The 142,210-nt window shown below is 52.1% G+C and overlaps 1 protein-coding gene across 1 annotated transcript; it reads left to right on the plus strand.

Moving 5' to 3' along the window:
- Positions 1–5,014: 5,014 nt before the first annotated feature.
- AHDC1 (AT-hook DNA binding motif containing 1) lies at positions 5,015–95,325 on the plus strand. The gene is given in 7 exon segments (XM_043993357.1): positions 5,015–5,126; positions 62,182–62,362; positions 66,511–66,642; positions 66,784–66,818; positions 67,602–67,918; positions 67,920–72,387; positions 94,650–95,325. Coding segments are annotated over 2 exon segments (4,668 nt in total). The 5' UTR covers positions 5,015–5,126; positions 62,182–62,362; positions 66,511–66,642; positions 66,784–66,818; positions 67,602–67,675; the 3' UTR covers positions 72,345–72,387; positions 94,650–95,325.
- The last annotated feature ends 46,885 nt before the right edge of the window (positions 95,326–142,210 follow it).

The following is a 142,210-nucleotide window of genomic DNA, read 5'->3' on the forward strand; positions in this document are numbered from 1 at the left end:
GAGGAGCTGGGAAGGGGAATGGCTGGGCAGTGCTGGGCTATGGGGCATTTGGGGTCTCCCCCCATGTGGTGGCCCTCTGAACGGACTCCAAGTCAAAGAGCTAGAGCACCCTACCCCGCCAGAGGGCAGTTATCCCAGGACCCCAGGGAAGGTTAGCTCCTTGTGACTCTGCTCTTTCAGGTCTGAAACTTGAGTTCTTAGCTTAGGTGCTATGACTGAAACCATGGCTAAGATCTTCAGCTCTCTGGGCCTCAGTTTCCCCAAACTGAGCAGAACCTATTTTACCCTACCTAAGTTTCCAGAGAAAGAAGATTGGGTTATTAGCCTTCCAATAACTGTCTCTCAATTCTTTCTGTGAGATCACCCTGGTTTGAAAAGTGCTGGGGCTGGGGCTTGGCCCCTTCCCCTGGGCTAGAAAGGTCACCCAAACTCCTTTCCTCTGATCTTTGGTCTCTCTTCCCCAACCCCAGCCCAGCCCCAGAGCTCTACCCTTCAAGTACTCGATGCAGAGTCTGACTGATGTCCCCGACTGGTTTCTACCCAGACTCCTGTTCCTCAGTCTCTGGTCCTATAATTCCCCTTAACCCTAAAATCCAAGCCCATGACTCAGCTTTTTGCCCCCTTCAGCTTCCAAGACTAACTCCTAGCCCCAGTCCCCAGCTCCCTGCCCACAACTCTGGCCCCTGAGTTTCTGGCCCTCAGCTCTGCACCCCTACTAAAGGACCTGTGGCCGATTGGGGATCAATCCCATCTCTGCTGCCCACATCTAGTCATCCAGGCTGTCTATCCTTTGTCTTTAGACCAGACTGTGAACCCCATGACTTCCCCACTGTCTCCCAAGACCTCAGCCAAGTGTGGGTACGGAAAAAGAAGGGTCACCCTATGGGCCGAACTGACACCCAGTCTTTGAATTTACTCCTCAGCCTCCCACCCGGGCTCCCCAAGGGGTCCCCAGAAGGAAGTGGAGGGAGAGCAGTCCCAAGACCCAACTGGCCATATCCACCACAAGTGGCACTGATGGGCACATGAGGTCTGCCACCAGGTGGCGGCAGCAGCCCACGGGAAGGCCCAGAGATCCCACTTATCTAGGGAGACACCCCGCTCAGGGTTGGGGGGAGACAAGACCGAGGGCTGGGATCGTTAAGGGGGTCTGACAAGCCCATGAGAGGACACAGAGACCCTCTGTAGCTGAGGTCAGAGGCCAGAGGCAGCCATGTGGGATTTGGATCAGAATGACCTCTTTCCTTTCTTTCAACCTCCCCCTCCCATGCATGTCCCTCTGGAGCAGGAGCAGTCTGTACCCCCCCCCAGCCGTGCTCAGCTCCCTGGAATGCTGGAACTCAGACACTTGGGCACATTATTCCTCCTCCTGGAGCCTGTTTCCTCAACTTTCAAATTCTAGATTTGGTCTATATGGTTCCCTCCCAGCTTGGATGTTCTGTGCTCTCAGCTCTCTATGTTCTCCATGCTACAGGTACCGTTCCAAGCTCTGACATTCTATGAAATCACCTTGCCCTGGATTGAGTGTGACTACCCTGCCCTCTACCTCCCATTTGCTCTTAGCCTCTCCCCAGTATTCCCATCTGTTCTTACTGGGCTTTTCTCTAGGAAGGGTGAGAGTTCCTCCCTGCACTGCTTCTCCTCCAGCAGGAAACAAAAATGGAAATGGATAGTAGAAAAGATGGACATGGGTTCCCAATCCCTAGGGGATCCTGGGCCTCTGAGCTAGGTAAGGGTGGAGCTTCATTTGGGTACCATCATGAGGCCAAACCCTGGGCACTTACTTGTGAGTGAGAGTAACGTCCTTCCCTTCCTTTCCCAGACCTGTTTCTTACTCCCCTCTTACCAGGAATGGATTCTTGGAAGCTTTCCAACTCCTTCCTTTGCTTGTGATTCAGACTGGGTGGGGTCCTTGTGCCTAGGGGCAAGCCCTAATATGTGGGGGCAAGACCTAAGATGGGAACCCCTCCTAGCCTTGCAGCCAAATCACCAAGTTCCCCTTTGCTAGGGCTGAGTGCCAACATGATGTATATTTTATGATAACTGTGGAGCCTGGATCCAAACCTGAAGAAGGGCCTCTGACAGCCTTAAGCATCTCTTTGATTAATACCTGACCTTTTAATGCTTCCCATTCAATTAATAAATCTTTGAACCTGAAATGGATTCTACTTTCTAGGGGAAGCAGGCTTCTCTGGGCTGGGGTTCCAGGGGACTCTGGAGTCCCCAGAGCCAGGGTGGGAAAAGCCTCCCAGGATCCATCTGGATTCTAAGTCATGGGGCAGAAAAACTCTGATATTGCCCTTTGTTTTCATCCCTTCTCAGAGGAGAGGGCCCAAAAGGCAAGATTTCCAGTATATTCCTCCCAGCCTCATATCCCTCAGTCTGTTTCCTCATTTGTGAAATGAGAATAAGGGCCTCTGTCTTCATAGAATCATAAATCGAGAACTGGAAAGAAGCTCAAAGTCTGACCTCATTTTAGAGATAATGAAACTGAAGTCAAGGGAAAAGAACTGTGACTTGTCCAAGGTCACACAGGTAGTAAAACTATTAGAGGCAGTGGGGACTAGAACCCAGACCCTCCCACTGAAGAGTCAATGATTATTACTCACAGGGTGTGAGGCTCTAATATGAGTTATTTTCTCCCAGTCCTACCCCTACCCCCAACACATCTTATTGCCTACTAGGAGAGTCCCACACTGATTCTGAGGCTGGCACCAGGGGAAACGGCATTCTTTCCTGGTTTTTCCTGGCATCAGACTTTGGAGGGAAGTCAGTGACAAGGTAACTTCACAGAAAGTTAGATGTTCAAGTGTTACTCTCATTGCCCTCCAGTTCCACTGTCACATGAGGGTTATCGCAGGGTCCAAAAGGGAGCCAGAAATCAACCAAGCAATCAAGGCAGATGAGAAAAGGGCAGACACCCAGACACGATCAGACACCAGGATGTTGGGTGAGGTGAAAAGATGCACGATCAGACCCAAGCTCCAGGAGATGTGGGCAGATGCACAGGTATGGGGAGAAGTGATGGCTGAATATATGTCCCCTCCCGGAACTCAGCATTTGATCTCTGCTGCCAACTTCCTGCTCCCACCCTTACTCCAAACTGGACCCTCCTGGAAAAAGCCTCATTTCCTAGTCTACACAACCCTTTGGCTCTCTCCACCTGCAAATACCTGACTGGGATGAGGGCAATATATCACTATTCTCAGTTATCCAGGAGATTATCTGGAGATTATCTGGGTTTCCCCCTTCTCAGTGGCCCTGGCTGCTTTTCTTCCTGCAAGCCCCTCCCCAGGTCCAAGCGTGGTGGTGGCCAAAAATAGAGGTAGGAGGTTGTTGGAGTGGGGGTGGGGGGTGTTCTCCCTGCAAAGCTGGGGTCTTGGAGGGGGCTACAGGAAGACCTGCTGAAAAGGATGGGGCCCTGGAAGGGGGACAACATGCTCTACTGGGTCTTGCTGAGGAAGAAAAACATTTTCCAAACAGGAAAAACAACCTCAGGATTTCCAGAGACAGATTTTCTCTTCTCTGGGACCCCATGGCCATTCCCAGGGATTCCCCTTGGCAAGCCAGCACCCCTGCCTCACACACCCTCTCCACTAGCACCACCAACTAAGAGAGAGAAACTGACTCTCTTTGTATCACGGGCCCCTTTGTCAGTTTAGGGAACCCTATGGAGCGCGTCTCAGAATAATGTGTTTCAGTGCATAGAATAAAATCCATAGGATTATTAAGGAAACCAATTTTATTGGAATGCACTTCTCAAACTCTATTTTCAAACCAAGTTCATGGACTCCAAATTAAGAACCCCAGAACTAGAAGGTCAGGTACCCTTCCTCGCCCTCCACGAGCCGGGTCCGGGGCAACCGTGGCGGGGCAGAACAGGAGCCAGCCTCGTTCCTCCGTTCCTCTGCCCCAACCGCCCGCCCCCTCGGGCCGCACGCGGTGCTGCCAGCGGCCGGGCGGAAACTACAACTCCCGGCATGCTCCGGGCCGAGCTCTCCCTGGGGTTCCGGATGGTGAGCAGGGAAGGTAAGCCGAGCTCACAGTCGGCAGGGGCAGCAGCAGCAGCAGTAGCAGCAGCAGAGGCAGTGGTGGCGGTGGCGGCGGCGGCGGCGGAGGAGACTGAGAAAGCCAGGCAGGGAGAGGGAGAGGGAGAGGGAGGGAGAGAGCCAAAAAAGAGGAGAGCCAGGCGAGAGCCAGAGAGCCCAGCAGCCCGCACCTCCAGACACTGGGAGGGAGACAGACAGACGGCCAGGAGGGCAGACACAGACATGCTAGACACCCGCACAGCCCAGCGCTACAAAGCGGAGGCAACCAGAAGGCAGGAGGAGGGAGAGAGAGGGGAGGGGAGGGGGCCTGGTGGGAGGGGGAGGAGAGAAAGGGGAGAGAGGGGAAGAGAGAGGAGGAGAGGATAGATAGAGAGAGAGAGGGGAAGGAGGGAGGAGGGAAGGAAAGGAGGGAGGGAAGGAGGGGGGGAAATCCAGCTACCACCACCCAAAGCCAACCTCTGCTTTCTGTCCTCATTTCCTTTATCCACCCAGCCCCGCGCCCGGAGGGAGGCTCTAGTCTAGCTAGACAGACAGCCACAGGGACAGACAGACGGTCAGGGAGAGAGAGAGGGGTGCTCAGGGGAGGAGGATTTGGAAGAGGAGGAGGACTGCCTGCCGAGAGAAGATTTTTCTCCAGGTTTTGCAGTTGGGGAGGGGGGGGGGCGGGAGGGGTGGTCCAGCGCTGTGTGTGTGAGTGTGACTGTGGGTGAGTGTGTGTGTGTGCACGCGCGCGCGCGGCAGCTGGAAGGGGTTTTTTTTGGGGGGGGCGAGCCCCGGGCCCCCGGAGAGAAAGGGATAGAGAAAAGGAGAGCGAGAGAGCGGGCGAGGGGAGGGAGGAGGAGGAGGAGGAGGAGGGAGGAGGGGGACCACCATGTCCAGGGGAGTTAGCCGAGGAGAATGTGAGCCGAGGAGATAAAAATGCTGTCAGTGCTGGCGGCCAGGGGCGCTGAGGGCTCCGTGACTCTCCCCAGCAGCCGCCGAGAGCCCGCGTCGCCGGAAGAGAGCAGCCCCCCGGAGGCCCGGCCCGGCTCGGCTCGGCTTGGCAGGAGCGAGCCCCGGACGGAGCCCAGCAGTTCGGTGAGTCCTGCAGCCTCGATTCCCCCCCTTCCCTCCTCCCCATCCTCTACTCCTCCTCCTCCTCCCCCTCCCCCCCTCCTCCTCCTCTCCTCCCTCCCAGCCGCAGAACTGCCGGGGTCTTTTGTGTGGCCCCCCTCCCGGGGTGGCCCCGGCCCCCGCCCCCCGCGCCTCCCGCCGTCCGCTCCCCGGCCCCGCGGCTGCGGTGCCCGCGTGCCCGTCTGTCTTTGTTTGCGCGCGGGGCGGGCCGCTCAGCCTGGCTGGCAGAGCCGGGCAAGGGAGGGGAGGGGAGCGGAGCGGAGCCCAGGCGGCTGGGGAGGGGGGGGTGCCGGGGGGGGGGGGGGCGGTTCTCGGGTTTCCTGGCTGCCCCGCAGCTCTCACGGCTCTGGGGCGATGGGGCCCCCGGTGTTGCTTCTCGCCCCTTCCCTCTCCTCCCTGCCTGCCGCCCCCCCCCCCCACTTCCCACCTTCCCACTTCCCCACCTCTTCTCTGCCTTTGGATTTCGAACTGTAAATTGCTTCAGCGATTCGGGAATGTGACTGGGAGGGGGGAGAAGGGGGACGGCGACTGTGGGAGGGGTAAACGAGGCTGGATTTGAAGATCTGCAAGGGGGGCGGGGACTGCAGAGGGAGGGGGTTCCCTCCCTTCGCCCCCAAATCCCCAAGTTCCTCGGACTCCGGAGAGTTGAAGGATGGGGGCCAGTGATTGTCGAGGGAGACATTTGGGGGCCAGAAGGGGAGCCCAAATCTAGGTCGGGGAGCCCAGGAGGTGGGCCCAGCTACCTGTCTGTCTAACAAAGTCGGTTCACTTTTGCATAAATAAATAAATAATGGCTCTCCTGAATGCGTTTCCTTTTGGGCTCTGATTGAAGAGGCCCTTGCTGGGCTGGACCCCCTCCCTTCCCCCCCCCCCCAGGTCACTGAGTGACAGCTGTCAGCGGGGCAGGGGCCAGGGGAAGTTGGCAGATTCTGGATGAGAAAGCCTTTCCCCAGGGGCCAGTCTCCCACCTTCCCCCTGGCGAGGTGGAGAAGAGAGGCAGGGGGCAGGCGCTGGCTGACTGTAGGAAAGAGCCCTGTTTCCTGCACTACAGGAAAGGGCCGATATCCAGCAGGGGACTGGGGGAGGAGGAGGACTGGCTGGGGGGGGGGGGTCTCCTTCTTTGCCCCCCCCCCCCTGCCCTGACCCCAGGGCCCCTGCTGGGCTGGGCTGGTGGGATGAGCAAGCCAGGCCCCAGCCAGCTGGAGGGAAGGAAGGATGTGGGGATGGGCTTGGCTGGAATGGAGTGCAGGGGCAGTCCCCCTGGGGGCAAAGAGCGGGCACCAGAACTGGTGGGGGCAGGAATTCTCTACCACAGACCCCAGGGGGCTGGGGCTGGACCAGATGTTGAGAGGGGAGCCTGGCCAGAGTAGCTCTGTCCTTTCCCCTTCCCTGGGGAGGATGGTGAGAGGAGGAATAAGAAAAGGCAGCCAGCACCATGCCTGGGGCCCTCCACATTGAGCTGGTAGCCAATGCAGGGGTCTGGGTTGTGCTGGGAACAAAGCTCAGTGCCCAGGCTCCCCTTCTGCACCAGCGACTGCCTGGCAGTGCCAACCTTAGCTGGGCCCAGGCACCACAGTGGGAAGCACTGCCCAAGCAGCTTCTTGGGTCTCCTGTTGAGGAGGCAGGGTTCTTGCCTACCCACTCTCCACCTAGGCTGGGCCCCCTGCTGGGGGGAAAGACAGTGGCCACCCTCATGCCCCTGCTCCCTGAGGCATCTGGGTCTCAACACAAAGGAAGGGAACTTGGGGGATCCCTGCCAGGTGTTTCCATGGTGCCTGGCTGAGCTGGCCTGAGGGTCACAAGCACAGGCCTCACCCAGGGGTCACAGTTCCGTGTGGGTGGGATGGAGCAATGTGTCCTTCAAGGCTGGGTACTTTCTGTGACACTGTCTTATATGAGGAGTACTTGGGATGCCTTCATTATTGGGCTATAGCTGGGGTAGATGGATCCCGGGACCCTGTGTGTGTGTGTAGGTGTGTGGACAGGAACTTCTGGTGTGGAATGGTCATCTCTGTGAGCTCACCTGCCACCTCATGGTGTGGGGTGTGGGCATGGAGGGACAGAGCTGAGAAGTCTGTCTAGGCTCCACCAAGACCTACCTGCCCCCACCCCCCAGGAGCTGGTGTGTATTGACTCTCCAGTCTTTGAGCAGATACATATTTATTTTCATACTAATGGAAAATCAAACTCAATAGTCACTGGAATTCATATTTTTCCTTTGGGTCAATAACCTGAGTGACCCCTAGGGACAGGCGGGCAGCTTGCCCCAGAGCTCCTCCTCTCAGATGCCTGGGAGGGGAGGGCAATGAAGGAACGGGCTTTTGATAGGCAGCCAAGGCCAATGGGCACCAGTCCAGACCCGTGAAGGCTTTGACCAGACTGAGGGGGGGCAGTAGAGGTGATGGGGGTGGGAAATGGGGGAGGGGGGATGACTGCCAAGCAGGGGGAGACAGAACTGGGGTGTGGTCTAACCCCCCCCTTTGCCCTCTCTCTCTTGCTTCCCCCGTCCATGCCTGGGGTTCCCCCTGGTGGCCCCCTCCCTCCCAGCCGGCCTACTCGTCCACGTGCGGATATTTATTTTCCGTAGTAAAATCCATTTTTAATGCCGTTACTTTTGAAATAATATAGAGAGAAACAAATGCAATGTGTTTAAGCTGCCCTCTGTGAGTTTTTAATGTGATCTATGGTGGAGGCAATGATGGAAGGAGCTGCTGAGCTCTGGGGTAATTTGGTGTCGTAAAGAAAAACAGCCTGCCGTTTACCGAGTTCACTAGGGAGCTGGGGCAGCAGAGGGGCAGAGCTGGCCTGCCTTCCCATCCCCCCCCCAGGGAGAGTGGGGGCCAGGGGCACCCTCCTTGGGCTGGGAGCCTCAAGGGGTGGCCACTCAGCGTGATTCCCTCTTCCCTTGCTGATGCTGTGCTCTCCATCAAGCGGTTGTTCAAAGGGTCTTCGAGGGGGCACAGAGCCCCCTGGAGTTGCCCATTGCTGGGCAGGAAGATGCCAAGGGGGTTGGGTCATCATGGTTCTCCCCATTCCTATCTTGGCTTGAGGTGGGGATAGGGGGCTCAGTCGTAAAGACGACTCAAGGACAGGGCCTCTCCCAAGCGCCTGTCCCTGTGGGCACAGATCCCAGCTGTGCTGCCTAACCCTCAACATAGGGCATTTGGGGGGGCACGGGCCTGGGAAGGGGGAGGCTCCCCTGTGGAGGCTTCTCATAGGGAGAGGGAATGAGCTTGGAAAACAGGGGCTTTTTAGACTCGGTGCCTCCTTCCCAGCTTGGCCTGGGGCTCTGCCCCTCCCCAGGATTTACCCTCCTACCCCTTGCCAGTTGCTGTCCCTGTGGGCAGCAAATCACTGGTGCTAGAACTAGAAGGAGCCTTAGAACACAGAATGTGAGATCATTGAACAGAAAACGTTAGAGTTGGAAGGAACCTGGACCATAATAGAGAATGTTAGAATTAGAAATCACCTTCCATCAGGGCTCTCACCCTGGCATCTGCCAACTTGGTGCTGGCTTTAAAAACATTTTACTAACTGGATTTCCATAGACTGTGTCTCCTTTGTAGTCCAATGGATTTTATTTTATGCATTTAAAAAACTTGTTCTGAGAAGGGGTGTGGAAGCTTCCCCAGAGTGTCAGGAGATCATAACACAAAAACACTTAAGAGTCCTTGCTTAGAACCCAGAAAGGACCTTAGAATAGAGAATCAAGAGTCTGGAATTAGGGGCAGCTAGATGGCACAGTGGATAGAGCACCGGCCCTGGATTCAGGAGTACCTGAGTTCAAATCAGGCCTTAGACACTTAACACTTACTAGCTGTGTGACCCTGGGCAAGTCACTTAACCCCAATTGCCTTACTAAAAAAAAAAAAACAGGAGTCTGGAATTATCTAGTCCAATGACAGCCCTTTAATAACTCAGGTGCCCTGGGGACAACTTGAGTATTTTGGTAGGAGGGACCCAGTCAGTACCCCGTAGTGAATGTCATCTACCAGTCCCAGCCTCCCAAGGCCAAATGATAGGTTGCCAGGAGAGCCTGTGCCCTTGGCCTCCTCCAGCCCTCTGAAGTCTGTAGTAAGAGAGACTCTCACCCTTGACCTGGCTAGGATCTTGGGGGCATCAGGTCCCAAAGACCCCCTTAAAGTGTAGACCCAATCTGGCCCTATGTCCTGGTACTGAGAAAGCTGGGAAGCCAGGGTGGGGCAAGGTTGGGGAGGGCAGGAGGGAGCAAGCCAAGAGATGTTGCTAATGCTGCAGATGGACACCCCCCACACAGAGCAGAAGAAGGGGGGGGGTGGAGGGAGATGGGAGGAGAAGGAGGGAGGAGAGGGAGAAAGAGAGAGAGACTGAGGAGAGAGATTGAGAAAAGAGGGAGGGAGAAAGAGAGGAGAGGAGAGAGAGAAGAGAGGGAGAGACAGAAAGAAAGACACAGGCAGGCACAGTATAAGTGACTGAAGGGCAAGATACAGCTAGGGGCAGGTAGTAAGAGGGTACCACAGGCAGATGAGGGGAGAGTCACCAGCAGTGGGGGGGGGGGTGATGAGAAAAGCTATGTAGTATTGGAGGAGAGAACCCCCACACCCCCAACATACACCATCACCATTCTCCCTCCCCTCCCAATCCCCCACTGAGGAAGCCAACATAGGCAGAGATACTCTGGGCTCATTTCATTCAAAATGAATGGGCCAGTGTGGGGGAGGGGGGGTGCCAATGCCCCTATCAAAAAGATCAGACAGAGAATCTCTCAGTGGTTGATGGTGGGGGGTGTTTGAAGTGGGGTTGGGGAGGAGGAGTAGAACAAGCTAGCTCCAGGGGACATTTAATGTGTTCTCTGGCCCCAGAATGTGGAGAAAGCCCTAGCCTCGCCCCAGATGCAGACTGAAAAAAGAAAAACAAAGTTTGAGGGGATCTTTGGAGTCAAAGCCCCCTGAGGGCAGGGCCTGGCCAGGTGTTGGCAGCCCATCCATCCCTCCCTCCTCCATCTGTGTGAGTGTAAAAGGAGGAAAAGGGCAGCCTCTGGGAGTGTAGGGGGTGGGACAGGGCCTTGGGAGAGGAGAAAGGGAGGAGAGTGGGTGGCCTTGTGGCCAAGCCTAGGGAACTGGAGGTGGCCAGGGCCCCCCAGGGTGGGCGGGCTGGCAGGCTGGCAGGAGAGGGGAGGGGAATCAGTGAGTCAGCCTTCCAGGAGCGCAGGAGGGAGAAGCAGAGCCAGGCATGAGGCACCGTGCTGAGGAAACTGGCCTGGGGGTCAGGCAGTTGTTCTGCCAGGCACTTGCTAAGTGACCTTGGACAAATCCTTCCCCTCTTTGGGCCTCAATTTCCTCCTCAGTAAGATGAAGAGGTTGGATCAAATGAGTTCTTCAGGCCCTGCTAGTTGATCTTACATTAGTGCTGACCATTCTATGCCCATGAGGAAAGAAGGCAGGAGGGAAAATTAAGTGTGGAGGAGAGAGAAAGGCTGGGGGACACCATGGGACACAGCCTCCCCAGGCTCAGCCTGGCCTCTGACAGAAAGACCCCCACCCACCCTGCATCTCTACTCTACCCAGTCCCTTCTGTGCCAGGCTCCTGGGAGCCTTGGCTTTCCTCTTCTGTGGAGTGGATAGAGGGTAGGAACTTCCTACAGGTTGCCTACAGGTGGTTGGGAACTAGATCTCCAGCAGGTATGGGGCACAGGTGGGACCAAGTAGCTCCAAGCAGGAAAGAGTACTATAACAGTGGCAGGCATGGGATGCCAGGGGCAGTGAGGGTCACAAATTAGATCCCAAGCATCCCCTGGAATTCACTGGAAGGAAGGGGGCCCTGGGTGCCTACGTCCCTTAGACTTTGAAGGAAGAACTAGAAGGTCAGGTCTCCTGGGCAGCCCATCTTTAGGTACAGGTCAGGGCTCACCAACTGGGGTTGTGACCCTGGCTTCCAGGAAGCAGTGCTGGGTTTGGGGAGGATACCCGATACTGATAACCTTTAGTGGTGGTGGGAGTTAGGAGGAACGTAGTGACCGGGGTATTTAGAATTATGGAATGTCAGACTTGGAAGGCCACTTAAAATATGGAATGTCAGAGCCAGGAGGGAACCCAGAATGTCAGAGTTGGGAGGGCCTTAGAACATGGAATGTCAGAGCTGGGATGGACCTTAGAACCCAGTTAGAGACCATTCTAGTTGTCTACTTTTACTGGCCCCGGGGATTTTTCTGGGTTTATTGGGCATCTGGGAAGTAGAACTCTGAGTTTTGGTTTTCAGGTAGAAGGCCAGCTCCTTAGGAAGCCAGTTAGAGGTGTAAGGTCTCCCAGCACTCCCCTCTTCCATGTAACTGAAGGGGCCACTATGGCTAAGAGCTCAGAGCAGGGCCCAGGGGCTGGATGCAGGAGCCTCAGTGGCCTGTAGCCTGGCAAGTAGCTCCTCCTGAGGGAGTTGGGCAGGCATGGGTCCTGGCCAGGCTGGGAGCTCATCCAGGGCACTGGGAGAGGGGGCCCAGTAAATTGTGCCCTCAGGGACACAGCCTCAGGGGCCAAACTGGAGAGTACCTCAGGCCTTCCCCTTGCCCTTCAAGAGTGAGAGGGGTCCCCTGAGACCAGGGAAGGGAGGGGAATGCCCCCCCCCCAGTCCCCAGCTGACAGGAAGCACTTAGTCTCAGCCCCTCCCTCCCCTGAGGCCTGGGCTCCCCCGGTGCCCTCTCCTCCCAGGAGCCTCTGGGTCCTAATGCTGTCTCTCTCCATTCTGGCCACCAGCCCAGGGCTCACTGGTTCCTGCTGAACCCCTCCCCTATCAGTCATGGGGGCCTTTGAGAAGCGGAATTCCAGCTAGGGCCTCTTCTCTGGACCTCACCCCCGCTACTCCCCCCCCCCCCAGGGGCTGGAATCCTTCAGTTAGTCTTCTCTTCATCCCTCAGGCTCCCAGCCCTAATCTGTCCCCACCCCCCCACCCCCCACCCCTCCACACACATACAAACACACAGCCAACTCAGGGGTCCTTAGGGGGGAATCCTAGGGGGAGGGGCCTGCTCTGCAGCTGGCTTGGCCCCTCCATCCCCTCCCAGCCCAGCTGCCACTGAAGCTTCTAGAAGCTGCTACTCTGGCCCAGCTCTGGCCACCTCCCTCCAGCACCCCTCCCCCCCAAACCTGAGCAGGGCCTGGGCCAGGAAGGGGACTCACTGACCACAGGGGAGGTGGCTGTTGACATACATACATACACAGACTAACAGACAAGAGGTGGAAGCCTGCGCGTGGACAGATGGATGGCTGAACAGATGGACAGAGAGACGCACACAGATGGAGACAGATGGACATGGACAGAGAGAGACAGACAGAAATGGAGACTGACCAATAGATACATACACAGACAGAAGAAGCAGGCAGATGGACCAAGAGACAGACACACAGACACACAGAGACAAACACAGACAGGAACAGGCAGAGGCAGAGAGAGGCTCAGGGAACCAGAGTTGACGTGGTTTTAATGGAAGATCAAAGATGTTCTCTCTCCTTTGGCCTCTACCTCTCTGCTCCCTGACCCCTAGCCTCATCTGTCTGGGCCAGGGGCCTCCAAGTCCCTCCATCTCTAGTCCCAGGGCTTTTCTGATGTTCTCTTGAACTCTGAGTCCAGAGAAGGGACACCAGGTGAGCACTCCATAGTATGTACCCTCTCCCACCCCCCAAAACTGTCCCCAGTCAGGTTGTTATTGTTACGGGCATGGGGCAGAGCTAGTCCATACAGAGATAGGAAGAGAAAGACAGTGAGATAAACACATGGCCAGCTCCCTCCCACTAGGCACTCATGTTCTCATCCACATACTTGTCACACAAACCGTACAAATTCCCTCTCTCTCTCTCTCTCTTTCTCTCTCTCTCTCTCTCTCTCTCTCTCTCTCTCCCTCTCTCCCCCCCCTCCACTGTCTGTTTGTCTGACTAATACACACACGCACACACACACACATGCACATGCACACACAAAGTTATAAACACCTTTTTTTCTTCCATTTTGGCTTACCTTTTGGCCTAGCCACACAGAGCCTATTCCCACACAAACACTAAGCCCCCTGCATGCACATACAACCTTTGTGTTACACACACACTTTTGTCACACCCACAGAGTTTGTCTCTCACTTAAACATCGTCTCACACCTACACACGCACATATCGCCCCCCCCCACTCATGGATGTGCCTATATTCCTATGTCTCACACAGACTCCCCGTGACATAGATATAACATCTTATTGCCCGCACACATTATCTTATCATAGGGACACCTTGCTTTACCAACACACACACATATAGAGTTCTCAGGACTGAGGAACCACATGGTTAAGGGGCAGAGCCCTAGGGAAGAAGCAAAAGGATTTGGGTGGGAAGAAGGTCCTCCCCACAGGGCTGGACACCCAGCTAGGAGGGGAATTGTGGCCAAAGGGAAGACTCCCTCCACAGGTGGGGGCCCCCTCAGGGGAAGGGCAGAACCTAGCTAGGCCAGCTACACAGGAAGAGGCTGGCGGCCTGGGTAGAGCAAGAGAAAAAAATACTCACCCCATACCGCCCCCCTCCCATCTCTTCCCCTGAGGGGTCTGGGGGGTGGGGGAGCACAGTGGAGAGTGAGAGTGTGCACAGGTAGAAGAAGCCTGACATACACAGACATAGATGAAATGCTGCTTTCCTGGCCATCTTGGCTGCCACCCCCCACCCCAATCCTGGAGCTGGGGGCCCAGGAGCTGACCTGCAGACTCCCTCCTCCTACTGCCCCCCCTTCCCCAGCAGGCCTCTGACCCCAAAGCCCCAGAGAACTGGCTGCCTGGCTGGCTCCCCCACCCCCCATCCTTGTACTGCGTGTGCCCCCACTCCTCTCCTCTCTTCTGCCTGGCGTCAGTGGTTTCTGAGGAGCTGAGAACAATTCACAAGGCCTGTTTTCATGCCCCCCCCTCCCTCCTTGCCTGTGATGCTTCAAACAGCAATGCCCTAAAGGCAAGCAAGGACGTTGCTCTCTCCACCACTAAATATCTGAAGGCAGATGGGTGGGCTGGAATCTGCTCCCGCCCCCCCAGGGAGCCAGCAAGGAAGAGAGGAGGAGGGAGCTCTGCTCAGGCCCTGGGCACAGGCACAGACAGATGGACTTGGGGCCTCTTCTCTCTCCCTCCTCCCAAACTCTGGGCCAGGCTTGGGAGAGGCCTGTTCCTTGCAAGTGAAGCATCTCTGACACATCCTCCCCCCAACTCCTGTGGAGCGCCCCTGGAAACACACACACACCTGACAGCCCCGCCCCCAACAGGCCTCCTTTTCTGCAGCTTCAGCCCCCTCCCCCTCTGCTCCAAACCCTCATGTCTGCCCAACTCCCTCCAGCTATCTGGGTACCCCAAGCACCCCCTCTGCTCAGTTATTACTGCTCCTAACCCATCTCCTACCCCCACCACACACACACCCCTCAAAACATATACCAACACACACCTCTGTGTCCCCTATTCTTCTTGTCTTCCCTACAAACACCTACCGCCAAAATACACACCATCACTTAGAGAACCTTATCCCCTCCATAGCTCATAGCCCCTGGCAGCCACCTCCCTCAAACACAAAGCTTCCCCAAAGCCAATCCTCCACCCAGACCCTTCAGAAGCACACATTTGCACCTCCAGAAACACCCTTACCTTTCACACACAGATTTCGGGTCCCCCCCCCACACACACACACACACACTTGCAATACAGGTGCGAGGCTATCATGGTGGGAAGTTTCAGAGGCTGCCACAGTGGGCGGGGCCACGACTTTCCCCTACTGTCCCCCCCGCTCCATGAAACCCCTAAAACCTGCTGACCCTCGCATCTTTACACATAAATTGCCTAACTACCCAACAGTGCCTCCAAAATATGCAAACAGATTGTGTAGAGTCCCCTACTCAAAAACACTTCTCAAAAACACTCAGATTCCCTCCCCTCTCTCTCATTTCCCCCTCATCTTTCCCACACACTCTTTCTCTGGGACTTGCTATCCACACTAGCACAGACGGCTCCAGCCTCTCTGTCTCTGTCTCTCTGTCTCTCTGCCTCTCTGCCTCTCTTCTTTCTCTTTCTCTCTCTCTCTCTCTCTCTCTCTCTCTCCCTCCCTCCCTCCCCTTCTCTTTTCTCTGTCTCTGCCTCTCTTCTCTCTGTCTCTGTCTCTCTGTCTCTCTGCCTCTCTTCTCTCTCTCTCTCTCTCTCTCTCTCTCTCTCTCTCTCTCTCTCTCTCTCCCTCCCCTTCTCTTTTCTCTGTCTCTGCCTCTCTTCTCTCTGTCTCTGTCTCTCTGTCTCTCTGTCTCTCCCCTGCCCAATCCCCTTTCCCACTTCCCAGAGCCCCTCTCACCCAGAGCTCCTCCCTCCCACAGGCATTCCTTGACACCGAAACCGTACTCTGGGACAATGAAGACCAACTGTGTCTCGGTCTGTCCAGCCTCTGAACAAAGAACTTTGCCCCCTGTGGGACCAATCTCCCTCAACCTAGTCTGTTGGGGAGGATTCGGGAGGAAGACTAGGGGGCAGCCAGAGCTCCTCAAGGCAGCTTCCCTGAGCATGATCTCAAAGCACCTTATCTCAGCCTGTAACACTTGGACTCTAGCAACTTGGGGTAGGGAGCAGAGAAAGATTGTTACCTGAAGATCCAAAAGTTGACCCCAGGAGGCTCATCCGGGAAATTGATCTCCTTGGGGTGCTCACCTGGGGCATCCTCTATCTTTAGAGTAGTAGATGCCTGCTGACCTCTGGGGAGCCAGAAGGAGAGACCCCCGGCCCCCCAACCCAGAGCCGAGCAGGGAGGACTGTGGATCCTGGCCTCCATCCCTCCCCCCCCATAACAGGAGCGCATTCCCGACAGCGAAGGTTACTCTAATAGATGCATTATTTTAAACGGAATCTCCGCCATCTGTTCCACCCCCTAATTATGAATGCACAGAAACTACCTCAGCCCCGGCAAGGAGAGAAGAGTGATTTAAAGACCTGGGCAGGGGCTGCTGCTTCCTGCATCTGGGGCTGGTGCGCAGGAGCCTATGACTTGGCCTAGGACCCCCCCCCCCATTCTAATACATCCCTGGCCCAAATTTACCTCTTCAGTGCCCTGGGAGGAGTTGAGGGGGCCCTCAAACCCTATTCATCACTGCTGCCCCATGAGGAGGACAGGGGATTGGCTGGGGGGGGGCGGTAAGGTAGAGCAGGCAGCCAGGGACCCCAGCTGGGCCTGGGCCTGGGGGTGCTATAGGGAGCAAGGACACATGCTCTTTCCTCTGTCTGCCAAGGGCCCCCCCCCCGTCTCCTCCACCCCCCCCACCAAGCCCTGGGGAAACGAGGTTCCATTAGGGGCCTTGAAAAATTTAGTGACATTGATTCTCTCTCTGGCCAGCCTTCCAGGCCCCAGGGAGCAGTGGGCACAGCGCCTGGCCCCTCAACAGAGGATGGGAGAGCAAAGGGGAGCAGACAGGAGCCAGGCTTGGGGAAAAGGCCATAAACCGCAGGGCTCTCTTTGGTCAGTCTGGGCCCTGCCCCATCAGTGGGGTCTCCAGCCACCTCTCTGCAACAGGCTCACCTGGATGGCCGTTCGTGGGGTGATTTAATGTGAAGTCCAACACTCTGACGGACACACAAATGCCCCCTTTGGCCCATGTGTCTGGGATGGCTGGGGAGAGCTGCTGAGTGAGAGTGGATGGGAGGAGCGGAGAATGGGACCAGAGGAGGATGGGGTGGGGGGCTTTGGGGAGCTGGACAGGGTCAGGGCAGCCCTTGGAAGGTGCTGAGTTAAGGGGAGGGGGCTCACCAGGGCTAGGTGAATGAAGTCTGAAGGGGGCAGAGGCCATCTGCCCTACCTGAGGTGAAGGGAGAGGGATGGGGGCGGGCGTAGTGGTGGGGGAGAGCTATGCCCAAAGCCCGGCCTTGGCCATGCCCATCTGCCTGTGGGCGGCAGGCCCCAGCTCGGCGGGCAGACTGCAGCAGATGCATGAGCGCTGCAGGGAGAGGGAGCGAGGTTGGGTTGGAGGAATTTTAAAGATTGCTGTAGGCGGAGGGTCTCCGACCCCCCTGTGGAGATGGGCAGTCATGCAGAAGTAATCCTGTGGCTTGCTGCCTGCCTGGAGGAGAAGGGAGGAAAGCAGTAGAGGTGGGAGGGGAGATGCAGAAGGGGAGAGGGCCAGGTACCCCTTCCCCTGCCAGGCCCTGCTCAGGAGAAAAGTGAAGAAGGGGAGAGCCTGACCTTGCGTGAGCCAAGAGCCCCCTATAGTCACTGAACCATGGGCAAGAAGGGCTGGGGAGGTAGGAAGTGGGGTGGGGGCGGGCAGAGGCCTGCTTCCTGAGATCCTCCAGAGCCAACATGAATGGCTAGATGGGGACTGTGGGCTTACAGAGGAAAGCACAGGGTCCCAGTGAACTGGGCAGAAGAAGTGCTGACCTCTTCCTCTTCCTCTTCTCCCTTTCCCGTGTCCTTGACTGGCACACGCTCCCACCCAGCCCTTTGGCTCTGGAGGGGCAAAGTCTGCAGGACTGACCAGGGCAGGAATATGGCAGCTGTTGCTCATTCTCAGTTTTATAAATAATGCAACATGAAGATGCAGACCCTGGGGATCTGCTCACAGGAGCCTCGTGAAGGTTGGGGAGGGGGGGAACAGCCCAGGCCCAGTCACCTTGGGATGGGAGGGATTACAGCTTGTTACAGGGAGGCTCCCTCAACCCAGAGCCACTGGGATAGATTCCATAAGAGAACTCCCCCTGTCCCTGTTTCCCCAACCTACCTATTATCTTCTTCTGTGTGACCTTGGGCTAGTGGCACACCCTCTCTGGGCTAAGAGGAGAGGGAGAAAAGGGGAGAAATGAGGCAGGGGTGTGTGTGTGTGTGTGTGTGTGTGTGTGTGTGTGTGTGTGTGTGTAAAACCAAGATAACTGGCAGCTGGCTGAGCTAGTTCCAGGTCAGAGAGAGAGAGAGAGAGAGAGAAGATAGTGTACACCCCGACAGTACCATTGAAATGGATCTCCACCACCTTGTTTAGGCCCAAGGGGCAGGGCTGGGGAGGTGCTGGGGGAGATGGAGAGGGCACCTTCTACCTCTCACCCTCATTCCCACTTGGCTCCCCCTTGGCTCAACCCCCGACCCTCTGGTTCTGAATTCTGAAGGGGGGGTCGGGGAATGAAGGTTGCTATGGAGATGCTGCAGCTCCCTGGGGTGCTCCCCACTTCCCTCCTCCCCCCCTTGCCACTGTCTCCTTCCTCCCTCTGAACTTTCCCCAGTGCCAGTGGGGTTTGCCAGATGTCTCTGACATGGTGCTAGTGACGGGCGGTTGGGGTGAAATGCTGGTTGGGTGACAGGCGGTTCAGGTGACATGCTGGGCAGTTGACAGGTGGTGCAGGCAAAAGACACCCTGGGTGGGTGACAGCGTTTGATGCCTGTGTTGGTGTTGGTGGCGAGCGGCAATGGTGCCATCCAGCTGGTATGCCATCCCAGCACGCCCCACTCCTCCCTCCCTCCCTCTCTCTCTCCCTCCCTCCACCTGGCTGTCTGGGGGCTCCAGGCTCCAGGCTAAGATACTAATGAGGCTCATTAAAAGTAGAGGTGACAGTGTCGAGGGTCCAGGGGTGTCCCAGGGAACCTCTAACAGGAGGCTGATGAGGCAGGGAAGCATCCAGGGAGGAGAGGCCGCTTGCTTGGGAAGGGGTTGATGAGGCATCCCCCTGGGCCTCCCTACCCCTGCCCCTATGGTGCCCCCTCTGTGGTGCCCTGTGGCCTTCCTGGAGCCCTCCCACCCTTTTTTGTCCATCCACTGCTCCTTCCTGCTGCCAAGATTGCTACCTGCCCTGGGGTTTGCACACAGCTCTGGTTCAAAGTGGATTGTGTGTGCTCAGCCCTCATGGCCCACTTGTCTAATAACCTGAGACCTAGGAGAAGTGGGAGGGGGAGCTGGCAATTCCCCCTCCCTCCAGCTGCTCCCTTTGGGAGGGGCACCAGCTGACCTTCCCTCCTGGGGGGCCCTTCCCCACCCTCCTATGCCAGTCCTTGGCCTGGTCTTCAGGGAAAACTGCTAGCCACTGGTCAATGTCACTCCTTACCCCAATTCTGAGCTCTTTCTGGTTCTTTTAGGTGATCCAAATAGAGTTCTAGAGTATTCCAATGTAGGATGTCAGAGCTGGAAGGGACCTCAGAAATCATCCAGTCTGTAGCTCTCTTGTTTTATACAAAATGGGAGGGGGCAGTTAGGCGGTGCTACAGTGGATAAGCACCGGCCCTGGATTCAGGAAGACCTGAGTTCAAATCTGGCCTCAGACGCTTGACACTTACTACCTGTGTGACCCTGGGCAAGTCACTTAACCCTCATTGCCCTGCCCCCCCCAAAAAAAAAAACCAAACAAAAAACAATTTTTTTTAAATGGGAAGACTGAGTAACAGAAAGCCAACATTTATTAAGTGTTGACTGTATACAGAAACACTGTGCCCTTGGTTGGAAAGGGGGAAGGGAATATGTATTTCTCCAGGGCCTGCTATGGGCCAGCACTGTGTTAATAAGCACGTTACAATTATTATCTCATGTGATCCTTGGAGGGGATGTGCTGTTCTTATCCGCATTTTATAGTTAAGGAAACTGAGGCCAGTGGAGGTTAAGTGACTTCCCCAGGGTCACAGGAGTAATAAGTGAACACCATCTTCCTGACTCCAGCCCAGTGCTGTATCCACTTCAACACCTAGTTGCCTCTCTCTAAGCACAAGCCCCCTACCCCGGGGCTTGGCCAAGGTCATATCAGAGTCAAATGGAGAATTCAGGTGTCCTGACTCCTCCTGTAGCCCCTGAGCCAGTGTCCTCAGGGATCCAGGTCCACTCAGCCCCCTGGTCCAGAGCACAGGCAGAGCTGATGACTGGTGTCCGCCCCCTCCTGCCCTCACCTGGCCACCTCTGCCCTCTTCCAGTGAAAAGAATACTGGTTATGGAGGCAAGGGGCTCCAACTCCTCCACACACTGTTACCTGGGGCCTCAGTTTCCTCATCTGTAAAAGGAGAGGCTTGGACTAGATGTCCTCTGAGGTCCCTTCCCGCTTGAAATCTATTATCTTAAGCCATTGGTGCAGAAAGACCCTGTTCTCCCTGCCCCCAGTGAATAAATAAAGACAAGTCACTCCCTGCATCTGGTCTAACAGCACTAACAAATGAGGCCCCAGAGGCTCCTGTAGAACTTCCTCCTGACCCAAATCCCAGGAGCTGCCTCCTGGGGCCAAGCTGGAAAGAGGTGGGAGAAGGATCCCAGGTCCTAGTAATCCATTAATAGATGTTTGATTGATTGATCGATCGATAGTGGGGTGGGTGGGGCAGGGTAATGGGGGCATGCATGGTGGGGGTGGGGGGTGGGGAAGAGTTAGAAGCAGAATCATAGAATGTTAGAGCTGGACAGGATCTTAGTGTAAGATCTGGGAGGGCCCTTAAAACAAAGAATGTGAAAGCTGGGATGGTCCTTAGAACACAGACTGTCAGGGCTGGGAGGGCCATTAGAACAAAGGATGTCAGAGCTGGGAGGGACCAAGAACACAGACTGTCAGAGCTGGGAGGACTTTTAGAACCCAGAATGTCAGAGCTGAGAGGGCCCTTAGAATACAGAATGTCAGGGCTGGGAGAGCCCTTGGAACACAGAGTGTCAGGGCTGGGAAGAATCTTAGAACCTAGAATGTCAGAACCGAGAAGGATCTTAGAACACAGGATGTCAGAGGTGGGAGGGATCGTAGAACCTAGAATGGGAGAGCTGGGATGGCCCTTAGAACACAGAATGTCAGAACTGGGAGGTATCTTAGAACCCAGAATGTCAGAGCTGGGAGGGACCTTAGAACACAAAATATGAGAGCTAGGAGGGACCTTAGAAGGCAGGATGTCAGAGCTGGGAGGGTCCTTAGAACTTAGAATACAAGATCATTCTAACTGGAAATTGTCTAGACCAACCTCCTAATTTTACAAATGAGGAAAATGAGACTCAGAGAGGGACTTAACCAAAGTCACACAGAATTTGAGTAGAGGCGATGGTTGAAGGGCTGTGACATTAAGGGGAAGGGCTTGTCATCTTCTGTCCTGTCCCACTTGTTGATCCAGACATTCTTGGGGAGGCAAAGAAGGGGCAGCATGTATAAGTGGATGTTGAGGGGAGATCTCTGGCTGAGGCTGGGCAGAGCTTCTGACTGGGTTGGGGGGGGCGGGTCACAGAGGTCACTGTGCTTGGTGTCTAGCTCAGCATTCCTCCTCAATTCCCACAATGGTGGCTCTGGGCCCAGCCCCCTTGGTTCCATAGTAGTGGATATGGGAAGGGGACACAATACCATCGGGGTGGTCACTCCCGCCAATGTAGTCTGATGGGGTGGAAATTACCCCAGCAACAGCTGATGGATGGGAGAGGACCCTCCTCATTGGCTGCGAGCCATAGACACTCTGAATGGCCCTGGCAGAGTTGGAACAGCCAAGGCTGGGGTGCAGTAGGGTGGGGTGGGGGAGGCTCAGAGGGGAAATTTAAGGGCAAAGAAGCGGGCTCATAAATCTTGGAGCGTCTCTGCTTCCCTTCCCCCACATCGTCATCTCTCACCAAACCTGATCCCACAGTGCCCCTGGGCCACTGTGTTGGGCTGGTGCTAAGGGAGTGGGGGTGGTTGAGCTGGTGACACGGGGCCTGGGCCCTCCCAACTGGCTTAGGGTTGTTCCCAATTAGGACTGCCCCTCACGCTCTTCCTCTCCTCCATTGGAGGCAACTTTGCCAGTCTTCTTCTGGGTGTCTGTGTGTAAGCAGAGGGGGACGGGGGGGGGGGGAGGGGGGGGAGCTCAGGCCTGGAGTTCAGGGTGGGGACTCACTGGGAGCCCATATTCCTATAGTCTGTCTCTGCTACATTAGTGGAAGTGGGGGAGGGACAGCTGCCTCGGTTTCCCCAGCTTTGACGTGTGGTCAAAACAGCCCTTTATCCCCACGCCTGGCTCATCTTGTGACAGGATGGGTGCAGAAGGCCCTGGGTGGGGCAACCCACTGCCTGCCTTCAGGGAGCCCTGGTTGGAGAGAAAGAGCCGGAGTAGGACCCAAGACCTTGGTTTCCTTGCTGAGGTGGCAGTTAGGCATTTCTCAGTGTTGCCTGGGAGGTGATGGAGCCAGCTCACTAGAGGAGAGGGGCTGATCAGACTTCTTGGGGAGAAGGGGGAGGGACAAAGAATCGTCAGGTGGGGAATGGGGAGCTGTTGGCAGGAAGTTTCAGGTAAGAAAGTGGGGCGCTGAGAGGGGTGGGGAGGGAGGCCTTGGAAGGCTGCAGGGGGTGGGGTCCTGAAGCCTTCAAGGTTCCCACAAGAACAGACACTGATGTATTTCAGGACTAAGACAGGGCTCCCCTCTTTCCCTTTTGACATCCGCCTAGAGTCACCCCCCTTCTAATGGACAATGCAGAGCTGCCCAGCCCAGGGGACCCAAGAACCCAGGGCTGGGGGCGGGTCCCCAGTGGGCACCCTGCCAAAGCCCACAGACTGATCACTAGGAATTTTTGTTGCTGAGAGATGGAAAATCCCGTTGGCTTGGAACTCATCCCTTCCCTCTGGGAGAGGGGAGGGAACCTTAGGGAGAGATTCCTTCCTGCCCCCCCTTTCTCCCCACCCTTCCATGCCCCTACTCCATTGCACTTCTCTCCCCCCTCTCCCCCTGCCCTCCCAGCCACTGGGCAGTGCCTGCCCCAAGGGTGATTCTTGGGTGGGTGGATCTGCTCAGAGGTAGCTGGGAGTGGGCATTTTGCCCAGGGATATATATGCTCACCAGTGATGAGAGTGGGGGCACAGGCTGAGGGGCCACAGAATGGGGAAACACAGGCTAAGGTGGGGGAAGGGAACCTAGCTAGGAAAGGACACTGGACTCTCAAGGTCTCAATAGTCCTCAAAGCCTGTTTTCACATGCCCTGGGGCTGGAGCAGGGCCAGGGCTCTGGCAGGGCTGGGGATCAGCATTGGGGGATTGGTCTGGGTAGACAGCCGTTGGGCCCCTGGGAGTGAAGGGTGCCCGTGGGAGGGGCTTGTGGCCAGAGAGGGCGGAGCCTTAGCCATGTCTTCCTGGGCCCTGTTCCTGGCCGGAGGGCCTCCTCCCAGTGGCCCTGGCTCATGGCTAGGAGTTTGTTCTCTCTCCTTGGACAGGAAGACGAATGATTCCATTACGGGAGCGTGATTTTATTCCACGTGTCAGGGAGTCCGAGATTAACTTGCTCACCAGTCTGTGACAAAACCTCGCACACATACACACACTCACTCACTCACACACTCACACACTCAGACAAAGACACCCAGGCACAGGCCCACAAAGACACAGAGTCCCTCCCGTCCGGCATCTAGTGGGAGGCTCCTTTTGCCCCAGCCTCTAACCTGGAATCTGGTGCCAGGGAGGGCCAAGGGGGAAGAATCTTCACCTATGTCCTCAAAACCTTAGTCCAGGGTGAACTGCACCTGGCAGGCAGCCCCTTACTGAGAACTCGGCATGCCTTCAGCTTCGCCCTTTTCTCCCCAACTTCTTTAGCCACACACACCAACACCTGGATACCAAGGCCCTCTCCCCCTATGTATACATACTCCCCTCTCCTCTCTCTCTCTCTCCCTTCCTCTCTCCCTCCTTTCCCCCACCTCTCTCCCATCTCCTTTTCTCTTCTCCTCTCTCTCTCTCTCTCTCTCTCTCTCTCTCTCTCTCTCTCTCTCTCTCTCTCCCCACCTCTCCCCCATCTCCTTCTCTCTCTGTCTCTCTCTCCCCCTCTTTCTCTCCCTCTCTTCTCTTTTCCTCTATCTCTCCCATCTTCTCTCTCTTCCTTTCATTTCCTCTCCTTTCTCTCTCTTCCTCTACTCCTCTCCCCATCTCTTTTTCTCTCCTCCTTGCTTTCTCTCTCACCCCCTCTTTTTGTCTCCCTCTCTCTCTCCTGTCTCTCTCCCTCCCTTTCCCCAACTCTATCCCATTTCCTTCTTTCTCTTCCTTTCTCTCTCTCTCTCACTTTCCCTCTCTCCCCTTCCCTCTCTCCCCCCATTTTGGAGGTAGAAGGTGACTCACAGGCAGGTAACTGGTAACTCTCTCCCTCTCTCCTCTCTCTCTTCACCTCTCCCCCATCTCCTTCTCTCTTTCTCTCTCTCTCAACACACCCTATTTGAAAACACATCCTCTCTCATGCACACTCCCACTTGCTGATATATACATACATGGTTGAGCACACGCTCTAGCATGTAGGAGTCTGAAGTATCTCCCCATACTTCCCTTGGCCCTTTCCTGCTGAGCAGACCCCACTGGGACACCCTTCACCCAGCTACCCCTTTCAGGCTCCTCCCTTCCATCCTTACTAGGCCTCCCTTCTACAATGGAGGGGAAGGGATGGGAGGGGAAGGAGCTTCCTAATTGTCTGAGGAAGGACACACTTATAACTCAGAATCAAAGCTGAACCAGTTACCTGCCTGTGAGTCACCTTCTACCTCCAAGCTCTGTGCCTCCCCAAGGCTAGACCCTCAGTCACACCAGTTTGCCCATCGCTAGGGAAGTGGGCAGAGAGATGTACTCCAAGCCTAACCCTAGTGATGTTTCGCCAAGGTAGAGAACAGGACTTTAGATGCCTCATGTCCTAGTAAAAGAGATTATAGAGGGGAGGACAGCAAGGAATGCAGAGAGAATTGGGGGAATGTCTCTGAAGAATCTATACCTTTCCAGAAAGGACTGGGGTGGAAAGCAATTCCATGTCACCACAGGCCTGAGACACCGGAATGGCCTTCTGATAGGTCTCCCTGCCTCTAATCCCTCTGCCCCAGTTCATCCTCCCAAGACTGCCAACTTATTCTTCCTAAAGCACAATTCTGACCAGTCACTTCCTTTCTCAAATTTTCCATTGCCTACAGGAGAAATTCAATAGAGAGTCAATCAACAGATATTCATTAAGTTCCTACTGCGTGCTTTGCTGGAGTCTAGTATCCCTAACCCGGCATTCAAGGCTCACCATAGTCCGATTCCATCTAACCCATCCAGCCAAATTCCCCACTGCTCCCCTCCCCACCAGTCCCCTGCTCCAATCAGGATGATCTACAGGCACCCTTCACTTTCCACCTTTTATAGGACTGCTCTTTTCTCCTTTCTTCTTTCATCTACAAGTCCCATCTATCCTTTAAAACCCAAGTCAGGACTTTCCTCTTTTAGGAAGTCTTCCCTGACCCCCTTAACCCACAATTGAGGACTTAAAGACTCGCAAACCTGGAAGAAATGAACCTCAGAAATCATTTGGCCCAACCCCAACCTGAGCATCAATCTCCTTCATGACATCCTGGGCAGAAATAAGAGGGGATGGGGGCAGCTAGGTGGCGCAGTGGATAAAGCACCGACCCTAGATTCAGTAGGACCTGAGTTCAAATCTGACCTCAGACATTTGACATTTACTAGCTGTGTGACCCTGGGCAAGTCACTTAACCCTCATTGCCCCGCAAAAAAATAAATAAATAAGAGGGGACCTTTCCTTGCCACATCTAGGTTTTGGAAATGTTTTCCATTCATTATTTTGTTCAGTCCTGACAATAATTAGGTATCACAGCAATTGCTATCCTCACTTTGCAGATGGAGAAACAGTTGTGGTCGACAGCCAGTGTCAAGGGCAGGATTTGAACCCACCTCTCCTGACTTTCCATTCTCTTCCCAGAATACTGTACTGCCTCTCGAGAGTGCTTCCAGCCTCTGCATGAGGACCTCTAGCAATCGAGAAGTCATTCTCCATAGCAGCTCATTCCGCTTTGCAATGGCTCTAACCATTAGAAAGTTTCGTCCTCCTTTTACCCAATGCCCTCTACAACCTTCTTTCCTTCCCCTGATCTTCCCACCTGTTCTCTGTACTCCCTTGTGGACCCTGAGTATAGATAGCATTGTGTTGAGCTCTGGGAAGCCCTCTGCCATCCACACACTCAGTCTGACGCTTTTGATACCCTGTGTCCCAAATCAGACCGGGACCTCCTTAAAAGCAGGGACTGACCTGGCTTCACCTTCTCCCATAGGGTCCAGCACAGCGCTGGGCACAAACTAGATATTTGTACGGTGTACTGGAAAGCGCTTTGGAATGGGAATCAGGAGGCTTGAGTTCCAGACCTAAACCTGAGTGTAGGAGCTAGAATCAAGAAGACCTGAATTCAAATGCGGCCTCAGACACGGATAAGCTATGTACCTTTTCCTGCCTCAGTTTCCTCATCTGTAAAATGGGAACGATAATATCACCCACCTGCCAGGGTTGTTGTGAGCATTCAATGCCAGAATATTTGTAAAGCTCTTTAAGCCATATAAATGTTAGCTATTAGCTGATGTTTCTGGGTCTTGGTCTCCTCGTCTTTAAAGTGTTGGCGTTGGGGGCAGCTAGGTGGCGCAGCGGATAAAGCACCAGCCCTGGATTCACAAGAACCTGAGTTCAAATCCGACCTCAGACACTTGACACTTACTAGCTTAGCTATGTGACCCTGGGCAAGTCACTTAACCCTCATCGCCCTGCAAAAAACTAAAACAAACAAAATAAAGCGTTGGCGTTGGACTCACTGGTCGCTAACATCTCTTCCACTCTTGTTTTTATTTTTTATTATTTTTTATTTTATTTTATTTTTTTGTGAGGCAATTGGGGTTAAGTGACTTGCCCAGGGTCACACAGCTAGTAAGTGTTAAGTGTCTGAGGCCGGATTCGAACTCAGGTACTCCTGAATCCAGGGCCAGTGCTCTATCACTGCGCCACCTAGCTGCCCCTCTTCCACTCTTGTTATATGCCATTCTAGAAGAATGAAATCTCCTTGAAGGTCGGGACTGTTTCACATTTTGTCTTTTCCATTCCCAGCACAGTGCCTTGCACTTAGTAGGTGCTTAATAAATGCTTGGTGAATGTAACTGTTCCACTACAATCCCTTCCTGCTTTAGCATCATATTATCTCTGGGGACAAGGCACCCCTGAGATCTAGAAAATCTTCCTAAAATGTTTTGGCCCTCCCTTTGTATCAGAGAAGAAGTCAGAATTATTTTCTTTTCCTTTTATGGGATGTTTACAGTCCTTTATTGTGAAATTTGGGTTGATGTTATACAATACTATACTTAGATTCTATGCATTTCTGAGTTTCTAAACATTTTCTATGATTTGTTGGCCTTTGCATGTCATCCGTGCCTTCCGCAAAAAATTCCCATTTAATTTCTCATGCCGATCTGTGATTTATCAAAACCTGTGATGGGGAAAGTTGCAATGTAGAAGGGATAACTGGAATTCACACTTCTTTAGTTTTTTATGGTTTAGAAAACACTTTCCTCAATGCTACCTTAGATTTCCTTGAGTCCCTTCCCTCAAAGAACTGTTACTAGATACTTCTGTATCCTTTGGATGGATGGATAGATGGATGGATGGGCTGATAAATCTATTAGTCTAATATGCAAAGAGAGGAGGTTCTCTGGGAGCTTCCTGTAAAGTGTTGGGATAGGGGAAGTAGAGATCCCCACCCTCATTCCTAACCTTCCTTTTCATCCCTATTGTGCTGGATTGGGAGTGGAGGGGGGGGGGGAACAGCAAAGAGTTTTCTGGTCTTTGCCCCAGGTGCTGGACCAGAGCAAGCTAACAGGAGGTGGGCAGGCTTGGGTTACAGGTTTGACTAAGAAAGTGGCCAGAGAGAGGAGGTAATGAGGAGAGAATTTAGGCTGAGCCCTTGTGACTTCACCAATGCCATCCCTCTTGCCTCTATTCTTCACTCTCTCCCTCTCCTCTCATCCCCCTCCCTCCTCCCCTCCCACCTGGGAGCAAGGATTTGGGTCAAGCTGTTCTTTCGTAGGCAGAAGCCGCCATGATGGAGTCATTCACTTCTCTGGATGTTCTGGGTTTTATCATTTAACCAGCTGGGTGACCTTAGAAAAGTCACTGAACCTCTTCATTTCCTTCTCTGGAAACCGAGGGAGTTTACTGCTTGGGTCTCCCATCGTTCTTCCAGGCTCCACACTTTATATTCACAGACTCTCAGAAGAAAGATAGAAGACACTTCAAAAGTCATCCTGACCACACAATCCCCCTCCCTCCCTAATTTTCTAGCTTTCAGCATTTGAAGGGCCCTCCTAGCTCTGCCACTCTATGACATTCGTGTTTGTTTTGGGGTGTGGGGGTGTTGTGTGGAGACAGAAATGAGCCCCACCTTTGGAGCTGCCTTGGACTCTGAGGGCCTACCCCTGCCTCACCCTTCCCCAGTTAGGGAAGAGGATTGGTTGACAACAGCTTGATGGGGGTGGGGAACCCAGAGGCAGAAACCCAGAGTTTGCTGGAGGCCCATCTGCGGTGTATACATTCACTCCTGGTCCATTCCCTAAGGATTTCCCTGAAGTTGTTCAGATGTTCCTGAAGGAGAGGAGCCAAGTGTCTGCTGTAGGGGCTGGGTGGGGGTGGGGGACTGGGCCTAGGACACCAGCCAAGCATGGCTGACCTGTGTGGGCCTGGTTAGGGATTTGAGGTGAGGGCCGTTCTTCCCCAAAAAGACTATTAAGGAGTTGGAAGTTGAAGGTGGTCCAGGTTAGGATTGGAAGGTGGGCCATTTCCGGGGGCTGCCTCTGGGTCCTGTAGTTTCCAATTAGTCCTTGAAATAGCTCACCTGTGAGGTGGGGCTGGTTGGGAATTCATTTCCTGTGCTATTTTAATTTTGCTGTATTTAATTTGCTGTTTATTTTAATTAATTAATGGTGGGTAATCACCTTCTGAGCATCTTGCCGTTTCTCTTCTGTCTTCCTTTCTTAGGGGGGGATACTTGGGGGTGCTGACTGCTAGACTTGGGGGAGATGACCTTGGCCACCCTACTGGCTCCCACACTCTGCCCCTTCCCAGAGTTAGCCTGTCAGATCTTCAGTACTGTCCTCACTGGTGTCCCCTAGGTTCCTCATCCTCAGAATTAGGTTCAATGTACCAAGCACATCTTGAGTACCAGGTACCCTACAAGGTGTTGGAGATAAAACCCTAAGAATCCCTGTTCTCAAGGAGTTTATATTTTTTCTTGGGATGAACAACAGGTAAACAGACAAGTAAATATAAAATTAGTACAAAGGATCTTTTTTTTTGGTGGGAGGGGGAGTAGTAACAACTAAGAAAATCAGCAAAGGTCCCTTGTGGGAGGTGGTATGTAAGATGAGCCTTGACAGGAACTAGGTGTTCCAAGAGGTGGTACTGATAATGGGCATTCCAGGCAGGGGGCTCAGCCTATGCAAAAGCATGGAGACAGGAGATGGAAAGTTATATGTGTTTTGGGGAACAAGGAGATCAGTCTGACTAGAACATAGCATGGTAAGGAACGGTATCGTGTAATCAGCCTGGAAGGATAGATTAGAACCATATTGTAAATGGCTTTTGTCCAGTGCTCCACCCCCCCCCCTACCATGTACCTTGAACTTGGGTTTTCATCCCATCACTTTAATCTGCTTCCTGCTCTAGCACCATCCTGAAGAGTGCCTGTTACCATGGCAATGGGAAAAGGAGTATCCGGATCCTTCTGTATGAGGCAATGTGTCAAGGATACTGAACTGGAAATCAGAACACCTGGGTTCCATTTTTAGCTGTCACACTCACGGTTATGCCACCTCAGCCTCAGTTCCCACATCTATAAAATGGGGAAGAATCCTCACAATGCTTGTTAGGATCAAATAAAATAATGGATGTAAACAGCTTTGTAATTATCAACTGCTCTATAAATGGAAGCTCCTACTATTATTACTATGACGATCATGCCTAGGTCATACTTTGACCATTGGAGGGCAGAAATGGGAGCTTATGAATTGGGGAGGGGGGGATAAAGGGGGGATGTGTGCAAGCTTTAATCTCACATAATCTCCGAGGCCCCCCCCCCGTGATTTCAGGTCTCTCCCAGCTTTAAATCAGATGAATATGATCCAGAAAGGGTTAACAGTCTGGAAGGAACAGAGGGGAAGTGGCTTGGAGATGGGAGGAGAGGAAAAGGTCAGAGGACAGTGGGGGCCAGGAAGTAAGGGCCTCTGTTTCTGTGGGGAGGGGGGAAGAGGATGTGGGTTGAAGAGAAGGAGGAATGAGGGGAGAGAAGGGACTGGGAGAAGGCAGGACACATGGTGACCAACACGCCACCCTCCCCCTCCCATGTGTTAAAGCCTCTTCTCAGCCTGGTGCTCATGCCTGCATTTGCCCAGGCCACCGCCTATATTTGGCCATCTGGGCGTCCTTTGTCTCCGTCAGTGTGTCTGTCTGGGCCTGGGAGCTCACTGAGAACCAGACTGAGGCCTGTAAGGGGTCCAGAGGAGGCCTGACTCAGGGCTTGTGGGTAAGAAGAATCAGGCAGCGCCTCGGCAGGCAGGAGCCAGAGACAGGAGGAGACAGGGCTCCTGCCATCAGGGATCCCTGGTGTGGAGTGGGAGGCATGGCCCCTGCCCTTGGAGATGTTCCAGGCACAAGAGAGACAGGCCTTGTCCTCAGAGAATCGTTGCTCTGAGAAGGGAAACAGACCAGTGCCTGCCCTGAGAAGGACTGGGCTTGGGGTGCTGGACCAGACCTGGCCTTTGGGAGAGAGCTGGAGAATCAATCAGTTAACAAGCAAGTCTTTTGAGAGCCCTATTCTGCGTGTGGGCAGGCCCCATGCTGTGGGGAGGGGGGATATCGGGGATACAGAGGACATAGGAGATAGCAGCCCTGATCTAACTCCCCCAGTCCAGGTGGGGAGACCAGACCAAAACAAGTGAAAGAATGTGAGAGCCTGCATAGGCTATATGTACCTTCTTTGTCTGAGCGAAGGCTCGCTGTTCATTCAACAAGCATTTACCCCCCTCACCTCTCACCTGGGCCACAGCAATAGTCTCCTAATTGGTCTCCTGGCTTCAAGTCTCTCCCTCCCCCCATCCATCCTCCACTTGGTTGCCAAGGTGATTTTCCTAAAGGGCAGATGTGACCACGACACTATCCTCCTTAATAGATTCCAGTGGCTCCCTATTACTTCAAGGATCACGCCCAAGTTCTCCGATTAGCTTTTAAAGCCCTTCACCACCTGGCCCTAGCCTACTTTTCGAGCCCGATTTCGAGTTTACTCCCCATCACATGAATCATAGTTGGGCCCAACTGGCTTCCTTCCTGCTCCTCATGCATCTCCCATCTCTTTGATTTTGCACTCACTATCCCAAGCCTGGAATGCACTCCCTCATCACCTCCACCTCTTGGAATCTCTGACCTTCCTTCCATTGTAGCTATTTTGTATCTTTATATTCCTGTTATCTCCCCTGGCTACATTGTAGATGCCTTAAAAACAGGAGCAGTTTCATCTCTGTCTTGGTATTCCTAGGGCCTAGTACAGTAACTGGTGTGTAGTAGGCATTTCACAAATGCTTACTGATTGATCCATCAAGTGCTTGCTAAATGCCAGGAACTGGGCAGCTAGTGGACAGACCACTGGCCCTGAAGGACCTGAGTTCAGATACTAGCTGTGTGACCCTGGGCAAGTCACTTAACCCCAATTGCCTTAAGACATCCAGGGCCTTCTCTGATTGTCCTGGTGTATATCTTGCCACTGGACCCAGAGGGCTCTGGAAGAGAGAGTGAGCTTGGTGACCTTGCACAGCCCTCCTTCACTTAAATCCAATTAAGTGCAAGTCACGACATCACCTCCTGATGTCATGGTCCTCTTTGGGACAAACATGATGTTAGGAGCTAGAGATATAGACAAAAACAAAATAGTACCTGCCCTCTAGAAGCTAACATTTTACCAGAGGGGAAACAACAAGTATTCTGAAAAGCAAATAGAAAATATTTAGAAGGTAACTCTTCCCCAGATATGATTTGTATAAAATGATTATAAAATCCCATACCTGTCATTTTTCAGTGAATATCTACCACTTCTTTTTTCCTGCAAACTGATTAATCCTTTTGAAAGGTTATTACTTTAGTGTCCTGGGTCCAATTGGGTCAATATAGCCGGTACCAAATGATTGACTAAGACAGTATGCTAAGAGAGCTCATGATTTATTGAGCCAATTCTCCAAAATTACTTCAGAAACCCTAAAGTGCTCTCTCTACTTTCTAGTAAGAGGATGGGGAAGAGCCCTGACATTTCTGAGGATTTCAATGAAGGAAGGCTTCCTGGAGAAGGTGGTACTTGAGCAAGGTCTTGAAGGATGGGTAGGATCAATTTGGTTCTTTGGGATGGCATTCCAGAGAGGGTAACTGACCAATGGTAGAAAGGCATAAATGAGCCTGAAAATTTTAGGGCAGGACTTCTTAACTTGATAGGTTACAGGAAGTCTATGTACTTGGATGGGGAGGGGGGAATTATAACTTAATTTTCACTAACCTCTGAAATTTGGCATTTCCTTCAGCTATTTAAAAACATCATTCTGATGTGCCCATAGGCACCTTCCCACTGCCAAAGGGGCCCATGACACGAAGATGGCTAAAAAGACCTGGTTGAGGGAATGAGTGAGATTAGAAAGGCAATAAGTTTAGTGAAAAGAGTAGAGCAGAGCTGTATTCATAGGCTCCCTCCAACATTTACTAGCTGAGTGACCAAGGCAAAGTCACTTAACTTGTTTGAGCCTCAATTTCCTCATCTGTAAAATTGGAATAAAACAAATTTTGTAAACCTTCAAATGCTAGGAAAGTGTAAATTGTTATCATCAGCCTGCCTAGTATGTCACAGTGTGAAATGTCTGGAAAAGGTCAGTTTGGGGCCAGGTTGTAGAGAGGATCTTGACAGCCAAGGAAGAGATGGGAATAAGCATTTATGAAGTACCCACCGTGTGCCAGGCATTGTGTTGAGCACTTTTTACAAATAATAGCTCATTTTAGCTGTAGTTTGGACTTATCCTGTCAGTGTTGGGCATCTGTAGAAAGCTTTTGAGCAGAGGATCAATGTGACCAGACTTGGGATTTAGGAAAATTCTACGCACAATTGGTGGAGGTCAAATGAGAGGACGAGGAGAGACAGGAAAAAGGAAGACCAGTGAGCAGGCTGCACATCAAGTAAGAAGTGTGATAGTGAGGCACGGTTCTGGAGAGGAGGGGACAAATGTGAGATGTTGAATAAGGCTAGACACCCATATGAACACATACAGCCCTACTGGGGGAACTGCTAGATTATGTAGAAGGTCCAAAAAGGGCAGATAGCATTAAAGGGTCGGATGATCAGAGAAGGCTCGTTCTCTCTCTCTCTCTCTCTCTCTCTGACTTTTTATTACTTAGTTATTTCATTTTGGTTTTATGGCAAACTTATGATTTCATCAGTGCAAGAAACTTCCCCCAGGGAAACTCCCTCCACCAATGCAGGTTGAGAGCTCAATCAGCCAGCAAGCATTTATTGGGCACCTACTATGTTCCAGGCACTATGACCAATGCTGGGGGTACAAAGCCAAAAATGAAACCTCCTCTATAACCAGTAGCGTTGATTATCTGGGGCAGTGAGGGGTTAAGTGGCTTGCCCAAAGAGATGCTGTCGGAAGGGGCATTTGAACCCAGCTAGGTCCTAGCCAGTCACATGGCCACTCTCAGAGGCAACTGAAGCCAGGTCTGCCCTGACTTCAGCACTAGCCCTCTGTCTGTTTGACCACAGTGCCCCTCTCCCTGTGTATACCCTACATTTATCTGGACACACATCCTGTCACTTCTCCAGTAGATGGTAAACTCCTTGAGGACAGGAATTGTTCTTAATTTGGTATGCTTTGGTACCTTGCTCATATTAGGTGCTTAACTGTTTTTGGTTTTGGTTTTGGTTTTTTACTGAGACTTTAAAACTTGGGATAGGTGAAGTGGGGAGGGAGGAGGCCGGTGTGAGCCCTGTATGCTAACAGAATGGCTGCTGGGGCCTGAGCTAGCTAAGGAAGGGTGAGGGGCCAGGCCAGGCCGAATCAGGCCCTGGAGCCCCTACAACCCACTGGGGTTTGGCAGACATGGAGAGGCTGAGGAGGGGTTAGTGTCTCTAAAGATCAGGGAGGGGCAGAGGGCTGAGTGAAGGAAGCTTCGACATTCAATCAGGCAGCCTTGAAATCTGCCCCACTTGGGGCAGAGGATGGCAGTGTCCAGAGGCCTTGAGGCATGATGGTCTAATCGCAAGATCCCTAGATATTAAGTCATAACATTATTAAGATATTAAGTCATGGCAGAGATTTAGAGCAGTAGAGGCCCTTCGAGATTATGTAGTCCAACTCCCTTCCTTTACAGATGAGGCAAGTGAAGGGACCTGCCCAGAGTTATACAGGTGGTAGGTAAGTAGCAGATCTGGGATTCAAACCCAGATCCCTTGCCTCCAAGTTCTGCACTCTCACCATCATACAGGGCTGCTTCCCAGATCCCAGCAGCATTCTCTCCCTTTCTTCATCTGTAAAATGAAAGGGTTAGACTAGATAATCTCCAAGATCCCTTACGGCTCTCAATTTTTGGATTCTCTGAGAGCCCAGACAAAATCATGACTTGAGTACAAATTAGTTGAGGCAGGCTAGCCACCTAAGCAGGAGGCATTGTGGAAGTGGGCAGCAGAGGTCCACTGAAGGAACCAGGAGAGTAAAAAACCCCTGAGGACAGAAACTGGATTCATTTTGTGTTTGTATCGGGGTGGTACTGGGCATAGAGAAGGTGCTTGATAAATGGTTCTTATTAGATTGAGTGATTGATTGGCCATAAATCCAAGCAAAGAGCTGTGTCGAGAGAGACAGAGACAGAGACTGTGCACATGCTCACCAGACACAGAGGGTAAGGCTTTGTGAGACCAGGCCATGAGAGGGGCCGACCTTGATAATAGTCAATCTTTTCTATCATGTCATAGGTTTTAAAGTCCTCACAAGAGCCCCGTAAGGTGGTTTGTGAAAGGGTTGGTTTAATGAGATGAATTTGATTAAATTAGAATGAGATAAGATTTAGAAAGTGCTCAGCACATAGTAGGTGTTTAAGAAATGCTTATTTCCTTCCACCGTTTTACCGATGAAGAAACCGAGGCCTGGAGAAGGCAGTTGACCCGCATACAGAGTTAGGACCCATGTTCCATTATTTGGACTCCATCCAGGGCTCTATTTCCTACAGGGCACTGTTTGAGGTAGAGAGAGACTCTTTATTTGGGCACAATGATGGGGCCACCAGGTGATTAAGACAGAGATGGAAGGTAGTGGGAAATGGGCTCTAAGGAGTGAAGAAGTACATTCCTAATAATGGCATGTACTGGATGCCAGGAGGTTGGCCGTTAGCACTTGGCATGAGAGTAGTGGGTAAGAAGATTAGACAGGTAGGGTGGGACCAGTTGGAGAAACTTAGACATGATTCATTAGGCAATAGGGAACCATTGAAAGTGTGATATCCTAGAAGCAGGAGAAATGACTATTCAGGATGGTTCAGAGTAGGGCAAGAGTATTAGAACAGTCTAAGAGATCTGGACTAGGACAGGAGCTGTGGCAATTGAGAGAAGGGAGCAGAAGTCAAAGACAGAAGGAGTGAGGTGGAATGGATGGGCCCTGGACATTGAATGGATGTAACCTTTGAGTAAGAGAAGAGCAGTCAAACATGACTGAGGGTTAGAGCCTGCCTAGGTGACTGGGTGTTTAGGACACGGTGCTGGTACCATGGGGAGATAGAGAGATTGAGAAGGTGAGCTAAATTGAGTTTATCGGAAGATGATCTTTCTTGTTGGAGAGGATGCTGAATAATCCAAGTGGATATGGTAGGGGGAGGGAGTGGATAGAAACTTGGGATGAGAGCTTGGGAGAGAGGTCAGGGCTGTTGTCAGAGAAATAGCTCGCTCAGCACTTCCTGTCTTGGGGGTCTTGGCCCCCCAAAGGACTCTCTGTTCCATGTGATCTCTCTGGCTCCCCTTCCCTTCCACTGTCCTTGTTCCTGGAGGTCAGTGAGGGGGGAGGTGGTTGGTAGGGGGAGGGAGAGAGACGTTCCTTCTCTTAATCTTCTTGGCCTGAGTATGTTCAGCAGGGACACCCTGCCCCCCCAGCTTACCCTGACCCCTTGTCTGTCTCCAGTGATTCAGCTATTGTGTCCCTGTCTCTGGTATCTGCTCACCTTCCCTTGGGCTTTTGGGTGGGGGTGAGGGGGGTGGAACTTGCTCTTCCTAGGAGACTGAACTAGGCCTCAAGGCTTCTGGCTCAGGCTTCTGTTCTGGGACAGGAGCTGACAGGAAACTCCCACCCTGGCTTGTCCCTTTCATTTCTCTGGGGGATGGGGAAGGGGGGCATGGAATGAGGTTCCTCAGGAGTCCTGAAAACCTAGGTAGAAGAGGTTGGGGAGGGGTGGGATTTTTCAAGAACTCCCCTCACCTAAAGTGTCTTCTGAAAGCAGAGCAGGAGGTCATGTGATCTCAACCAGATTAGGCCACACTGTGGTGAGGGGCCTGAGCAATGATAGACAGTGGCCTGGACCTGGTTAGCTCCTTTGGTCTAGAATCATGCTGGAAGAGGATTTTGGAGGTTCTAGAGTGGGTACTCTGGATTTTACCTAGGAACAGTTGCCTACTTGCCCCAGGTGAATAGTAGGTACTTATGTCAGGAAGAGACAGGGGCCCCCACAACTCTTTTTGGTGTATCTTAGAGGGAGGTCACTTGGACTAGAGCAGCTGGATTTAGGGTTCTCTTTACCACCAGAGGAAGGGACCATTCAGGCTCCCTTAACCCTCTCCCCAGGCTCCCCAGGCTGCACTTCCTCCCTCCCCTTCCAATTGCTTCCTGACAACTTCTGGCTGTGCCACTACCAAGGCAGGCAGCAGCTGGACCCTCCAGGGAGGGGGGGGGAAGAGTCTCTACCCTCCCCCCCCCCAGCTGCTGCCAGTCTTCCTGGCCTGGTTTCTGTGGAAACAAGGGGCAGGGGAGACAGAAATAAAACACTGTGCTTGGGCAGGGGTGCGGTGGCCAAGCTGGGGGTTAGCCCTCCCCCTCCTCTCAAGGCCATGGGCAGACATGGGCCTGTTCCCAGCCTTCAGCCTTGGCTCCCAATCCTGATACCAAGACCCCTACTCTGACTCCAGTGGGGTCACTGCTTCCTCGCCTCCCTCTTTCTGAGATGGGGCACAAAGTTCTTGGGAAGTAAAATTTGAGCTCTGCTGTATTAGAGGAAGAGAACTATTTTGTGAGTGGGAAGAAGCGCCCAGTGTCCTTGAGAGCTTCCAAGGGGAGTGGGGGGGGGTAGCAGCTTGGGTGGGGGAAGGGAGGTTTAATCTTTTCTCCAGAAAAAGATTCCACCCTAAAGTTCTGTCCCTCGTGGTGTTGGGAGGGGGCCCTTGGGATGGGAGTGCCACCTGGAAGCCTAGCACTATTATTTACTCTTAAAGGTTTAGGTGGAAGGCTCCTCGTTTTTTTGTGAAGTATTTTGCCTTGTGGCCATAGAGAGTTGTTAAGTCCCCAACCCCCATTTGACAGAGGAGGAAACTGAGGTCTTGACAGGAGCGCCCAAACCACCCAGTGAAATTGCCAGCCGAGCTAGGACTGGAACCCAGCTCCCTGGCCTCCCATTGCGAAGCCTTTCCCCCCCACCAGCCCTCCCTCCCAGCAGTGCCGGAGGGTTGGACCCAGAGCCGAGCCGGAGCCAGGCCAGCCCCTCCCCTGTACCCCCACGTGACCACAACACAGCGGGCAGCCCCGGGTAGGGGATCTGAGTCCAAGCCAGGAAAAAGCCGAAAACCCCAAGTTTGCTCGGATCCTCGGCCTCCCCAATGAAGCCTCGGTCCCCCTGGCAGAGGCAAATAAAAATAAAAACGGGGGGATCTCAGGTTGTGGGGGAAGGAGGTGGAGGAGAGGAGAGGGCTTGGTGTCCGGAAACGGGGCTCCAAGCCCCCTCCCTCGCCAGCCAGTCCCTCAACACCCCCCCCACCCCAAGGCAGGGCTGCGCGTCCAGGGGCGGGGGCGGGGCGGGCCCGCAGCGCCCGGCATGTGGCTCTCCTTTAGGGGAGACTTGGCAGGGGCCGGCGCTGGGAGCAGCCTGGATGATGGAGAACATTAGGAATTTCCTGCAGCTGGATCGAGCGGCCCGGGGAGCAGGCGGCCGGGGCGGGGGGGGGGGGGGAGATTACTGCAGGAGGGGGCTACCAGAGGGGAGGGGCGTTGGGGCAGGAGGGGGACAGATGGGGTTAGGGGGCCGAGAAAAAGAGGAAGGACAAGAGGGGGCAGAACAGTGGCGGGGGAGGCACTGGGGCCAGAGAAAAGGGGGAGGGCAAGGAAGGGGCAGAAAAGAGTTGGGGGGGCAAAGGCAGGGAGGACAGGAGAGGGCAGAAGGGCAGGGAACCGGAGAGAGACAGGAACAGGAGGGCAGAAGATGGGCAGGAGCAAGGGGACGGAGGCCAGAACTAGGCAGACTGGATGAGGGGGTGCAGGGGAGGGGGGTAGACTGCTGGGATGGGCTATGGGAGGGCGGGGGCCCGGCCCGGGCCTGGGCTGCGGGCGCCACCACTGCTCTGTTCGGGCGGGGCCTCTCTCAGGATCCAATTTACTTTCCGCCTTCCCCCAGAAGTCCGGAGTAGGTTTGGGAGGGGGGCGGATCCCTGCCCTCCGGGTCACCGGAGCCTTCTCCTCCGCGGCCCCTCCCCAGGCGCGGCCTCGCCGCCCAGCCCAGAGGAGGCGTTCCCCTGGAGACGGGTGCGGGGTGGCGGGGGGTGAGATTCTGGGGGGACGGGGCGGTTCCCAAGGACTGAGCCGGCCCCAGCCCTCGTCTCGCCCCTCCCGCCGCGGGTTTTTTTGGGTTTGGCAGGTGTCCAGCCCTCCTCCATGCCCCCCCCCCCCAGCCCTGGGTTGAGCAGAGAGAAGAGAGGGGGCCAGGTGCAGGCGGCTCCCCTCCCCCCCACCCCAGTCAGATGCTCCGGAGCCCTCCCCGGGGAGCGGGGGGCGGGGAGGGGGGAGAGCAGGGATCAGGGGCAGCTTCAGGCTGCCAGGTAGCCAGAGAGCAGCGGCGAGAAAACCTGGAAGCAGATTCCTCCTCAGGCCCGGGACTGGGGCCTCTGTGAGGCCTGTTATGGGGATGGTTCTGGACCGATCCTGTAGGGCCCCCTAACCCCGAGACATCTGACACCATTATCCAGCATGGGAACCTGAAGCCCTCAGGTGTGTGTGTGGGGGGGGGCGAGGGATGGTAGAGGGGAAAGGGGCAGCCTAGCTCACAGTGTGTGCCAGGGGACCTAGGGTGGCATCCACAGCAACTGTGTCCTTTTTGGCTTGGGGAAGGGTGGGAGTTCCCCAGGGCCCTCATTCTTCCACCAGTGAGGCCATGGCTACTTTCACTGGTGGTAAGTTGGGGGCAAGAGAAGTTATGTTATGCCTAGGCCTTGTCCCTAAATTGAAAGAGGGTGAGACCGAGCCCCTTGGACCCAGAAGTAGAGGGTGAGCACATGATTATTATTAGCACTCATGAAGCAGCAGTGAGGTGGAGGGGCTTATAAAAGGTTGGGAGAAGTGGGGAACCAGAGAAAGGAAGGAAGAGTGAAGGGAAATGGAGGGAGTCGAGAACCAATCGTTTTCCCACTCCCCCTTAATTGAGGACTAAGGCACCCAGCAAATTGACTTGACAATTTGGCTAAGTGATAGCTAAGGGATCTGTCTGCTGCCCATGGCCCCCACTGAATCCTGTCAATCTTCTTTTTCTAAGCCCTTTTCCAATCATCCTCCCATCCTGGGAAGAAATAGGACTGGGGGTGGGGCAACTATTATGTGAACTTCTACTTACTCCCTTGGGGCCCCAAACCCCCATCAGGGCCTGGAGGGAATAGTTTCTAGGATACATTCCCCCATCCTAACCCCAGAAGACAGGCAGGCACCTCTTTCCCAGTTGGGGGTGGGGGGAATAGAGGGAAGAACCTGAAGGGGAGTGGGTCCCAGTCACCTGAGCCACGGAACAGAGATTAGAGTTGCTCCTCCTACCCTGACCCCCTATTCCCACTGTACCCTCAGAAATCTGCCCCCTCCTTCCAGGACCACGGGAGAAAAGGGTCCCTTTACACCAAGTCTTACAACTTCTCTGTGTTAAGTCTAGGATATTGGGTCCAGAGAACAAATTCTCTACAGATGGGCTAATTTCAGAGAAGGATTGGGATGGGGTGAGATTCAGCAATGGAAAAGAGGGAGGGGAGAGAACCACTGGGGATGTAACGGCAGCCGTTGGACAGCAAAATGCAGAACACTAGACCTCAGTAGGAAAGACCTTGGGAATAAAAAGCATGACAAGGTCGAAAGAGCCATGGATTTGAGCTGAAGGAAGAGCCTTGGACAAATCACTTACTCCTGGGTCTCAGTGTTCTTATCTGTAAAGTGGGAGAGTGATATTTGTGAGGGAAGTGCTTTGTAAGGCTAAAGCCCTGTAGAAATGTGAACTGTTTTTATAACGGAATATCAGAGCTGGGAGGGGCCTTCGAGGTGAAATAGGTTTCTCTGAGAGAGTTCACAAATGAGACCAAAAGTATTTATTGTTCCATGTTTTCTATGTGTAGATTAGCCCCTGTTCCCCTCACTAAAAGACTTAGAGCAGAGCCAGGGGCTGGTGTTGCCTGGGATGGTGGTGTTCATGTAGGGGTCAGACTAGGTGGCTGCTCAGGTCCGTTCTGAATTTCTCTGCTCATCTCTTTATTGACTGTTTAACCCTTTGTTCGTGACTGAGGAGGGTAAGACTTCTCTTCCTCCCTGGTTTCTTAGTGTTACCCTGCCCCTATTTGGGAGAGGGATTGAGGCACATCATGTGGTCCCAGGTCCCTGAGCTGAGGAAAGAGAGATGGAGGCTCCTGCCCCTCTCCCTGTAACCTTCACCTGGTTTACTGTTAGTTTTAGGTTGCTGGCTGTGCTGTGCATAGCTTTTTGCTCCCATAAACATACCTTTCCTCCCTTCATCTTTCACTCCCCTGATCAGTCCTAGAAGGCTCTTTGGAACTTTGACTAAACCTCAGGTAGATGGTTTAGGGCTAAGGATCCTAGTTAAAAGCTCTGTTCATGGGGATAGCTGGGTGGCACAGTGGATAGAGCACCGGCCCTGGATTCAGGAGGACCTGAGTTCAAATTCGGCTTCAGACACTTGACTAGCTGTGTGATCATGGGCCAGTCACTTAACCCTCATTGCCCTGCCCCCCCAAAAAAGTTCTGTTCATTTAGGTCACCTTCCCCAGAAGGTGTTAGGAATAATTGTTCTTGCTATGTGACTTACCTTTGCTGGTCCTCAATTTCCTCATCTGTAAAATAAGGGGGTTGAACTAGGTTATTTCTAAGGTTCCTTCCAGCTTTAAAGATAACAATAATAAAAGCCGCTGACATTTATATAGTCTTTTAGGGTTTACATTTAGGGTTCTTATTTGTTCTTTAAAATACCTCTATGGGAGTAGGCAGTACAAATATGATCAAAGTCAACTGGTGGCACAGTGGGGACCTGGAATTAGGAAGACCTGAGTTCAAATCCAGCTTGGCTCTTAGTAGCTGTATGACCCTAGAAATATAACTTCTGTTTGACTCAGTTTCCTCAACTCTAAAATGGGAATATTAATAATACCTTCAAGGTAGGTGAGGATGAGATATTTGCTAAAACACTTAGCACAATGTCCAGGTATATAGTAGGTGCTATATAAATGCTGCTTTGCTTCCTTTCCTTTTTTCTGGGAATGGAAATAGGAGAGGAAAGTGCCTCTTTCCCACTCTTCCCCATGTGACACTCAGATCAGGGGATCCCCAGGAATTAAGAGTCTGTCTTTGCTCTGGACTCTGAGGCTGGGTTCCCTACTCTTGCCTACAGGGGTGTTCCAAGGCAGTGCCTTCTGGAGCCTTGGGAGACCCTAACCCCACTAAAGACCAAGTCCTGGGATATTAGATACCAGAGGAACTAGGGTGCCCAGCCATGGAACACAGTCATTATTGTAGTAAAGTCACAGTCATTACTGTAGTATCCTTCCCCCTACCACCCCCCCCCTTTGAGTAACACACCCCTCTCATCCCCCTCAGGTACTTCCCTTCAGAGGCTCCGAGGTCTTTCTGAAGGTTGGGCTAAGGACAGTGAGGCTGGCTCAGGAATCATAGGATCCCTTGAAAATCACCTGGAGGCCACCCCCTCCTTTTTACAGATGAGTCAACTGAGGCTCAGCGAGATGAAGCCCAAGGTTAGGGAGGCATTACAATCACGAGCCAAGATTCGATTCCAGGTCCCCTGACTTGGAATTTAATGTTCTTTCCATGACACACCACTGTGGGAGACCGGGTGTGCGTGTGAGACTGTCAAGGCATGTGTATGTGAGGGAGAGGGGGAGAGAGGAGAGAAGGAGGGAGGGAGGGAGGGAGAGAGAGAGAGAGAGAGAGAGAGAGAGAGAGAGAGAGAGAGAGAGAGAGAGAGAGAGAGACCGTGTGACAGACTTTGTCAGAAGGAGACAGGCGCCTGTGAGACTGTAGCGGGTGTCTCTGGGAGGGTGTATCCGTGTGACAGACTGAGGGAGAGATTTGGGGGGGGGGGTAGCATTGAATTGTATGTCAGAAGAGTAGCAGATAGTGGTGGGGTTGTCTATGTGATAGAGGAAGCAATGGAAGGGGAGAGAGATGTTGGGGGGCAGGCGTGTGTAGAAAAACTGAAGAGAAGACTCTTGGAGGTATCAGGTTGTATTGGGAGGAGGGGAGAAGGCTTGGGAGGCTGTGTGTGGAAGGATGTCAGGTTGAGTGTGGAGGGGATCAGTCTGTAGAAAGGGGATCTGGCTTGGAGGGGGTAGGTAGTCTGAATGCTTGGGAGAGGGTCAGACTGTATTGTGACATCAGGCTGTGTTGGGAGGGCTGTCAGGCTGCATGGGAGGGGGTCAGGGGGTGGACTTAGTCTTGGGAGGGAGTCAGACTGTAGGGCTGGGCTGGGCTCAGTTTCTTCCCCATCTCCATCCCTGCCCCTTCCCTGGAGGGTCCTGCACTCCTCTTAGGTCAGCTCCTGCCCCCAGCCCAATGCTCCCCCCCCCCCCCCCCCCCCCCCCGCCAGGTACACTCTGAAAGAAAGAGCCAACCAGCCCAGTAATTTGTGACTGTCCTCCGGCCCTGCCACTGCCCCAGTAATTTCACCACGGTGCCTAAGGAACAGGAGTGAATTGACCTCTTAACCCTTTCCCCGCTGGGGGATTAGACTCAGTTTCCTGTTCCTTCTCTAGAAGCAGTTCCATCCTGCTTGGGGTGGGGGTGAGGGGCACCCTGAAGGAGGTAGCCAGAGCCCCCCTCTCCTGGGGGTGGGGGCGGCCTGGGGGAAGGGGCTTGGCAGGCAGGCGAGAACCAGGCAGGGAGTGATAAATATTGAAGAGGAGGGATTTTGTGGCAGGCTTGGAACAGCTGTGGATGTCACACTATCTCTCCACAGGTTTACTGACCCATTTCCATTCACGCGGCTGCCGGTCTCCTAGCAACGGCAACAGTCCCCCCAGAACAGGCGGAGAGTGAGTGTCTGCCATTAGCCACTGCCGCATCTGTGTCAAGGTTACCCCGCTCCCTGCAAACCCGGCTCGGCTTGTTTTCAGCTGGAGCCCAGCACACCCTGTTCCCCCTGCCCCCCTCCTGGCCCTGGCCAGGGAAACTGAGGGGGGGAAGGCTCTGAGGAGGGAAACAGCTGGAAGGTGGAGAGAATGACACCCCTCCTCCTCCCCCCACCCTAATTCAGTTCCTGAGCTGAGCTGGGGGTGGGGGGCTGGGGGGATGTCTCTCCTGTATGCTTGCCTAAATCCCAGAGTCCCAGGGCCCTGGGTCCTGGCCCCACCTCCTCCAGGAAGCTGGTCCTGACTAACCCCACCCAACTCCTGTCATTTGGTGACTTGGCATTGCTGGGCCCTCAGCCTTCTGGTCCTGCTAGCTCCGGGTTCTTGGGCCCTTGTATTTCTTGCAGGGCTTTTGGGTTTCTCCTTCCCCTCCCCTTCCCTGCCCCCCCCCCCACAGTCTCCCTGCACACACACACACACACACACACACACACACACACACACACACACACACACACACGCCGCCCCACTTCCAGGATTTAGGACTAGATGGCATCTAAAGAGATCGTTTAGTTGGGTCCCCTCATTTTATATATGAGAGGGTTCAGAGGAGTTAATTGACCTGCCCAAGGTCACACAGCTACTACAAGACAGCAGCAGAATTCGAACCTGGGTCTTCTGATTTCAAATGCAGTGCTCTCTTTCTTCCTTTACTCTCCAAGGCTCCCTGAGGGCAGGGGCTCCCTGAGGGCAGGAACTCTGGAAGGGCCTCTCTAAGTCCTTCTGGAAGCTGCCAGGCCAGGGCTAGGGTCTGGACCAGAGCTGGGGAAGCAGGGGAGCATGGCTCCCTGGTAGTCTTTTATTAGAACCTCTCGTTAAGGACTGAATCTCAATTCTAGTTTAGCAGCTGAGACCCTTCAGGCCAATCTGAAACTACATCCACGCACCCACCTTCCACAGCCCTCTTCCTTCCCTTCCTGGGCCTTGGAGCCCTAAAGGCTAGGCTGACAAGAGTTAAGGCAGCCCCCCCACTTGGCTCAGTCCCTTCTCCTCCTCCTCCTGCCCCTCCTCCCCCTGGTATGTAAGTCCCCCTAGGCTGGGGGGAGGGCTTCAATGGCCTGGTGGCCATCATGTGGTCAGCCTAGACCTGACCAGTCACATTCCTACCCAGGGGGCGGGCCCAGGACCAGAGGGGACTGGGACTTGGTGGGGGGCCAGGTTATGGAAGGAGTCAGGGGAGGAGAATCCTAGAGAAGGGGAAGGGGGATTGGGGAGGGGGAGGGAAGAAATGGGAGTCTTAAGTTGAAAAGCCACGTGGCTCTGCTCCCACTCTTGTCTGCCTCAGTTTCCTCCTTTTCTCTTTTTACTCCCTCTCCCTTATTACCCCTCAGTCTCAAAGAATACAAAGCAAAACAGAGAGGACCCCTTCTACCTGTACCCCCATGCCTCAGAGAACATAAGAGCCAGACTCAGATACAGAGTGAGAAGTGAGGCAGGAGTAACCGGTTTTGGGGGGAAGAGGGGGTAGAGGAGAGGTTTAGTCCCCACTCTGATTTTCATTAGCCCTGATGACAGATTGCTCTTTGGTGAGCAGGGTTCCTGTTCATGGCTACAGGCCTGGGGGGCTGGGGGAGGGCCTTGAATGCCTACATGAAGAACAACATGGTTCTTTGAAGAGGAAACAGCACAGGCCTCTAGGAGCTGGTGGGGTCTTATCCTGTTTCTGCTAACTTGCCACGTGGCCTTGGGATCTAGAACTGGAAGGCACCTTAGAGGTCATCTGGTCAGAGGACCTAGAGCCCAAGGGGCCCTCGGGCCCTTAGCTAGCCCTGACCTCCTATTTTACAGATAAGATAACCGAGGCCCAGAGATGTTAAGGGGTCCCCAAAAGTCATAAACAACAATTACGGGATTTGAACACAGGGCTCCAAGTGTCCAGAACCAGGGCTGTTTCCATTATACTTTAGGGCCAGCACCTTCATTTTCCAAATGAGGAAACTGAGGTTTGAGGTGAAATGGGTCACCAGAGGACTCCCTATTGCTGCTGGTGGCAGGATGGGGATTAGCTCTGTCTGCAAATTCAGGGCTCCAGAGCAGGCCGGCCTTAGGGCCTGGATGACCTGAGTTCTAGATCCCCTTCCTGGCGGCTTCACCCTGGGCAAATCACTCTTTAACCCCTCCGGGCTCTTGGCAACTCTCCCATAAGACTATAAATTGTAGGGAAGGTAATTTCTAAACTCTTCTGAGAGTGCCTCATGCTAATGAAATCACAAGTCTGGCCCTTGTCCCTTCTGCTCCACTCTGCTGCTTTTTAAATCATTCCCTTCTGTCTGGACCTCAGTTTCCCCGTTTGTACGGATAAGCGTCAAGGCATCTTCCAGCTCTAATATTCTATGGTTCCTTTGATTTTTTTTGAGTGTGTTTAGAGGGGGAAGAGAGTGAGAAGGGATGAAGGGTGACCCTGTCGAGGGTGGGGGGGTGGTAGGGTAGCTGCCAACCAGAGGGGGAGTTTGCAATGTGATCCCGAATCTAAAATAGCCTGGGTCATTTTCAGCTGCTCTGGCCGAGGCATCTGATCCTGGGGAGGGCAGTGGAGGTGGGAAGGGGGGGAGGCAGGGAAGGTTCTCCTGGGAAGCCTAGCCCCTGGGGCAGAGGGGAGGAGGGAAGGGGAGAGAACTGTATGCTCTCCGAATAAGGCAGGACACAGAATGGAAAGATGGGGAATGCCAGGGGTTAATGAGCCACAGGGCTCTGCCCTCCTTCCCAAAAGCACCCTTCAGCCAAGGTGAAAGGTTAGCTCTAAAGAGGCCAAGTCTGGTGGAGAGAATGCAAGGTCCTTGTTCCAGGCTGGAGAGCAGGCATGGACTCCCAGAAAGATCTTTGAGATCCTCTGGAGTAAGTTGAAATCTACTAACTGTCATCAAAGGTGTGAGGCCTTAGAGGACAGTGTGTCTAATTAAAATTGGGTTTGGGGCTTAAAATAAACAGCAGTCCCTTAGTCTTCCTTCTTTCATTTACTTTCACTCTGAATGGGTTTTCTGTGTGCTGTAGCCAAAAGGCAGACTCTATGACCTTGGGTAAATCACTTCCCCAGTTCCAGACCTCAGTTTCCTCCCCTGTAAAATAAGGCATTGGACCAAACCATCTTGCTCACAGACTCACAAAATGTCAGAGCTGGACTGGACCCTAGACATCATCAGGTTCAAGCCCCTTGTTTACAGATGACAAAACCTAGGCCTGGACAGAGAGGATACCTTTTGTCCCAATGGCCCGCTGATTCCAAGACCACTTTTAGAGCTCTGGCCAAGATTAACAATTGATGGGGCTGGGGCAGCTAGGTGGTGCAGTAGATAAAGCACCGGCCCTGGAGTCAGGAGGACCTGAGTTCAAATCCAGCATCAGACACTTGACACGCACTAGCTGTGTGACCCTGGGCAAGTCACTTAATCCCGCATTGCCCCACCCCCCAAAAAAAGTATATTAAAAAAACAAAAAAACAATTGATGGGGTTTGGGCTCCTGGGGAACCTTCAGTAGGGTCCAGAATTTCTGGGGCACCCAGAAGGGATCAGGGCTTGGAACAGATTCTGGATCAGGTAGGGATCTCAGCAGGAGGCACAACTAAAGGTGACTGGGTATCCCTTGTGGGGACATGTCTGAGGTCAGCTCCTCTCTGAGGGCTGATTTGGCATTACCCAGAGACATCATCTCAGTGACTTTGTGTCCTCACCCTTCCCAACCACTGGGAGCCACACATCAGGGGGCAAAGATCAGGATCAAAGAACCCCTTCCCCCAATATTTGATTGTGGATGGGGAGGGTACTTTGAGTGAGACTCAGAGTTTCACTGTCACTCTGTGTGTGCGTGTATGCATATGTATGTATGTATGTATGTTGGGGTAAAGGGTGGCAAGGACATAACAATGGGGACTGTGCCTGTAGAGTGGGTGATTGAGACACTGTCACTGTGGAAGGATGAGGGTAGAACTGTGAGATTAGATTGCTACAATCAATCAGAATGTACTTATTAAGCACCATGTGACAACTGCTGGGCTTAACTCTGGGAATTAAAGGGAAGGCAAAAGTAACCCCTGCCCTCAAGGGACTTACTGTGGACAGGGTTGGAGGGCTAGTGAAGGGGGAGCCAGATCAAGAATTAGCTTGTCCTCCTGACTGGGACCAAATTAGGGCCTGAGGGGAACTGTGCCCAGCCATACCTGTGGGCAGCGACAGTTGGAGGAGGCTTTGTCCGTGCCTCTGAGGCCCTGGGTGTAGCTGGCCCGTGAGTGTGGCTGTAGGTACTAGGTGTGTGAGAACAGCAGACATCCTGAGAGAGAACAAATCCCCATTTGTACTCTCCCAAGGCGTGGGGCTGGTCTGGACTGGGCTGGGCACACACCCTCCTGGGGACACCCACGTGCCCAAGGAGGCCTCCCTAGGCCCAGCAGGGAACAAGATCTGGGGCCATCATCAGTTTCTCTCCCTCAGCACCCTTTTCCCTTCAAGGAGCCAAGAGTCCTGACCACCACATGAGAATCCCACCTTCTCCCTTCAGTGGCCCCCTCCTGTGATGCCCCCCACAGTGTGCCAATCGACAGAAACCACGTCTGAGGATGCCCTGCCCACAGCCCCCATCTCTCTACCCCCCCATTCCCATCTCCTCCCCTACCAGTCCAGGATAGGGCTTGTGGTGTGGAGAACACGAAGTATCTAGTCTGAGAAAGGGTGTCCCCAGTCCAGTCCTGGAGAAGCAGGCTGCTCCCATCCAGAGACCACCAGAGAGGTGAAGGCGCGGGCTGGGAGGAGGAAGCATTTGGCAGAGCTCAGGAAGTCTCCCTGGAGGAGGAGGAGGGAGGGAGGGAGGTTTCCCAGCTGTCCCAGCTCCCTTCCCACCTCTGGTTCAACAGATGCAACTAATGGGTAGGAAGAGAGAATCCAAAGTTCCCACCAGCCCAGTCTGTGTGTGTGTGTGTGTGTGTGTGTGTGTGTATGAGAGAGAGAGAGAGAGAGATTTTCAAGCACTTAACTACCAGGAAGGCTAAAGAAAAACACCCCTGTCCACATCCAACAGACGGCCCTGAAAGTCTCTGGAGCATGTTCTGGGCCCGCCCTGACCACCAGGCTAGCTTCTCACCTTCCCTCCTTGGGAGGCATTCAGTTCTGGGGGCCTGGGAGTCAGGGAGGGGGCTGGGGGGGTAGTGCAAGGGCCAGGGAAGTTGGGGGGATGTAGACCCAGTGGCACCGAAGCAGTTAAGAGATCGCTTTGGTCCCTCCGTTCCATCAGACAATTAGTGAGGCCGCCTGACAACATCACACTGAGCCAGGCAAACCTCTCCCCCCTCCCACCCCCCCAGAGGCCCCCCCCCACCGGTTCAGCTGTTTATTCTGAGCCTTTAACAATTGGGATTCTGACTTAGAGGAACGGGCGCCCCGCTCTGCCCTCTGACCTGCCGTTGCTGTGGCAACCGGAGCCCGGGTAGGCCTTGGCGCTGTGTTAGGATTGCAGATCTGTGTTCACAATCTCCCAGCTCTCCTGCATCACATCGCCTTGGCCTCAGCACAGTGCTCTGGGTCCCCAGTTGGATTGGGGAGACTGGGGAGGGCACGCTGCATTGCTTTGGGGTGTCCGGGTGCTTGCTCTCCCCGGCTCATGAAGGCCTGAGTGGCCACTTCTGGATTGGAGCAGGAGTCCAACAGCAGAAGGGAGGAAGAGCGGCTCCTTCACACCCCCCCTCCAGGAAACCTTCCTCCCTTCCTCATGCGCCTGGCTCCTTGGCTCTGCAGGGTGTAGCCCAGGCTGAGGGCTCAGGGGTGGGGAGGGGTGGGGGGCAGTATCAGGGCTTGGCTCCCAACAACTCCCTCCGTTCTCTTTCGGTGATTTCTCCTCTCCCCCTCCAGTCTGGGTCCCCCACGCCCCAAGCTCCTGGTGCCAGGAGCCCATGCCCCCAAGGTGCCGGCCTCCATGGGAACGGGGGCGCCTGGCCCGGCCTGGCCCCTCCCGACAGCTCTGCAGCAACTGCCCTGTGAAACCTGAGCCAAACGCATCTGGGAGCCTCATGTGCAGACACACATTCCATTTGTGGCCGGTCCCCCCCCCCTCCCTGCTCCTGGCTCCCCCCTTGCTTGCTGTTCCTCCTCCTGCCTCCACCCTCTGCCTCAGCACTGCCTCCGCCCCCTCACACTCCCCCTTCTCTCCTCTGCCTCCCCCCCCCACTGTCACTTTTTGTCTCCCCCCTCGCCCCCCTCCTCTTCACACACTCTCTCTCTCAGTCTGTCTCCCTCTGTGTGTCTGAATGTGTCTTCTCTGACTGTCTCTGTCTCTCTCCAGCTCTTCCCTCCTTCAGGGCCTGCAGTATGTCTTTGTCTCTGTCTCTTAGCCCCACTGTTTCTGTTTTTGTCTCGCCTTGCCTCTGTATCTCTGATCGTCTCTGGGTATGTCTCTGTCTCTCCCTCTATTTCTGTTTGTGTGGGTGTCTCAGTGTAAATCTTTCTGTCTCTGTGTCCTTGTCACTAGGTCTGTCCCCTTCCCTACCTGCTCCCCATGGATCTCCTTCAGAGCCAGGAGCCTCACTTGGCTCTTGCCTCCATCACCACCTCTCCCCCTCCCCCAGCTCTGCCTGGCAGGGACTTGGCCGCCCTCCATTCTCAGGTCCCTGGTTTGGCCACTGCAGCCTCCGGGAGGGGGGGCGGGCTGAGATCAGCTGCCCTGGAGCCTGGAGAGGAGAGGCAGTGGGGAGGGGGAGGGAGTTGCTGAGGCAGAAATCAGGAGGTGGGGGTGGGAGTGGGAGGGCAGCCTTTCTGGAGCGGGCTTGTTGGCATCCCAGCCCATGAAGGAAGGGCATGCCAGGTTGGGGATGGGGGGAGGTAGGAGTTGTCAGCTGGTCACTGTTCCTCTCCCCAAATCCTACCAAGAAAGCAGTGGTTACATCAAATCAGATAATGTGTGTGAAGTACTCAGCATAGTGCCTGGCATATAGTAAGTGCTCAATAAATGCTTGTCCTCAATGTGGTCTCCTGGAAGGAGCACTGGGCTGGGATTCAGAAACCCAGGGTTCTAGTACTAGCTGTTTACTATATGACCTAAGTCAGTACTCCCTCTCTCTTTAAGTCTCATTTTTCTTCTATTAAATGAAAATGTTGAAATTAGATGGTCACTAAGGGCCTTCCCAGCTCTGACATTCCATGTTCTAAGGGCCCTCCCAGTTCTGACTGTGTTCTAAGGGTCCTCCCAAGCTCTAACATTCTGAGTTCTAAGGGCCCTCCCAACTCTGACTTTCTGTGTTATGAGAGCTCTTCCAGCTCTGACAACCCATGTTCTAAGGGCCCTCTCAGCTCTGGCAGTCTGTGTTCTCAGGGTTCTCCCAACTTTGACATTCTGTGTTTTAAGGGACCTCCCAGCTCTGACATTCTATGTTCCCAGGTCCTCTCCAGCTCTGACATCCTGTCTTCTCAGGACCCTCCCAGCTCTGACATTCTCAGTTCTAAGATCCCTCCCAGCTCTGCAAGTCTGAGATTCTGTGTATAGCTCCCACCTGTTGTGGGACCCCACCACCTCCCTCTCTTAAGGTGCCTCCAATTCCTTCTTTGTGGTACCTTGGGAGCAAAGCAGTCCTTGGGCTTTTGGAGGTCATGTAATCTTGATGTGTCCTTGGGATGTCAAGAGACTTGGTGCCTGGGGCCTCTGTTCCTCCCTCCCAGCTGCCAGGGAGGACCTTGAATGGGCTGCTTAGGCAGTGGCCTCCAGAGTGCATGGATCTAAAGCACTAAGCTGAAGGAGATTCTGTAAGGCTAGGAGGCTAGTTGGGTAGGGAGCCGAGTACCCAGAGAGTATTCAGAAACCTTGGATTTAGCTAAATTGGCCTTGCCCCATCCCTTGCAAGCTCAGAGACAAGGGAGGTTGGGACCAGCTCCTGCTGTTGGGAATTGTCCATTGCTGACACCCTCCCCGCCTGGGCTCAGCCTGAGCCTGCCTCCAGTTCATTTAGTACTGTGAGCTGTTTCCATCCTGTGGCGTCCCCCTCCCCCCAATATTAGATTGTAATCTTCTTCAGGGCAGGGATTATTTTTACCTTTCATCTTCCCAGCACTTAGCATGGTCTCTGGTACGCAGGAGGCCCTTTAAAAAAGCACATGTAGGGCAGCTAGATGGTGCAGTGGATAGAACACCAGCCCTGGAGTCAGGAGTACTTGAGTTCAAATTCGGCCTCAGACACTTAACACTTACTAGCTGTGTGACCCTGGGCAAGTCACTTAACCCCAATTGCCTCACTTAAAAAAAAAAAAAGCACATGTTGGGGGCAGCTAGGTGGCGCTGTAGTGGATAAAGCACCAACCCTGGATTCAGGAGGACCTGAGTTCAAATCCAGCCTCAGACACTTGACACTTACTAGCTGTGTGACCCTGGGCAAGTCACCTAACCCTCATTGCCCCGCAAAAGAAGAAGAAGAAAAAGAAGAAAAAGCACATGTTGACTTCACTTGACAGCAGAGACAAGGGTACCACCCCCAACTTCCTTCACCACCACCCTGGTCCTGGGCAAGCTCTGGAGAGCCTTGTTGTTCCCATCTGTACAATAGATCCACAGCTCTTTCCTCATTCCTGACTTCTGCCCAGTTCCAAGGTCCTTTGAGATCCCTGGCTAACAACAGGGCAAAGTGGAGGTTCAGTGAACAGGAGAGCTCCCTGGGAGTCAAAGATGAATACCTGTGCTATCCCGCCCCCCATCCCCCATAGACACCACAGACCCCAGCACTTACACTCCTTCCCCAATCTGACAAGGCTCTGGCTAAGACCAGAAAAGGATTTCTTTGAGTCTGGGGCTGAGGGAAAATGAGGGGAGAACCCTGAGTGAGGAGAATGGCTGGGATTCTGGAAAGTGACATGGGGAGGGGTTTGGGTCTTGGAGAGAAAGTACCACCACCAGGCCTACTCTCCTGCTGGGTAGGGTCCCCTTCTCCCTCCCAGTAGGCCTCTAGGCCTGGGGCTTCTGGGTTGGGAGCCAGGGCCTGGGCCCTCCCCCTTCCTTGAAAGGTGGGGGTAGGGTGGGAGTGGGAATCAATCTCCTTTTCTCATCAAACAGAGGAGCATCCTTGAAGTTTCCATGTCCCCGAGTCCCTTCTGCACCCATCTCTCCTGCTCTCCCCAGAAGAGAGGCAGGCTCATCTCCAGGCCTTCCCCAGCCCTTCAGAGGCAACAGTCTGTCTGGGCCCCCATAGCCAGGTTTGTGGCTCTGGACAGCTGGTCTCTCCCACAGGCCAAGGGAGGGCCTGGCCCGCCCCCGGAGATCCAGAGCTGGGGGGATGGGGAGAACTTGGCTGAACTGGACTCAGTGTCCTGGCCTGGAGGCCCCAGTTCCTCTTCTACACCCCATCTTGTCCCACTCGTGGGGTGGCCTGTCTTTGACTCACCCCACACACCTTCCCTTTTGACCAGTGTTCAGGCATAGTGCTCTGGGCAGCCAGGTTTGGGTAGGGGGAGTTGTCAGGAGATGGCTCGGTGACAGGAGCTGAGGGAGAGGGGGTGTCCTAAGCTACTCCCCAGGCAGGCTGCAGTGCATTCTGGGATGGGGAGCCTGGCGCCCCCCACACACACCCCCATTTCTCTGCGGGCGGGGGAACAAAGCTGGCACTGAGGCCGCAGCTAAAATTAGCCCGTTTCCCTGTGCGGGAACGAGTGCTGAGCATGCCAGCCGGCCGGAGCGCTGCTGCCTCAGCAGGCCATCTGTCACTGGATTTTGTAAGCCCCCCAAAACCCCCCAGCCCCTCCAAATGAGGCATCTCTATGGGGAGTCAGGGCCAGTGGAACCCTAGGAGCAGAGATTGGGAGGCCAACCTCCCCCGCCCCCTCCGTCTCAGAAGGCTCTACCCTGGTCAGAGCTCACTCTATCAGCTTTCCTGGAATTGCCCTGTCTGGCAGCTGCTTCTTATCCTAGCTCTGCCACGTTATAGCTGTGTGGCCTTGGACAAGTCATTTCCCTCCTTTGGACCTCAGTTTCCTTCTCTGTAAAATTCAGGGGTGGGGTGTGTAAAGTCCCTTAGGAGAGGTACCTTGGTACACTGGAAAGAGCGCTCACTGACTTTGCCACTTGCTACCGATGTGACCTTGGGTAAGTCACATAACAATAATAGCTGTCATATATATAATGCTTTATGGGTTGGAAAAAACGCTTTGAACACTATGAAGTAGACACTATTATTATCCCTATTTTACAGATGAGGAGACTGAGGCACAGAGCAGGGACACACAGTTAGCAAGGGTCTGAGGTAGTATTTGATGATACTCTTTTTTTTTTTTGGGGGGCGGGGCAATGAGGATTAAGTGACTTGCCCAGGGTCACACAGCTAGCCAAGTGTCTGAGGCTGAATTTGAACTCAGGTCCTCCTGAATCCAGGGCTGGTGCTGTATCCACTGCACCACCTAGCTGCCTCTGAGATAGTATGTGAACTAAGGTCTTCCTGACTAAGCCTTGAGCTCTGTCCATCCTCTAAACCCCAGCAGCTCCAAGATCAGATACAAATTGTGCTGACGTTCAAAGCCCTTCACAATCCAGCCCCCTTCTACTTTTGTGGTCTTCTTACACCTTGCTCCTTGCTAGGTATTTCTTTGTTCCAGTGTCCTTGGCCTCCTGGACAAGACCCTACATCTCTGGGCTGGCTCTGGGCCTTCTCTCTGGCTGTGACTGGAGCTCCCTTCTTCCTCTGCTCTGATTCCTGACCTCCCTGGCTTCCTTTAAGCCCCCCTAAAATCCCACCTTCTACAGGAAGCCTGCCCCAACCCCTCTTAATTCCAGTGCCTTCCTCCTGTTAATTATTTCCTGTTTGTCCTGTATATAGTTTGCTTTGTATGTAATTGTTTGCATGTTGTCCCTCCCATTAGACAGTAAGCCCCTTGAGGGCAAGGTCTGTTTTGCCTCTTTTTGTCAGTGCCTGACATACAGTAATCACTTAATAACTGTTGATCGATTGACTATCCAGTGTACCTCTCCGTAGCCCTGGGCCTTACCTTCCCTGGACATCAGTTTCCTCCTGTGAGAAAGGAGAGGGGGTGGACAAGATCAAAGGTTCTTGACTTTTTTTGTGTGTCATGGAACCTTTTGACCATCTGGTAAAGCACCTAGCCCTCTTTAAAATAAAAGAAATAAAACCCATAAGATTACAAAGGAAACTAACTCTATGGAAATAGATATTCAAAAAAGTTTGTTTTAAGTTCCTGGATCCCAGGTTAAGAAGCCCTGCCTAGTCACTAAGACCCCTTCCACCTCTAGATTCTGACCCTCCCAGCTCTGACATCCTGTGTTCTAGGTCTCTCCCCCTACCCCCACCCCCCAGCTCTGGCATTCTGTGTGCTAAGAGCCCTCCTAGCTCTGACATTCTTTGTTCTAAGGGCCCTCCCCACTCTGACATCCTTTGTTCTAAGGACCCTCCTAGCTCTGACATCCTGTGTTCTAAGGGCCTTCCCAGCTCTGACATCCTGTGTTCTAGATCTCTCCCCCTACCCCCACCCCCCCAGCTCTGGCATTCTGTGTGCTAAGAGCCCTCCTAGCTCTGACATCCTGTGTTCTAAGGGCCCTCCCAGCTCTGACATCCTGTGTTCTAAGGGTCCTCTCAACTCTGTGTTCTCTGTTCTAAGACCCTTCCAACTCAAGTAGCTTACTCTTGTGTTCTCAGCAGCCTGAGTGCCATTTTCTTACATGAGGAGAGAAGTGGTGTGAACTCCCCCAAAGCACTAATCCTGCTGTGCTTTCTCTACTTCCTGCCCCTCCAAAGGGAAGAGGCAGCCCTTTCTCCCCACCCCTTCTCCTTGCCCTCCAATACCAGGTGAAGAGCATCTCTAGTCACCCCTGCTCTCTTCCCCATGGTGATTTGGGGCTTGTGCCCATGAGTGTCCAGAGCCCTGGGCCTCTTGGCCCACAAAACCAAGGGATATCCCACAGGATCATGGGAGGAGTCTTAGACTGGGACTCTGAGACAGGGTCTCCATTCTCCTTACTCGTTGTCTGACCTGGGGGCCCCATTTTCCCCCTCTATCAAATGACCAGATGGGTCTGTAGCATCAGTTCTGATGAAGCAGAGGGAATTTTGCTAACTTGGGCCTAGAGCCTCTGCCGTCTACCAGTTTTATCATCAGACAGGTCTGGTTGAATTTGGCTTTTATCAGGACAACAGGGATTGTCATGAAGCTTGTACACTGAAGGCATACAGTACAGTCTGGAAACAGAGCTCCAGAATGGTCATGTGTTCTCCAGGGTAATACAGCAAGGCACAGTATAGGCTGGGCCTAGAACCCATTGACTCTTGGCTCCCTGCCTTTCACACCAACCTCTGACCACTGTAGACTCAGCCTTTTCCCCTAAATGACTCATCTGGCTTCCCCCCCCACCCCCGTCCCCGCCTCTCCCTACTTTGGCCTAGCTCTGGGAGTTGAAATTGGGGAGCTGGGGGAGTCTCCTTGGCCCTCCACTTCCTGCCACACAGGCCTGTCCTCAAACTGTGGCCTAGAGCTGTGTGTGTTTGTGTGTTGGTGGGGTGGGGGTGGGGGGTGGGGAAGGGTTGGGCACTGGCTCTAGGGTGCTCGATTGTATCCCATCTGACTCCTCCCCATCCCTACCTCCACCCCCAGGACAGGGACAGACAGACCCAGACCTCCCCCAGGTCCTGTTTATTCTTGCCCCACTGCCAGAATCCTTCCCAACCCTTTCTCCTTTCCTACCACCAGGTCCCCCAGACTCTCCAACTGAATTAAATAATAAATAACAGGACAGAAGAGGAAGGGTAAAAATTACTGCAAGAGAAAGAAGGAGAGGGGGAGAGAGAGAGAGTGTGTGTGTTTGTTTCCAGAGGAAGGTTGCAGCTAGCTAGGTTAGGGGACTGGCTGCCCTGGAGAAATGCAGGGTAGGGAGTGGAAGGGCAAGCACATTATCTACACCAGAGTGGTGTAGATAATGTGGGACCAAAAGAAGAAGGTGGAGAAGCATGTATGGAAGGGAAACTAGGTCTGGGTCTGGCTTTGGCTTTGAAAGGAGAAGGGTGGAGGCTAGATGCCTGCTTCCTAGCCCCAGAAAGCCTGGTTTTCCCAAGATAGAATGATGTAAGCTCTGGCCAGGACACTAATCAACTCCATGGGTAGGAAAAGGCCAAGTTCATCTGCCCTCAGCATCCACGGCTTCTTGCTAGGCCTTTGCCCCTTGGGTGGCCACAGAAGGCTGGCCCTTCTACCTGTCACTGGTGATGTCTGACCACAGACAGATGGACTGGGCCTGGGGTACTGTGCTTGTGTTCTTCCAGGGTCATACTGCTAGGGTTTATGCAACAGGTTGTCTAGGTGCGGTCTATACATTCATGTACCTGGCCTGTGGTGGTGGTGTAAAGGGAGAAGGGGTGTCATTGCCTGTTTTCATAGGCTTGGTGGGGATAAGGGTGTGCTTGTTTGGGTCTGGTATGCCTTGTCTGAGGGAGAAGAAGGTAGTAAGTCCATTTGACTGTTGGAATGAGGGACCTGTCACCTTGTTTCTAAATTTTTTTAAAAAGTATTGATGTGGGGCAGCTAGGTGGCATAGTAGATAAAGCACCGGCCCTGGATTCAGGAGTACCTGAGTTCAAATCCAGCCTCAGACACTTGACACTTACTAGCTGTGTGACCCTGGGCAAGTCACTTAACCCCCATTGCCCCGCAAAAAAAAAAAAATTAAAAAAAAAAAGTATTGATGCTGTCTGTCTTTACATTAGTCATTATTAAAAACAACTTAGTCCCAGGGGCAGCTAGGTGGTGCAGTGGATAAAGTACTGGCCTTGGATTCAGAAGTACCTGAGTTCAAATCCAGCCTCAGACACTTGACACTAGCTGTGTGACCCTGGGCAAGTCACTTAACCCTCATTGCCCTGTTAAAAAAACAAACAACAACAACAACAAAAAACCTTAGTCCCTTCCTCCAGATTAAAACCTCTCTTTGATCAAAGGGACAGTGACTGCACAGAACAATGTATGCAACATTCTGCCTCACTAGCCCCCCACTTCTTTGCCTCAAGGAAGGGTGTTTCCTGATTTGTGCCTGAGAACCTCTCGCCTAGTTCTTAGTGGGGGGAGGGGGGGCTGGTGATGCAACCAATAATCTCCTTGGCTTTATTGTGATGAACTATATGACAGGTTGTATTCATATTCTTGCCTCATGCTTTGGGGATGGGGACAGGAAAAGGCGGGAGAGAGGGCAGTTGTGTACCTTTTCCTGCTTTTTGTGGGGAGCAGGGAGAGGCGGGCTTGTGTCATTGTTATATTTTTGGGTGAGGGGATTGAGTCTCTGCCTTGCTATAGACTTAAGACTCCCAAGTGTATGTGGTGTGTGTGTGTGTGTGTGTGTGTGTGTGTGTGTGTGTGTGTGTGTGTCTGTGCCTGCACACACCTGTCCAGCACTTTTGCTGGTGATGGATGGAGTATGACTGGGGATTTTGTGTGATTCTCAGGTGTCATCCTGACAGGTCCTTGGCCTGGAGGGAGCACACCATGCCCTACACCATAAGCTGGGTGCCCCTCTTTCTCTGAAATACTGGGTGAGAGGAAGCTAATGTAGGAGGACCAGTGTGTGTGTGTGTGTGAATGGGTAGGATCTCCCTGCCCCTTCCCCTCTCTGGACCACAGAGCCCCAAAGGGCAAAGCTTTGGAAAGAGTGGCCAAGACTCGAGCCACAGAGAGGGAAGTTGGGGAGAAGGAATGGGGGTGTAAGAAGGAGAAGGGAAGGACAGGGAAGGGAAGGAAAGGGATTCCCAGCTGGGGGGGGGTAAGGGTAGTGGACACCCACGACAGGTTAGTATGGGTTGGTAGCTATGGTGTGGGTAGGGTGCTCAAGCAGGAGGAGGGGGTGGGCATTGGGCAGAGAGATCCCTGTAGGATGTGGGGGTGGGGGGCCCTATAGAACCTAAAGGGACTCAGGATTTAGGGGTCTCAGGATAGGGACTCTGCAGGGCTGGTGATTCATAATGGGGGAGGGGTCACTCCAGGGTGTTGGCAGCCCCGGATGGGGGGAAGAGGACTGAATGCTCAGGATGGGGGTGGGGGGGCTCTCTGCCAGGCCCTGAGAGGAGACATTGTCCTTGCAGGGCAGGGAAGGGAAGCCTATGTTCTCTGCTTCTTTGCCCCCGAAACTGTTAAACTAATTAAGCCGGTAAAGCAGCAGGATTAATCGGGGCGAGCAGGCCAGGGGCTCAGGTAGTCGATTAGTTCACCGTTGAGGATATTGGATTTCTGAACCGCAAGTCAGCAGTATTCGGGCCTGTTATCTTTCCAAGGCTTGAGGGGTCAGGAGGTGGGAGGCACTAGGGCTGAGATGTCCCCCCTCCACTCCTCAGGATTGTGCTTCTCATCCCCCCCACCCCACCCTCTTGCTCCCTTGGCCGCTACCCACAGCCTGACTCCGACTCCATGGCTGTCTCAGCTCAGCACATCTCCCTCCTCTCTCCCCCTCCCTGTTTTTCTCCTTCACTCAGTATCACTCTCTCCGCCCCCCCATCTTTCATCCTTCCCTCTCCCCTGCTCTCCTCCTGGTCTCTTCCAGTCTTTCATCTGTCCCTGTCTCTCTTTCTGTGAGTCTGTCTTTCCAACTCTCTCTTTTTTTCTGCCTTTGTCCTTTTCTGTATCCAGCTATCTCTCTGGGTCTCTGGGTCTCTGCTTGTTTCTCAGTGTATTTTTTGTGCGCCCTCTCTCTCTCTCTGTCTGTCTTTGTCTCTTTCATCTGTCTCTCTCCATGTTTCTGCTTCTGAGTTTGTCTCTGCCTCTGTGTGTGTGTGTGTGTGTGTGTGTGTGTGTGTGTGTGTGTGTGTGTGCTCGCGCGCGTGTGTGCACCTCCTGGTCTGTCTCTGAGAAGTCCCCACTCTCTCGTGACTCTGCATTCATGTCTCTATGTCTATACCTTTGTGTGTCTCCCTAACCCTGTGTGTCTCTGTTTCTGTCTGATGTGTCTCTGTCTCTGTCTTTCTCTTGTGTGGTCTGGGCTGATGTCTGTAAGCAGAAAAAAATCTCTGGACCAACACCCCCCGAGCAAGGAGGCCAGAGCCCTGGCTAATGGAAAACATGTGATGAAGCCTCAGGCTGAGCATGCTGGGGAAAGTGAACCACGGCTCCCCCCCTCCAACAGTAACCCCCTGGCCCCCACCGCCTCACTACCCCCCTCTGCAGTCCCTGAGGTTGGACTTATCTTCCTCTCAAAGAAATCCCACCCCCGCCCCCAGCCCTCCTCTTTCACACAGTGGGGGAGATCCATTAGTAGGGGGGGGGCAGATTGGGCCATCCAGCAGGATGGTCTTGCCAGACTGCACAGATGAAAGTCCTTAGCGATCCTTGGGGGACAGGTGCTGAGTGGGAGGGAGAGGGAAGGAGGGGTCAGGAACAGGCTGAGGGGACTGAGAACAGTAAGGAAGGAGTGGGGGGGACCTCCCCCCACCCCAGCACCCAGCCCTGTTTGCTGCCCAGCCTTGGGTCAGCAGGTGGAGGGATGATGGGGAGCATCTTCTGCCCCCCCCATTTCTAGGCCTGTTTCTTGGTCCTCCCTTGGAGTCTGGGGAGGGAGAGGGAGCAAGGAGTGCAGAAGCAGAGCTGCAGGGGTGGGGGGAGCCTAGAGGGACCTGAAGTCTGGGCGCCTCCTCTTCCAGACCTCAGGCCCACCCAGGCTTTCCACAGCCCTGCTTCTGCCCCCACAGCCCTTTGGGGGGAATGAGCAGTGGTGGTGGGAGGGGGGAGGCAGCAGGCACGGGAGGGGGTCCCTCATTCTCCAGCAGCGCCAGGGGCCAGAGGATGCAGGGCTGCATTTCTGTGCTGGAGACCAAAGTGGGGGAGGGGAGGGAGGGAGGGAGGGGGAGGGAGGAAGTGGCAGGTTGGAATTCTCCTTCTCTGCCTGGTGGATAAATTGTCACTAATCCAGGCTTGGGAAGTCGCTAGATCCTACAGAGCACAGAGAGCTAGAGAGGGAGGGACACACAGCCACTCTCCCACAGACACACCAACACAAAGACCCGCAACACACACAGTGACAAGCGCAGAACACACAACACAACACAACACACACACACACACACACACACACACACACACACCAGTGATAGGCAGGCTGTCTGACACACAAAGGCAGGCACAATGATAGACCCACAATGACACACCCTGACACGAAGATACTAACTTGGGGACACGTGATAACACACACAAGGGTCGTAGCTGCCCAGCATGAAGCAACACATGGATGGATGCTGACACCAGGGTGCACATGCTCTCACACTTCACTCCACACACAACATGGCCCTGGAGATAACAGCAGGGGAGAGAGAGCCCAGGGTAGGAAGAGATCAGGGCTGCTGCCCACGGGCACCCATACCCACAGGAGATAGAGCCGGGCCTGGTCGGCCTAGCTCAGAAAGAACAACGGAGCAACAAATTATCCCCCCCTACCTCCTCCCCCCCATACCCCACTCAGCCAAACACAAGCAGGCACGCACACACACTCATATCCAGAGAGACAGGGATGAGCAAGAGAACAGACATGGGGACGAGGCGCCAGGCTCCCACAGAGTGAGACACGAAGAGACAGATAAGAGAGTGGGAGTGCAACCCGTCCGTGCTCGCGCACACTTGCCCAGCCCCTCTCCTCTGCATCCACATGCAGACCCACACAGACATGCCGGTCTGGAGGAGCAGTGCCCAATTGGGGGGAGGGGACCCTCTCCCCAGCCCTGTTCTTCAGGGCCTAGATGACCCTGGGCAAGTCACCTTCTGCCTCTGGTGCTACATAAATGAAGGTGCTAGATTGCGTGTCATCCTCTCAATCCCATGATTCTGTGACATGGCAGATAGCCCTGCTAGGACAGGCCTCAGGGAGGGGACCAAGGGGTGTGGTCCAGGAAGAGACTCTGTCCCTGGGGAAGCAGGCAGCTGAGTGCCCCCTCCCAACCTGGCACAGTGGGCCGCAGGCCAGGTATACCATTGGAGCCCCCCACACAGGCAGATGCCCAGAGAGGACATGGGGCTGATCCCCTGCTTCCTCTGTACCCCTCCCCCCTTTCCTCTAACCAAGTTTATTAAAAACAAAACAAAAATCAAATAAACAAACAAAAAACCCAACAGTGAGACACTTAAGACTGTCACAGATGGGGAGGTGTGAATGCCTGTGCTGTTTTCTCTGTCCACTAAATGACATACACTCACACCTGCACATACCTAGATCCATGCTCGTGTACATGTGTGTACCGCACATGTGTTTACACACACGCAGTTGCTCACCCCAAGACAGACAGACATCTTCTGTCACCCTGTCAGAGCTCTCTCTGCCTGTGGTGTCCCAAGAGTGACTCCTTCCCAAATGTTTCTGCTTACCTCATCTCTCCTTCCCTCCCATTCCTTTACCCTGTTACTATCTCCTCCCTTTCTGCCATCCCTGCCTCCCGCCCCCAGCCCCTGGCCCCTGGGGAAGCAGGCAGCTGAGTTCCCCGGCCCAGCCTCACACAGCTCACACAGCGGGCCCCAGGCCAGGTATACCATTGGCATAAACAACCTTCCCCACCCCCCCTGCCCCCGCCCTATTCTCATCCCTCTCCTGTAGAGAATGACCTGCACCCCTTCCAATCCCCTGTATCTCAGTTTGCTCCTGTCCCTCTCCCACAGGCTGTTCCCTCTGTGTTCATGACTGGGGGGGAACCTGTGTTTGATTTTACAGATGGGAGTTTGCCTAACCACCAACCCAGTGGCCTGGAGACTAGCAACTGGAGTCCATTACAAGGCACCTAAGGGGCCCCGGGCCGGGGGCGACACACGGCCGGCGTTGGAGACCACCCCGGGGACAGTGTTGGTGACAGGGGCTTCCCGCTGAGCCAGGACTGCCCCAGCAGCCTGCTCAGGTAATGCCAAATAGAAAACTCGGTGCCAACCTTTTGTCTGACCTCCCAATCCTGTCTCCCTCCTACCTGGGCTCCTAACTGAATTCCATTCCTCTCCCTCCCTCCTCCCCGCCATCCTGCTTGGTTACCCCTGCCCAGTCTCTTCCTGCCTTTCCATCCTTTCTTCTCTGTGCCTCAATTGTTAGGTATTATCTCCTTCCTTCTTCTCCCAGTCTCAGAGGTTGTGGCCACAGGCTAAAGGGGAGCTGGGACTCAGACAAGCTTGTTTCCCAGTCCCAGACTGAAAACAGTGACTTCAAGTGGCTTTAACATTTCCTGGGGAGTCTTGGGGGTGGGGGGAAGTGATTGATATTTTGAGAGGTTTGGGGTTTTCTAGGTCAGCATAAGGGTACAGTTAAGACCCCTGTGGGGAGAGGGAGACAGAAGAGGGAAATATTTGGGGTTTAGTTGCAGCCAGAGGCATTAGCCCAGTTTTTGGTCTATGTGGAGAAATCTTTTTTCTAGCTCTATAAAGTAATTTTTAGGTGGTCTGATTGGTATGGCACTGAATAAGTAAATTGATTTAGGTAGAATTGTCATTTTTATTACATTAGCTCTATGTGGAAAAATCTTTCAAGATGTCTGTCTGTCCATCTGTCGGTCCAGCAAAACCTGCCACCTCCTGTCCCAGTGGAAGGTCAAGGGACAGAGCATCAGCAGGAAAGGGAAGTGGGAGACAAAGAGCATTGGCAGGTGGCTAGCATTGGGAAGCACTGATACTAAGGGGAAGCAGCCTCCCTGCCACACCTCTGACCTCTCAGTCTCAGAGGCCAGGCCTTGTAGCCTAGCTGTCCACCCACCCCAGCTCAGAAGCACCAGGGGACCCACTGTGCCTACACCTGAGGGCAGGGCTAGGATCTGGAGGGGGCATCAGGAGGTGAGCTTCTAATACTGGAAGTAGGTGCTAGCCCAGGGCTGTGGGGTCCTAGGCCTGGGAGTATCCCTGCAACCTTTGCCTTCATGTTAAGTGTTATTTGGAAGATGAAAGCGTTGCAGTTCCCCCAAAGCCACCCTTGAGGTCCTACTGTGCCTTGGCCAGAGTGTTCCTGGGAGCTGGAGGCTTAGGCCTCCTATTGTAGTAAGAAGGAAAGTATGTGTGTGTGTGTGTCTGTCTGTCTGTCTGTCTGTCTGTATGGTATATGATATGTCCATAGAGTTGTATGTGCAGGAACAAGTGGGCAAACACACATCTGCTAGTATGCCCACAGCTATGGGTATGAATGTATGGTGCAAAAAGAGTAACCTTGTACATAGAAGTCTATAGGGCTTTGGGGACAGGTATGTGAGTTGAGGAGTGTGTACAGGGGTTGTGTGTGCAGAGAGCTCTGTGTGTGTGTGTGTGCGTGCGCGCGCACGCGCTCACGCTAAGCTGGGGCGTCTGCACCAGCTCACAGCACAGCAGTGCCCAGCCTTGTGGCCAAATAGTTGAAGTCACTTCCTGATGCATGCAGCTTGCCATGTGAGCTGCCTGCCCGCCCTTTGAGCTGGGACTGAGGGGCTAGGGGCTGGGGAGGCCAGGGGCCAGGGGAGGGAGAACAGAGACAGGGATATGTGTGAGCAAGCCAGGTGGGGGGCTCCTGACCTACTCCACACTGTGAGGAAGAAGGCTGGCAAAAACGGGATGGGGGGGGTGGGCGGAGGGAAGAGCAAGAGAAGGGGCATAGGAAACCAGGATGAGGGCAGAACCGGTTATGGGGGCTGGGATCAGTCCCAGTTTTGTCCTAAGGAAGGTTATAGGGCAAAGGAGGAAAAGGGGAGTAAGGGGATGGATGAGAAGATGGGAGGGAGGGCCAAAAGCAGGAGGGACTGGGGGCGAGGAATGGGATACTGGGAAGTTTTTGGTCATTCCGAATCCTCTGGTGGAGGGGGAGGAGCCCAGACCAGGATGACCCCCGTGGAAAGCAGATGCCCGCCTCCAGGGAGACCTGGAGCCTGCCCAGTAGGCTGGGAGCACAGCACACCTGGCCCCTCCCGGCACCAGTGGGGCCCTTCTGTGGGACAGAGACTTGGCAGTGGGCCTGGGCCCCATCAGCAGGAGGAGGAAGGGAGGGAGGATTTGAGGGGGGGGCCCTTGGCTGGGAGCCTGAGAGGGTCCCTGTGCCCAGAATCACAGGAGGGGGCCACCCCTTCTCCCTGTTGTGTGAGAGGAGGGGAAGGGAGCCAGCCCTGAGAAAGTAAGACCCCCCTCCCCCAGGAGTGGATGGAAGGGGGCAGGGACAGGCATGGCCCAGCCTGCCAGGTGCCCCCCCCCCCAAACTCACACACACTGAGCAGGAAGGTGATGGAAGGGGGGGGCTGAGCCAAGAAAGGAAACACAAGAGGAGCTCTGTGTGGCTGGGGGTTTGGGGGCCACAAAGTGGGAGGGGGGTGGCCCTGGCGGCTCCCACTGGGTGACTGAGCCAAGCCCTCAGAGGGGCATCTGCAGCTCAGCGGGGACACCTAGTGGTGAGTGACAGATACACATCCGGATGGGTGGCCCCAGGGGGCTAGGGGCTAGAGGGACAGGGTGGGGGGAGTAGGTTGAGCAGGATTGAGGGGGGGATTGGGGAGAGCTGAGCCCAGGGGAGCTGGTGAGGCTCTGAAGGAAGATAGGGAACTAGGGAATCGGGTAGGAGGGGCTTGGACAGAGTCATGAGGCAGGAAGCCCATTAGACTGGGAAGGGTGAAGGGTGGGGCTGAGAGCCTGGTTTCAGGGGGATCTGGAGCCTGGGAGAGGAGGGTGGAGGCCATGAAGGAGGAGCCAGGGAGGCTGGTGTGGCCACAGCTGGCTTTAAGGATGTGGGTGAGGATTCCTCCGGGCACCTCAGAGAGCAGGTTGCAAATTATTAGAGCCAGAGGTAGATACAGCTCTGGACCTCACCTCGGGAAAGTCCTGAGTTCATATCTGGCTTCAGACACTCACTAGCTGGGTGAGCCCTGCAGGAATCATTTAGCCTCTGTTTGCCTCGGTTTCCACATCTGTAAAATGGGCCCCTCCCAGGTCATCTTTAGAAAGTGCTTAGCAAACCTTAAAATGCCTGGTAAATGTCAGCTGCCATCGTTCAGCCCCCTCGGGGAAAGGCAGAAGAAGAAACCTTAAGACAGACACACTGACCCAGACTGACATCACCGTTTGACCAGACACAATTAGCTGTTTTACATAGTTCAAGACCCAAGTGGGGAGAGAGGTTGAAAGTGGGCCCGCCCAGAGGAAGCCGGCAGCTCACCTCGGACAAACCTTGGCTTGACTTCCTGGAGGAGGAAGGTTTTCCGAAGCCACTCCAGTGAGGAGGAAGGGGCAGCTTGGAGTCCTTCTGGCCCATTTCCCTTCTCCAGGCCTCTGTTTTCTGGTCTGTAAATGGATCAGCAAAAGTCCTCCCTTACATGTTAGTGGGATGGGGGTGAGGGGGGGGGGAGGCTCCACTGTGAATTAGAGAGAAGAAACGGAGAGGTTTTCTTCTCTATCCCCCCCTTCCCTCCCCTCGGCTCATTGTTCCAAATGCACTAGGCTTGGGGGGGAAGGGATGGAGGACTGAGGGCCAGGAGCAGGGATTTGGGGTCTGTGTCAGGGCCAAGCACTGGGCTGGGAGCCGGGAGTGGGGCTGGGATAAGAGGCAGAGCAAGCAGGAGGCTCCTCTCCCCATGCTTGGAATTCCCTCCAACTGAGCACATCCAGAGCCTGAGCCAAGTGCCACCCTCCAACCCCCCCCCCCAGCCATTCTCCCACCGGCCAGTTCTCATCCTGGCCTCCTTCACCTCCTTCCTCTCCATTATCTAGGTCCGGGCCTTTTGTTAGCTAGAGATGGGGCTCGAGAGAGGGATGACATCTCTCTAAGTCAGGGCAGGAAAGCTCCTTGATTCTCGGCTTTGGCAGCAGGCTCCAGAGGAGTGGAGATTGTGGTGGGGAGGGCAAGGGAGGGAGGCCTGAGACCGAAACAAAGGGAAGTGTTTGTATTCTGGTGGGCTTTCATTATCCGTGTCCCCTGTCCCCCTCCGTCCCTCATTAGCCCCACTAGGTGAGTCTACTGCCTGTGATAAGTACCTGCTTCCCCTGGGGTGGGGTTGGGGGGGGTGGGATGAATGAAAGGTTCTTTGAGATCCCCGGATGCTGAGGGCTTCTGCTCTGCTAGGTGCTGTCCAACCCTTCTGGCCTGGGGCCCTTGCCGGGAGCTTCCCCTCTGAGGTGGTGAGACACACAGCTCACACACAGAGAAGCCATCCCTCTTCAGTCTCTTCACTCCAGGGCATAATTGCTCTTTCAGGTCAGTTGGATATCTGGGGGGAGGGGGAAGATGGAAAACACGTAGCATTAAGGGAGGTGGGGACTGGAGGAGCCTCAGCTTAGGTGGGGGTGGGGGCGTCACCGCTAACTCAGCCTGGCTTTCTTCCTTTCTCTCCAACAGAAAATTCCATTGTCAGAGCCCCAGCAGCACCGAGGGTGAGTCTTTTGGGGTTTTTTTCCCTCCAGGGACACAACCCAGACCTGGGCAAGGGGAGGGGGCAGGGAGTGGGTCCTAGGCCCAGGACGTCCTGGCCACACTTGGGAGCTCCTAAGCCCTGGGGTTGGGGGCTTTGGGACTCCAAGCATGTAGGATCTTCTTCGAGGCCCCTGTTCAGTTGAAGGCCCATCCAAGTTCTCCTGGCTCCTGGGGAGGTACCTGGGGGAAGGATTGGGGGGAAGGGGGGAGTGCTGTGAACTCCAACTTCTCTACTCTTCCTCCAGGGTCTTAGGGTGATCTGGAGGAGCCAGAGTCTGGGCTGGGGAGGATAAAATACCAGCTGCATAGGAGAAAGAGAGAGAGAGAGAGAGAGAGTAGTTACCTGACCTGGAGTCTGGAAAACCTGGGTTCGAATCCCACCTCAGACATTGACTAGCTCTGCCCCCCTGGCTGAGTCTCCAAACTTCTGAACTCAGTCTCCTCATCTTTTAAATGGGGGATTTGGGTCTGGTGACCTCTCAGGCTCCTTCCAGTTTTAAGCCTAGGATCTTAGGAGTGCCTGGGTTGGGTATATGAAGATGAGGGGGCGGAGGGGACACCTAGGTCTAGGGCCCTGAAGAAGGGGGCAAAGGCTCAGGGACTGGAGTTAAGGGCTAGGTGTATAGGGTGGGGTTAAGGTTGGCACTGTGGAAATGCCTAGGATGGCATGGGTCAAGGCTCTGAGGAGGCACGGGGCACCTCCTTTCCCCATCATTCCCTTTCCCTCATTGGGTCTCTCGCAGGTCTGTGTCCCGGCTTTCCTGACCCCCATGTCCGTCCCGGCCCCGCCCGGTGGCCCTCGGAGGACAAGTTCAGGATGCGTGTGAAGCCCCAGGGCCTGGTGGTGACCTCCAGTGCCGTGTGCAGCTCGCCCGACTACCTCCGGGAGCCCAAGTACTACCCCGGCGGCTCCCCCAGCCCCCGGCCCCTGCTCCCTGCTCGTTCCCCTACCTGCCCACCCACCAAGGCCTTCCCCCGAACCTTCCCCGAGGATCCCCGTCCACCACCCCGAGGGGACCCCAGCGCTCGGCACCCACCGCTCCTCTCCAAGGGGGACGACCTGCTGCCCCCCCCGCCCCCCGGTGCCCCCCCGGCCTTTCCCTCACGCCCGCTGCCCTGTGCCCGGCGGGGGGGGCTCCAAGCGCCGCTGGGGCAACGGGCGGGTGAATCTGCACCCAGTGGTGCAGCTGATCGACATCATGAAGGACCTGACACGGCTGTCCCAGGACCTGCAGCACAGTGGGGTCCACCTGGACTGTGGGGGCCTGCGGCTGAGCCGGCCCCCAGCCCCACCCCCTGGAGATCTCCAATATAGTTTCTTCTCCTCACCCAGCCTGGCCAACAGCATCCGAAGTCCCGAGGAGCGGAACACCACCCATGGCAAGGCTGAGAGACCTGGGCGAGCCCTCTATGAGGCAGAGCCTGAGCAGAGGGGCAGCCCTGAGCCAGGCCAGGGCACGAGCCCCGGAGCCGCCACTGGCCTCCCCCAAGAACCGGAGCCCGACGCTCCCGACTACTCTGAGCTGGCAGACGCAGACATCCTCAGCGAGCTGGCCTCCCTCGCCTGCCCTGAGGCTCAGCTGCTGGAAGCCCAGGCCCTGGAGCCCCCATCCCCTGAGCCTGAGCCTCAGCTCCTGGACCAGCAGCCCCGCTTCCTGGACCCCCAGGTGCTGGAGCCTCTCGGGGAAGCACTGGAGTTGCCACCACTCCAACCGCTGGCTGACCCGCTGGGGCTACCAGGCCTAGCCCTGCAGGCCCTGGAGACATTGCCGGACGCCCTCGAGTCCCAGCTGCTTGACCCTCAGAGCCTGGACCCTCTGCCTAAGCTGCTCGAGGCCCCAAGCCACCACCTAGAGTCACAGCCACCGATGGCCAGCTGTCCCCTGCCCGAGCCCCTGAGGCTGGACCTGTGCCCTCCCCGAGGGCCGCTGGGGACGGAGGCCCACCCCAAGTACGCCCTGCGGCGGACTGAGAAGCCAAAGATTTTGTGCCGCCGCCGCAAGGCGGGCCGGGGCAGGAAGGCAGATGCCTGTCCTGAAGGGCGCCTGCTGCCCTTGCCCATGCCCGTGGGCCTGGCGGCTGCCTTGGCAGAACCTGTGCCACCCCCACCAGCTGTTGTCCCAGTCCCTACCCCAGAGCCGGATACTGGGGCCCCGCGACCCCTTGTGCCCTCCCGGAAGGGCAAGTGCCGGGGAGTGCGGCGGATGGTGGTGAAGATGGCCAAAATCCCCGTGTCCCTCGGGCGGCGGAATAAGACCACATACAAAGTGTCCTCCCTGAGTAGCAGCCTGAACGTGGAGGGCAAGGAGCTGGGTGTTCGGGTATCGGCCGAGCCCACCCCACTCCTGAAGATGAAGAACAATGGACGCAATGTGGTCGTGGTGTTCCCACCCGGCGAGATGCCCATCATTTTGAAGCGCAAGAGGGGCCGTCCCCCCAAGAACCTCCTGCTGGGCCCAGGGAAGCCCAAGGAGCCCACCCCTGAGGTAAAGAAGCGGCGACGGCGGAAGCAGAAACTGGCCTCGCCCCAGCCTTCCTATGCGGCAGATGCCAATGACAGCAAGGCGGACTACTCAGACGTGCTGGCCAAGCTGGCCTTCCTGAACCGGCAGAGCCAGTGTGCGGGCCGCTGCTCCCCACCCCGCTGCTGGACCCCCAGCGAGCCCGAATCGGTGCACCAGGCTCCCGACACCCAGAGCATCTCCCACTTTTTACACCGGGTGCAGGGCTTCCGCAGGCGGGGTGGAAAGACAGGGGGCTTTGGCGGGCGGGGTGGCGGCCATGCCGCCAAAGCTGCCCGTTGCTCCTTCAGTGACTTCTTCGAGGGCATTGGGAAGAAAAAGAAGGTGGTGGCAGCCCCGGGGGTAGGGGGTATGGGCCATGCCGAGCTAGGCCACCCCCGCAAGAGGGGCCGGGTGGAAGTGGATGCGGGAGGGAAGCCCAAAAGGAAAAGGCGAGCACGCAAGAATGGGACACTGTTCCCAGAACAGACCCCTGGGGGCCAGAACTTTGGGGACGGGGGTGCTGAATGGACTGGGGAGAAGGGCAACACCTGGGCTCCCCACCATGGACACCCTGGGAGCCAGGCTGGGCGAAACTGTAGCTACCAGGGGGCTGAGGCCCGGGCTTTCGCCTCATCCGGCCTGGAGAGTGGGGCCTCTGGCCGGGGTGGGTACTACGGGACGGGGACTCCGTCGGCCCAGGCGGAGCTCAGCCAGGAACGCCACAGCCTCTTCACTGGCTATTTCCGTTCTCTGCTGGACTCTGATGACTCCTCAGATCTGCTGGACTTTGCCCTTTCGGCTTCTCGGCCTGAGTCCCGCAAGGCATCGGGCACCTATACGGGGCCCCCCGCCAGCGCCCTGCCTGCTCAGGGCAGAGGCCTGGCTGCCTTCCCTAGCCGGGGGGCCAAGGCCAACCCTGCAGTTGGTGGGGGTGGGACCGGGACAGAACCATCCTTCCAGCCTGTCCTGCCTGCCCGCCAGGCTTTCCCTCCAGGGAGGGCAACGGGCTACGGGGTGACCCCGGCTGCATCAGACTGTCGGGCCACAGAGGCCTTTCCAAAGTTGGCGCCGCCCTCGGCTGTGGCCCGCTCACCCACCACCCACCCACCAGCGGGTACCTACCCCCAGTATAGCGGTTATGGGGCGGGCCAGGGTGTGTTCCCACCAGGGAAGCCCTTTTCGGGGCAAGACTGCGCCAACAGCAAGGACTGCAGCTTTGCCTATGGCAGTGGCAGCAGCCTGCCAGCCTCACCCAGCAGCGCCCACAGCGCTGGCTATGCCCAGCCCACGGCAGGTCCCTGCCTGCCCTTGGGCAAAGCCTCCTTCTTTAACACCTCCGAGGCAGCTCCATTCTCTGGCTCGGCCCCCACGCCACTCCGCTGTGACAGCCGTGCCAGCACCGTCTCACCTGGGGGGTACATGGTGCCCAAGAGTACCACCACCCCTGCCGCCTCCTCCTTCCAGCCCTCACCCGAGAATTGTCGGCAGTTCGCGGGAGGGTCGCAGTGGCCTTTCCGGCAGGGCTATGGAGGCCTGGATTGGACCTCAGAGGCCTTCAGCCAGCTCTATAATCCCGGCTTCGACTGTCACATCAACGAACCCAATGTGATCCTGGACATCTCCAACTATACCCCCCAGAAGGCCAAGCAGCAGACCGCCGTATCCGAGACCTTCTCCGAGTCATCCTCCGACAGCACCCAGTTCAACCAGCCTACGGGGGGCTACCGCCGGGCCAACAGCGAGGCCTCCTCCAGCGAGGGCCAGTCCAGCCTGTCAAGCCTGGAGAAGCTGATGATGGACTGGAACGAGGCATCGTCCGCCCCTGGCTACAACTGGAACCAGACCGTCCTTTTCCAGAGTAGCTCCAAGCCCGGAAGGGGTCGGCGGAAGAAGGTGGACCTGTTTGAGGCCTCCCACTTGGGATTCTCCTCTTCATCCTCTTCGTCCCCGGCCACAGCCTCCTCGGCCTACCCTTCCAAGAGGAGCACAGGGCCCCGGCAGCCCCGGGGCGCCCGGGGGGGTGGGGCCTGCTCGGGGAAGAAGGAGCGGGGTGGTGGGGCAAAGGCCAAGTTCATCCCCAAGCCGCAGCCAGTCAACCCCCTGTTCCAGGACAGCCCAGACCTGGGCTTGGACTACTACAGCGGGGACAGCAGCATGTCCCCTTTGCCCTCACAGTCTCGAGCCTTTGGGGTGGGAGAGAGGGATCAGTGTGACTACATTGGGCCCTACTCTATGAACCCATCCACCCCGTCGGACGGCACCTTCGGGCAGGGGTTCCACTGCGACTCGCCCAGCCTGGGCCCTCCCCCGGACTTGGATAGCAAACATTTCCCCGGCCTCGCCCACCCCCTGGGGACGCCGGGCCCACAGACAGTGTTTGATTCGGGCCTCCAGAAAGCCTATTCCCCTAACTGTTCGCCGACACTGGCCTTCAAAGAGGACCTGCGGCCAGCCAAGCTGCCCTCCTGTGAGCCGCTTAAGCACGGCCTCCAAGGCTCGGGCCTCGGCCATGCTCCCCACCTGAGCTGCCGGGACCTGCCCCTGGGCCAGACCCACTACGACTCACCCAGCTGCAAAGGTGCCAGCTACTGGTACCCACCAGGCTCGGCTGCGCGCAGCCCACCCTATGAGGGCAAGGCTGGGTCAGGACTGCTGGCTGACTTCCTGGGCAGGACGGAGGCCTCGTGCCTCAATGCCCCACACCTCACCAGCCCCCCCGCCACTCCCAAGGGGGACAAGGAACCGCTGGAGATGGTGCGGCCCCCTGGGCCCCCTCGAGGTGGCTATGGCTGCCCGCTCCTAAGTGACTTGACCCTGTCACCTGTGCCGAGGGACTCCATGCTGCAGTTGCAGGACACATACAGGTACCCCGGCTTTGTGCCGCAGGGCCACCCTGGCCTGGGGGGCGGCCCGAAGAGCAGCTTCCTGGGGCCTATGGGGGAGCCCCACCCCGAGGACACTTTCACCGTCACCTCCCTGTAGTGCCAACTGAAGTGCCAACTGGACAATGAGGTTTTCTAACAGGGTGAGTTGGGGGTGGGGTGGGGCAAAGGGGAGGGGAGAGGGCGGAAACTGGAAGAAGGGAGGGCATTTAGAGGAGGGGGGTCCTCTGAAGGCCTTCACCCCCACCCCCCAGGAGGAGCCCAGGCTCAGTTCACCTCTCCTTGTTGGGAGTTAAACAGCAGTGCCTTGAGTCTCTGCACAATGGGATGGGGATGAGGAGGTGAGGGGGCCCAGGGCCTTGCTGGAGGACAGGAGTTAGGCGACATCATTATCCCACTAAGACTGGGAGCCAGGCTGCCAGGGCTTGGGGTCCAGTCTAGGATTGTCCCCCACAGGGAGCCCCAGCCCCTGAAGAGTACCTCAGGGTCTTCACTTAGGTGATAAGGCCCCATCTGAAGTAAAGGTCATTCTGAGTGTGAGGCTAAGATAGTGTGACAGGGAGCTAAATGGGAGGGGGTTGGGGTGTCCCAGGGTCTTTTCTGTGACAGGGAGTGTTTCCCCTCAGATCTTTGGGCTCCATGAGGAAGATGAGCTAAGTATTAGATTTCATGCTAAATGCTGTAGCTAAAATGTAAAGCTAAATGCTCTACCTGAGAGAGGAGAGACATAGGATAAGTACTAGTGGTCAGGACTTAGTGGTAGGGGGACATAGGGGAAGATCTAGGGATGAGGAGCCAGTGCTAAGGACCTAGGCTAAGTGCTATAGATGGGCCGGGAGGAGGACTACGTGCCTAAAGGACAAGAACCCCAAATGCAGTAATCTCCTAGGCCTGCCCTGGAGGTGGCTGTCACCTTCTTTGTGTCCCTCCCACCCTCCAGACAACTGTCCCAGGCTGATGACATCATGGGCAGAGGTGGCCCAGCTTTGGAAGGCCCAGGCTGAAGAGAGCTGGGTGAGGCAGGTTTTCAGGCCATGAGTAGCCAGACCCCTCAGCCCAAGGTCACACAGCAGAGGCTGAACAGTGAGAGCCACGGCCCAGTGTCTCTCAGTGTTCCTGAAGGCTTTGCAAGTCCTCTATTTAACTGATAGCATAATCTGAAGTTTGCCCGGGGTGGGGTGAGGGGGAGGGTATCATGGTCTCCCTGTCTTTCCCCTGCCTTTTATTCTGGGTTTGCGGTTGCTTGGAGGGTTTTGGGGGGTTTTTTTAAAAGTAAAATTAGCCCAAAAGGGAACAAAAACCATTTTATAAAATAAAACACAAAATCCAGCTTGGACATAATGATACCATCCTAGAACCCTCAGAATAAAGTGGCTGGACCCAAGGTACTCCACACCATGACAAAAGACAGCCATTGACGACAAGTATGTTCTGTGTGTGTGTGTGTGTGTGTGTGTGTGTGTGTGTGAGAGACAGAGAGGGGAGATAGACAGGGAAAGAGAAAAGTGACAGAGACAGAGAATGAGAGAGACAGAATGAGAGACTGAGAGACAGAAACAGTTGGACAGGTGGACTGTCTAGTTGTACAAGGCCAGACAACAGGCATATCCAGCTGTTAGAAAGTGGTGGTCTCTGGGTGGCCAGCAGGACACACAGTGGCCCTTCAAGTGTCTTCCCATTGGGGCTTACAAAATTCAAACAGATCCCTCTCTGTGGATTCAGAGCAAAGATGACCCAGGAAATGTCAACCTGACCGTGCCCCCAACCCCTGCTCTATCTTTTGCTTAGTCCTCCTACCTAAGTTTGCTTTCCTGTTGGTTGGGTTTTGGTTTTTCCTCTCCAGAAGATCAAAGACAAGCATGGGACCAGTCTTGAGCCATCTTGACCTACCCCTGCTCAGTGAATCTTACACAGACTCTGATTCAGAGCATGGGAAGAGGGGGCCTGAGTGATTTGCCCTGCTATGCCTCAGTTATGTCCTCCCAGACTCCCCTCCCAAGCTCTGACTGCCCCACCCATTCTTCCCAGATTCCCAAATGCCTGTGAGGTGAAAAAAAAAAAATACCCTACCATTCCACTCACAGTCAACTCATGACCCATACCGGTGGAGGAGGGACCAGAGAACCCAGAATGATCATGTGACTTCATTTGCGAAGGGGGGTAGATGGGGGTGAGAAGGAGGCGGAGGGTGGACAGTTGCAGATTTACTAAGCTTTAGTTCACTGAGCTCCAAGTGACTGGCAGTGGGCCCTTGGTACCAGAGGCCAGGAACAGGCTGGGGAGGTATTCCTTTAGGGTGAAAAAAAGAGCCAACTTTTCACCCTTCTTTTGAGAGGGAAAGGACTCCTAGGTAATACAAAGGCATCAGATTATCCAAAAGTCCCGTCTCTTCGGTCCTTGCCCTTCCAATGGAATATGGGGGTGTCTGACCTCACAGCGTGTCAAACCAAATAAGGAAGTTGCCCAGAGAAGAGCCTGGCTCAGGGGCACCTGGGAAAGCATCCAGCTTCCCCATCCTGCTCCGTGTTCATCCTCTCCCTGCTCCCCACCCCATACTGGAAATAGGCAGCACTTATTGCTCAGCAACCCGGCAGCCTCCCCATGTCTGTATGGGTCTGGGAAATGGGGATAATTTAGTGTCCCAGGAGCTGAGAGGGTGGGGAGAACTTCCAGATGCAAGAAGAGAGTGAGGATTAATTGAGGAAGTGAGAGTGCCAACAAAGGACTTGGGCACAGTGGGCGATGATGTCAGCAAAGAGCTCGGCTGCCGTGGACCGGCTGTCAGGAAGCTGGGGTCTCTTCTGGGCTCTGTCATCTGGTGACCTTTAGCGGGTCTCTGGGTCTCACTTTCCTTCCCTGTAAAGTGAAGCCATTAGGATTAGATGAGTCTGAGGTCCCTTCCAGTCCTAACGTTTTATGTTTAGAGCCTCCTTTCAGCTCTGACGTTCTATGTTCTAAGGTCCTTTCCAGTTCTAACATTCTCAGCGCTGACCTAGTTTTTAAGGTCCATGTCATTTGTAACATTCCACATTCAACAGTCTCTTCCAGCTCCAACATTCCATGCTCTGAGGTCCCTTCCAGACAGAGCATTCTGTCTTCTAAGAGATATTTATTTTTTGTTCTAAGGCCCCTCCCAGCTCTGACATTCTGGGTTCTAAAGTTCCTCCCAGCTCTGACATTCTGGGTTCTAAGGCCCTCCTAGCTCTGACCTTCTGAGTTCTAAGGTTCCTCCCAGCTCTAATATTGTATCTTCTAAGGTCTCTTCCAGCTTTGACCTATGTTCCCAGGGCCCTTTCAGTTTTACCATCTAATGGGTCTAAGTTGAAAGAGCTAGTTGCTTCAGAAAAAGAAAACTTGGGAATTTTGAGTTGGCTGTAATCTCTGAGAGCTCTGGCAGCTGGGCTGAGGGCCAGGGCTCAGTGAAAGGATGGAAAAGGGGCTTTCAGACCTTCCCTGGCCCCCTGCCTGAAAGCAGGGGCCAGAGACACCTTCTTTGCCTGAGATGGCTCCCGGGCTGAGGCCTTGAGATTGAGACAGGGTTTTAGAAGTGGAACAATGGGGAAGGGCCAGCACTGAAAGACATAGTCAAAGAGAAGGGAAAAAACCCTCCCTCCAGGTCACCCCCACCCCCAGCTCATCCCCAAAGGCAGCTCCTAAGCATTCTGGCCTTTAGGAGGGGGTCTCTCCCAGTGCTGTGCCTCTGATGCAGAGTATCCCATCCAGATGCTTCTGCCTCACTGACCTTGTCTGACCACCATCTCTACGGCTGGCAGTTTAAACCCAGCCCTCCTGATTCCTTCCTTGTGGACACTCGGGCACCTCCTTGTATGCTCCTGGCTCTCCCCTCCTCACCCCTCCCATTCACAGCCCCTCACTCATGATCTCCTGGCTTCTCATAGCCCCTGACATAGCTCGGTCCTTCTTACCTTTCAGCCTCTTACAGCCCTGCCTCATTGGGTGGGACACTGCATTCCAGGGTCACATTTGTGAAATGTGGCATCCCAATTTCACATGACATGGAACTGACCGTTTGTGCGACCAGAACCAAAGGGTGATCCAGTCACCGATGATCTGGGGTCATCTGAGAGGAACATCTCCAGTGAAAGCCTTTGGGATCTGTGCTGGGCTCTATGTGTGCTCCTTAACCCTTTAACCAATCGGGTGGGTTATAAAGGCACAGGAGACCCGTTTATTCAATTGGAAGGAGGCACTTAACTGGGCAGGATAGATAATGTACTGAATGAAAGAGTCAGAGCCCCAGAAGTCCTTGACCCTGGGCCAGTTTCATGAAATTAGATAGGAATAAATGTAAAGAATCACACCAGAATTTAAACTGTCAACTTCCTAAGGACAAGATGGGGAAGGTATATTTAGGTAGCAGTGTGTATGAAAAAGATCTGGGGGTTTCAGTGAACCACAGACCCCATATGAATCAACAGCAGTGGTATGGAAAGCAAAAAAAGTTCATGGGATCCTGGGCTTCATTACAAGAGCCATAATTTCCAGGAACAAATAAGCTGTCCTACTGTGTTCTGCCCTAGTCTGACCAAATCTAACAATGACAACAATAGTAATGGCTTGTGTTTAGATAGTACCTGCTATTTGCCAGGCATTGTGCTAAGCACTTTACAAATATCTCTGATCCTCACAACAACCTGATAGGTAGGAGCTATTGTTATCCCTTTTTTACAGTTGGTAGCAGTTAAAGTGACTTGCTCAGAGTCACACAGCTAGGTAGTGTCTCGGGCTGGATTTGAACCAAAGGCATTTCAACTGAAAAAGAGAAGACTCCCATTAATAGCAGTCTTTAAGTATTTGAAGAATGAAGTAGAGAGATTTTCCTGGCTTTGTTTGGACCCAAAGGGCAGATGTTGGAGAAATCAGTGGATTTGTGTATTTATTCAGTACATATTTTTACACATTTATGTTCTTTTTTTTTTTTTTTTGAGGCATTGAGAGTTAAGTGACTTGCCCAGGGTCACATAGTGAGTAAGTATCTGAGGCAAGATTTTAACTCAGGTCTTCCTGACTCCAGGGCCAGTGTTCTATCCACTGCACCACCTAGCTGCCCTCATACACACTTATATTCTTGAAGGCCTGGATTATTTCCCTCCCAGAAAATTGCTTAGCACATGTTGGGAGCTTCATAAATACCTGTCAATTGATATATTGATGTGTACATGCTGTCCCCTTCCCCCCCCCCACCAATAGAATATATACTTATAGGTAGGGATTCTTTCATCTGGAGCTTTGTACCCCCCACCTCCTGCCACCATGCCTGTCAAATTGTTGGTGCTTAATAATGGTCGACTGGTGTGAGTTGAAAAGGGTCAAGTTTGGGTCAAAGTAGGAGAAGCTTCCTGAGTGTCCTAGCTTTGCAGAAGTAGAGTAGGCTCCCTTAGGAAGGAGCGGGCTCCCTCTCCCTAGAGATCTTCCAGGGAAGACCTGTGTGATCATTAGTTGGCTGTGTTGTCCACAGAGTTCTTCTGCAGGTTGGTCTAGGGGGCCTCGGGAGGAGGTTCTTTCTAGTTCTGAAATTCTGCAATGCTGGGAGTCAGGGCAGAGACAGGAGACACAGCCCAGGCCTGTACTGTTCCGGGAAGATCCAGCCTCCCAGTGACCTAAATAGTCAGTCAACACTGGGAATACAAAGAAAGGCAGAAACCTGATGCCTGCCCTCAAGAAACTCCCAGTCTAATGGGGGAGGCAGTGTGCAGGATAAATGGGAGATAATGGGTGGGTGGGTGGGTAACAGGAAGGGTTTCTTAAAGAACATCGATGGGGCTTTAGTCAAAATTTAAAGGAATTCTGGGAAGCTTGGGAGGTGAAGATGAGGAGAGAGAATTCTAGAAGGGAGGGGCAGCTATCGCAAATGCCCAGTCATGAGATGGTTGGATAGAAACACGGCCTGGGGCTCTGGGTCACAGAGCATGTGGGGGACAATGTCAGTGCTGGGGTTTTTTGGTTTTTTTTTTAGTGAGGCAATTGGGGTTAAGTGACTTGCCCAGGGTCACATAGCTAGTAAGTGTTAAGTGTCTGAGGCTGGATTTGAATTCAGGTACTCCTGACTCCAGGGCCGGTGCTCTATCCACTGAGCCACCTAGCTGCCCATCAGTGCTGCTTCTACTAGAAGACTGGGAAGGCAGAAGGGGGTGAGGTTCTGGAGGACTGCATAAGCCAGAGTATTTTCTATGTGATTCTGGAACTGACAGGGAAGTCACTGGAGTTGATTGGAGAGTGGGGCAACGTGGTCAGAGCTGTCCTTTAGGAAGATCACTTTGATTGCTGAGAGCCTTGAGCCAGGGAGACCAACTTGCAGGCCATTACAGTGATTCAGGTGGGAGGTGAGGAGGGTCTGGATTGGGTGATGGCGGTGTCAAAAGACAGAAGGGGACCTATAGGAGAGATGCTACACTTCCTAGCTGTGTGACCCTGAGCAAGTCATTTTACTCTGCCTCAGTTTCCTCATCAGTAAAATGAGCTGGAGAGGGAACTGGCAAACCACTCCAGTATTTCTGCCAAGAAAACCCCAAATGGGGTCAGACACGACTGAACAACAGCAACAAAAACAAAGGTGGTAAATGCCAGGACTTAGTAGCTGATTGGATGGATGAGGGGGAGGTGAGTGAGGGTAATTGGTGGGGGTTTGAGTAGGGGTTCTTAGGAATTCCTCTTTGAAGAATTACACCCTCTTGCACACAAATCCAATTAGAATAAAATAATAGTTTATTTAGGTGCTAGGGAAAGGAAACCAAGAGAGAAGTCCTTGGACTTCTTATCATGGGGAAAAGGCATGGCACAGAGGCGTGGCTCTGAGATACCAATCTCCTCGAGCCAGAGACAGGCAGATACTTTTATAGAGGCCCAATGGTGGTCCAGTGAGGTGGTTGTCTGACTGTGGAAAGTTCCCTTATTGGGGGAGGACTGAATAGTCCTCTGGTGGTGGCTGGGGAAGTTGGGCGAGGGGTGGCTACAGATCTCTCCAGCCATCTCTTTCCTCCTCATGCCACAAAGCTATCAGCCATACCTAATCTTTTCTCCCCAGGGGTGAGGGAGACTAGAATGAAGGGTGGTGGTCCTGGAGCTAGCTCAGTCCTAATCCTGTGCCGCTTATCTCTTTAGGTGTGTCTGTCCTTTGGTTTAGTTTCTCAAGAAGAAGGTTCTTTTGATTTACCCCACAAAACTTCTGGGGTACCCAGGCCCATTCAAATGAGGTACCCAGGCCCATAACAGTAAGGAAATCAAAGATGACACTAGGTTGTAAGCCCTTGGGTAGCCCGTAGTCTGATGGGGGAGACATAATACCCCTACCCCATGCTAGGAGTCCCTGTCCTCAGGGAGCCCCATGTCTGATAGGGGAGGCATAGCAGTGTGCTGCCCTTCCACTCCCATGCTAAGGGCTCCTGCTCTGGTTGGGGTGGGGAAGGGGTGCCCACAGGGAACCTTGTGCCCAAATTGGGTAGGAGGAACAGGTGGCAGGATTCAGTCCTGCAGTCACTAAAACTTAAGAAAAAGAATGCTTATCTGAAATCAGGGAGTCCACTCCCTGCTCCCCACACTCCCCCTCATTCAGTTGGCCTTGGGAATGCAATGGATTTGGAATTGTATTCTTTTTCACCCCTCCACCAGATTAACTTGTCCCAATTTACCTAATTCAGGCTGAGATTAAAACCAGCTAGGTTCTTCGATGCCAGGCTTGGCACAGGAGGAATGGAGAGTCAGCAAGGATGTAGGAGGCCTCTCCTTTTCCCAGTTCAATCCTAGGTGGAGGGATTTAGAGAGACCAGGAGAGAGGACAGGGTCTTTGCCCACCAGGAGCTGATGTTCTAGTTGGGAGGATGAAGCTTAACGCATCTGAAACTGAACAGTCCAATACCATATACAAGGGCTAAGCTGTATGGGGACCCCTGAGACCTAGAGGAGGCTGAAAACTGGGTGGTGAGGTGAAGAGGCCACTGAATGGAGTCACGGGACATGGGGTAGGATCCCTAGCTTGCTACTCACTTTGCTGCAGGTCACTCCTTCTGTGCTTCAGTCTCTTTATCAATGAGGGAATTGTACCAGATGATTCCCATGGTTCTCACTGGCTCTAAGGGTATGGTTGTGGGGGGGGGGGGAGGTCCCTAGAGGAGACATGTTTGGAGCTGGGCCTTGAAGGATGGCTAAGGTATGGTGGCAGGAATGAGCCCATTGTGTGTGGTGAGCACTGAAGGAGACCATTTTTTGTTTTTTAAGTGAGGCAATTGGGGTTAAGTGACTTGCCCAGGGTCACACAGCTAGTAAGTGTTAAGTGTCTGAGGCCAGATTTGAACTCAGGTATTCCTGACTCCAGGGCTGGTGCTCTATCCACTGTGCCACCTAGCTGCCCCAGAGACCATTCTTACTGGAGCGTAGGTTGGGTGCTGAGGATTAAGGGCCAGGCTGTGTGTGGCCAGGCTCAAAAGTCGAGTCAACAAGCATTTATTAATCTGCTACTCTGTACCCAGCACTGAACTAAGCAATAGAGATACAAAGAAAGGCAAAAAACAGCCCCTGTCTGATGGGGGAGACATGATAAATTGGAGCTAGTCTAAGAGGGAAGGCACTCAAATGACAGGGAAAGTCTTCTTGCAGGAGCTAGGACTTTAGCTGAAGAGTTTGGGTTTGATCTTTGAGGCAGTGGGGAGCCTTGCAGATTCTAGAGCAGGAGGAGAGGTGGAGCATGAGGAAGATGGTGTGGATAATCCACAGAGCCTTACTTGATCCTATTAGAGAAACTCGCCTTTTCTGCTCTCTCATTGCTGAGAAAACAATTATCATCATAAATTTATATGATGCTTTGCAGTTGCAGAGCATTTGACTTACATTATCTCATGTCCTACAGATAGACATAAGTCTGACCAGGCTCTACTAGGCTCAAGAACTTTCGATGGCTCCCTGTTGTTTTTAGGCTAAAACCCAAACTCTTTGGTTTGGCATTTAATTAAAGGGCTTATCAATCTTAGCAAGGCCTATCTTTCCAGGTTAATGCTCCCTAGCTGGATGGCCCAGTGGATAGAACACTGGGCCTAGATCCAGGAAGACCTGAGTCATTTACTCATTTGCCTCAGACATTTACTATATGTGTGACCCCTGCTAAGTCACTATACTTCTGTCTGCCTCGATTTCCTCAACTGTAAAATGGTCATTGTGAGGGGCAGCTAGGTGGCATAGTGGATAAAGCACTGGCCCTGGATTCAGGAGGACCTGAGCTCAAGGCCAGCCTCAGACACTTCACACTTACTAGCTGTGTGACCCTGGGCAAGTCACTTAACCCTCATTGCCCTGCCCCCCCCAAAAAAATGGTCATTGTGAGGTTCAGATAATAGGTGTAAAGCAGTTAGCACAGTGCCTGACACATAGTAGGAATTTAATAAATTCTGACTCCTTTGTAACTATTAAGTTGTTTTTCAGTCATGTGCAACTCTCTGTGACCCCATTTAGGGTTTTCTTGGCAAAGATACTGGAGTAGTTTGCCATTTCCTTCTCTAGCTCATTTGACAGATGAGGAAACTGAGGCAGACGGGGTTAAGTGACTTGTCCAGGGTCACACAGCTCATAAGTGTCTGAGACTAGATTTGAACTCAAGTCCTCTTGACTCCAGACCCAGCCACCATGTACTCAATATTCCATTTCCTGCCTTGGTGTCTTTGTGGGCCGTCCTCCATGCCTAGAATGTTCTCCCTCCTCACTCTTGGTTCCCATCAAGGTTCAGCTCTAGTGCTACCTCCTTCAAGGAGGTCTTTCAGTGCCGGTCTCAAATGACTTTGTATTTATTTTGAGTATATCTTATGTATATTTGTCTATGTCACCAGTAGAGTGTAAACTCCTTGAGGACAGGACTGGCTGATTTTTGCCTTTTGTGCCCCCATCACCTAGCATGGTGCCTGGCACAGTAATAGCCTTTATAGGCTGCTTTATTTCATTTAATCCTCACAACAACCCTGAAAGATAAATGATCCCCTTTTTACCTCTGAAGCAACGGAGGCAGAAAGAAGCAAGTGACTTTTCCAGGATCACCCAGCTAGTCAGTATCTGAGGTAGGGTTTCAACTCGGGTCTTCCTGACTCCATGACCCGTGTTCTATCCACTTCACCTCTGAGCTCCCTCTATAAAATAAATGCCTGTGGAATCCAACAGGTAGGGCCAGGAATATTTTATGCCCACTTTATGAATGAGTAAACTGAGGCTCCGGTTCACAAAGCCACTCAGTGGCAGAGACAGGCCTTAAAGTCAGGATTTGGAGGAGGAACCGGTAATAGAAGACTTTGGTATCTCTTGTTCTGACAACCAGTCAGGGACCTTCAGTCAGAGAAGCTCCCTTTGCCCCTATGGTAGCAGTTAGTGTTTCAGTCCCATTAGGTGGAGGTGAGGCTCTTGGAGGGGGTTGGGAGTGGGGGGGAAGGTGGTTAGTGAAAGAATAAATACAGGGTCTCTGCTCAAAAAGGGGCAATGTAGCATGGTGGAGAGAGCCCAGAGCTAGGAACTGGGAGACCTAGGCTCAACCACACACTTGCTGTGTAGCCACAGGCAAAGCACTTCCCTACCTCTACCCACCCTGGGCCTCAGTTTTCTCATTGGTGGAATGAGGAAGTTGAACAGGGATGATTTCTAAGGTCCTTCACAGCTCTGACATTCTGTGTTCTAAGGGGCCTCCTGGCTCTGACACCTGATGTTCTAAGGACCCTCCCAGCTCTGACATTCTGTGTTCTAAGGGCCCTTCCAGCTCTGACATTCTCTGTTCTAAGGGCCCTCCCAGCTCTGACATTCTCTGTTCTAAGGTCTCTTCTAGCTCTCAGATTCTCTGTTCTAAGGTCCCTTCTCACCCTAAAATTCTCTGTTCTGAGGCCTCTTCCAGTTTTCCCATTCTGTGTTCTTCCCAGCTCTGTCTGACATTCCATATTAAAATGAATTGAAACTGGATGGTTTCTAAGTTCCTTCTCAGCTTCTACATTTGTGTATTCTCAGGGACCTCCTAGCCATAACATAACTGTGTTCTAAGCTCTCCTAGCACTCCAGGAGTTGATATTCTAAGGCCTCTTCCAGCTCTTAGAACATTCTGTTCTAAGGTCTCTCCTAGCTCTAATAACTGTGCTCATTCATTTATGATCTAGTTGGAGAAACGGGGCTGACAAATAGAGTTGACCTCCTCCCGGAAGCTTTCTTTGGTTGATGTGTTCTTCTCCAATTACTCCCCTCCTCCCTCGGTTGCTTCAGCAATTATTTTGCTGTGCGGATGTGTCCCTTTTTCAGCCTTTAGCTCCATGTATGTCCTGCCTTCCCTAACCAGGGAGTCCCTGAGGGCAGAGACTCTCTCTCGTCTTCCTTTGTGCATCCTCTGCCTGGTGCAAAGTGGGAACTTAAAAAAAAATGCTCTTAATACCAGATGTTGACTTGACTTGGAAAATTCCCCTTGATATTTGGGGGAGGGGAAACCTCTCCATTTCAGTCCAGAAGCTGGAGTATAACAAGGATTCAGTTTGGTGGCTGAGTCTCCACACAGCCGGCGAGAGAAGCCATTTCAGGGGTATTGTCACCGGATTTCTTCTGGTGTGGTTACTGCAGGCAGAGCTACCATTGATCGAGAACTGGGAAGAGCCTCAGAGGTCATTTATTCCTGCCTTCCACCTCCACCCCTTTATTGCTGTCTGGAGTAGCCTTACCTCCTGTTGAGAGAAAGAAGACATTTTTTTGTCTCCTAGAATCCGAGAGCTGAAAGGGGCTTTAGAGCACAGTACATTAGATCAGAGAACGTTAGAAAGACCTCAGAATGTAGGGTGTCCAAGCTTGGGAGGGGCCTTAGAACATAGAATGTCAGATCTGGGAAGGCCTCTGTTGCTTCAGAGGTAAAATGGGCATCACTTATCTTTCAGGGTTGTTGTGAGGATTAAACACAGAATGTCAGAGCTGAGAGGGAGCTAAGAACCCAGAACATCAGAACAGAGAGAGACCATAGAACATGACTATGAGAGCCAGGAAAGACCTTTGAATGTCAGATCTAGGAAGGTCCTTAGAACACAGAATGTCAGAGCTGGGAGGGCCCTTAGAATACAGAAAGTCAGAGCTAGGGGAGCCCTTAGAACACAGGATGTCAGAGCTGGTGGGGGGCCCTTAGAACAAAGGATGTCAGAGCTGGGGGGGGGGGACTTAGAACACAGGATGTCAGAACTGGGAGGAGCCTGAGAACAGAGAATGTCAGAGCTGGGAAGGGACCTTAGAACACAGGATGATAGAACTGGGAGGGGTCTTAAAATATCGAAGATCATGCCCACCTCCTGTCAAAGGTCATAAACTCTGTGTGCAGCCTGAGACTTTTGGGGTGCCTCATGGCTAGTGCGGGAATTCATTTTGTGTGACTATATGTTTGTAACGGGTTTTGTTTCTCTTGCTTTCTCACGGAAGTGGGGGGAAAGGAGAAAAGGTAGATCTTCATGAAAACAAAATTTAATTTTGAAAAAGATTGGGGCAGCTAGGTGGTGCAGTGGGTGGAGCACGGGCCCTGGAGTCAGGAGGACCTGAGTTCAGATGCGGCCTCTAGCTGTGTAACCCTGGGCAAGTCACTTAACCCCAATTGCCTCACAGAAAGAAAGGAAGGAAGGAAGGAAGGAAGGAAGGAAGGAAGGAAGGAAGGAAGGAAGGAAGGAAGCAAGAAAGAAAGAAAGAAAGAAAGATAGAAAGAAAGAAAGAAAGAAAGAAAGAAAGAAAGAAAGAAAGAAAGAAAGAAAGAAAGAAAGAAAGAACGAAAGAAAGAAAGAAAGAAAGAAAGAAAGAAAGAAAGAAAGAAAGAAAGAAAGAAAGAAAGAAAGAAAGAAAGAAAAGATGTTGGGTTGTGAGAGCTGGAAGGGGCCTTATAAAATAGACTCTTAGAGCTCTAAGAACAGAATGTTAGACCTGGGAGTTTCCTTAGAACCCACAAGCCTGGGAACTAAGAAGGGACTTAGAACCCATCTGGTCCAATGTCTTCATTTTACATAGTAAGTAAATGAGCTCCAGAAAGAATCATAGACTGGGGGCAGTTAGGTGGCGTAGTGGATAGAGCACCGGTCCTGGAGTCAGGAGGACCTGAGTTCAAATCCAATCTCAGACACTTGACACTTACTAGCTGTGTGACCCTGGGCAAGTCACTTAACCCCAATTGCCTCACCAAAAAAAAAAAAAAAAAAGGTAAAAAGAATCATAGACTGATGGGGTCATGGATCTAACATGGTAAGAGACCTGGAGTGTAGGGAGGGACAGAAGGAGAAGAGAATAAGCATTTATAAAGCACCTAATGTGTACTGGGCACTGTACTAGATAAGCACTTTTTATAAGGATCATCTCATTTGATCTTCACAACAACCCAAGGATGTCAGCACTATTATGTCCCCCATTATATGGCTGGGCAAACTGAGGCAGACAGTGGTAGAGTGACTTACCCAGGGTCACCTAGCTAGTATCTGAGGCTGGATTTTAATTCAGGTCTTCCTGACTCTAGGCTCAGTACTGTCTTCACCGTGCCACCTGTGGATAGTCTCAGAGGCCAGCTAGGCCCTCCCCTCCCCAATTTTTAAAACGAGGAAACTGAGGCTGAGAAAGGTGGAAATAACTTGTCACTGGTGCATTGGCCTATACCCAGCTGACTCGACTATTGAATTGCCTGAGATCCTACAGGTGGTTAATGGCCCCAGGGCTCCTAACTGCCAGTGTGATGCCCCTTCCACTGTACTACAGTGCCAGATGATGTTCTAAAATGGTTTGATCAATAGTTTTGCTCTAGATACTGTGGACAATATCTTGTTGTACAGTCATTGCAGTCATATCCGACTCTTTGTGACCCCATCTGAGGTTTTCTTGGCCAAGATACTGGAGGGGTTTGCCACTTCTTTCTCCAGTTCATTTTATAGATGAGGAAACTGAGGCCAACAGGGTGAAGTGACTTGTCCAGGGTCACACAGCTAGTCAGTGTCTGGGACCAGATTTGAACTCAAGGAGTCTTCCTCACTCTAGGCCCCAGGCAATCTCTTAGAGTCCAGTTTATTAACCTAAAACAGCCATCACTGTCACCAGAAGTACTTCCTGAACTCTAAACAGGTGACTTGTACATCACCTGGTAAGGTGGCAGAGTGGGAAGAGCACCAGACTTGAAGTCAGAAGCCTTAAGATCAAATTCCAGCTCCTCCTCATACTACCTGTGTGCCCTAGGCAAGTCACTGACCATCTCTGATACTCAGTGTTACTTCATCTGTCATAGGGTTACTGGTACCTGTAGGTGCTTGTACTTACCACCACCACCACCACCACCACCACCACCACCATGGTCGGTGTGCAGTGAAGGCTTGGTAAACCTTAAAGTTAACGAGTCAACAAGCATTGATTAAGCACTTACTGTGTGCTGGGCACGGTGCTAGGTGCTGCGAATACAAATTCAAGCAAAAAGAAAGGCCCTGCCCTCAAGAAGTTTACATTTTAGTGTGAGATGATAACACATAAAACATAAGAGTAAAAATCCCAAATGAGGTCATTAAGAATCAGACCTGGGGGGGCAGCTAGGTGGCGAAGTGGATAAAGCACCGGCCCTGGAGTCAGGAGTACCTGAGTTCAAATCCAGCCTCAGACACTTAACACTTACTAGCTGTGTGACCCTGGGCAAGTCACTTAACCCCAATTGCCCTGTCAAAAAAAAAAGAAAGAAAGAAAAGAAAAAAATAGAACAGGAGTAACTAACCAATCAGAAGAAGGGGCCCAAGGGGTCAAGGGATCTTTCAGGGTGAGAAGGCTGCTAGGGAGTAGTGGAGAAAGAAGGCCAGAGAGGCAGGAGTAGAGCCAGGAGAGAAGGGAGTGCGAGAGCATGGTCAAAGCACCATCGCTATGTATATGGGCTCTCTCCTGGCTTTGGGTTGAGTGACTGAGAGCTGGCATTGAGGATCCCTGTACCCTGCAGATGACAAGATCCATGAGCCGCAAATGACACATGAAGAGCCTGCTGTGTGCAAGGCATTGTGGGTGCAAGTGGCAAAGAGATGCTCCCTGACCCTGGGGAGCTTCTAGTTCAGTTGGGAGACACAGAGAAAGAGAGAAGTCTTGAGGACAGGAATGGTTTTCATCTTTGTCTTTGTACCCCCTCAATACCTGGCTCGTGAGAGGAACTCCTGTTTCACTAATGTCTGTTGGATCAAATTGAATCAACAACAAACCAGGTGTGTCTGTCTGCCCTCAGGTGGGTCAGAGAGTTAAGCGCTAGAGGAGCTAAAAGCAGGGAGAGAGATGTCACTATAGGCTGGGGGGGTCATGGGAGATTTCCCAGAGGAGGGGAGATTTGAGCCAGGCCTTGAAGGACATAGCATGTTGGATGGATGGTGAAGAGGAAGAGTATCCAGATAATGAACTGAAATGCAGAAGGGGGGTGGGGGGGATCTTTTATGTTCAGAGAACAATAAACCAGTTTGGCTGGAGCCAAGTAGGGATATGGGAGGGGATAAGACTGAAAAAGTAGATTGGAAGCAGGTGGCAGAGGGTTTGAATGTCAGGGTGAAGAAGCTTGGACTTTATTCTGTAGGAAATGGGGAGTTATTGAAGGTTTCAAAGCAGGGAAGTAATGTGATCAGAGTCATATAGAAAGAAAATTGATTCTGGCAGCATGTATGAGATGGATCATATCAAGAAGAGGCTGGAAAGAAGATGATGATCTGTGCTAGGGTGATGTAGGTAGCTAGGTAGTACAGAGTGCTGGGCCTAGAGTCAGGAAGACCTGAGTTCAAATCCAGTCTCAGACACTTACTAGCTGTATGACCTTGGGCAAGTCACTTCACCCTGTTTGCTTCCATTTCCTCAACTGTAAAATGAGCTGAAGGAAATGGCAAACCACTCCAGTATCTCTGCCAAGAAAACCCCAAATGGGGTCATGAAGAATGGACAAGATTGGAAAATGACTAAATAAACACTGGGGTGATGGCTTTGAGAATCACAAGGTGGGGATAAAAGATTTGGTAATCAACGGAATGCTGAGGGAAAGGGAACAGTCGAGAATTGCTCTGAGAAGCTTTTAAGTCTAGATAAGAGGCAGTAGGATATAGTGAATATATAGAATGCCGGACTTAGAGTCTAGAAGATTTGGGTTCAAATTCCACCTCAGACACTAACTCTGTGACCTTAGGCAAATCCCTTTGCCTCTCTTGACCCTCAGTTTCTTCTGTAAAGTGGTGATAATGATCGCATCGACCTCATAGGGTTGTTTTTAGGATCAAATGAGATAATGTAGGTAAAGTTTTGCCATATAAATGCCTATGTTTATTATCATTATTAATTGACTAGGAGGATGGTATCCATCAATCCACAAGCATTTTTTTTTTTTTTTTGGTGAGGCAATTGGGGTTAAGTGACTCGCCCAGGGTCACACAGCTAGTGTTAAGTGTCTGAGGTCAGATTCAAACTCAGGTATTCCTGAATCCAGGGCCGGTGCTCTATCCACTGCGCCATCTAGCTGCCCCCACAAGCATTTTTTTTTTTTTTTAGTGAGGCAATTGGGGTTAAGTGACTTGCTCAGGGTCACACAGCTAGTAAGTGTTAGGTTTCTGAGGCCAGATTTGAACTCAGGTACTCCTGACTCCAGGGCCGGTGCTCTATCCACTGCGCCACCTAGCTGCCCCGCCCACAAGCATTTTAAAAGTATGGACTACAACTCCTGGCACTGGACTAGTTCATATAAAGTCGAAATCAAGGCAGTGCCTGGCCTCAAGGAGCTTATTATATTCTGTCATGGAGGAGGGAGTGTACCAAATGTTCAGGGATATGTGAATAATGGGTAAGGAGTGTGTGTCCCTGACAGGTAGAATCCCATGGACCACAACTTGACAAGGAAGTCGGCCCAGAAAGGTCAGGAACCTCTCAAGTATGGAACTCTAAAGACCCAGAGGACAAGAAGCCCAGTGAGGAGGACAGATAGCCTGAAGAGACCAATGTGGATGCTCAGGGAAGCTGAGGAGAGGGGAAGGGTTAGTTAGGGTGAGGGGGCAGTGAGGAGTTCAGTTTGAGACAGAAATGGAATATCAGTGGGAGATGTCCAACAACAGCCAGACACATGGGACTTGAGGTAGGGATGGAAGTTGGGCCTGGGGATAGAGATTTCCAAGTCTTCCCACGGTGGAAACAGTCTGGGCTATGGGAGTCCATACCTCCATTGAGGTGGCAAGTCTGACACAGGGTCGACAGCAGTCAGTTAACATTTATTAAGCACCAACTGTGTGCAAGGAACTCTACCAAGCGCCGGCAATACAAAGTAAGGTACAAACATTGCCCCTTCCCTCAAGGAGCTCCCAGTCCAATGAGGGAGGACAACACGTAAACAACTACGGGCAAACAAGCTATATAGTGGGTATATTGGTGATGATCCACACAGGGAAGGCACTGGCATTGCCAGAATCCTAGTCGGGACTTGAAGGAAGCCAGACAGGTAAAGGAATAGCTCTTAGGGTAGGAGTGTCTGTCGGGATGGCAGGTCTAACATAGGGTGACCAGCAGAGAAAAGAACTGTGCCAAGCATATCTCTGAAAGAAGACATAGACAAGAAAAAAGAGGCCCAGGAGCTAGTGTTGGGAGACACCTACACCGAGAGAGCCAGAAGAGGAGTAAGAAGCAGGACACCGGAGCTGGCTGTGGGAGCTATGACATTCAAGAGCCTCAGAAGGAAGAGGGGGCCCAGTGCCTAACTAGGGCAGGATCTTATCCTCAGGGTGATACCATGGAGAGGGTGATGACAGCCCTTGTTCTTCTTCAGAAGGCAGAAACAACCGAGCTTAGCATGTAGAGGCTGAGGATCATTAGTTCAAATGGGAAGGGCCTCCTAGGTCCTTCCCCGGGGCGCCGGTACCCCAGGCGAGCTCCATTTCTGCCTGGTCCCACCCTGCTCCTCCCCAGTGGCAGCCTTAGTCCTCCCCCCGTGGGATTCTTCCTGCTGCTTGCGCTGAGCGCCCATATGGGTAGAAAGGGCATCAGCTACTGCCTGGGTTTGGTGATGTAGAGACCAGAGATGTGAATCATGTCCTTGTCGCCCACGTGACCCAAGGAAAGGACAAATGACTTATACTGGGTCCAAATACAAACCACCATCCCCTCCCCTCCCTTGCCCCGTCCCCAAAGATGGCTCATCCGAAACCTCAGCGTGACCTGTAACTGGTATCAAACTGTGTGTACCTAGATTTGTGTTTCCTTCCTTTCTCGGAGAATAACGGGATAGGTGTGCAGCCTATATTTGAGGGCAGCTTCTATTCAGACTAATACGGTATGCATTCCTCCTTCCCCCGGGGACTTGAGAGCTCATCCTCTCTTCACCTTCTAACCTCCAGCCCCTCCTTCCTGAGTTGTTCACTCCCATACCCCACCAACGGATGCTGCACTGCGGTGCCTGACCCTGGCCCAGCTGTGCCCAGCTGTGTGTGGAGAAAGAATACTAGCTCTGGAGGAGTGGGCTGGAGGAGGGAGGGTGAGCTCACCCCCACCCCCGCCAGGGTGCCTGGCGCTGCTGAAATGGGCTTTGGCGGAAGCTGCCTGCTGGGCACTGAGATCACCATGGCGACTCTGTTTGGAAAGGGACATTGGCAGTGACTACTAGTCGGTTGATAGGAGAGGAGGAGGGGTGGGGGTGGGGGGCTTGTAAAGAGGCTCCCAAGTGACCCCACTCCCTGTCAGGGGGCCCAAGCACTGAGTCAGTGCCTGCAGCGGGCGGGATGCAGCTGGATCTGGTGGTGGATACTGACAGACTTCTGAGGATCTCTCCCAACACTGACTCCCCCAATGTCCTTTCCTATCACCCAAACCACAATGCACCTGTCACCCCAACAGAGCCATCCCTTGCCCCAACGTTTTTCTCTGTTTGTCACTCTAGTTATGAGATGTGTCACCCCAGCAGATATCTCTGCCCCCCCCACCCCGACAGCCCTTCCTCTTCTTGTCACCTTCACTCTTTGACCTGGTACCAGAGTAGCGATGGGTGGGCCGTTCCCCACCCCAAATCTGCTCCTCTGCTTGCCACCCTAGCTGTGGTAGCCCCACCCCCTGCCCCCCAATAGCTTCTCCTCCATTCGTCACCCTGTGTTCTCCCTGGTGCCCTGCGATCAATCCTCTTCGTCCTAAGCCAAAGGCAGTTCCTCACCTGTCATTTCAGTAACCTGGCCTTGTACTCTCCAAACCAACATCCCTCGTGGGTCCCTGGCAGGCCTAACCTCAGCAGCACTAACAGCCAAACAGCCATCCGCATTGCTGAATGTCCTGGAGACAAAGAAGGGGATGCTGAGCTGAATTTGAATGTGGTTGGGCCAGAGAAGGTGGGGGGAGGACTGGGGAGCAGACAGCATCAGGGTGGGGGGGGAGAAGACTCTGTCCCTGGCCCCCTCCTCCCTGAGTGATGCTTCCTTCCCCAGCCCTGGGGCCATGCGGAGGGTTTGCCTCATGTGGCCGCAATCATGGGTTTAGTGCAAGCATGTTCTGACAGTGTGGGTGAGGCTGTCTGCCGAGGCCTCTCTGGCTTCTGGGAGAGGAGCTTCCCATTGTCCTCTGGGTTCTGTTGTCGGGAGGAAAGGCAGGTTCTGGGGTTGGAGGCTTAGGGAGAAGGATGAGGGCTAGGGCTAGGGGATCAGGAAGGAGATGGAGCCTGAGTGGGAAGGTTGGGGTGTCAGTGGGGGGAGTAAGGGCTCAGGGAAGAGGGTGAGAGCCAAGTGAGTGGGATGAGACTCAGCTAGAAGAAAGACGGATAGGAGGGAGGTGAATCAGAGATAGGGGTTCAGGGAAGTGGCCCAGGACTGAAAGAGAGGTGGGCAAGCCCAAGGAAGAAAATGCAATTTCAGGAAGGGGGACAAAGGCTCAATGAGGGCTGATGAGGGAGATGGGGGCTTAGTGGGAGAGGGGGTATGGGTTCTGTGAGAAAGAAGAGGATTCGGTAATCCCCAGGCCTAGCCTCTCAGTGTCCCCAGCCTTGCTCTGAACCAGAGAGGAAGCTTTTCCAAGTCTTAGAGCCTGGTAGCAAGGGATGAGACTCCTGAGGAACCCAAAAGACATTTGGGGGGAAAAGCTGATGCCATGTGGTTGTCCCAGGCCTCTAACACCACCACCTAATTGGACGTCAGATTGAAATATAAAGGCCAGAGCCATGATCATTTCAGATATTTAGGGCTAAGGGAAAACAAGTGATCAGACCATCTCCAAGGGCAGAACCCTGTGGGTCTGAGATTTGCTGTGCCCATTTCCTCAGTTTCTCCTGCATGTCCAGTTCAGGAAGTGCTTATTGATTGGAATGGAATTGTTGTTCCAGCTTCAGCAAACATTATTAGGTGTCTGCTGTGTACTGATCACTGGATCAGCCTGGGAAAGATGTGAAAGTTAGAGGAGACGCAGTCCCCGGCTCTCACAGACTTTAAGGCCTAGTTGAATGATAAGGCGCATAGACAGACAAGCCTTATTTTTTTGTTTTGTTTTGGTTTTTTGTCTGTTTGTTTTTTCAGGGCAGTGAGGGTTAAGTGACTTGTCCAGGGTCACACAGCTAGTAAGTGTCAAGTGTCTGAGGCTGGATTTGAATTCAGGTCCTCCTGAATCCAAGGCCAGTGCTTTATCCACTGTGCCACCTAGCTGCCCTAGCCTTATTTTTAAGTCCATGAGAACTACAAACCAAGTGAGGTCCAAGAAGGGGAGGATTATTCCCTTCTGACGGGGGTCAAGGAGAAGGTGACATTTGACCAAGGCCTGATGAAGATGGGAATGTTTTCTACAGGGGGAGTTCAGGTGGGGAAAGGGAGAGAGAGCATTCTAGGCATGAGGAATGACACCTGTAGGAAAGTGTCATAGGTTTGGGGTCGGCAGGTACAGAGAGTCCGTGGCAGGGTTGGGGAATGGGGTGAGATGGGACAAGAAATACAACGAGCTGCTGCCCAAATGTGGGAGGCCTAGAATGCCAGGCTGACAAGTTTGAATTTGATCTCACGGGCAGCAGAAAAAAGGATAAGAAGGAGGAATGACAATGGAGACAGCAGTATAAGAGAAAAGAACGGTGCCTCTTATGCCCAAGAATCTGGATTCAAATCCTGTCTCTGCCTGGTACTATGTGGGTCACCTTGGGCAAGTCTCTTTAGCTCTGAGGATCCTTGGCTTCCTTATAAAATGAGGGGGCTGGACTTGAGGGCCTCTGAGTCCCTTCCAGCTCCAGAGTGAGGAGCTGGTCATGGGGCTGAGTGCTAAGAGAGATATAAAGACAGGAGAAAGCAAGAGTAGCACAGTAGAGAGAGAGCCGGAACTGGAGTCAGAAAGAGCTGGGTTCAAATTCCTCCCTGGCCACCTATAAACCTTTGCGGCTTAGCCCAGTGTTGGGAACATAGTAGGTGCTTAATAAATGCTTGTTGGCTGGCTGGCTGGCTGGCCTTGGGTGAGGTGTTTCACCTCCCAGAACCTCAGGACATTCATCTATAAAAAGAAGAGGTGAAAGAAGTGGATTTTCAAAGTCCTTTCAGTCCTGGGATTTTCTCTCAGGTTTACCCCAAGGACAAGATTTGAAACATACTTTAGAATTGCTGGGTTGGCCTGGTCTTTCCTCTCTCTGGGCCTCAGTCTTTTTAACTGTGAAATAGGGGAAATCCTATTTGCTCCATATACTTATAGAGGTTAGGGACAATGCAGGGAAGTAACAGATTTTTAGGGTGCTTCGTAAAGGGCTAAATAAATAACACGAGGGATTATATCGTATTTATAACTACTGGATAACAGCAACATATGAAAAAGCACATAAGGGTTCTCTGTAGTCTGTTTATGTAATTGTTATGGGGATTGGGTGTGATCAGAGTGGGTGGGATAGATGATGACACTGCTTCTTGGGAGGAAGGTTTTGAGCTAGGGTATATTAGGTTGACTCTAGAACCTTAGAACACAGAGTACTATAAAATAGAATATTGGAGCAGGAGGTGACCTTAGAACATAGAATGTCCGAGCTGAAAGGAACTTTATGACATAGTGTCAAAGTTCCTAGTGGCTTTCTCAGAATATAGACTATTAGAACACAGAATGTCAAAGATGGTGGGAACATTGAGATAGAGAATGGTCACATTGGAGGGAACCTTAGAGGTCATTTAATCCAACTCTCTCATTTTAGAGAGGAAGCAATTAAGGCAAGGGAAGGGGTGATGATTTGTCCAGAGTCACAGATCTTGATGGCCCAAGCTGGTGTCTTGACTCCTACTCTAGGGTCCTTCATTGTTGCTTTCTAGAACATCCCCAAACCGAAGAATTGAAAAATAGTTTGCTACAATCCAGACTTAGCATTTCCATAGGGGTAGGAGGTGGGAATGGTATAGGGTGGGATATTGCTATATGGCTGTCCTTAACCTCCAACAGGGCCCAGTCCTGACCTCCTGTCTTTATGTTTTCTCCACAGCTTTCAGAAACCAACGCCAAGATCCCTCCCATCGTCCCCAACTTCCCGCAGGAGCGACTCACCCCCTCTGCCTCCCCTTCCAACTGCCCCCCCAACCCTGAAACCCCCAAGCCCCCTCCTCCTCTTCCATCGCCTACCCTGGACCCCGGGAACCCCTCCCCCTCCCACACACACACCCCCCTCCACGCAGAAGCGGAAGGTGAGCTCTTTCTGCACAAAACCAGCAATTGTAAATACTTTTTAAAAATGTACAAAACAAAACAGAACACAGTTTTAGACAAAAAAAAGACAAAAAAAAAAGAGCGAGCGAGAGATTGCGAGAGCGAGCGAGAGATTGCGAGCGAGAGAGGCCGAGCAGTGCCCGAGCAGCTCCTCCAGTATGCACTGAGAAATTTATTTACAGGTCGTTAGAGAGAAAGGAACAATACCCTATTTATTGTATATACTGTTTTATTATAAATTGTGGATTGCATATTGCACCCTGTACATCTGCTGTGGTTTCGTGGTGTGCAAATACGCATGGTGGGGGGTGGGGGGGACAATTCTCTAGGGACAACTTTTCTTTCTGGTTTTTTCACTCCTTTTGGGTTGTTTTCTTTTTTTCTGTTGTTGTTGTTGTTTTCTGTTGGCAGGACACACCCAAAGATCCAAATTTGTATTAAAAAAAATTAAATGGAAAAAGCAAAAAAAAAGGCAATAATTCTTGTGTTGGCAAAATGGGGAGGGGGGAGGGAAGTGGTGGGAGGGAGGGACCTGGGGAGTTTTCATTGGCCACTGGTTCCCCAAAATGGTTGCCCTCATCACATCTTCCTGGACTTTGTTTCCTGAGCTCTCCACCTCCAGAGTCGGTGCTAGAATGGCCCTCCCTCCAGGCTTCACCACATCCTCATTCTCCAAATGCACCAAGTGTTCCAACCCCAGTTCCAGTCTGGGAGCTGACTTTGCCTTCCCTTACTCAACATTCACCCAGTAAACATCGACCAACATTGACTATGTGTGGAACACTCCACTGGGCCTTAGAGGACTTTAGAGATGGAGCCTGCCTGCACCCAGTTTGCAATCTAGTAGGAGGCTCCATTCCAGCCCAGGGCCTGGGTCTCTTCCTTCCAGCAACAACAGGTCTATCTACTCTCCAAGCCCCCTAAGATCCCCTTGGTCCCTCTTTCCAAACCCCACAAGTTTGCCATACACATAGCCCCAAATCTTCCCTGCTTCCAGTTTCCTAGAAGACTACCTCTCGTTCTCTCCTCTGCAGGGGTATGGTCAGGAGAGAGAAAACCAGTTACCTTAGGACTAGGCCTTCTCTCCTTACACCCCTAAACCTGAGTATCTGTTCCCCAACCCTGGGCCTAGATTTCTGAGACATTCTACATCTAGAGCATCTATGGCATCAGAGGCCATTTAATTCAATCCCTCATCTGACAAATGAGGAAACCGAAGCAAACAGGTGAAGTAATTTGCCCAAGGTCACACAGGTAGTGTCTGAGGTGGAATTTGAATCCAGCTCTTTGGACTCCCGAGTTGGTGCTCATGCTGCAAGCTTCTATTTGAAATGCCCCAAATAAACCCCAGCTCCCTCTTGGTATCCATTTCTAATACTTCTCCCAAAGACATGAGATGACCCATCCCTCCATTTCTGTACCTGGGAAGAGCTCCTGGGCTCCTCATTCTGATACATAACAGAGCCTTCTGGGACTTTTGTTGTTTTTTTTTTTTTTTTTTTTTTTAGTGAGGCAATTAGGGTTAAGCGACTTGCCCAGGGTCACACAGCTAGTAAGTGTTAAGTGTCTGAGGCCGGATTTGAACTCAGGTCCTCCTGAATCCAGGGCCGGTGCTCTATCCACTGCACCACTTAGCTGCCCCCTTCTGGGACTTTTGTGAATTTAGGATTCTCCCCTGCCCCTGGAGACATTTTTAATAGAAAAACCCACTACATCTTTTTTTATTTTTTTATTTTTTTTTTAGTGAGGCAATTGGGGTTAAGTGACTTGCCCAGGGTCACACAGCTAGTAAGTGTTAAGTGTCTGAGGCCGGATTTGAACTCAGGTACTCCTGACTCCAGGGCCAGTGCTTTATCCACTGTGCCACCTAGCCACCCCTAAAACCCACTACATCTTAAGTGAGGTTTCTTCTTTGTGCTCTTTCTTACTGGAGAGAATGGAAGCTGGGCCCTGGGGAGTCCAGAGGCCAAAGGAGACGGAGCTTCTGGTCTGATGGCAAAGACAGCCTCTGCCCTTATGAAGTCCTTGGTCTGAAGAGGGAGACATGGCCAGCCCAGTTAGGATTAAGGGAAAGACATCCCCTCAGTGCCTCCCTCCATTCCCTCCATTTCCTCTGCCATTATATGATCCCCAAGTCTGAGCAGGCAGCCTAAGCTCCTGTCTTCAGGGAGCCTCTTGTCTGAGAAAGGGGAGTATGGTTCCTGTCCTCAAGGACTCCCCAGTATGAGATGGACAGAAGTCTGACTCTCAGGAGGATACACAGCCATGCCCTCAGAGAGACTGATGTGAGGTGGGCAGCATGTGCTGCTTACTGAGCCCATTCCCCTACTATACTGGGTCTGAGAGAGGAGGAACCACAGCCCTGCCCTCAGTTAACCTCCAGTCTGGAGTCAGCAGGACATGTGTCCATGATCTTGGAGTATTCTCAATGTAGACCATGATTGGGGGGTGGGGGGAGAAAGGAAGAAACTGACCAAAGGTTTGGTGGAATCAGGAAAGGTTTTCAGGAGGAGAGAAATATGGAGGGGAAAGCCACCCTGTGGGAGAAGAAGGAGGATTTATGTGAAGTGAGAGCTAGGCATGCAGGGAAAGGAGTGGAGGTGTCTGGGAGGAGCATGAAGCTTGAGTCAGGGGGGCCCTGGAGAAGGTAAGTGGAGGAGATGAAAGAGTGATTGGCATGGAGGGTCATTGATGGCACGGAAACTGGGCTGGGGCTGCCATTGACACAGGGCACTGGGGCGCCCATCTTGGCAGGTATATGGGCAGGGCCTGCCTACCAAAGGTTCAGCTTGGACACTGGGAGCCTCAGGAGATAGGGGCAGCACGTCCATCCTCTCTGCTCACTCTGGTCAGACTGGATCTGGGGGTTTCCCCCACCCCCACCTCTTCCACCTGACTATGTCCAGAGTCTACCTCCAAGTCAAGTCAGAGAGAGAGTACCAAGGGTCAGGAATGGCATTCTGTGACGGGGCTGGGGACACAGGGGATGGGATAGGGGCTCAGTGAGGGGGACTGGAGCTGATCCAGGCAGATGGGGTCTCAACAAGGAGTTGGAGTTCTGAGAGACCTTGGGAGACTCAAGTGAGGGAATGAATAGTGGCTCTTTTTTTTTTTAATTTTTTTTTTTTTTTAGTGAGGCAATTAGGGTTAAGTGACTTGCCCAGGGTCACACAGCTAGTAAGTGTTAAGTGTCTGAGGCCGGATTTGAACTCAGGTACTCCTGACTCCAGGGCCAGTGCTCTACCCACTGAGCCACCTAGCTGCCCCGAATAGTGGCTCTTTATGGCAGAGGGGAGCGGGGGTGTGGGGGATAGGAGCTCCAGGAGGGGGATGGGAGCTCCCGGAACTAGATGGGGGCTCAATGAAGGGGGTAGAAGTTCAGTGAAGAGGGATGGAAGCTCAGTGTGAAAGAATGGATTTAGTGAGAGGACTGGGTATGTTCCCTAACTTGGATGGGGACTCAGAGAGAAAGACAGAGACAGAGACAGACAGACAGACAGAGACACAGACAGATAGACAGAGACACAGACAGATAGAGACACAGACAGACAGACAGAGACAGGAGAGAGAGAGAGAGAGAGAGAGAGAGAGAGAGAGAGAGAGAGAGAGAGAGAGAGAGAGAGAGAGAGAGAGATGGAGTCTCCTTGTGGCAGATGGGAATTGTGTGGGGCTCTGTAAGAGAGAGATGGAGGTAAAGCAGAGAGGATGAGAACTGAGGACTCCTTGAAGTGAGGTTAAGACTTAGTAAGAAGGTAAAAGACCAAATGTGCATGATGGAAGAGACTCACTGTTTGGGATGGAAGGGGTTAAGGGCCGGGGAGTTTTCAGGAATCTCCCCATGGGGGCCCTGGCTCAGAATTTCCATTCTTTCTGCTCACTCTGGTCTGGCAGGATCTGAGGGGCTTCTCCCCTCCCCCCCCATCCCCTCCACCTGGCCACATCCTGAGGCCATGACACAATATGCTAGGGCCTTCCAAGTAGCCTTGCTCCAGCTTTATGCTGGAGGCCCAGCCCATGGGGAAAAGAAGGAGGGCAGCCCTCTGGCTGATGGGAACAGATTAGAAGAGTTGGACTCTGTGTGTGTGTGTGTGTGTGTGTGTGTGTGTGTGTGTGTGTGTGTGTGTGAGCCAGTGTTTTAGCATACAATTATCTGTGTGTGTTGTAGGGATGGGCCATTAGTAGAAGTGTCTGCAACTGAGGTGAATGGCTACGTAACACATGCATGTATGTGCATCTGCACACATGTGTGTGGCTCTCCATCAGTGCAGTTATGTGCGTGTGTGAGCAATAGTGCATCTGTGTATATGTTTATTAGTAAATGTGTATGCGTTGTACGTTCACAGGGTCATGAGTTTAGAGGAAGGTACCTCCAAAGATGCCTCATCTAGACTTTTTATTTTGAACATAAACAAAAGCCAGACCCAGAGAAGTGAAGTGATTTACCCAAAGTCACGCAGGTAGTGAGTAGCCAAACTGGGATTTGAACCCAGGACCTGAGACTCCAGATCTCCAGATCTAGTACTCATTCTTTTTTTTGGGGGGGGGCGGGGTAATGGGAATTAAGTGACTTGCCCAGAGTCACACAGCTAGTCAGTGTCAAGTGTCTGAGGCTGTATTTGAACTCAGGTCCTCCTGAATCCAGGGCAGGTGCTTTATCCACTGCGCCACCTAGCTGCCCCCTCCAATACTCATTCTACTCTACCACACTCTCTCAACTGTGCGAGTTAGTATATCATATGAACATAGTTGTGCTTAAGCAAGAACATGTGGATAAGAACAGATGGGGATAACCCAGTGAAAGGATATTTGATCTGGATTCAGAGGGCCCATCTTTGAATCTCCCAGCCCTGTCTCTTTTGCTGTATGACCTTCGATGAATTGCTTACCTACTCTGAACCCCCTTTGAAAAAATGACATTTTATTTTTTTTATTTTGTTTTTGTGTACATGAGGCAATTGGGGTTAAGTGACTTGCCCAGGGTCACACAACTAGTATGTGTCAAGTGTCTGAGGTCAAATTTAAACTCAGTTCCTCCTAACTCCAAGGCTGGTGCTTTATCCACTGCACTACCTAGCTGCCCCTTCTGAACCCTCTTTGTAATGAGGGGGGTGAGACTGGGATGCTTTTCAAGGTCCCCTCTAGCTTTAAAAGGTGTCCTGCATGTGGCTGGGTGAATATGTAGGTAGCATGTACCAGTGTGTGCATAGTTGGGGGAGAGCTTGGGTTGATTCATGTAGCTGCAATGTCTGCAAGAAAGGGGGGTATTCTGAGAACTGTGTGTTGCCACGAAGGTATGGCATATATGGCCATGTGGATGTGGCTGTGCTATGTGTGACCCATGTGGGCATAGCATTGGCCATGTAGGCATGATATATGTGGCCATGCTGTGTGAACACATGGGTATGCATATGTGACCGTGCTATGTGTGACCATGTAGATATGCATATGTGGCCGTGCTGTATGTAGCCATGTGAATATGTGGATATGGCTGTGTTGTGTGTGACCCATGTGGGTATGTCATTGGTCACGTGAGCATGATATATGTGGCCATGCTGTGTGTGACCATGTGGGTACATATATGTGACCATGCTATGTGTGACCATGTGGGTATGGCATTGGCCACGTGAGCATGATATATGTGGCCATGCTGTGTGTGACCATGTGGGTATGGCATTGGCCACGTGAGCATGATATATGTGGCCATGCTATGTGTGACCATGTGGGTATGGCATTGGCCACGTGGGTGTGGGGGAGTGTGGATGGTGTGCAGGACTGCATTCAACTGTAGGTAAGATATGGGAAAGTACATTGTTTGGTGTTTATGCTGGAATACAACTGGGTGAGTGGTATGTGTGACTGTGGGGTGTGTGTGACTTGTGTGATATGTGTGGCTTCATGGTGTGTGACCATGTGTTTATCCATATGTGGTTCTGTGTGAGAGGTGCTGGTGAATATATATGTGTGACTGGGTGGGGGGGAGATGTGTGGCACGTGTGTGACTGTTTACGCTTACATGGCTCTGTGTGAGAGGTGCTGGTGAATGTATATTGTGACTATTGTGTGACTTGTGCAGGGAGTTCATGTGACTGTGGGGTGTGTGTGGCTGCTAGGCATACGTGGCTCTGTGGGAGGGGTGTAGGTGAGTATGTATGGCTGCCCAGGCAGTTGGCTGTGTAGGTATGGGGGCGTGTGAATGGTACAGGGGTACTGGGGTGAGCCAGTGGCCCCAACTTGGACACGTACCCACCCCCCAGCACACTGAGAAGCAGCAGCTCCCTCAAGCTGGGCTCCAGCTCCAGGCCCCTGGGCTCTCAGCCCAAGGCCAAGGCCAGGGATCTGAGCTGGCTTGGGCTGGGCTGGGCTGAAGGAGGAGGAGGGAAGAGGGGAGAGGCAGCTGGGGCTGGAAGCTCTGCAGAGAGAGGGGCTGTGTCTCTGTGTCCTTTCCTGTCCTTGCTGAGGGGGTGGGGGAGCGGTGGTCACTGTACAGGGAGCAGGTGTCAGGCTTATTCAGGCAGCAGGGGATGGACCAGAGCAGGGCAGGCAGCCAACAGCCCCCAGGTGCACATGCAGGCACTGGCGCACACACAGCGCTGTCCCGTCGTCCTCCTCCCCCCCCCCCCCCCGCAACACACACACACACACACAGAGTACAGAGAAGCAACAGCCCCCAGGTGTGTGGACACATGGGCATATGAACATACACATACATACACACACACACAGAGGCACACATGCACACAGCTCCATGACACCCTAATGCACATGCCAGAGAGACAACAATATTGTGTATTGTGTACACGGGGACACAAACACAGGGAGACTGATAACTCCATGCAGAGATATACACACACCCTTGGCCAGGGACACACACACAGATGTGTGGGGACACAGCTGTGTGTGAATTTGTGGGTGATGGCATTTGTGGAAACAGCAACGGACCCTTGTCCACACAAATTGACACACAACAATGGGACACACGCATGGAAATGTGAATGTGTGGGATTGAACACAGAGGAACACACAAACACAGGCACATGCAAAAACACAGGCAGATGAACACCCACATGCACAGATACACACCCTTGGCGCAGCTTGGGCACACACACACACACACACACACACACACACACACACACACACACACACTCTGAGCCCACATCCTGTTCCCAGAACCAGCTCCTCCAGGCAGAATGGGGGGGTGGGGGTGGGGAGGCGGGGAGTGTGGGGGCCAGGAGGATGGTGAGAAGAGAGGCCAGTCAGGAGAGGAGCAGGGGTGGGGAGGGGAGGGGAAGCTGGAGGGGGAGGGGAGGGGAGGAAAGCAGAGACACTACCTGGGGGAGGAGAGGTGAGCCCTGCCTCTGGCTGGCTGAGCTCTGTGCTGTTTGGGGGGAGAGTGGTTGCCATGGAGAAGGGACACAGGACGAATACTAATGGGGTGGCCGTGGGCGCTGCCCCCACGTTGGCGAGTGGGGTGAGTGTGGGGGGGGGTTGGACAGTAGGCTGGGGGGAGGGTAGAGACAACTTCCTGATCTCCTCTGGCCCCTTCTCCTCTTCCTCCTCCCCACTGGGAACAAATTCTCCCCAGAGTCTGGCTTCCTTCCCTCTCCCCTGGGCCACAGTCTGAGCCCCTTGCCCGCCTGACAGCCTCCCTTGGCACTCTGTGGGCTCCACAACCCTGTGATGTTCCATTTAAAGGGCCTGTGCCCGATTTCCTGGAGACCAGGAGGTGGGCACAAAAACAAGTGTATGGGGTATGAAGGTGTATGAAGGTTTACTTCCTCTACCCACTAACCACCCCCACTCCCCCTCAGGCCAGGGAAAAGGCCAGGATGGGTGCCGCCCATTGTGCCCATGCCTGGGATTCTCTAGGGAGTATGTGTGGGTGGGGAGATGCCCAGGCTCCTCTTCCCCTGCCCTTCCCACTGGGCTCTAAGCTGGAGCTGGCTGGGGATCCCCAGGGAACGGGGCTCACCCAGGGGGTGGGCATGAGTGGGCCCAGCAGCTGGGAGCACAGGTGCTCCCACTGAAAAAGTTGCTGCTTAGAAAGCAGCCCCGAGGTAGGACTGGGGGTGGGGGGGTGGGGGGAGAAAGAACAGCAGGGAACTTAACCCCTTGGTTGCTGGTTCCCACTCCCCCTACTCCATCCACATGTGATTCCGGAGCCAGCAGGCTCAGGCCTCCCCACTTCCAGCCCAGGCACAAGGCCTTCTGCGCAGACACCCAGGGTGAACGAGAGGACCCTGCCCAAGACCTGGAAAGTGCAATGAGGGGAGCATTTTCCATCTCTCCCAAGCCCAGAAGGTAGCACAGAGGCCCAGAGTTCTACCAAGGGCCTCTTAGCCAATGACCAATGGGCAGCCTGGGGGCAGGGGGACTAAAGGGGTCGTCAGGAGGCCGAGGAGAGAGGGGGCAGAGAGGGCCACCTGACCAGGAGGGCACTGGCACTGAAAGCGTTAACTTCCTCCCCAACCCCTTGAGCCCAGGTCCCCAGCAGCCTCCCTGTGCCCCCTGCCCCCCCTGCTGGGTTAATTGGCATCAGCGGGCGTTCCCATGCCCGCTGGGGGAGCCTCGGCTAAGGGTTTACAGGCTGCCAGGTAGAGGCAAGGGGAGGGGGAGGGCCCGGTGGGGGGGTGTCGAGGGGGGGAGAGCTGAGCCGTTGCCTGGCAACCCCACAGCTGTCTGTTGACCTAGAAGAAGCTGTACCGTCTTGACACAGCTGGTGTTTACATGTAGCAGAGGCTCTGCCTTCATGTTTGGATGGAGCTGAAGCTAAGACAGAGCGCTGGCTGTCTGTCGGCAGGGGCTCCCCTCCCTCCCCGCTCCATCTCCCGGCCCCTCCCCCGGCCATCTCTGTGCCCACAGTCCACACTTCCCACCCCCACCCCCAGAGGAGGGAGGAGGGGGTCCTGCAGGCCAGGCCAGGGTCGGGAGACAGGCTGCCCAGGTGGGCCAAGGCCCCTCCCAGCTGCCCTCGGGCCTGGGCCCTCAGCCCATTCTCTGCACGGCTTAGGCCAGCCTGACTTTTCCCCTTTGGCTCTGGGCTGCAGAGTGTGGGAGGATGGAGGTTTGAGGAGGAGGAGGCAGGCATGCTAGTGCCTGTGGGTGTGCACAAAGACACACAGAGACTGAGATACCCGGAGACCCAAGCCACACAAAGACAGTCACAGCAACTCAAAGGGACACAATGATAGACATCAGCACAGACATGGAACCCCACAAACTGAGACAGACACACAGACAGAGGTACCCAGAGAGATGCAGATGGAAAACGTGCTGATATACTCAGACACAAAGACACACACAGGTACACACAGACACACGCAACTGCACACCGAGACACAGGCATACATCCATACAGACATGGAAAATACTGATATGCACAGACAAAGACCTCAACCCATACACACACACACACACACACACACACACACACAGCCTTACGTGCCTCTCCCCACACATACATGTTCTCCATCCCCCCCCACCTCCTCACACACAGGACCCCTGTGCATTGAGTCCAGGGACAACCTTACTTTTGTATTTGTATGCCCACCATGCCAACACAGTGCCTGGCACAACATAGGTGTTCAATCATTCATTCATGTTCTTTCTCTCATAGACACTGATATAAATACATACAGACCCAAGAAAATAAAGTTACCCAGAAACACAGATACACATGAAACCACAGGAACGTTGACAAAAGAGACAACAACCACCCCCCAACTACCCCACAGAGACAGAGGCACAATGGGATTCACAGACACACACACATACACACAGAAAGCATGGACACACAGACCCAGAGAGACAAAGAAACACAGACACACATGGAAACAAAGAGAGATGCAGACATCCACGAACTGAGAAACTCAGATATACCGAGAATTACAGGGGGAAGGTGGCTCAGAGGCCCGCTGACCCAACTCGTCCCCAACCAAGAATCCCCTTTCCAATAGTCTTCCAGAAAAGGAAACACAATGACACATTTGGAGGGACACATTTGGTAGAGGGGATTAAGTGCCAAACTTGGAATCAAGAAGATCTAGGTTCAAATTCAGCCTCTGACACTAACTAGCTAAGCTGTGTGACTCTGGGCAAGTCACTTCATCTCTGTCAACCTTAGTTTCTTCATCTGTAAAATGGGGGTAATGGGGGTAAGAAGACCTACCTACGTCACAGGGTTGGTGGGGCTCAAAGGAGATTGTGTAATAGATGTACAAATGATGGCCACCATCATCACATGAGCACATGGAAAGACAGACATGAAATCAAAGGGGACCATTCACGGAGACAGTCCTGATGTCAGAGACCCAGGACCACCGGCACCAACTTTCACCCACCATCTCCAGCACAGCATACAGACAGGCAGCTTAGTCCCAGCCCAGAGCATGCCCAGGCTTTGAGTCAGATCTATAGTGACTGGGCTGAGGGGCAGATGGAGAGCCTTGATGACGTGAACCCCCCACCCCCCCCCCTTGGGAGCACTGCGTTGGGATCACAAGGTACAAGAAGCCCCAGCCTCAGGGCTAGGATCAGACCCAGAAGAAGGCAGAAGCAGATAAACCACGCAAACATCACCCCCATCCTTCCCCCCTCAGCTTCTGGTCGGGTAGATTTGGGGACCTTTGGGGGAGGCTTCCTCATCTCTGAATAAAGGAAGCTAAGAATTTGGAATTCGATTATAGAATCAGAGGACCTGTGTTCAAATTACAGTTTTGCTATTTACTCCCTAGCGGTAGCTAGGTGGCGCAATGGAAAAAGGACCTGGAGTCAGTCAGGAAGATAGCTGAGTTCAGATTCAGCCTCAGACACTTAGGAGCTGGGTGACCCTGGGAAAGTCACTTAATCCCTGTCTGCCTCAGTTACCTCAAGGAAGCAAGACACACTTTTAAGTTTAGCCTCCATTATTTTCTCCATCAGTTTAAGACCAGACAATCAACAAAACAGGAAGTCCCATCCTAGTTTGGAGCATTTGCCAATTTCTGATGTGTAAATGCTCACACTGACAATTTAACAATCGTCTCTAGCCCATTTGAGCCAGCCTGGGTGCACCCTTGGAACAGTTGGTGTCAACCACACACTTGAATGCAAAATGTCAAGGGGCCAAGGAACTGTGGAGTAAGGAAAACTGGTAAAAAGATTTATCAGGGAAGGGAAAGTGAATTTGGGGCCCTGGAGAATCTTGGTTATGGGATCCTAGGATTTCAAACTAGTAACTGAGACCCAGAGAAGGGTGCTGACTTGCACAAAGACACAATAAGGAGTAGAGGCTGAATTTGAATTCAGGTCTTCAGTAGTCTTTCCATTGCACCAGCTTGGGCCTACTGTACCAGGCTTTCTGGATTCTAATGGAGTAATAATGAGGAAGGGAAGGAGGGCAGGGGAATGAGGCGGAAGTGAGGGATTCATTAGCACAAGAGGAAGATGACTGAGAGAAAGGCTCTGAGCTTTCCCCGCCTGCTTCCTTCATCCTTCCCCTCTCCAGCTGAAGGGGCCTGGCCTTTCTTGGGGTACCAAATTGTAACCCCACTGCCTAGACTTCCCTGACCACAGCGCCAAGCTCTGGCTCCTAACATCTTCTGTCCCGGTCCAACCACCAGGTCACCAGGGGCAGGGCAGAGTGATGAGCCCTCATCAGGAGGACGGATTAAGGGGGATGGAGCAGGGGCCTCACAGACCCAGCGTCCATCTCCTGGAGCAGGAGAAGAAGAGCAGATATTTTTAGCTTCTCTGCCACTGACATGTCACAGCAGGCGACCCAGGGTGAGGCTGAGTGAGCTGCACGAACTCTGTTCCTTCCCAGCTGCTGAAGAGAGACAGTCACCGGCCCCTTCCCCCTTGAACACACAGAGGACACATGGACATGCACCCTATAGCCCCTACAGTATCCCCCCAGCACAGCCTTCCCCACAACCTGCACATCTTCACAAATGACCACCACAGGACCCCCTCCCTCAGACACACAGCACCCCACAAGACCCTCCCCCTACACACTCTCCATCCCCCTCCCTCCTTCACACATAGGACCACAGAAGACCCTTTCCACACATATACACACTCTCCATCCCACTCCCCTAGCCTCACATATACACAGAACATCCATACATCAGGGACAACCTCATTTTGTATTTGGCACAAAACAGGTTTTCATTCATTCATTCATTCATTCATGGACTCAAACACACACAGAATTCCCATATATACGGACAATCTCCTTTACACAGATCCCTTCCCAAATAGCTTTATTACCATAACCAGGCCTCCACAGACAGCCACAAGCACATCACCTCTAATTTCTATCTGGGAGACTTAGGGCAAATCATTTAACTACGTTCACTCTCAGTTTTCTCATCTGTAAAATGGGAATGCTGGGGGCAGCTAGGTGGCGCAGTGGATAGAGCACTGGCCCTGGAGTCAGGAGTACCTGAGTTCAAATCCGACCTCAGACACTTAACACTTACTAACTGTGTGACCCTGGGCAAGTCGCTTAACCCCAATGGCCTCACTAAAAAAAAAAAGGAATGCTAACAGCACCTCCCTCCCAAGGTTGTTGTGAGTATCAAAGAAGATAATATATAAAGTGCTTTGAGGATCTTAAAGTACCATATCTGCATTAGCGATTATTCTTATTAATGCATATTCATAGAATACACGCACACACATAGAATACATGCGCACACACACGCGCGCGCACACACACACACACACACACACACACACACACACACACACACAGCTCAGCCCCTTCAATTGAGCTGGATGGGATCTCTCTCTGTCTCAACCTCCCAACCCCCAAGTCCACAGACACTTTGCTAGTTTCCTTCCTATTGGTGAGGAGGTATGTTATGGAGGCTGCCAGCAGGCCCAGGGTAGGTGAGACCTGGGGCCAAATGCCCCAGGGGAACCATGAGCATTCATGAGGGGCTTGCAGGGAACAGGCTTGTGCTGGAGTCCAGATGCTGAGATGCTTTCTGAGCAGGGAAGGGAGGGCAAAGACTGAGGGGCCCACAAGGAGAGGGGGAGGGACCAATGATTCATTCCCAGGACATCAGACTTGAAAAAGAGAAGACAGGAGAGGCCCTGGAGGTTTTGCCTTTTCCCCTCTCTCCTCGGAGGGGTTCCCCACGCCCCCCATACCCCAAACTCAAAAGTCTGTAGAACACAGGATGTCAGAACTGGGAGAGATCTTAGAGCCACAATTCAGTACAGCGCAATTCAATACAGCAAGTGCGTTTTGAACACCTACAGGGTGCAAACCATTGCTGTTGTTGTTCAGTCACGTCTGAGTCTCCGTGATTCTTAGCAAAAATCCTGGAGTGGTTGGCCATTTTCTTCTCCAGCTCATTTGACAGATGAGGAAACTGAGGCATACAGGGTTAAGTAACTTGCCCTGGGGTCACCCAACTGGTAAATATCTGAGGCTGGATTTGAACTCAGAAAGATGAGTCTTCCTGCCTCTAGGTCCAGCACTCTATCCACTGCACCACCTACACACTTCTAAAGAAGACACAGATTTGAGTCCCACATTTGATAGATCCTGGCTCAGAGACCCTAGGCAAATCACTGCAGTACCTCCTAGCCCGTCCAGACTTGGGCAATTCTCTAGTACTGTGCATTGGGGAACAATTGCAGTTATTTTTTGATAGGGAGCTCCCTGCAACAAAATCTCAGACAAAGAGAAAAGGAAAGAGAAAGGGGAAGAGGAAGGTTGTTAACCAATGTGCCAAGTTGTGAAAGGTCTTGAATGTCAAAAAAAAAGGAGTCAATGTTTTGGGAAGGAAATAGGGAGCCAGTGAAGATGTTTAAGCAGAAGAGGAACAGCAAGATCAATAAGGAAGAAATTTTACTCTGGTTGCAGTTTGAACAGTCGCTTAGAAGAGGGAGCAAGTGAATACAGAAAAACACTTGCCACAATTGTGGTATAGTGAATAGGTCGCTGAGACCCCAAGTTCAAATCCTGCCTCTGATATTTACTGCCTGTGTGACCTCAGGCAGGTCACCACACTTCCCTGGGCTTTAGAATCCTCACCCATAAAATGGGGAGATTGGTCTAGATGACCTCTGAAGTCCCTAAGCCAAATGAGGAAGACAGAGTGGGGAGGAGGGACCCAGGCAAGATTTGCTTTGGAGGGGCAATCAAGAGGACTTGGTCACTGATGAGGCAGGACAGTCAAGGCAACATGTGTTTCTGGAGCTTTTATTATGTTCCAAGCACTGTGTCAGGGAAAGGAAAGAGTGTAAGATAACCCCGAGGTTACAGGGGAGACAAGTTAAAAGGTAGACACTTATTAGCTGTGTGACCTTGGGCAAGTCACTTCACTCTGCCTCAGTTTCCTCATCTGTCAAATGAGCTACAAAAAGCAATGGCAAACAAGCTTACTATCTCTGCCAAGAAAATCCCAAATGAGATCACGAAGACAACTGAAACAACTGAACAACGACAACAACAAAATGTGAAGTGCGGGGTCAGCTAGGTGGCGCAGTGGATAGAGAACCAGCCCTGGAGTCAGGAGGACCTGAGTTCAAATCCGGCCTCAGACACTCAACACTTACTAGCTGTGTGACCTTGGGCAAGTCACTTAACCCCAATTGCCTCACCAAAAAAAAAATTTTTTTTAATTAAAAAAAAAATGTGACGTGCAAGTGGGACATTCAGTAAGATATGGCCAGAGAGAAAATGTAGAGGATGAAGGTGTTCTGGAGCTCAGATGGGTAGACAGGATTGAGAGAGATTTCTGACTCATCAGAACACAGGTAATAGGTGAGGCCACCCCAGTGAGTGAGGTTGCCAAAGGAGACAGTCTTGAACTGGAAGAAAGGGACCAAAGACCGAAGGAGAAGAAAACATTCACATTAAGGAGGAAAGAGGAGGAGGAGACAATGAAGAAAGCAGAGAGATGGTAGTTAAAGGGAGAAGGAGAAGCCGGGCAATGCAGGGGCTCTCTGAAGTTGAGGAGGAGGAAGGGATGGGCAATAGAGTCCCAAGCAGCAAGGAAACTGAGGAGGATAAGAACAGAGAAAAGGGCTTTGAAGACAGCAGGGAGGGGGTTGTTCATTGGCTGCCAAAGAGAGTGGGGGTCCAAAGGAGGATTTCAAGGGATTGAGAAGACAAGGGATATTGGAATATTGAAGCAGAATGCTGTTTTAGAGAACATCAGAGCTGGGAGGGCCCTTAGAACACAGCATGTCAGAGCTGGGAGGGCCCTTAGAACAAAGGATGTCAAAGCTGGGAGGGCCCTTAGAACAAAGGATGTCAGAGCTGGGAGGGGCCTTAGAACACAGAAGGTCAGAGCTGGGAAGGCCCTTAGAAAACAGTATATTAGAGTTGTGGGTCCTTGGGACATGGGATGTTGTAGCTGAAAGGGCCCTTAGAACACAGAATGTCAGAACTAGAAGTGTCCTCAGAATATATAGACTGTAGGAGCTGGGAGAGATCTTAGAATGAGGAATGTCAGAGCCAGGAGGGTCCTTAGAACAATGAATGTAACAGCTGGGAGGGCCTTTAGAACATGGAATGTCAGAGTTGGGAAGAACATACAACACAGAATGTCAGAGGTGAAAGGACCTTACAACATAAAATATCAGAGCTGAAAGGAGACAAATAAAACACAGAATATTAGACCCAGGAGGGGCCAAAGAACATGGGATGTCAAAACTAGAAGTGGCCTTAGAATATAGACCATCAGAGCTGGGAGAGGTTTTAAAATAAGGAATGTCAGAACTGGGAGGGCCCTTGGAACCCAGAATGTCAGAGCTGGGAAGGCTTTTAGAACAGAAGATGTCAGAGCTAGGAGGAACCAAGAACACAAAATGTCAGGACTGAGAGGGGCCTTAGAACACATTGTGCTAGAGCTGTAGGTCCTTGGGACATGGAATGTCACAGCTGAAAGGGCCTTAGAACATGGAATGTCAGAGCTAGGAGGGGCCTTAGAGACCAAAGATCCGGTCTCATTTTATGGAGCAGAGAACTGAGGCCCAGAAAGCATTAATTAGGCTGTACTAAGGCAGGTCTGAAGAGAGGGTTTCTCTCAGTTCAGGGGGCTGTGTCCCCTGAATCTCCTCTTTTCCTTTTTCTTTGATTCCCTCAGCTTTTTCTCCTCTCTGTTTCTCCATCAATTTCTCCTGCTTTCCCCCCTCCCTACCCATTCCCTTCTGGGGAACCAGTGTGAAGAGGAGCTTTGAAGTCACGGAGTCATCTGGCCCAGAACAAAACTCTTGTCCCTTCAGGGGTCCTGCTGCTTTTGATGATGGCTGAAACCCTAGGTAGCCAGCCGGACAGGCAGGCAGACAGACAGACAGGCAGGCAGGCAGACACAGTCACCCGGTACAGAAAAGAGCCTCAACTTTTATGTGCTGATTTCTCAAGAGGGAGGAAAGGGGATGAACTTGTGGGGGAGCTAGGGTGGGGAGAGGCACATCTTGGGCCTGTGGGCTGAAGGTTAGGGCTGGAAATGGGGGGGAGGCTCTAATTTGGGACCAGATGCTATAGATCCTTTACCTGGGGGGCCAGGGACTGCATTTGGGGGCCCAGCTCTGCCACTGACTCAGTCAGTGTGTGATCTTGGGGGGCCCCTCCCTTTTCTGGGGTTCAGTTTCCTCTGATTTAAAATGAAGGGGTTGGAGTCATCTCTGAGGGTCCCTTTTAGCTCGGACATTCTGTAAATGTCTGTGATTCTGCTGATCCAGAAGTAAACAAAGACAGTGGAGGAAGGGAAATGGTTGAGTTCAGCCCTCCTGACACCTCAATGGTTAAGGAAATAGAAGTACCAAGACCATCCCCCTCCCTCCAAGGGAGGGGGCCACCCAAGGGGACCTGCTGGGCACTTTCTGAACCTTTTCTTCCTCCCATGTCTCTGCTCAGGGGCTGAAATATGTGCTTTCTTAGCCATCTGAGCTACATCTCTCCTCCCCCCAGGACCCCGGAGGGCAGAACTGTGGGCATCCCCTTGTCACCGAGCTGACCCAGCCACATCCTCAGTGCCACGTGGGCACCGTCTGTCTGTCTGCCGGCCTGCAGTCTTCCCTGGCGCCAGGAGCTCTGGGGGAGGGCATGCGGAGGGCTTGACAAGATCCCAATTGTTTGGCTTTCCTGTTAGAAACCCCAAAGGGAGGGGGGTGTCACCCCATCCTCTCCTGGCCCTCCCTCTTCTTCTCCATGAGGCCCCCTCTCCAGATATCCCAGTGGAACAGAGCCTCTACTGGGCTGCAAAGGAGTCAGGAACTCCTCAGGTGTGCTGAGTTAAAGGGTACATACCCTGCAGCGACCAGGCATACACACACATACACTCTCACACACACGCACACTCAAACACACTTATACACTCACACACTCATAGACTTACACACACTCACTCACCACACAACACATTCACACACACACTTAAACACACTCACTCACCACACACATACACTCACACACTCATACTATCATACAGGGTTATTTCCTTGTGCATGTCACACTCACAGAATTCCCTTGTGCACGACAAGCCAGCATCCCCCTGTGCTAAGTGCAAGTGTCCCAAATGTCCTTGTGTACCCACATACAGAACCTTCACACACGCTCCCATACACATTCCTACCTTGTGCATGCATGCACACACACATCCCCCTATTCACACATACACAGTGTTACAGGCAGCATCCCTTTCTGCACACAGTCACACACATAGTATCCTTGTCTGTCTGAGTCACACAGTATGCCCGTGGGCTTCCAAGCACAATGTCATACCCAACATCCCCTGGTGTGCTCATGATCGCACACCTACACACTATCCCACATGCCCAGACCCCCTCGTGCACACAACTACACACAGGGCATAACGCACATCCTCCGAATCACAGGGTACCCCCCTGTGCACACAAAGACTGGCATATACAGGCTTGCACACCCACATGGTCATAGCAGCATCTCTTTAGAGAGAGGGGGCTGAGGTAAGGCCTCTCACTGCATCCTTGTGAGCACACACATACACAAAGGGAATAAGCATGGTACACACACAAAATCACACACCCCGATTGTGCAACACACAGTCTCACACAATGTTCTAGCTGTGCGATTCCTGGTGTAGACAGACACACGCACACACACACGGTGGGGACACGGGGGCTTGGTCACCAGGGGTTCCCTGTGTCCCTCCCCCAGGCCGGCGCCCCCTGAAGCAGGATCAAGGGCTGCAGGGAGGCAGGAGGAGACTGAGGAAGTTGGGCACAGGCAGAGGGGAGGGTTTGGGCATCCTCTCCGTCTCCTGGCTCCCTCCCGTCTGGCAGATCCAGACAGCCCCAGCAGCGGTCCTGTCTGTCTAGGCTGGGGAGAGCTGGATGCTCCGGGCAAACTCTCCACGGGTTCGGCTGGTGCTGCTTCGACAGCAGCAGCGAGGGGCTAGGAAGGCTGCGGCACCGGCTGCCAATGCGACAGAAGGCGGGCGGGACGGCAGGAAGCCCAGCCCGGCTCCAGCTCCCTCTCCCACTCAGAGCAGCCCAGAGGACCGAGTGGTTTTGGAGGGAGGAGGCACAGAGCCTGCCTCCACCTCTCCCCCTCCTGTGGGCCTGGGGGAGGGAAGAATCCACCCAGGGGCCAGGCCTGGCATGGGAAGGCCAGAGGGCCCACTGGACCCACCCCTCCCTGACCTGGGTGGGACTGCCTTCACAGCAACCACCCCACTCCCCCCAGGCAAGGCATCTGACTATGCCCAGCATTTGTGTACTGTCTCCTGGGAGTATCACAGGGACCAAGGACTCTGAGACCAAGGCCTGGGGCCTGAACCACTGGCTTGTGGGTTTCTCAGGCAGACTCCCTCCCCTCCCCTCCCCTCCCCTTCCGCGGGCCTGATCTGATCAGATCCCCAGAGCCAATCTCCTGCTGCCAAGATGTCAAAAACAAATTCACATTCAGGTGTGAGAGGTCAAATGGTCTTCCTCATCTAAGGGGGACTAAGAGTTGTTATGAATGGGATAGACTTCAGTTCTGACCAGGCAGCCTGGGCTAACAGAAAGAGCATTGGAATTGCAGTCAGGCGTACTGGATTCCAAGCTTGCCTTGGCTACTCACAGTCTTGGTCACCTTGGGCAAGTGTCTGCCCCTCTCTAGGCCTCAGTTGCTTCTTCTGCTATTAAATGAAGGGGCTGGCGATCTCTAAAGCCCCTCAAATCTTGTGAATACTTCTACTAACCACCCTACAGTGAGATAAGCGCCTTGTGAACTGTAAAGTCTTATAGAAATGGGGTCTGTTTTTAGGTTCTCAGGGTCTACCCTGTTGCCCCGATTTCCCAGGGGACCCTTGGGAATAGGCATTCGAGGCCAGACAGAGCCTCTAGCCTGGCTACAGGCTCTAGGACCAGAGCTAGGCACTCTTACAGAGTCAGAAGAAATTATATAGGTTGCTTGGAAAACTTCTCTTTCTCTCCCAGAATACCTCCCCCTCCTACATGTTATGTCACTAATGCCTGAAATTCTACCATTAGAAATTCCTTAGCAGGCAGCTAGGTGGCGCAGTGGATAAAGCACTGGCCCTGGATTCAGGAGGACCTGAGTTCAAATCCATCCTCAGACACTTGACACTAGCCATGTGATCCTGGGCAAGTCACTTAACCCTCATTGCCCCGTTTAAAATTTAAAAGAAAGAAAAAGAAATTGCTTCTTTTTGCTTTCTACTTTGCACTTTGTACAAATGCAAATCATCCAAGGAATTCCTGAAGAATCAAGTTATCAGTGCCTTAATATGAATAAGTTGATCAGATTCTTGTCTTCCCACTTCCCACTTAGAAATGACCAAAGGAAAAAAGAAGGCTGAAAGGGGGAAAAAAAATAATATAAATGAAGGCAGCCCAGGTAGGGAGGGGCTAGAGTACTGGACCTGGCCTCTGAAAAACCTGAGTTCAAATTCTGTCTCCCATACCCACTGGTTTTATGATCCTGGGCAAATCACAGAAATCCATCTGGGATTCAGTCACCTCCCAGAGTTATTGTAAAGTTCTTTACAAACTTTAAAGAAGTAAATAGATGTTAGTTATTATTTTTATTATCTTGGAGGAAGTAAGGAAGCCTCCTTGCCTGGGACATTTTTATAATGCTAAACATCGATTTTTAGAGTAATTTAATGTCAGAAAGCAGGATGATATGATAGAAGTAGAAGGGGCCTTGGACCAGAGAACGTCAGAGCTGGGAGGAAGTTCAGATCATAGAACATGGGAGGTGAACTAATCCAAGTTCTCCATTTTACAAATGAAGAAAAAGGGAAGTGACTGGACCAAGGTCACAAAAAGAAGGGCCTCTTCTGATTCTTTCTACACTGAGCTATTGCAATACACCAACCAGGAAAGGGCCTATAATTCGTAGGGAGAAAACAAGCACAAATATGAGTTATAATAGCATAGAGTCAGCAAGGTATGCTGGACTGGGGGTCAAAAGACCTGGGTTCTAGTCCAAGCTGGGCCCCAAACTCTCTGGGTCAATTTGGGCAAGTGTAAACATGATCACTTAAACTCTAAGTCTCTCATTCTTTGGGGTAGCTAGGTGGAACAGTGGATAGAGCGCTAGGCTTGGAGTCAGAAAGATTCATCTTCACAAATTCAAATCTGGCCTCAGACACTTCTAGCTGTGTGATCTTGGGCAAGTCACTTCATCCTGATTGCCTCAATCTCTCATCTGTCAAACGAGCTGAAGAAGGAAATAGCAAACCACTCTGGGATCTTTACCAAGAAAAACCCAAATGGGATCACAAATAGTTGGGTATGACTGAACAATAACAAAAATAAGGTAATATTTGGGAGGCAGTGCAGCTAGGTGATGTAGTAGAGTGCTGGGTCTGGAGTCAGAAAGACCTGACCTCAGACACTAGCTGTGTGAGCCTGGGCAAGTCACCTAATACTGTTTGCCTCAGTTTCCCTACCTGTGAAATGAACTAGAGAAGAAAATGGAAACCCACTCCAGTATCTTTGCCAAGAAAATCCCAAAATAGGGTCATGAAGAGTCAGACACAACTGAAATAACCGTACAATTCTAATTCTTTATGTGAACAAAAGGGGGGCTGGACTAGATGGTCCCTAAGGCTCCCTCCAACTCTTTTTTTTGCGGGGCAATGGGGGTTAAGTGACTTGCCCAGGGTCACACAGCTAGTAAGTGTCAAGCGTCTGAGGCCGGATTTGAACTGAGGTCCTCCTGAATCCAGAGCCAGTGCTTTATCCACTGCAGCACCTAGCTGCCCCCCTCCAACTCTTAATGATCCTCTTAATTATAACATTTTATGTTCTAAGGGCCATTTCATCTCTGACAAGCTCTCTTCTGACATCAATATCCCAATGGGCCTTTTAGCTGTGGCATTCAGGGGGTCAATGTGTCTCCCAGCTCTAGGATTTGGTTCTGAGGTCCCTTCCAGGTCCAGCATTCTAGGTCTCTCCCAGCTCTGATATTCTATGTTCTAAGGTTCCTCCTAGTTCTGATGTTTTATGTTCTAAGGGCCTCCTCCAGATTAACATTCTCTGTTCTAAGGTCTTTCCTATGTTTGATGTTCTTTGTTCTAAGCTCCCTCCCAGCCCTGACATTGTCACTAGGTCAATAAGCATTTATTAAGCACCTACTAGGTGCCTGGTGCTGAAGATACAAAAAGCGTCAAAAGACAATCCCTGCCTTTTAAGGAACTTGCGTTCTGATGGGGGAGTCAACAAGCAAAGAAACATGTATGAGTAAGCTATTTACAGGATAAATAGAAAATAATCAACAGAGGAAAGGCATTAGAATTAAGAGGGATTGGGAAAATCTTCCTGGAAGAAAATGGGATTTTAACTGGGAAAAGCCAGGAAGTAGAGATGAAGAAAGAGGATATTCTAGGCACTGGGGACAGCCAGTGAAAACATCTGGAGAAAAGAGATGAATTGTCTTGTTCAAGGAACAGCCAGGAGGCCAGTGTCACTGGATCCAAGAGTATGTGACAGGTGTAAGAAGAAGACTGAAAAGGTAGCTGGGGGTGGAGCCAGGTTATGGAAGACTTTGAACGCCAAACAAGATTTTATGTTTGATCCTGGAGGTGATAGGGAGCCACTGAAGTTTACCAAGTAGGGGGTGATATGGTTGGACCTGTGCTTAGGGAAATGATGTTAGTAGTGACTGATTGGAATGGGGAGAGGCTTGAGGAAGGCAGATCTATCAGCAGGATACTGCAATAATAAATAACAAATAATAATAAATGAATGAATAACAATAAATCATTGCAATAATCTAGGCACTAGGTGATGAGGGTCTGCACCAGTGGGATGGGAGCAGCAGAAGAGAGAAGGGGATATATTTGAGGGATGTCACAAAGCTAAAATCAGTGGGCTTTGGCAACAGATTGGATATGGAGAGTGAGAGGTGGGCACCTTGGTTTGAGGATGGTGGTGCCCTCTACAGTAATAGGCGGGGGCAGCTAGGTGGCGCAGTGGATAGAGCACCGGCCCTGGAGTCAGGAGTACCTGAGTTCAAATCCGGCCTCAGACACTTAACACTTACTAGCTGTGTGACCCTGGGCAAGTCACTTAACGCCAATTGCCTTACTAAAAAAAAACAAACATACAGTAATAGGGAAGGGAGAGGGGGAAAGATGAGTTCCTTTTGGGACGTATTGAATTTAAGATGTCTGTGGGACATCCAGTTTGACAGACATATGAAAGGTGGTTAGCAGAGAGGTTGGGGCAGGATAGGTGGATCTGAGAATCATTGGCATAGAAGACAGTCATTAAATTCCTGGGAGCTGATGAGATCACTCTTCCATGTTCTAAGGTCGCTTCCAGCTGTGACATTCCATTCCTAAGGTCCCTCCAAGTTCTGATGCTCCATCCTCTAAGTTCCCTTGCAGGTCTAATGTTCTATGTTGTTGGGTCATTCTCTGTTCCAAATCCCCGCCCAGCCCTGACATTCCAGGTTCCAAGGGCCAGCATCCTCTTCAAAGCCCTCGGCAAGAGCCCAGAATCTACAGATGGATGGCCCAGGGGAAAGAGATGGGGAAACAGCACAATGGCAGAACCCGCCCATGTCCAAACCCAATATGTTATAACCCACCCCCATTGCTTTTCTACCCTTTCAAGGACAGTTCCCTTTTCATTTCCACAAACCCAGTTTCTCTATTTGACTGTAAGAACCTTAATTAATTCAGATTAAGACCAGACACTTAATCCCAGGTTCACAGAGTCTCAGAGCTGGGAGGAGGGAAAGGGGAAAGGGGAAAGGGGAAAAGGGAAAAGAACAAACATTTATTAAGTACCTACTGTGTGCCAAGCACTTTCCAGATAGTTCATTTGATCCTCACAACAATCCTGGGAGGCAGTTGCTGTTATGATCGTTGAGGAACCAGTCAGACAGAGGTGAAGTGACTTGTCCAGAGTAACACAGCTAGGAAGTGTCTGAGGCTGGATTTGAACTCAGTTTTTCCTGACCCAGGGGGCACTGTATCCACTGCGCCACCTAGTTGCTGGAAGGGAACCTCAGAGGTTGTTTAGTTTAACCCCATAATTAAGCAGATATCCTCTCTTCCCCTCTGACAAAAGGTCATCAAACCTCTGTTTAAATACCCCCATATAGCTAATTAGGGGGTCAAGAAGACAGTGTGTTGGACTCAAAGTCTGAAAGGCCTGAGTTCAAATCCTGCCCGAGATACTTACTAGTTTAGCTGTGTGACCTTAGGCAAATCACTGAACCTCAGTTTTGACAAGATGAGAAAACATGTAAAAGTGCTTTCCACACCTACACGAGTACTATATAAACGCTTTGGGGCAGCTTTAATTATTAGGAAGTTCTTTCTTGTATTGAGGGAAAATCTATGCCGCCCCACCCCCACTTCCCTGGCATTGTTCTGCCATCTGGGGCTAAGCAGAGCCAGTCTCGTCTCTCTCCACAAGACAGCCCTTCAGATATTTGAGGACGGCTATCATGTCCCCCCTGGGTCTTCTCTTCCCTCCTCCTCTCGCTGGTCCTCATATGGCCTGGTTTCTAGGCTCCTCCCTTCCTGATTGTCCTCCTCTGGATGGGTTCCAGCTTATCTGGGTCCTTCCTAAAACCCTGCCAGGGGCCGTGCATGATAAAAGCAGAATCAGCAGAGCAAAGGGGCAGTCCCAAAGGAATGACTCTCTAATGGTGGAATTTAAATGGTGTGGGGGGGCTGAGGAGAACTTTCTGAGCGGTCACTCCAAGGCCAGCCCACCTCTTGTGCCTGACCCCAAGGCCAGGAGCTTGTGAATCAATAAGATGAGGGAATGAGGCAGGGTGGAAAAGCAGGCTGGATTTGGGGCTCCCATCCTGGTTCTGGCTGTGTGACCTTGGCCCAGGCCCTCTCTGGGGTGGTCTAAGGCCTTTCCCTCTCCGTGTAGGGATGCTTTCCTCTGCATCCTCCCTCTGAGCCTCTTTTACTGCCTGAGCTGAGCTTCCCAGAAGGCAGGCTTAGGATCCCCAGGAGAGTCTGCTCAGAGACAGCCATCGGGGTGGGCTTGGGGCATCTGGGCCAGGCGCCCTCCCCTCCTCATCTGTCCCTCCGAGGCTGGCTGGGGGAAGTTGGCCGGGCAAGGGCAGACAGATGGAGAATGGGGGTGGGGGGCTCTCTGATGGCTCCCCTGTCTCCGAGACCCACCCCAGAAGGCCCTGCCTGGGTGACTGACTGACTGGCCGACTGTAGTGGGTGAGGGAGGGCCTGCCCGGCGGCGGTGGTGGCGGCAGTGGCTAGCCAGGCTCTGGGAGCTCTGGTCAGAGTGCTGTGTGAGCTCAGCTCATGGAGGGGCCATTAAGGAATGGGCAAAGGTTGCTGTGTCTCCATGGAGACCAGACGGTGAGCGTGTGGATCTCGGGTGAGAACTGTGATTAGTAAATGTCAGCAGTGCCCGGGCTCCTTTTAAACTGCCCTCCCCTGGCACAGTGCAGAGACAACAAGCTGGAGCAGCCGCAGGGGCTGGCTGGTGGGGGCAGGAGAGCTGAGGCCCTGGAGATGGGGGGGAGGGGAGCCAGGGAGAAGCCCTGGCCTTCTTCCTGCCCGGGGTCCAGGGGTCCCTTCATGGGAGGGGAGGAGCCCAAATGGACTTAGGGGTGCAGGACCTTTGGATGAGTCCCATCACCAAATCACGTGATCCTGCCTTCCCTAGGATCCAGCAGCCCTATCCTGGGACATCCTGACATTCCACCCCCCTCCATTCCCTGCTTCCCTGGCCACCAGCCTCCAAGCCCACAGTCTGGCCCGATATGCTAGTCTGCCAAGTCCCACCACCCTCAGCCACCTGGCTCTAGGCGGAGGTCTCCTCACAGTGCCAGGCAAGGGCACTTCAGGAGTCTGACACTATTTCTTCTGTAAAATGAGAAGCATCCTGTTTGGGAGAATTGCCTCACAGAGCTGTTGTAAGAATCAAAGTTATAGAAAATGTCAGGGCTGGGAGGGCTCTTAGAACACAGGATGTCAGAGCTGGGAGGGCTCCTAGAACCCAGAATGTCAAAGCTGGGAGGGCTCCTAGAACCCAGAATGTCAGAGCTGGGAGGGCTCCTAGAACCCAGAATGTCAGAGCTGGGAGGACCCTTAGAACATAAGATGTCAGAGCTGGGAGGGCCCTTAGAACACAGGATGTTAGAGCTGGGAGGGCTCCTAGAATCCAGAATGACAGAGCTGGGAGGGCCCTTAGGACACAGCTAGTAAAGTGGCAAAGGCAGGATTTCAACCCTCACCCCCAGACTCCAAGTCTAGCATGTTCTCCATTGTATCATGTTTCCTCAAATATGCTAAATTGTGTCAAGTGTTTTGTGCACCCCAAAAAGCTGAGAAGAAAAGTCAGCTATATTATTCAGGCACAGAGTCTTTGAGGGCTGTCAGCAGGGAGTCTTGTACTGCCTCTTGTTCCACCCTCCCATTCCACGGGATATTGGAGCTGGAAGGAACCTCAGATATCATCTAGTCCAACCCCTTCATTTTACTGAAGAGGAAACAGGTCCAGAGACATAAAATGATCTGTCCAAGGTCACATGGCTAGCAAGTAGCTGGACTGGATTCAGACTCAGCTCCTTTGATACTAAACAATGTCTCACATCCACTTCAGATGTGACTTGGGAAGGAAAACTTGAATGGGTTAGTGTGTCCCCGGAGGTGAGAGGAGACCCAGGAATGAGTCAAGAGAAGTGGATTCTGGTCCAACCTTCTTGACTAACCTACTTCTTGTGACCTTCAGTAAATCAATCCATCTCTCTGGGCCTCAACTGACATATCCATAAAATAGGGGTCAAAATTCCCACTCTTTTGTTGTTGTTGCAAAGTTGTTTTTCAGTAACAGTCTGACTCCGTGACCCCATTCAGGGTTTACTTGGCAGAGATGCTGGAGCGGTTTGCCATTTCCTTCTCCAGTTCATTTTACAGATGAGGAAACTGAGGCAAACAGGATTAAGTCACTTGCCCAAGGTCACACAGCTAGTGTGTCAAGTGTTTGAGGCTAGATGTGAACTCAGGTCTTCCTGAATCCAAGGCCGGTGCTTTATCCACTGCGCCACCTAGCTGCCCATAAGGCCAGATTTTAACTCAAGCCTGGTATTCTCTCCACTGATACCTAGCTGCCCTAATTCCAACTCTATGTAGTGGAAAGCAGGAAGCGTCTACAAACTCTACACTTATGAAACTGGGGGTGCTGGTGGTCAGCAGGAGGGAGAAGGGCTCTGGAGTGGGCCAGAGAAGATCTAGGTCCCTCCACCACTGATTCTTCCCCTTGCCCTTGCCCCTTCCCTTCCCTTCCCTCCATGATGCAAAGATAGGAGCCCAGGCTTGGACCCAGAGCTAGATCCTCATTCTAGGTCTGCCTCTGCCTCCCTTTGTGACAGCAAATCCCAGCATCTCCAAGCCAGAAGGGACCTCAGGGCACATCTAGGCCTACTAGAAAGTGATCAAGAATCGCATCTGGCAACCCTACCGAGTGGCCATTCGACTCTGCTTGCAGACCTCCAACAATGGGGAGCTCCCTCATAGCCCAGCCCTCTTTGGGCCTACCAAGCAGAGCCTTGACTGTCCCACAGAGACCTCTGCCCTCTCTTTTCCAGACTAAACACGATCCTCTCCTCCCTGATCTCCTTTAAGCAAAGGTTGGACTGCCCTTCCCCTCTCCTCAGTAATCTCCAGTGGCTCCCTAGGACCTCCAGGATCAAAGCCTCGGCTTCTTTCCTGTCTTCCTATACTTTACCACCCCGCCCCCTCCAATGTACTCTTCCATCCACTGGTGCCGGCTTCCTGCATGTTCTATGAACAAGACTCTCCATCTTCCAGGCATTCTCTCTTAGCTGTCCCCCATGCCCTCCCTCCTCATCTCCGCCTCCCCCAACTTCCATGCCTCCTTCAAGTCCCAGCTAAAAGCCCACCTCCTACAGGAAGCCTCTCGTGATCCCTCTTGATTCTAGCTCCTTTTCTCTTAATTATTCAAGTTTATCCAATATATATCTTCTTTCTTTTCTTTTTTAAATGGGGCAATGAGGGTTAAGTGACTTGCCCAGGGTCACACAGCTAGTGTCAGGTGTCTGAGGTCTGATTTGAATTCAGGTCCTCCTGAATCCAGGGCCAGTGCTTTATCCATTGCGCCACCTAGCTGCCCCCCTATATATCTTCTTTCTACCTAGCTGTTTGCATGTTGTCTCCCCCATTAGACTGTAAACTCCTTGTGAACAGGGACTGTCCTTTACCTTTCTTTACACCCCCAGTGTACTTAGCACAGTGCTTGAGGCATAGTTGGTGCTTAATTAATGCTTATTGCCTCAATGACTCAGAGTGTCAGACTGGATTAAAAAGAACCACTCCCATTCTTCAGAGGTTTTTGGGTCATTGGGAGCATATTTAGGGCTGGAAGGGATCTCTGAGAACATCTATTCCAATTTTCTCATTTTTACAGATGAGTAAACTGAGGCCAAAGGAGGTTAAGCAAGTTGTCCAAGGTCACACAGGTGGGGAGCGTCAGAGGCAGCATAGGAAGCCACCCTCCTCACTCTGGATCCAAGGCTCTTTCCTCTGTGCTCAGGTATTCTCACAGCAACCCTATGAAGTAGGTAATGAGAGTGTCATTTCCCCTGTTTTACAGATGGAGAAACTGAGGCTCAGAGAAAGTGGCTTTCCCTTTGCCATGCAGCTAGTCAGTATCAAAGTCAGGATTTGAACCCATGACTCTATACCCAAGTCCACTGGTTCCTTCACAGCACACTGGCCCTTACATTTTTAACTGCTGGGGGCAGCTAGGTGGTACAGTGGATAAAGTACCGGCCCTGGATTCAGGAGGACCTGAGTTCAAATCCCACCTGAGTTAAAATCCGCAACAACAACAACAACAATTTTTAACTGCCTTCGATTCTCGGGGTCCTTCATCTTGTTCCAGGAAGGCTGAAAAAGCAATCTATAACTGGTCTGACAATCTGGGAGGGAAAAACCATTTGACAAAAAAAAAAAACCACCTCATGGAGATATTGGATAAGTCACTTGTCCTCTATGGGTCTCAGTTTCCTACTCTGTAAAAGAAATCCTAGCTTCTTAAACTGTGGGTAACTGGATGTGGGGGTCATGGAAATTTGGCAACAGTCAGAGGTTCTGTATACCTATTTTATATACCTATATAGCCGGGGTCTCTGCCAAAAGGGGGTCGCCAGCGGAATAAGTTTAAGAAGGCCTTCACCAAATGACCTCTAATGTCCCTTGAGATGTGACATTCTATGTGCTAAGGCCCCTTCAGGTTCTGTATCGGCTCTGTCTCTTCCCAGTCAGAATCCTGTGTTGCCTGGGGATTCAGCATCTAGGCTGGGGTTGCTGAAGAGCCGCCCTCCCCTCATACCTCCCTCTCCTTTCTGCCTCCCCCTCCCCTTGTGCCTCCCCCTCCCTTTCTGCCTCTCCCTCCTCCTCCTCCCCTTGTGCCTTCCCCTCCCTTTCTGCTGCCTCCCCCCATTGTGTTTCCCTCCTCCCCACTCCCTTGTGCCCCCTCCCTCTCCCCTTTTGCTTTCCCCCCTCCCTTTCTTCCTCCCCTCCCCTTGTGCCTCCCCCTCCCTTTCTGCCTCCTCCCCTTTTTGCCTTCCCCCTCCCCATGTACTTCCCTTCCCCCTCCTCCTCCTCTGCTTGTGCCCCGTCCCGATCCCCTTTTGCTTTCCCCTCCCTTTCTGCCTCCCCCTCCCCCAGGCCCTGGCCCTGGCCCACAGAGCTAGCTAGCAGGCGCCTGAGCTCTGAGTCAGCCCAGCCTCATTGCTCCTTGCTCCCTGACACGGCTCCTGCCAACCTAATCTGCTTACTGTCAGCTGCACACTATTGGCCCAGGCCTGCCTCCCTGCTCCCCCACCTGGAACTCCATCTTGCTCCCTGCCAAGCCCTGTCCCTTGCTTCCTTCCCCATCTCCGGCTGCACCCTGCCTGCCTTGCGTGGGGGCTGCTCCATGCTGATGGGCCTGTCTAGTAATGACCTTGCACTTGGACAGAATTCCTGGTTTGTTTTCTGGTTGTTTGGGGGAGGGGGTGCTCTCTGCCTGGATCCCCTTCCCCAGCCTCTCCTCAGGAGCAGGCAGCGTATCCATCCTCCCACAGAGCCTAGCAGGGTGGTGATTTAAGGCAACAGGACTCAGGGGCAAGAGACTGGGACATTGGGAGACTTGCATTTTCCACCCACTCAGCCTCTGCCCTTAAAGGGAGCTCAAATAAATGATTGTTAATTGAAAAATAAACCAAGATTTTACAAATCAGTCAGTATTACAAGACCCAGCTCAAGCAAAAAGTGTTTCCTGATCCCCACCTGCTAATACTCTCCTGCCCCTCCAAATTACCTTCTTTATTTTGTTAGGTTTTGTGTGTGTGTGTGTGTGTGTGTGTGTGTGTGTGTGTGTGTGTGTGTGAGTGTGAGGCAATTGGGGTTAAGTGACTTGCCCAGGGTCACACAGCTAGTAAGCATCAAGTGTCTGAGGCCGAATTTGAACTCAGGCCCTCCCGACTCCAGGGCCGGTGTTCTATTCACTGCACCACCTAGCTGCCCCACATTCTTCATTTTGAATGTGCACGCACGCACACACACACACACACACACACACACACACACACACAAACACAGAGATATATCTGTGTATGCCTGTATATGTGAATACATACACACCGGGCAGACAATATGTATGTGTGTGTGGATATATGCACAAATATATGTTGTTGTCTTACTAATAGAATGTAAGCCCCGTGAGAGAACGGGATATTTTTCCTTTGTCTTGGTATCTCTAGTGTCTAGCTCAAGACTAGGCATAGAGCACATGTTTAATAATATGCTTGTTGATGGCTAAGTATGTGTGAGATCTTAGGGAAGTCATCGATGCTTTTTGAACTTCAGTTTCCTTATCCTTCAAAGAATAAGAGGTCACGCTGAAAGTTGATTTGGGGTATCATAATTCTAATAAGGAGCAGAGCTAGGATTAGAACCCAGTTCTTTGGACCTTCTAATTGAGTGCTCTTTCTACTACAGTTGGACTGTTGACCTAGCTAATCTCTAAGAGCCCTTCCTACCGCATGATTTTATGGTTTTCTAAAGTAGAATAGGGGCAGCTAGGTGGCGCAGTGGAGAGAGTGCAGAGCCTGGAGTTTCGAGTTCAAATTTGGCTTCAGACAATTCCTAGCTGTGTGACCCTGGGCAAGTCACTTAACCTTGGTTGCCTCAGTTTCCTCATCTGTCAAATGAGCTGGAGAAGGAAATGGCAAAACTCCTCCCGGATCTTTCTCAAGAAAACCTCAAATGGCATCACGAAACATTTGAAACAAACAAACAACAAACAGCAACAAAGTAAAGTAGAAAAAATACTAGATTCAGTATCAAAAGACCTGGGCTGGAGTCAGCTGTGTGACCTTGAGCAATTCACTTTTCCTTTTCTTTGTCCTCAGTTTTCTCATCTGTAAAATAGGGAGAATATCCTTTGCCTTGCTCTCCCTCAAAGAGGTTTCAGAAGCAGAGCTGGGTTCGAATTTCACCCTTTGTTGACCTGAGGCTATTCCCTTAACTTCTGGGTGTCTCCATTTCCTCTGAAATGAGAAGACTGGGCTGGGCTTCTGTGGTCTCCTTTGACTCTAAGGTGATTTAGTGAGATAGATAATACAGAGTGTTTAAACATGTACAAAACACTTCATACGTAGTATCCATTTGAATCATGCAACAATCCTGGGAGGTAGGTAGGTGCCATTATTATCCCTACTTTAAAGATGAGGAAATTGAGGCAAATAGCAGTGAAGAGACTTGCCCAGGGTCACATAGCTAGGAACTATCAGGGACAGGATTTGAACTCAGGTCTGCCTGAGTCCAGGCCCAGTGCTCTAGCCAGGACCCCACTTAGCTAACTGCCTCAAAGTCACATTGCTGGTGAGTGTTGGAGGGGAGATTTGAACCTGCATCATAAGATCCTAGCCCTGGAAATAGAAAGATTCTCAGAGGCCATCTCTATGGTCTAAACTCCCATTTCCTGGCTGAATAAACTGATGCTCAGAGAGGTTAAGGAACTTTCCTAGGGTAGCACAGCCATTAAGTTCTGGAGCTAGGATTTGAACTCCCATCTCCCCTCCAGGTCCAGCTTCCCATCTATTACCTAAGACTTCTGCCAAGTGAAAGTGTTTCATAAAATATAAAGACTTCGATGGATACAAGGTGGTGTTTTTGCTTAATTATTGGTGTTGTCTGACTACTCACCAGTTCTGGGTTCAACAGTCTAAATTATCTTGAATGATTTTTTTTTTTTTTTGTGAGGCAATTGGGGTTAAGTGACTTGCCCAGGGTCACACAGCTAGTAAGTGTTAAGTGTCTGAGACCGGATTTGAACTCAGGTACTCCTGACTCCAGGGCCGGTGCTCTATCCACTGCGCCATCTAGCTGCCCCAAGAAGAAGTTTTACCTCTGGAAAAGTCACCCCATCCAGTTGGCCCGCCGAGGTGGGGCATTGGGAATTGGGAGCTTGGGGCCTTGCCCAGGCTTGGTGTCAATGAGGTTGGGTGGCTACCTTCTGTCTAGTTCTCAAGGTTACACTCCCATAGTGCCCTCTTGGCTGCCTCTCTCCCTCCCTCTCTGTCTCTTCCTCTTTCTCTCTTCTCTTCTCTCTCCCCCTCTCTCCTTCCTCACTCTCTTTCTCTTCTTCTATTTCTATCTCACTCTGTCTCTCCCCCTTTCTCTTGCTCCTTTGCCTTGTCTCCCCCTCCCCCCCAACTCCCTTCGCACCTCACATAGTTTCTGGGAGGCTCAGGTGGTAAGAACCTCCCCCCACAAAAAAAAAAACCCTCAGGCATATAAAGGAAAGGAGGTTCCTGGTGCCCCACAAATACAGCTTTAGTTCAGGGTGGGGCTTCCTTAGCTAGTGGGCCAAGGGACCCAGCTCTAGGGCCCCTCCCAGCCAGGCTCTGCTTTCTCCCAGCACCACTTGGTTCCAGGAAAGAAAGGCCTGAGTCAGGAGTGGGAAGGACAGGGAGGCCTGAGGGGAGAAGCTGGCAGGGTGTGGCTGCCAGAGAAATCCAAGGGACCAGTGAATTAGATAGACTTCCAAGTCCCCTCCCAGCTCTGACATCCTGTATGCTAAGGGCCCTCCCAGTGCTGACATCCCATGTTTCAAGGGCCCTCTTAGCCCTGACATTCTCTGTTCTAAGGACCCTCCCAAACCTGATATTCCATGTTCTAAGGTTCCTCCTAGCTCTGATATTCCATGTTCTAAGGGCCCTCCCTGTCCTGACATCCTCTGTTCTAAGGGCCCTTCTGTTTCTTGGTCCTGCCCAGTGCTGACATTTTATGTGTTCAGGTCCATTGCTACTGTGCCATTCTGGGGCTCCCCCCACCCCCTTGCTTCTACAGGGCTGTGGTGCCTCTTAGGAACAGCAGATCACAGATGCAGAGCTGTTAGAGACCTCAGAGAACATGTCTTCACTAGCCAAGTGACTCTGGACAAGTCATTTTCCATCTCTTAAACCCACTTACCTCATCTGTGAAAGAACATCATCTGTAGCTCAGGGTTGTTGTGAGCAGCAGAGGCAATAATGCTGAGAAAGTACTTTGTAAGCCCTAAGGTGCTGTACCAATGTCAGCTGTTAGCATTAGCATCTGGTCCTGCCTCAATGAAGAAAGAAAAGCCCAGAGAGGGGAGGGTGACCGATTGACCTGAGGGAGACCATGGAAGGAGAAAGACACAGAGCCAGGGGAGGGCTCCTGGCTCTTCCAACAGCTGAACCTGAGAGCAGACCCATCCTCTTGCCCCACCCCTGCCCTTGGTGTCTTGATAAGATCCTGGCTCAGCTCCTTCCTTTGAAAGGAAAGAAGAACACAAGCCTTTATTAAGCACCCACCATTTGCCAAGCACTTTTTGCAAGGTGATCTTTACAACAACCCAGGGAGGTAGGTGCTATTATGATCCTCCGCTTTACAGCTGAGGAAACTGATGCAGGCAGCGGTAAAGTGACTTGCCCAGGGTCATACAACTAGAAAAAGTGTCTGAGGCCGGATTTGGGTCTTCCTTACTGCAGGTCCAGCACTCCCCTGTACCATCTAGCTGCCCCGAGCTGCAAATTCCTAGATTGCAGAGTTAGAGCTGGAAGGAATTTCTGAAGCCATATAACTTCCTTCATTTTATAGATCTAGGTGGTGCAATGGATAGCGCACTGGGGCCTGGAGTCAGGAAGACCTGAGTTCAAATCTGACCTCAGATTATTATTATTTCTTTTATTTTTTGCAGGGTTAAGTGACTTGCCCAGGGTAACACAGCTAGCAAGTGTCAAGTGTCTGAGGCTGGATTTGAACTCAGGTCCTCCTGAATCCAGGGCTGGTGCTTTATCCACTGGGCCACCTAGCTGCCCCTTGTCCTCAGACTCTTAGTAGCTGTGTGATTTCCTGAGCAAGTCACTTAACCTTGTTTGCCTCAGTTTTAAAATGCCTTCACTTGTAAAATGAACTGTAGAAGAAAATGGCAACCCATCCCAGTATCTCTGCCAAGAAAACTCCAAATGGGCTAATGAAGAGTTGGAAACAACTACCACCAACATTTTACAGGTGAAGAAACTGAGGCCCATAAAGATTAAGTGACTTGGGCAGCTAGGTGGTACAGTGGATAAAGCCTGGACTCAGGAGGACCTGAGTTCAAATCCGGCCTCAGACACTTGACACTTACTAGCTATGTGACCCTGGGCAAGTCATTTAACCCTCATTGCCCTGCCAAAAAAAAAAAAGATTAAGTGACTTGTTTAAGGTCACACAAGTAGTAAGTGACAGAGTCAGGATACTGGCCCCAGGTCCCCTGACTTGCTCTTCTTCCCAGATTCCCTGATTAGATTGTGTTACCTCCTTCCTCCCCTCTCCCCACCCCAGCTCCTGGCCTAGGACCCTGAACCCAGGAGAAGTTCCTTATCTGTTGATTTTTTTCCCCCTGAGTACCTTTCTGTGCAGGCCAGATTAATAGGCAATTTGTGGCCACTTGCTGCCCTGGAAGAAAAACACCAGTGTCAAGGAGGCCCCATCAGATCGGGCAAAGGGTGCTGGCCCTGGGGGTCAGATCCTATTCCTGGCTCATTCTGACCTCAGGCAAGGCATTGACCCTTGGCTTTCTCATCTGTAAAAATAAAGAGAAGGGACCAGACACCCACTAAACTCTCCCCCAGCACTGACAGACACATGGGGGTTAGCACATTGCAGGCACTTAATGAATGTGTTAAATGAACAATTGGCTCATCACTGAACCCAGTTTTTGTTTCTGTTCAGTTGCTTTTAGTCATGTCCGACTCTACAGGACCCCATTTGGGGTTTTCTTGGCAGAGATACTGAGGTGGTTTGCCATTTCCTTCTCCAGCTCATTTTACAGATGAGGAAACTGAGGCAGTAGGCCTGGTATTAAAATAATAACAGCTCACACTTCTGAAGCCTTAAGGTTAATAAAGCACTTTCTTCCCAATAACCTTAGGAAGTAGATTGGGCAAGGATTGTCATCCCCATTTCACAGAAGAGGAAACTGAGGATCAGAAAGGTTAAAAAAATTTGCCGCTGTTAACACAGCTAGGAGACATCGGCACCAAGATTCAAACCCAGGACTCTCCTGATCCTAGCTCTGCTGCTCTTCCTCCTATACTTACTCCCTCTACATGACTCAAAAACAGTTTCTCATCTGTTAGTTAATTGGGTTTGCATGACAACCTTATGAGGTCATTAATAATAATGGTATTTTTAATAGTACTTTAAGGTTTACAAAGATGGTCTCATTTATCTTCACAGGAACCCTGGTAGGGAGATGCTGTTATTGTCATTTTGCAAATGAGGAAAATGAGGCAGGCAGAGGGTTAAAGTGACTTGCCCAGGGTCATACAGCTAACATCTAAGACTGGATTTGAACTCATGTCTTCCTGACTCCATCTCCAGCATTGGGGTGGGGGGTACCTTACTGATTCAGGGTCATACAGCTAACATCTAAGACTGGATTTGAACTCATGTCTTCCTTACTCCATCTCCAGCATTGAGGTGTGTGGGGGGGTACTTTACTGATTCATTATCTCATTCTTTCTCATTAGTGCAAAGAGTAGTAACCCCATTCTAAAGTGCCTCCTGGGAACAGGAGTGCAGGGTTGTTGTTGTTGTTGTTCTCATCACGGTGATGTCATGACCTGCAGTGAACTGGATTTAAGTGAGGGAGGACTGTGCAAGGTCGCCAACCTCATTCTCTCTTCCAGAGCCATCTGGGTCCAGTGGCAAGATATACATCAGGACAACTAGAGATGGCTCTGGATGTCTTAAGGAAATTGGGGTTAAGTGACTTGACCAAGGTCACACAGGGAGAAAGTGTCTGAAATGAGATTTGAATTCTGATCCTCCTGACTCCAGGGCCAGTGCTGTATCCACTGTGCCACCTAGCTGCCCCAGAGCCCAGGATACTCCTTGAGAGGATAAAGTAGGTTGCTTGCTGCTCAGAATGACATTATGGGGATAGGACCATCCTGGCATGGCTCATCAGAGCACAGGTTGATGCTGTGTAAGCCCTCAGGGGGCCAGGCTCTTCTGGTAAGGAAGGTCGCCATGATGTAGTCACCTTGAGGTTCCACGGACCATGAAAGCAGATGGGAAAGGGTGAGGCAGGTCCTCCTGGGCGGGCGGGCAGGCAGGCCAGGCAGGCCGGCCAGGGCAACATTCTTTTGACATTGGAACTAGTACGGGCCTGTCACTGGGGTTGGGGCACTTTCTTTTGTCTGGGGAGGAAAAACATGCGCTGCACCCAGGTTATGCAATAATGGGGAAGGCAGACTCGCAGGCATGCACACGTGCATGGAGCTCCAAAGCCTCTTCCCCTCCCCAAATCCCTGTGTTCACACTCATCCAATATCCCAGCTCTGGGGCTCAGCTCCTCTGAGGAAAGCAGGGCTCTTGACACCAGTGGTGCATGCATGGGGGAGGGAAGAGGGGGGCAGGGAGGAGGGGGGAAGAGGAGGGAGAGGAAGGAAGGGGGAGGGGGAGGGAGGAGGGAGGAGGGAAGCTCAGCAAGCAAGGCAGCAAGCAGCTCTCTCCCTCCCTCCCCTTTCTTCCTTGTTCACCCTGGGAAGTGATGGCCACTGGGGAGATCAAGGAACGCAAACCAGTATGCCTTTGGGTCCTTGGAGCAGGCCTGAGCCAGAGCTACATTCCAGGCTTTTTATCTCCTAGCCTGCCTGTCGGCTCCCTTACCTGAAACCTCTCCCCCTTCACCTGTCCCTCCCCTCCCCCTACTTTAGCTTGATGAGGAGCCTATGGGTCACAGGGCCTCAACTCGATAGCTCCGATGGGCTCCTTAGAGCAAAGAATGTCAGAGCTGAGAGGGGCCTTAGAACCCAGAATGTCAGAGCTGGGAGGGGCCTTAGAACCCAGAATATCAGAGCTGGGAGGGGCCTTAGAACCCAGCATATCAGAGCTGGGAGGGGCCTTGGAACATAGAGTGTTGAGAGCAACCAGCAATGTCTGCCTTCAAAGGTGGACTATTGAGATGGCCCTAAATGCTGGTGCCTTCCCCATGGCCACTCTGGCTGGCCATTAGCTGTAATTTATCCTGGGCATCTCTTGTTTGGACATAGCTGTTTACAAGTTGTCTTTCCCATTAGAGCCAAGCACTGTCTGTCGCTCTTCTTTGTATCCTGGTGCTTAACACGATGCCTGGCACACAGTAGGTGCTTAATAAATGCTTGTTGACTGACTGATTATTAGAACCTAGAATGTCAGAGCTGCAAGGTCACCTTACAACATAGGGCTCTTGGAACATAAAACGTCAGAGCCAGAGGGATTGTAGAACAAAGACTGTCAGAGCCAGGAGGAGTTTTACAATAGAGAATGGCAGAACTGGTGGGGGTCCTTATAGCATGCTGGAATACAGAAAGTTAGGTGTGGAGGGCTGTTTATAATAGGGAATATCAGAACTGGGAGGGACCTTGGAACACAGGATGTCAGAGCTGGGAGGACCCTTAGAACACAGAATGATAGAACTGGGAGGGACCTTAGAACCCAGAATGTCAAAGCTGGGAGGACCCTTAGAACACAGAATGATAGAATGGGAGGGACCTTAGAACCCAGAATGTCAGAGCTGGGAGGACCCTTAGTCCAACTGCCCATTTTACAGATGAGGACAGTGAGGCTCACAAAGGTCACAAGACTTTCCCAAGCTCTCTCAGGCCAGAAGCTCCCTTAGGGATTTTCTGGTGACACACAGTTTTTTCCTTTCCTTCTTTCACATTGACTTGTTTTTCCATTTCTTGAACAGCCGCCTTCTGCAAAAGCCTCTGGGTGAGAGTACAGGAACATTTCTTCTTTAAAAAAAAAGTGTGGGGGGGACAGAGAGAGAGAGAGAGACAGAGAGAGAGAGAGAGAGAGAGAGTGCGTGAGAGAGAAACACAAGCCTGCTTTGGCTGGAATCTGCCAACTCCCTAATCACAGCCCTTCTAACCTCTGGCTCTCAGAGTCCTTGAGCCTGGGAGAAGGGATAAGCTTCGCCATGTGCCCCTGAGGTCCATTGACTCAGAGAGCTGGGGGAGGAAGAAAGCTTTAGGGACAGAAGGGGTCTGTGCTTAGCTCCCCCCCAGCCCCCCCTCCTTCCCACCCCCTGCCTTAAGCTTCCTTCAGGGCCCAGCTCAGGATTCTGGGAGGAGCAGCTTTTGGCTCGTGTCTCTGCAGAGCCCAGCAGGGTGATGGGCTGTTGGGTAACGGGGATGAGAGGCTTCATTATCATTCCAGATTTGCCAGGAGCTCACAGCACACAGACGAGAAGCTGCTGGCTCTCATTCTCACAGTTTGCCTGCTAAGGAGACAAGATGGACAGCTCTCCCCTCCCCCCTCTCCCCTGGATCCCCCATTTTATCTCAAAGACCATCATGTGTCTTTCCCAGCCAGTTCCCAGGAGACACTGGTCTCTGGGATCACACTCCTCATGGCTTGGAGGAAACCAGAGATGGCTTCCTGGTTTTAAAAAGGAGAGAGAGAATTAGGGTTTTTGTTTGTTTGTTTTCTTTTAATTTGGGAGTCAGACTTACAGACAGGTTACAAGGACTGCCCTGAACAATAGGCCTGCATGGTATCATGAAAGGAACTTGAGTCACGGGAACTTAGTGTGAATCCTGACATTGTGACCTTAGACAAGTCATCTGATCTCTTTAGGCTTTGGTTTCCTCACCAATAAAATGAGGGGAACTCAGCCTAGATGATGTCGAAGGGTCCTACCAACTTTAAATCTAGGATTATTCTCTGAAAGGCTCTAGGATTGGACCATAGATCAGGTTGGAATTTCCCCTGCCTTTCCAGTCTTAGCTCAAAGCCCTCCCCTTGCACAGAACTGGGGAATTCAGGGAAATGGGACTATTTGTCTGAGCTTCCCGCTTCCCAAATCTCTTTGCTTCTGCTGTGCTTATAAATCAGTCAGGGCTGGGTGAATGTTGGTTGGGGATATGGTAAAAAGGATTCTTTTTTTTTTAGGCACAGGTTGGAGTAGATGTCCTTTTCTTTGGTCTCGTCCAAGCCTGGGATTATATGATTCTTTCTTTCTTTTCTTTTTTCTTTTTTTTTGCAGGCAATGAGGGTTAAATGACTTGTCCAGGGTCACACAGCTAGTAGTGTCAAGTGTCTGAGGTCACATTTGAACTCAGGTCCTCCTGAGTGCTTTATCCACTGCGCCACCTAGATGCTCCCTGGATTCTATGATTCTAATGCTCACCTTAATTCTGCTTGTCCATATCCTATCACGCTTTGAGGTCCTCAGACACCAACACCTCCTCCTGGTGGCCCCCTAAGATTCCCCCACACCTGATCTCTCTTCCTTTCCTCTAAACTCACTGTCTCTCTCCCTGTTTCTATTATTCCATCCATAAGCTCTTGAGATTCAAAGACTGGGGAGGGGGGCCTTAGAGATAGAGGATCATGGGTTCAGAGCTGGCAGGGACCTCAAGATGCTACCTGGTTCAGCCCCTTCATTTCACAGATAAAGAAACTGAGGCCTACAGAGGGGAAATAGCAGTGACAATCACTGACATTTATATAGGGTTTTATAGTTTACAAAGTACTCAACATTCATTATTTTATTTGTTTCTCAGAACAACTTTGCAAGGCAGGTGGTTCAGGTATTATTGTTCCCATTTTACAGATGTGGAAACTGAGGCAAAACTGCCTACAAGTATTGTTATTTCTATTTTGTAGATGAGGAAACAGCCCCAGAGAAGAGAAATCATTTACCCAGGTTCATCCCAGGTTCTAGTTCAGACCCTCGGCATCTCTCAGCTGGACTATTGCAATAATTTCCTAAAAAAAAAAAAATCCTAGGGGCAGCTAGATGGCACAGTGGATAAAGCACTGGCCCTGGATTCAGGAGTACCTGAGTTCAAATCCAGCCTCAGACACTTAACACTTACTAGCTGTGTGACCCTGGGCAAGTCACTTAACCCCAAATGCCTCACCCCCCCCCCAAAAAAAATATATATATCCTTCTGCTTCTGTCTGTTCAAATTCGGCTTCAGACAATTCCTAGCTGTTTGACCCTGGGCAAGTCACTTAACCTTGGTTGCCTCAGTTTCCTCATCTGTCAAATGAGCTGGAGAAGGACATGGCCAACCATTCCAGGATCTCTGCCAAGGAAACCCCAAATGGGGTCACAAAAAGTTGAGATGTGACTGAAATGACTGAACAACAACAAACAGAAGGTATTTACGAGCATTGCACAAACAGGTGGTGGATGTGGAGGGGTGGATCCAGAAAGGCCCCCTATTAGCAGGTGACATACTTGAGCTGAGCTCAGAGAGAAGCATGTTACAGTTGAGGAAACTGAGGCAAACAGAGATGAAGTGACTTGCCCAGGGTCACACAGCTAGTGAGTGTATGAAGCTGGATTTGAACTTAGGTCTTCCTGACTCCAGGCCACTGCATTTCTTTTCTTTTTCTTTTTCTTTTTTTTTGTGGTCAATGAGTGACTTGTCCAGGGTTACACAGCTAGTAAGTGTCAAGTGTCTGAGGTCTGATTTGAACTCAGGTCCTCCTGAATCCAGGGCTGGTGCTTTATCCACTGTGCCACCTAGCTGCCCCTACTGCATTTCTTAGCTGCACATATATACTGATAGCTTGGGCTCCCAAAAGGGCAATTAGTTGCATCCCACTTCAGGCTTCCAGGGGTATACCTGAGAGACAGTGATGCCATCAGCTCCAGCTCCCTTTCTATTGCATGTTCTCCCAATGTCAATCTTGAGGGATTATTACCCCAATATTACAAAAGGGTAGTCTGTAATACCAGGGCACCCTGAGGGAGAGAGACAGCCCAAGAGCCTAGGAAATAGCAGTGCTTCCAAGCCTGGCCCCTGGGGAGCCACCTCTGTATAGATGCAGTCTGCAGTGCTCCTGCCACAGCTACTGAAAACCCAGAAGAGAAAGTTCTTATCACCAATGTCCTGGGCCTTTTCAGATGTTGGACATCCGAAACCATAGGATTTTATCAGTGGAAATGATGGTTAAAAGAGCTGCATTACAATCTGCTTTGCAACCGTACCCTAAGGATCATGGGACTTTCTATATGCATTGTTTCCCATTAGAATGTGAGCTCTTGGGGCAGCTAGGTGGTGCAGTGGATAAAGCACTGGCCCTGGATTCAGGAGGACCTGAGTTCAAATCCGGCCTCAGATACTTGATACTTACTAGCTGTGTGACCCTGGGCAAGTCACTTAACCCCAATTGCCTCACCAAAAAAAAAATAATAATGTGAGCTCTTGGAGGTGGGAGGTTGTCTTAATCTTCTGTGTATAGAGATTAGTGTGCCCTTTGCACAGAATAAGTGCTTGATAAATTCATCCATCCCTCCATTCATTCATCCATCCATCTAGCCAACTAACAGCAATCAGCTTTTACAAAGGAATATTGGCTGTAGTTATAGCAAGAACCAAAGTACAAGAAACATCTACCAGGAACCAGGACACACTTTGCCCTTGACACTTGCATCTCTGGGGAGAGTGGGCTCAAACTTAATGTGGTGGTTACAGAAAACTCCACCAAGTTCCCTTCTGGGTGTGGCATAGCTGAGGGATAAACCTCTCCCTTGAGCCACCCTTGGGTCGCATCCTACCAGTCAGCTTCTCAGGGCAGGTTCTTTCCCAGGTCTAGCTCCTGATCCCTGGGTGGCTCCTCTGACCTGAGACTTCACAAGGCTAAAAGGACAAGAGGGGGTGGTTCTTTCCCAAGTGTAAGCTTTCCTTGGAGGCCACGTACTTACCAGTCGACTGAATTGAGGGGGAAAGGGCAACCCCTCCCCCCACTGACCCTCCAGAGCTTACAGGGTCAGGCCTAATACCTCATGTCTAGGGGCAGCTAGGTAGCGCAGCGGATAGAGCACCGGCCCTGAATTCAGGATTCAGTTCAAATCCGACCTCAGACACTTAACACTTACTAGCTGTGTGACCCTGGGCAAGTCACTTAACCCCAATTGCCTCACTAAAAAAAAAAAAGAAAAAAATACCTCATGTCCAGCAGGAAGGAAAGAGAGTTTCTTCATTGGAGACGTTTGTATCCAATCTCCATTCCAGCTCAGCAGCCAAACAACAGGCCCTCTCTTTAATGAGCAAAAACCATCATAGAAAAGCTGTGCATCCTGGAGGTCTTGGCAGGGTCCCCTCTGTTCCAAACAATCACTTTCAGAATCAGGTTTGCCCGGTTGGTGCACACTCCCAGGACTAGGCCCTTATTGGTCAGTTCCATGTCACACACAGATTGAATATCAAGAAGAATATGAATAATTTATACATGCGTGTACAAATGTATGCACATAAATGTATATACGTGTGTACATATATGTATGTATATAGGTGTGTATATACATTCACATACACATATATACATACACACAACCACACACAAATGGAGTTAAAAAAAGGTAATTTGGGAAGGACACCGGCAGAAGGATGAGGAAAGGCTTTCATGTACAAGGGAAGGCCCTGAGCTATGTCCAGCCCGGGGGATGACCAGCACAAAGACACAGAGAAAGGAGATGGAATGTGAAAACAGAGAGAAGGCCTGTCTGGCTGAATGACAGTGTGCAGGAGGGCGAGTTAAGGTCTGATGGGGCCAGGTCAGGAAGGGCTTTACAAGCTAAATCTGAAGAGTTTAAAAGCTGATTGAGGAGGGGAGTGACTCAGAAAGATCTTCACTTAAGGAAAATTACTTTGGCAACCAGTGTGTGGGATGGAATTAGGAAAATAATCTTCCTAAAGCACAGGGCTGACCATGTCACTCCCCAGCTCAGAGCTGCGGGCAGAAAGGGTTGGAGCAGATCAGTGGCGGCTCCAAACTCGTCTTTATTAAAGGGCCTCTTTTTTGGACTTTAAACATTTCCCAGACAAACCTCCCACAGCAGCCGTTGCTGTGCTATTGGTAGGTATGATAAGTTAGAAAATACAAGACTAAATTAGCTAGGCCGCTTTGCAGTCATTTCCAAGGTCCCCTTCCAGAGTTGGACATCTTCCGTTCTAAGGTTCCTTCCAACTCTAATGGTCCATGATTATAATAATATCCCATCTCAAGCTATATGCTTGCGGAGGGAAGGCTAGAGGGACTGGGCAGGCATGAGCCAGGCATGATTAGTCTGGAAAGACTTCCTTGAGGGGAGTGAGCCTTCCAGCAGGCTCTGGAGTAGGGGGCCAGGCAGCGGGGAGCCTGAGAGCGTGGAAGCAGTGGAAAGGGCAAGGAGGGAATTGGCTTCATGGGAAAGGCAGGGCTCGAGCTGGGGTGGAGAGAGCCGAATCATCCCTGTCCTTTGGGAAGGCTTTCAGGTGCAAACCATTACAGAGAGCTCTTCCCAGCTCCACCAGGCCTTCTCTCTCTCTCTCTCCCCCTCCCTTTCCCCCTCCCTCTCCCTCTCCCTCCCTCCCCAGGGGATGGGGGGGGGAGGGAGGCACTAGGGGAAGAAGGAAGAGAGCCATGTAAGGTCCACCCCCACATAAGCCCTCCAGAAGGAGGGTGCATGGTCCAGGTGAAAGAAATGGCCATGAAATAGGCTTTGAAGCTGGTGTCAAGCCGGATGTGGAAGAGGGGGAAGCTGGTTCATCTGGCTGCAGCAGAGATTCGGAGCCCCCTGAGATAATTGCTGGAATAAGACCTTAGAAGCACACAACTGTAGAATGTTAAAAGCTGGAAAGGGACTTGGTAAATAGGATAATCAGAGCTGGGAGGGCCCTTGGAACACAGGAAATCAAAGGTGGGAGGGCCTTTGGAACACAGGATATCTGAGCTGGGAGGGCCTTGGAACACAGGATGTCAGAGCTGGGAGGGCCTTGGAACAGAGGATGTCAGAGCTGGGCGGGCCCTTAGAACACAGAATGTCAGAAGTGGGATGGCTCTTAGAACACAAGATGGTCAGAGCTGGGAGGAGCCTTAGAATACAGGTTATCAGAGGTAGGAGGGGCCTGAGAACACAGGATGTCAGAACTGGGAGGGCCCTTAGAACACAGGATGTGAGAGGTAGGAGGGCCCTTAGAACTGTAAGGGCCAAATTTAATATGGGAGTATTAATTGGGCGACTCACCATAATATTGGGGTAAGAAAGGAGATTAACAGCCTTTAAAAAAAAACAAAACAGGGTTTATTAATGGGAACAAATTTAAAACACAAGTAAGGTTAATAGAACTAGGGATAAAGAAAAAGGGAATACGGGAAGGAAAAATATACAATCCGCAACTCACCACTACCTGGAAATCAGTAGTTACGAAGAGGATCAGCTGCTCAGCATTCCAGTGTCTCGATCCCTCTACTGCTCATGCCAGAGTCCTCTCTCTTCCCTTCTCTCTCCCAGAAGCCCCCTCTTCCACAGGAAACTGGGCTGACCACTCACACAGCCCCAAGCTAATTGGCTGGTAGCCCTGATTGACAGAACTAACAAGCGTCTCTGCAAATGCCAGTCGGCCAGCTTCCAGATGCTGAAAACCACCTGACTGCCCTTACTGGGCTTCCCATCATTATAATTTGGCCAGGCCCATGAAGGCGAGTGGGTATCTGGTGTGAGGCCAGCGCACACGGACGCATGCCGGGGCCTCCAATCCTAGCCAAATATGGAGTCACAGAAACCCCAAATCACAACCAATTCCTTACAGAACACAGCATGTCAGAGCTGGGAGGGCCCTTAGACCACAGAATGTCAGAGGTAGGAGGGTCCTTAGGACAGAGAAAGTCAAAGTAGGGAAGGTCCTTAGAACACAGAATGTAAAGGGCTGGGAGGGCCCCTTAGAACACAGGTTGTCAGAGGTGGGAAGGCCCTTAGAACATAGCATATCAGAACTGGGAGGGGGGCGGATAGGTGGCACAGTGGATAAAGCACGGCCCTGGAGTCAGGAGAACCCTGAGTTCAAATCCGGCCTCAGAAACTTGACACTTACTAGCTGTGTGACCCTGGGCAAGTCACTTAACCCCCATTGCCCCGAAAAAAAAAAAAAGAAAGAACTGGGAGGGCCCTTAGAAAACAGAATATAAGGGCTGGAAGGGCCCTTAGAATACAGAATGTAAGAGCTGGGAGGGCCCTTAGAACACAGGATGTCAGAGGCAGCTAGATGGATAAAGTGGATAAAGCACCTGGATTCAGGAGGACCTGAGTTCAAATCAGGACCTCAGACACTTGACACTTACTAGCTGTGTGACCCTGGGCAAGTCACTCATTCCCCCCCCCCCCAAAAGTACAAAGGATGTCAGAGCTGGGATGGCCCTAGAACACAGGATGCCAGAGCTGGGGGGGGGCCCTTAGAACACATGATGTCAGAGCTGGGGGGGGGGTCTCAGAGCAAAGAATGGGGGAGCTGGAAGGGACCTTCTGATCATCTCCATCTGTCTAGGTAGGAGAGAGAGTTTGGAATCAGAGGAAGAGCTGGAAATAAAAGAGAGTACAAACTGAACCATGTTTCCGTGCTCTACAAAGTTTTAACTAGCTTGGGGTGGGTGGTAAGAGGAGAAAGGTAAGGGGTGGGCGGTAGCTTCAAGGTTGGGAGATTCCTCTTGGAAGTGTCTCTGACCTGTATCTCCCACTCCTTGCCTCACCAGGCCACCCGCCACACAAGTTGTTTTTATGCCAAAGACTGTGAAGTTTGTCCCAACTTTCTAATCAGGAGGAAGGCTGTTTGCATTAAGAATCTGTTGTGCCCTACAGGAATGGAGAGGGAGGAACAAGCACCCAGACTGGCACGATTGGCAGCAACAGAACCCACTGTGGAAGCAGACGGAACAAGGAGAAGAGCCACGGGGCTTCTAGGACTTCAGAACTCTTCCAGACTGTGGGAATAACATCTTGTATTCACATGGTCTGCGTCTCACAGGGGCCAGACTCTTTATAGATTTTATTAGGTAAGAAAAGGGGAGTAGGGGGCGGCTAGGTGGTGCAGTGGATAAAGCACCGGCCCTGGATTCAGGAGTACCTGGGTTCAAATCCGGCCTCAGACACTTGACACTTACTAGCTGTGTGACCCTGGGCAAGTCACTTAACCCCCATTGCCCCACAAACAAAAAAAAAAGGGGAGTAGATAGCACCCCCACTCCACAGAAGAGAACATTAGCCTTACAGAGAAGAAGACTTCTTCAGGGTTGGGGGTTGATTGTGGTGGATTATGGAGTCAGGGGCCATCCTCCCACCAGAACCCTGGAGTCCGGGGTCCTGGTCCAGACCTCTGGAGGTAATACTTCCCTCACGACCTTCTTCGAGGAGAGTGTTTAGCCCTGGAGGATTTCATAGCCTTGTTTTCTTTTACAGGATTAGAGAGAATCTAGTCCCAACCTCTTCATTTTGCATATGGGGAAACATAGGCCCATGGGGGAAGTGTCACAACTTCAAGGTTGAGCTGAGACAGGAATCAGGTCTCCTGACTCAGTGAGAAAATCGTTGCTTGAAGAATTAATAAGCAAAACTTGACTGACTGAGAGGCCTCCCAATAGCTCCCATCTACTGTGAGGTTTTCCTTCCTTTCCCTGATTTTTAGCCTTGTTTTTGGTTTTTTGGTTTTTTTTGGTTTTTTTTTTTGGCTGGGCAATGAGGGTTAAGTGACTTGCCCAGGGTCACACAGCTAGTAAGTGTCAAGTGTCTGAGGCCGCATTTGAACTCAGGTACTCCTGAATCCAGAGCCGGTGCTTTATCCACTGTGCCACCTAGCTGCCCCCGATTTTTAGCCTTCTAATGACCTCAGGCAAGGGGAGAGAGCTTCATTAGCAATTTCCAGTGAGACCTAAGGCAATATAAATCAGTGAGACCTAAGGCAAATATAAAATCAGCTTTTTAAGACAATTCAATAAAGTGTGTGGGTGGTGGTGGTGGTGGTGAGGGTAGAGATTCCCTAAGGATGTAAGACCCTATGGAGAAGAGATTCCAAGACACTAGGGCAAAAGTGTTATCAGTGCCCTCTAAATTTTGATACTCTGGGACAAAGCCCAGGTGGCCCCATCCTAGATATAGCTTTTCTAGGGGATCTATGCCTGGAGGGGTCTCTGACTTAGATTCCCTGTGTGACTGGTTGGAAGGTGGCCTGGATTCAGGCTTATGTGGGACTAGAAAACTTGGTGCACATCTTATCTGCCCCCTCTCCCTATTTTCCAGTGGTCCTCTTGAAATATCAGCGCAAGGGTACAACTGATAATCTATAAAAACGGATCATGTCACTTCTCTAACTTTCAGAAAACTCCACTGTTGACTGAAAAGTATAAGCTCCTGATCTTGGCATTCAAGGCCCTATATAGTCTGGCTCCTGTTCTGGCTTTATCTCATACTGTTTCTCCCCTTCATATATACTATATTCTAGGTTGACTAGACCATTCTGTCTCTGTTTTCATCTTGTCATCATGTGCCTCTGCACACTCTCCTACTTCCCCGGACTGGACCCCTCTCTCCTCAAATCTCCATCTGTTAGGGGCAGCTAGGTGG

Source organism: Dromiciops gliroides, chromosome 3, assembly GCF_019393635.1.
Source record: "Dromiciops gliroides isolate mDroGli1 chromosome 3, mDroGli1.pri, whole genome shotgun sequence".
Classification (NCBI taxonomy): domain Eukaryota; kingdom Metazoa; phylum Chordata; class Mammalia; order Microbiotheria; family Microbiotheriidae; genus Dromiciops; species Dromiciops gliroides.